Genomic DNA, 144,179 nt, shown 5'->3' with positions numbered 1-144,179 from the left:
GAAGACACTTTGAAGTTTGTAGAAATGCTAAAGTAATGTAGGATACTATAATACAATAGATATGTTAGGAGAAAATCTAAATAAAAACCAACCCGGAATTATTTGTTTTTGACTGTGGGCCGTCTCTCTGCAGACTCCGGACTGTGGCCCTTCTCTCTGCAGGCTCCGGACTGTGGGCCGTCTCTCTGCAGGCTCCGGACTGTGGGCCGTCTCTGCAGGCTCCGGACTGTGGGCCGTCTCTGCAGGCTCCGGACTGTGGGCCGTCTCTGCCGGCTCCGGACTGTGGGCCGTCTCTGCCGGCTCCGGACTGTAGGCCGTCTCTGCCGGTTCCGGACTGTGGGCCGTCTCTGCCGGTTCCGGACTGTGGGCCGTCTCTTCCGGTTCCAGAGTGTGCGACGTCGCCGGAAGCTTTGGACGGGGAACTGTCGCCGGAAGCTCTGAACGGGGAACTGTCGCCGGAAGCTCTGGACGGGGAACTGTCGCCGGAAGCTCTGGACGGGGAACTGTTGCCGGAAGCTCTGGACTGGGACCGCGCACTGAAGGCCTGATGCGTGGGGCTGGCTTAGGAGGCACCAGACTAGTAACCCGCACCACAGGGCTAGTGCGAGGAGCAGGAACAGGAAGTACTGGACTGGGCAGGCGCATTAGAGGCCTGATGCATGGGGATGGCTTTGGAGGCGCCAGACTATTGACACGCACCTCAGGGCTAGTGCGAGGAGCAGGAACAGGACGTACTGGGCTGGGCAGGCACACTGGAGGCCTGATGCGTGGGGCTGGCTTTGGGGGCGCCAGACTATTGACACGCACCTCAGGGCTTGTGCGAGGAGCAGGAACAGGACGTACTGGACTGGGCAGGCGCACTAGAGGCCTGATGCGTGGGGCTGGCTTTGGAGGCGCCAGAACAGTAACACGCACCACAGGGCTAGTGCGAGGAGCAGGAACAGGATACACTGGGTCTTGAAGACGCACTGGAGGTCTGGAGCGCACGGCCTGCACAACCCGTCCTGGCTGAGTTGTTACTGTAGACCGGCACAGGCGGAGTGCTGGCACAGGGCGAACTGGGCTGTGCTGAGGAATGATGGCTGTCGTGCGTAGAGCAGGCGCAGGGTAGCCTGGGCCTACGAGACGCACTGGTGGCCAGATGTGCTGCGCAGGCATACTCCTTCCTGGCTGGATGCCTACTCTAGCACGGCACTTGCGGGGGGCTGGTATCGACCGCACCGGACTGTGCTTGCGGATGGGCGAGACCGTGCGCACTTCCGCATAGCACGGTGCTCTCCACGCCAAACGCTCACCATAATAAGCACGGGGAGTTGGCTTAGGGCTCACCCCTGGCCCAGCCAAACTACCCGTGTGCCCCACCCAAAATATTTTTTGGGGCTGCATCCTCTCCTCCTGAAATGGAGGATATAATGCCTCATACCTCTGTCGTTCTGCCTTTGCTGCCTCCAATTCTTCCTTCGGTCGCCGGTACTCCCCGGCCTGCCTCCAAGGTCCCTTTCCATCTAGGATCTCCTCCCATGTCCATGACTCCAAGTAGCTCTCCTTCTGCTCCTTCCTCCACTGCTTGGTCTTCTTTGGTGGGTGGTTCTGTCACGGTCGTTGTAAGGAGTGGACCAAAATGCAGCGGGTAAAGTGCTCATCTTCTTATTTTATTAAAGAGAAAGACACTTAAACAAAACAAACGACGAAAACAGTCCAATAAGGTGCACAGACTATACTGGAAACAACCACCCACAAAACACAAGTGAAACAAACCCCAACTAAATATGGCCTCCAATTAGAGGCAACGACAACCAGCTGACTCTAATTGGAGGTCCTACCAAAACCCAACATAGAAGTAGAAAAACTAGATAAACATATAGAAATAGAAAATGTAGAACATAAACCAAAAAACCAAAACCACACAAAACAAACACCCCCTGCCACGCCCTAACCAAACTACAATAACAAATAACCCCTTTTACTGGTCAGGACGTGACAGTACCACCCCCCCCCCCCAAAAAAAGGTGCAGACCCCACCATATTACTACTCTGACCTATATTAACAGGTCTAATTTTACTACTCTATATTAACAGGTCTAATATTACTACTCTATATTAACAGGTCTAATATTACTACTCTATATTAACAGGTCTAATATTACTACTCTATATGAACAGGTCTAATATTACTACTCTATATTAACAGGTCTAATATTACTACTCTAAATTAACTCTATATAAAAAATAACTTTATCGAACAAAATGACCACTTGTGATGTAGCTGGGACCCTTGGGATTGCAAACAGAGGAAGATCTTCAAAGGTAATTGATTTATTTTATCGCTATTTCTGACTTTCGTGATGCCTCTGCTTGGTTGGAAAATGTTTTTAATGCTTTTGTACGCGAGGCGCTGTCCTCAGATAAGCGCATGGTATGCTTTCGCCGTAAAGTAATTTTGAAATCTGACAAAGCGGCTGGATTAACAAGAAGTTAAGCTTTTAACCGATGTATAACACTTGTATTTTCATGAATGTTTAATATTACCAATTTTGCGCTCTGCAATTTCACCGGATGTTGACGAGGCCGGGCGCTAGCGGTACGCCTTTCTCAAAGAGGTTAAGCTCGAGGCCCTGGGTCTGGACCCGCCCTGTGCATCTGGGTCCTGGACTTCCTGAAGGGCCGCTCCCAGGTGGTGAAGGTAGGAAACAACACCTCCACTTCGCTGATCCTCAACACTGGGGCCCCACAAAGGTGTGTGCTCAGCCCCCTCCTGTACTCCCTGTTCACCCATGACTGCGTGGCCAAGCACGCCTCCAACTCAATCATCAAGTTTGCAGATGACACTTGATTACCAACAATGACGAGACAGCCTACAGGGAGGAGGTGAGTGCTCTGGGACTGTGGTGCCAGGAAAATAACCTCTCACTCAACGTCAACAAAACAAAGGAGATGATTGTGGACTTCAGGAAACAGCAGAGGGAGCACCCCCCTATCCACATAGACGGGACCGCAGTGGGGAAGGTGGAAAGCTTCAAGTTCCTTGGCATACACATCACTGATAAACTGAAATGGTCCACCCACACAGACAATCACCACCTGGTATGGCAACTGCACCACCCACAACACATCACCGGGGCAAATTACTTACCCTCCAGGACACCTACAGCACCCAATGTCAAAGGAAGGCCAAAAAGATCATCAAGGACAACAACCACCCGAGCCACTGCCTGTTCACCCCGCAATCATCCAGAAGGCGAGGTCAGTACAGGTGCATAAAAGCTGGGACCGAGAGACTGAAAAACAGCTTCTATCTCAAGGCCATCAGACTGTTAAATAGCCATCACTAGCACAGAGAGGCTGCTGCCTACATACAAAGACTTGAAATCATGGGCCACTTTAATAAATGGATCACTGGTCACTTTAATAATGTCACTTTAATAATGTTTACATATCTTGCATTACTCATCTCATATATAGAGAGTTGAAGTCGGAAATTTACAGACACTTAGGTTGGAGTCATTAAAACTCATTTTTCAACCACTTCTTGTTAACAAACTATACTTTTGGCAAGTTGGTTAGGACATCTACTTTGTGCATGACATACAGTGGGGCAAAAAAGTATTTAGTCAGCCACCAATTGTGCAAGTTCTCCCGCTTAAAAAGATGAGAGGCCTGTAATTTTCATCATAGGTACACTTCAACTATGACAGACAAAATGAGAAAAAAAAATCCAGAAAATCACATTGCAGGATTTTTTATGAATTTATTTGCAAATTATGGTGGAAAATAAGTATTTGGTCAATAAAAAAAGTTTATCTCAATACTTTGATATATATCCTTTGTTGGCAATGACACAGGTCAAACGTTTTCTGTAAGTCTTCACAAGGTTTTCACATATTGTTGCTGGTATTTTGGCCCATTCCTCCATGCAGATCTCCTCTAGAGCAGTGATGTTTTGGGGCTGTCGCTGGGCAACACGGACTTTCAACTCCCTCCAAAGATTTTCTATGGGGTTGAGATCTGGAGACTGGCTAGGCCACTCCAGGACCTTGAAATGCTTCTTACAAAGCCACTCCTTCGTTGCCCGGGCGGTGTGTTTGGGATCATTGTCATGCTGAAAGACCCAGCCACGTTTCATCTTCAATGCCCTTGCTGATGGAAGGAGGTTTTCACTCAAAATCTCACGATACATGGCCCCATTCATTCTTTCCTTTACACGGATCAGTCATCCTGGTCCCTTTGCAGAAAAACAGCCCCAAAGCATGATGTTTCCACCCCCATGCTTCACAGTAGGTATGGTGTTCTTTGGATGCAACTCAGCATTCTTTGTCCTCCAAACACGACGAGTTGAGTTTTTACCAAAAAGTTCTATTTTGGTTTCATCTGACCATATGACATTCTCCCAATCCTCTTCTGGATCATCCAAATGCTCTCTAGCAAACTTCAGACGGGCCTGGACATGTACTGGCTTAAGCATGGGGACACGTCTGGCACTGCAGGATTTGAGTCCCTGGCGGCGTAGTGTGTTACTGATGGTAGGCTTTGTTACTTTGGTCCCAGCTCTCTGCAGGTCATTCACTAGGTCCCCCCGTGTGGTTCTGGGATTTTCGCTCACTGTTCTTGTGATCATTTTGACCCCACGGGGTCAGATCTTGCATGGAGCCCCAGATCGAGGGAGATTATCAGTGGTCTTGTATGTCTTCCATTTCCTAATAATTGCTCCCACAGTTGATTTCTTCAAACCAAGCTGCTTACCTATTGCAGATTCAGTCTTCCCAGCCTGGTGCAGGTCTACAATTTTGTTTCTGGTGTCCTTTGACAGCTCTTTGGTCTTGGCCATAGTGGAGTTTGGAGTGTGACTGTTTGAGGTTGTGGACAGGTGTCTTTTATACTGATAACAACTTCAAACAGGTGCCATTAATACAGGTAACGAGTGGAGGACAGAGGAGCCTCTTAAAGAAGAAGTTACAGGTCTGTGAGAGCCAGAAATCTTGCTTGTTTGTAGGTGACCAAATACTTATTTTCCACCATAATTTGCAAATAAATTCATAAAGAATCCTACAATGTGATTTTCTGGATTTTTTTTTTCATTTTGTCTGTCATAGTTGACGTGTACCTATGATGAAAATTACAGGCCTCTCTCATCTTTTTAAGTGGGAGAACTTGCACAATTGGTGGCTGACTAAATACTTTTTTGCCCCACTGTAAGTACATTTTCCAACAATTGTTTACAGACAGATAATTTCACTTATAATTCACTGTATCACAATTCCAGTGGGTCAGAAGTTTACATACACTAAGTTGACTGTGCCTTTAAACAGCTTGGAAAATTCATGAAAATTATGTCATGGCATAAGAAGCTTCTGAAAGGCTAATTGACATCATCTGAGTCAATTGGATGTGTACCTGAGGATGTATTTCAAGGCCTACCTTCAAACTCAGTGCCTCTTTGCTTGACATCATGGGAAAATCAAAAGAAATCAGCCAAGACCTCAGAAAAAAGATTGTAGTCTGGTTAATCCTTGGGAGCAATTTCCAAACGCCTAAAGGTACCACGTTCATCTGTACAAACAATAGTAAGGAAGTATAAACACCATGGGACCACACAGCCGTCATACCGCTCAGGAAGGAGACGTGTTCTGTATCCTAGAGATGAACATACTTTGGTGCGAAAAGTGCAAATCAATCCCAGAACAACAGCAAAGGACCTTGTGAAGATGCTGGAGGAAACAGGTACAAAAGTATCTATATCCACAGTAAAACGAGTCCTATATCGACATAACCTGAAAGGCTGCTCTTCAAGGAAGAAGCCACTGCTCCAAAACCGCCATAAAAAAGCCAGACTATGGTTTGCAACTGCACATGTGGACAAAGGTCGTACTTTTTGGAGAAATGTCCTCTGGTCTGATGAAACAAAAATAGAACTGTTTGGCCATAATGACCATCGTTATGTTTGGAGGAAAAAGGGGGAGGCTTGCAAGCCGAAGAACACCATCCCAACCGTGAAGAACGTGGGTGGCAGCATCATATTGTGGAGTGCTTTGCTGCAGGAGAGACTGGTGCACCTCACAAAATAGATGGGATCATGAGGGAGGAAAATGATGTGGATATATTGAAGCAACATCTCAAGACATCAGTCAGGAAGTTAAAGCTTGGTCACTAATGGGTCTTCCAAATGGACAATGACCCCAAGCATACTTCTAAAGTTGTGGCAAAATGGCTTAAGGACAACAAAGTCAAGGTGTTGGGAGTGGCCATCACAAAGCCCTGACCTCAAGCCTGTAGAAAATCTGTGGGCAGAACTGAAAAAGCGTGCGCGAGCAATGAGGCCTACAAACCTGACTCAGTTACACCAGCTCTGTCAGGAGGAATGGGCCAAAATTAACCCAACTTATTGTGGGAAGCTTGTAGAAGGCTACCTGAAACATTTGACCCAAGTTAAACAATTTAAAGGCAATGCTACCAAATACAAATTGAGTGTATGCAAACTTCTGGCCCACCGGGAATGTGATGAAAGAAATAAAAGCTGAAATAAATCCTTCTCTCCACTATTATTCTGACATTTCACATTCTTAAAGTAAAGTGGTGATCCTAACTGACCTAAGACAGGGAATGTTTACTAGGATGAAATGTCAGGAATTGTGAAAAACTTATTTGAAATGTATTTGGCTAAGGCTACTTTTGACTTCAACTGTATATATATATATATATATATACTGTATTCTATACTATCTACTGTATCTTAGTCTATGCCGCTCTGACATTGCTCGTATATATTCTTAATTCCATTCCTTTACTTAGATGTGTGTGTATTAGGTAGTTGTTGTGAAATTGTTAGAAATTACTTGTTAGATATTGCTGCACTGTCAGAACAAGAAGCACAAGCATTTCACTACACCCGCAATAACATCTGCTAAACACGTGTATGTGACCAATAAAATTTGATAGAGCTTATGGACTGTGAGCTCAAAGGTCAGTGACATCATCACCTAAAGACACCTGTTCACATATGCGTCATCAGACCATGATCCAACCTTATTTGACATGCTACTCATACGACCAAAACAGTCATTTATTGTAATACGATAATAAGTATGTAATGACTGTTTTGACACAAAAGTTAAAGTTTCTGATATTCAGATGTACTGCTATGTCTAAATTAGTGATCTGTTTTAGTGGGTCCACTTCCTCCTTCTCCTACTTCTTTATGTCTCGGTGTCTGTCTATTGTTCTGTGATTCTGTTCACCCAGGCTGTTCTGAGCCTCTGGGTCTGAAGGGGGTCAGGTGCAGGTCTCCTAGCTGACCTCATCCTCTGTGTACTGGACCCTGTGTCTGGGCCCGTTGGCCTGGACCCCTAACAGAGCCAGACTGGACCACCAGGCCAAGGTCACCGCATGGACCGCAACCACCAATGACCACAACCTGTGGATTCAGGTATGGGGGTGAAGGGGAGAGGTAGGGGGTGAAGGAGGAAGGAGAGATTGTATTTGAATTAATGAAATATCTCTCCTCCTTCTCTCTCTCTCTCTCTCTCTCTCTCTATCAATTCAATTCAATTCTTTATTTTTTACATTTTGTCAGGAAATGCAGCTCCGTCTCAGGTTCTGCTGTTGTGCAGTGGTTGCACAGCCGTTCCTCTACAGGGAGCCAGGTTTTCCTGTGTCTACCCTTCTCAATGGCAAGGCTGTGCTCACTGAGCCTGTACTTTGTCAAGGTTTTTCTAAGGTTTTGATCAGTAACCATGGTCAAATATTTAGCCACGGTGTACTGTCGATTTAGGGCCAGATAGCACTGCATTTTGCTTTGTGTTTGTGCTTGTGTTTCCCAATAAGCAATGTAGTTTGGTTTTGACTGTGTTGTAATTTGGTTTATTCTGATTGATTGGATGTTCTGGTCCTGAGGCTTCAGTGTGTTAGTAGAACAGGTTTGTGAACTCAGCCCCAGGACCAGCTGGATGAGGGGACTCTTTTCTTTGCTCAGCTCTTGGCATTGCAGGGCTTGGTAATGATATGAGAGGGGGTCACTGTATTTTAGATGTTTCCAAAACTTAATTGCTCTTTTGAGTTTTTATTATTAGTGGATATTGGCCTAATTCTGCCCTGCATGCATTGTTTGTAGTTTTCCTCTGGACCTCTCTCTCTCTCTCTTTCTCAAGGTATAAACACATGATCATATGGATTGGTTGGTTGATTGATTAAGACACATAAACAGAAAAGAGATCTCAGACATGAGAGACAGAGACCAATTTATACCTGGTTCTAACATGTGTCCTTTGTCCTGATATAATAATATTTGCCTTTTTTTCTGAATGACTTACAGTCATACTTGTGGATGGCTCCAGCAGGAATCACACCCACAACCCTTGGTAGAGCAAGCACTATGCTCTACTGACTGAACCACACACATTTTTGGATAGGTGTAGATGATTAAAAGACACATTACTATCTGATTGTGATCTTCCTGATCGCCTCCCGTGTCTGGATATCTTAAAAGTATAGACAGATCTGGAAAGTGAAACAATTTAAATCATTATTATCCCACCTTTTAATATCATTGTCAGGTGGCACCATTGACTTACGTGTCTTAAATAAATAAATACAAATACTTTTTTGAAGAATAGGGAAGGACCTGGAAATCTGGTCACAATGCGGTGGACGGATATGAGACACATTTTAATACCATGTGTAGAGACATATCAGAAAATGTGGCACAATCAGAATAAGATCAGATAAGATCAGGACCAAGGACGCATGTTAGCACCAGGTATAAACAAGGCTTTAGTGGCCGTGTGTCTGACTGTATTTGTGGTTGTCTTGGTGACAGGTGTTCCAGGGTAACATTAACACCAACACCCACAGGAAGAACTTCATCCAGCTGCCCATATATGGTCTCTTCCTCCGCCTCATCCCTGGTTCTGGTACGGACGTATCACACTCAGGATGGAGCTACTGGGCTGCACAGAGGACAACTGACCACCTCTCTCTCTCTCTCTCTCTCTCTCTCTCTCTCTCTCTGAAAGTGGTGTGGACACTGGTCATTAGAAACACTGGAAAATGATATTTGGATGTAAAGGTCACAATAAGTGATTTTGATTTGATTGGTTTACAGTGTGTTATTGATTTATTGGATTGTAAAGTACCCGACATCTGCTCTTAAATGTTTTTAACTACATCATCCTCCTGTGTGATACCATTTCCAACTGTTGTAAACTAGTGTAGTGCCAAAACAATACAGGGTTAACTTTTCCATAGCCAACCTTCGACTGTTCCCTCCCTGACTGCTAAGGGCCACAGTTCCTGACGGAAGAACAGCCCTCTCAAAGCACAAAGCTCCACTAAATATCCATAACATTTGAAAGGGGACATCCTCCATACATTGTAAATGAAAAGTTACAACATTATTCATGCATTATTGTGAGAATCAAGGTATTTTTTTCAGACAGAAAAAGTAATCCAAAGTGTGCTTACTACACTATACACTTACTATACAACATCTATACAACATAACCAGTGACATGGAATTTATTGATACTGATTTAATAAAATATTGACTGAAGTAACATATATACTTTCTATATAGTAAAACAAGCAACATAATACTTGTATTTCTCTCTGTGTCTGTTTGGGTACCAAATCAAAAGGGGTTGGAATCAGGTGTTGAATGGACTAATGCTACTCTTATGCTCCTTCTGGTCCCTCCTGCCCCTCTGGTGGTGTAACAGAGACATCATCTGGTCAGGGAAGGTTACTGCATGTCTCTTTAAATCCTCACCTGTCAGTCATTTGGACATCTCCGTTCAGATTGAGGCTCCATCACTTCCTCTGGTCTTCTCAAACTGCTGTCCTAGAGTATTAGTAGTAGGTGTGTGTGTGTGTGTGTGTGTGTGTGTGTGTGTGTGTGTGTGTGTGTGTGTGTGTGTGTGTGTGTGTGTGTGTGTGTGTGTGTGTGTGTGTGTGTGTGTGTGCGTGTGTGTCAGGTAAAGAGAGAGACCAGCACACTGTTCAAATCAAATCAAATTTTATTGGTCACATGCACGTGTTTAGCAGATGTTATTGCGTGTGTAGCGAGATGCTTGTGTTTATAGCTCAGACAGTGCAGTAATAACAAGTAACATCTAACAATTTCACAACATATACACAATACACACAAATCTAATTAAAGGAATGGAATTAAGTATATATAAATATATGGATGAGCAATGTCAGAGCGGCATAGATTAAGATACAGTAGAATAGTATAGAATACAGTATATACATATGAGATGAGTAAAGCCAGATATGTAAACATTATTAAAGTGACTAGCGTTCCATTTATTAAAGTGGCCAGTGATTTCAAGTCTAAGTATATAGGCAGCAGCCTCTAATGTGCTAGTAATGGCAATTTAACAGTCTGATGGACTTGAGATAGAAGCTGTTTTTCAGTCTCTCAGGCAATGGCTCGGGTGGTTGTTGTCCTTGATGATCTTTTTGGCCTTCCTGTGACATCGGGTGCTGTAGGTGTCCTGGAGGGCAGGTAGTTTGCCCCCAGTGATGCATTGGGCAGAACGCACCACCCTCTGGAGAGCCCTGCGGTTGCGGGCAGTGCAGTTGCCGTACCAGGCGGTGATACAGCCCGACAGGATGCTCTCAATTGTGCATCTGTAAAATGTTGTTTTGGTGCCAAGCCAAATTTCTTCCACCTCCTGAGATTGAAGAGACGCTGTTGCGCCTTCTTCAACACACTGTCTGTGTGGGTGGACCATTTAGACCCTGCCACATACATCTCGTGTCTGAGCCGTTTAATTGTGACTCCAGATTGTCTCTATTCTGACGTTTTGACTGTTTGAATAACTACACTGTTTGTATTCTATCATATTCCTAGTCACCTTGTCATGGTTAAATGCTGTGGTTCGCGCTTTCAGTTTTGAGCGAATGCTGCCATCTATCCACGGTTTCTGGTTAGGGTAGGTTTTAATAGTCACAGTTGGTTTCTGGTTAGGGTAGGTTTTGTATCTCCTATACACTGATAAACTCAGTCACCGTATCAGTATAGTCGTCCATATTATTCTCGGAATCTACCCGGAACATATCCCGGTCCACGTGATCAAAACAATAATGAAGCGTGGATTCCGATTGGTCAGACCAGCGTTGAATAGTCCTTAGCATGGGTACTTCCTTTTTGAGTTTCTATATACAATGTGAGCAAATGAGATAAGGGAGGTAAAGGCAAAAAAGGCCATGGTGGCAAAGTAAATACAATATAGCAAGTAAAACACTGGAATGGTAGATTTGCAGTGGAAGAAAGTGAAAAGTAGAAATATAAATAATGGGGTGCAAATGAGCAAAATAAATAAATAAATACAGTAGGGGAAGAGGTAGTTGTATGGGCTAAATACAGGCAAAGACTGTGTGTGGAAAATGATTTAAGACTGAGTCTCTCTCCAATAAAACCCAACATTGCAGAGTTATGTGCATCCTTTCAAGCACACCCTTCTCATTAACCTGTGGTGAGTTATTCACAATTTTTTATGAACAAATAAGGTTTTATATGTAAGATGGCTAAATAAATAGCTAAATTATTGATTATTATTATATTATTATTTGTGCCCTGGTCCTATAAGAGCTCTTTGTCACTTCCCATGAGCCAGGCTGTGACAAAAACTCACACTCATTCTTATGTTTAATAAATGTATCGTATAGTGAGTGGCAGGCTTACAATGATGGTAAAAAAACAACATTTGAGAGCGCGCTGACCCTGGTGCTAGAGGGGATACGCAGCTGGATGTTGAATGTTTGAAGGGGTAAGGGACTATAAAAAAAATGGGAACCACTGATCTAATGCATTACTCATCAATTGACTCTAGACACACACTGGGTGTACAAAACATTAAGAACACCTGCTCTTTCCATGACATAGACTGACCAGGTGAATCCAGGTGAAAGCTATGATCCCTTATTAATGTCACTTGTGAAATTCACTTCAATCAGTGTAGATGAAGGGAAGGAGACAGGTTAAAGAAGTATTTTAAAGTATTGAGATATGAGACATGGATTGTGAATGGGCAAGATCAAATATTTAAGTGCCTTTGAACGGGGTATGGTAGTAGGTGTAAGGCGCACTGGTTTGTGTAAAGAACTGCAACGCTGCTGGGTTTTTAATGCTCAACAGTTTCAAGAATGGTCCACCACCGAAAGGACATCCAGCCAACTTGACACAACTGTGGGAAGCATTGGAGTCTATGTCAACATACCATGTAGTCCACGCCCTGACGAATTGAAGCTGTTCTGGGTGCAACTCAATATTAGGAAGGTGTTCTTAATGTTTTGTGCACTCAGTGTTTTTTTTAATAAGTTTTAACACAAAACATAACATTTCATTGTGAAATTTGATTGATTAAGAACAGGAACTATTGTGTGGTAAATACAGTATGGTTTTCTCTGTTCAATAGTAGACCTCCAAAACTGAGTAAAAGTCTCACTCAGATCTTTAGAGTTCTCAGGCTCTGACTCCGCCCAACGACCCCCTGACCCCCCACATCCATCTCCATTCTAAAAATCACGTTCAATAATCTACATTGGTTATGGATTCTGGCACAAGTCTCATCAAGATCTTCACAGACCTCGCTCCCCTCCTTCTCTTGACACAGTAGACAGGACCAGACATTATTTTGACCTGTCTTCCCCATGGTCACCATGACACTCACCACAGTAGATCTGATCTGGTTCTACACATGGACTGTGATGGTGAATCATATCAGATTGTGGAGAAGCCAACTTGATGAGTTTCTCCTGACCCACCTCAACACTCCTAGCAGTGCCCTCTGACCTCTCCTCTCTCGTACCAGTCTTTTCTGCAACACTGAGTGAGCTTCACTGACCTCTTTCAAGTTCTGTCTCAATCTCTCCATTTCTCCATCCTTCTCCATCTGTCTGCTGAACTCCCTCTGCATCTTTGTCTGTGAGATCGTGATGTTCCTCTGTAACTCAGGTAGGACTATCTTCATCAGGTTTCTCTCTGCTTCAACTCTGGCCTCTCCTTCATAGTTTCCCCTCATCACATCTATCTCCTGTCTGTGTCTTTCCTCCCTCTCCCTCCTCTCATTCTCTTTCTTCTCTCTCTCCATCTCCTCCCTCCTATCAGACTCCCTCTTCAACTCCCTCTCCAGTTCTCTTTTCTTCTCCCCGTCCCCCTCTTCTTTCACCTGTCTCTCCAATTCAGTGGTTCTTTCGCTTAGTGTTTTATCATAGAGTCCTGTAACTCCTTCTGAAGCCTCTCTCTCAAGCCTCTCTCTCAAGTCTCTCTCCTCCCTCGGTTTCCTCTCCTCTCTGTCTCTCTGGAGTTTTCCCTCCATCTCTCTAACCTGGGTCTCTGCCTCCTGGTAGGTCTGACTGTTGTAGAATCTATCTCTATTTCCTTCCACCATCTCCTCTACCTGCTCCAGCAGGTCTGGGACCTGAGTGCCATGGGCCCTGTCCTAAATGTTGAGAACGTGGTACCTGCTCCCACATTTCTCTACAAGCTGCTGGAGGTCCTGGCTCCCTGCTTGGAGAAACTCCTCAATGCTCTGCTCTTTCAGGCCATCAGCATGGGTGAATAGAATAACAGTGTGTCCCCAACAACCCTCCCCAACCCTCCTCTATTCTCTCCAGCACCCCACTCTCCTCCCTCTTGGAGGGCTCCATAGGTATGACCAGGAGGAAAGCGTGGGGTCCCGGGGCAGACAGACGGACACAGAGCCCTACATCCTGTCTCAGCTCCTCCAGAGAGAGTCCAGGACAGAACCAGTCTGGAGTGTCCACCAGCACCAGCAGTCTCCCACACACATCCCCCTATCTCCTCTTACTCCTCTGGGTCACTGCAGAGGGGCTGGCCTGGGCCCCAAACTCCTCTCTGCACAGAATTGTGTTTGCTGATGCACTCCTCCCAGCCCCAGTCCTCCCCAGCAGCAAATGTTAATGTTAACTAATGTTAATTCCAAATGAATAAGTCTGAAAATCTAAATGACATCCCTCATGTTCCCTGAACCAATCCTTCCTCTTCCAGACTCTCTCATACTTACCACGATCACCAGCTGGTCCCTCCCTCTTTAACTTGCACTCCTGGGTCTCCCGTTGTAAATACACTGTACCTGAGTCTATGGTGTAAAACAGAGAGTTGAGTTCTGTGTGGTAGACTACATCACTATATACAGAACAAACAGGACCAATCAGATTTCTCCTGTCACTCAACCCTCCCTCGTGAAGGGACTGTGGACACAAATGAGATCTGGTTCATTTCATTAATAATGTTTTTTTTTTATTGGCCTATTTCTTAATTAATTATTTTCATTTTTTGTGATGACCAGCATTGGGCTCGATGGCAGATACTGTATATTGTGGCAGGAGGCAGGGTTCTATGCTATATACTGTATATTGTGGCAGGAGGCAGGGTTCTATGGTATATACTGTATATTGTGGCAGGAGGCAGGGTTCTATGGTATATACTGTATATTGTGGCAGGAGGCAGGGTTCTATGCTATATACTGTATATTGTGGCAGGAGGCAGGGTTCTATGGTATATACTGTATATTGTGGCAGGAGGCAGGGTTCTATGGTATATACTGTATATTGTGGCAGGAGGCAGGGTTCTATGCTATATAATGTATATTGTGGCAGGAGGCAGGCTTCTATGCTATATACTGTACATTCAGTATAATTTGAAGAACGTCTTTGCAACATCATAATTCAACCTACCTTGAGAACATTTGGGGAGAGTATTGATAAATGTAAAGAAACTGATTTCATTTGTAGCCTTGAAGAAGACACACTGCTGTTCACAAGGCCTGTACTTCTTTATAGCATCAGATTAACACTCTGGTCTTGTTCTTTGTCTTGTGTTATTGGTTGTCAATAAACAAAACAGACAAATAAGTAATTACTCACCTGCTATCCGTGCTGATCATCCATTATCCAAGATGGAGAGTCATGAATAATGGTCATGTAAAACAAAATGTATTCGTTTATTATAGTTACATTCAATCCAATTTCTGTCTTATTCCATAATTCAATCAAATACCATACAACATATTGGAATGACTGTTCGTCACATTCATTACTGACGTACATCAATGGAAAGGGGTGTAAGCAGTGCTATGTGAGCAGTCTGAGAATGACAGAGTGCTTCATAATAAAACATCAAACTTAATTTAAGCTGATTCCATTTTAATGTTGGAGTGTGAAATGTTGAGCTCTATGGCAGACATATTGTGGGAAGGCTACAGTATGTCAATTCAGTATATGTCACAAATTGCTAGGAGTGGTGGTAGGAGTCAGGCGCAGAGAGCAAAGGTAAGGAAAAAATGAATTTATTTTTCCCGGTACAGAAAACAGTCAACGCCAACACAACAGGCGCGTGAACAAAATGACCAACCCAGAAACAACGGGCACACAGTCCGGAAAGATAAATTACGGTGAATAGCCAGCACATCCAAAACAAGCACACTGACAGAAAATAATCCCGCACAAACCTGGGCGGGCTAAGCAGGTTTAAATAAACACAAATCAAGACACTCAATAAGGAACAGGTGCAACCAATAAGACATTACAAACAGAAAAGGAAAAAGGGATCAGCGACGACGACCGCCGAGCACCGCCCGGGCAGGCAGGGGAGCCACCTTCGGTGGGATTCGTGACAGTATAATTGTTTCTAGATATTCATTATAATAAAACCTAATATTGAAACAATTGGGACAAGTGCCGACACATGTAAACAAACATATTTAGTTAGAAATCTTGAAGAAGAGACACTGCTGTTCTTTATAGTGTCAGATTAACACTCTGGTCTGTTCCTTGTCTTGTGTAATTGGTTGTCAATAAACAAAACAGACAAATAAGTATTTACTCACCTGATGCTGATTATCCAAGATGGAGAGTCATGAATAATGATAATGTGAAACAGAATGTATTAGTTATTCTCATTACCCTCAATTCACCATCTGTCACATTATCCAATCAAATACCACAGTGATGTGATATACATCAGAGGGGTATGAATGTTCATCACATTCATTACTAATGAGAATCAAGGGATGTGACCAGTAATGTTGAAATGGTTCAAATGCTTTTAGGGACAAGCTCAAATGATTGTAATATGCATACTAACTAGCTGATATTCAGAATTAATCTAGTCTATTCATCTGTAAATCCTACTTTGAACTCCTACCTACATGATAAAGTAGGAGTGTTTTGTACAGGGAAAGAGACTGGTTGTTATTGTTACTGCAGTTATAGAACACTTACCTTCTCTGACCCTTAAACACACTGCAGCCTCCTCCTTCTGTTCTCCATGGATGACCTGACATATGTGGACTCCTCTGTCTGACCACTTGATGTCTCTCAGCCTCAGAGACACGTTGCCTCTCTCCAGATTCTGGGTGTTCAGACTCACTCTGCCCTCATAGTCACTCCTCCCTGTCACCTGGCCATTCTTATTCAGGTAAATAAACTCTGTCTTCCTAAACCTCCTGGTCGTCATGGCAACAGTACTGGTCTCAGGGGAGAGGTGACAGGGGAGGGTGCCATCCTCACCAGGATCACCATTGATATCTCTACCAGTGGTGATGAGTTTAAGGTCATCTGTTCAGAAAGAGAGGACATTTCTGTTTTAATGCCATTATCTTTGTCTGGAACACAAATACTTTCAGTACATTTATAAACACAGCTGAATAAAAACGACAATATACATACAACAACCAGGACCATGTCAATTCTAAAATACAACACACACAATTCCAGACAGACATATTCATTTGGAGAAAAGTATATATACATGTATATGTCTTAGAAGAATGTGAATACTACTATCTAGAGGGATATTATCCCATTTGTTCACAAATCTTTCCCAGACATGCCACTATGCACATCTTATGCCACCAGTAACCTTAACATGTAATCCATTTCGCTTCTTTTTATATTTATTGAAAAGTAGGTAAAAAAGTATGTTTTATTCTCGGTCACAATTGTGACATGCTGCTTATAGTAAGATGAAAATACATTTACCCCTATACCTCAGCCTCAATATCTATATACAGTACCTCAGCCCACTTACCCACACACCTACAGTACACCCAATTACCCACACACCCCAGCCCTGATACCCCCATGCCCTAACCCTAACACCCACATGTATACAATCAAGTACCGTTACACCCATATCTTAGCCCTAAATGCCTTATGCTAAATGCCTTATACTACTTAAGACCCCAGTTCCTTTGTCAATTCACCTCATCCCTGTTACTTGCCTATCTCAGCCCTGTTAGCCACTTTCCTTAGGCCCGTATTACCTAAGTCACTAACAGTAACCTATTTTCATCTATTCGATGTACACCCCAACACTATTATTTGCATATCTTAGTCTTGTGACCTGTATACACTAATCATTTCATAGATGAGCTCATAGTACAGTGGTATAACACGTGCCCCAGCCCCATTCACTTTGTTTTCCTACCACAAAAGTTGTTGCCAAAAAGGATTTGAATGGGCAATAGATGTTAAATACAGGTAATGGCACTGGATGGACTAGGCAAGTCAGTTAAAAACTCATTCTTATTTACAATGATGGCCTAGGAACAGTGGGTTGACTGCCTTGTTCAGGAGCAGAACGACAGATTTGTACCTTGTCAGCTCGGGGATTCAATCTTGCAACCTTTCGGTTACTAGTCTAACGCTCTAACCACTAGGCTAGCTTTGTGTATCCCTACACCCCATTACTCATTTAAACCAGGTAAATCCATAGGCATACTCATATAAAACAGATCAACCCCAGTACCCAAGCCTCAACATTCATACAAACCAGGTCCACACTTGTACTTCAGCCCCAATATTCTTACAGACCAGGTGTACACCTGCACATCTAACCCAATATAGAGGTCTACTGCTACATGTCAGCCCCAGTTGTCATAAAATAGATGCACTTCTGCATTTCAGCCCCAATATTCATACAAACCAGGTCTACACCTGTACTTCAGATCCAATTTACATACCTACAAATTCTACACATGTGCTTGAACCCAATTAATCAACAAAGCCAGGTCTAAATGTGTTGAAGCCTGAATACTCATAAACTGTAGTCTGGCTGGGGAGTAGAGTTAGGGGCTGAGTTTGGGTGAGAGAGTGCAGGGGACAGGGCTGGGGGTAAGGTTGTGTTTTAGTGGTGTGTGTGTTTGGAGTATTCAGGAGTTGTGTTTTAGTGGTGTGTGTGTGTGGAGAATTGTGAGGTGTAAAGAAGGTGGGTTGTAAATTAAGCAGGAGTGGACTCTCGTGCTCTTTAGTATCAACCAAAGGAATACCTTTGTCTCCAGAAACTTTCGCTCGCCCAAAACTCTAACGTCCAAAAAGTGAATACCGGAACAATATTTCTAACATAACAATGTGGGGAATGGTCAGTGGGGAACTATGGAAAACAAATGTAATATTGGTTTTCATTTTGTGATGTCATTAAAAACAGTATGGATGAAATACTGTAACTTAGAAAGTATACCCCCTTTATCTGTCAAGTTTCCATTCAATACATTGTGCATATAATATGAAAAATAATGATTATTTTTTTGTTAAAATAGTGATGTGATTTTAGGAGGTATAAAATAATCTGGTAGTCCCATCCACCAAACTACCAGGTGTGAAATCTGGTAGTCCCATCCACCAAACTACCAGGTGTGAAACAGGGAAGGGACTCGGGGGGTATGCAATTTGGTATAGAGCAGACCTAACTCACTCCATTAAATTAATCAAAACAGGAACATTTTACATTTGGCCACAAATTCAAAAGGAAATGATCTTAACAAAGGAAAATGTCCTCCTGTGTGCTACCTAAATCCCCCCACAAGAATCCCAATACTTTAATGTAGACAGCGTCGCCATCCTGGAGGGGGAAATCAATCATTTCCAGACCCAGGGACATGTACTAGTCTGTGGCGACAGAACCGGCCAGAACCGGACAAGAACCTGACACCCTCAGCACACAGGGGGACAAATACCTGCCTGGAGGTGACAGCATTCCCTCCCCCATATGCCCTCCTAAACACAACTATGACAACATAACCAATAAAAATGGGTCACAACTCCTGTAGCTCTGTCGCATGCTGGGTCTGTATATAGTCAATGGTAGACTTCGAGGGGTCTCCTATGGTAGGTACACCCATAGCTCATCTCTTGGCAGTAGTACCGTAGACTACTTTATCACTGACCTCAACCCAGAGTCTCTCAGAGTGTTCACAGTCAGCCCACTGACACCCCTATCAGATCACAGCAAAATCCCAGTCTACTTGAACAGAGTAATACTCAATCAAGATGCATCAAAGCCAAAGGAACTAAGTAATATTAAGAAATGCTATAGATGGAAGTAATGTAGTGTGGAATCCTACCAAAAAAGGCAACAACAAATTAAATGCCTTTTAGACAACTTCCTGGACAAAATGTTCCACTGTAATAGTGAAGATGTAAACTTGGCAGTAGAAAATCTTAACAGTATATTTGACCTCTCAGCTTCCCTATCAAATCTAAACATTTCAAACAGAAAACCGAAGAAAATGAACAACAATGACAAATGGTTGCAAAATGGAATGCAAAATGGAATGCAAAATCCTAAGAAAGAAATTGAGAAACCTGTCCAACCAAAAACATAGAGACCCAGAAAACCTAAGTCTACACCTAAAACAATACAGAAATACACTACGGAAAAATAAAGGACAGCACGTCAGAAATCAGCTCAATGTAATTGAAGAATCCATAGACTCTAACCACTTCTGGGAAAATTGAAAAACACTAAACAAACAACAACACAAATAATTATCTATCCAAAATGGAGATGTATGGGTAAACCACTTCTCCAATCTTTTTGGCTCTATAAAAAAGAACAAACAGCAAAAACATATACATGATCAAATACAAATCTTACAATCAACTATTAAAGACTACCAGAACACACTGCATTCTCCAATTACCTTGAATGAACTAAAAGGACAAAATAAAATCCCACCAACCCAAAAAGGCCTGTGGTGTTGATGGTATCCTCAATGAAATGATAAAATATACAGACAACAAATTCCAATTGGCTATACTAAAACTCTTTAACATTATCCTTAGCTCTGGCATCTTCCCCAATATTTGGAACCAAGGACTGATCACCCCAATCCACAAAAGTGGAGACAAATTTGACCCCAATAACTACTGCAGGATATATGTTAACAGCAACCTTGGGAAAATCCTCTGCATTATCATTAACAGCAGACTCGTACATTTCCTCAGTGAAAACAATGTACTGAGCAAATGTCAAATTGGCTTTTCACCAAATTATTGTACGACACACCACGTATTCACCCTGCACACCCTAATTGACAAACAAACAAACAAAGGCAAAGTCTTCTCATGCTTTGGTGATTTCAAAAAAGGCTTCGACTCAACTTGGCATGAGGCTCTGCTATACAAATTGATGGAAAGTGGTGTTGGGTGACATTGTAATATACATGTACACAAACAACAAGTGTGCGGTTAAAATAGGCAAAAAACACACACATTTCTTCCCACAGGGCTGTGGGGTGAGACAGGGATGCAGCTTAAGCCCCACCCTATTCAACATATATATCAACGAATTGGCGAGGGCACTAGAACAATCTGCAGCACCCGGCCTCACGCTACTAGAATCTGAAGTCAAATGTCGACTGTTTGCTGATGATCTGGTGCTTCTGTCAGCAACCAAGGAGGGCCTACAGCAGCACCTAGATCTTATGCACAGATTCTGCCAGATCTGGGCCCTGACAGTAAATCTCAGTAAGACCAAAATAATGGTGTTCCAAAATAGGTCCAGTCGCCAGGACCACAAATACAAATTCCATCTAGACACCGTTGCCCAAGAGCACACAAAACACTATACAGTACATACCTTGGCCTAAACATCAGCGCCACAGGTAACTTCCACAAAGCTGTGAACGATCTGAGAGACAAGGCATTCTATGCCATCAAAAGGAACATAAAATTCGACATACCAATTAGGATCTGGCTAAAAATACTTGAATCAGTTATAGAACCCATTGCCCTTTATGGTTGTGAGGTCTGAGGTCCGCTCACCAACCAAGAATTCACAAAATGGGACAAACACCAAATTGAGGCACTGCATGCAGAATTCTGCAAAAATATCCCACGTGTACAATGTAAAACACCAAATAATGCATGCAGACCAGAATTAGACCAATACCGCTAATTATTAAAATCCAGAAAAGAGCCCTTAAATTCTACAACCACCTAAAAGGAAGTGATTCCCAAACCTTCCACAACAAAGCCATCACCTACAGATAGATGAACCTGGAGAAGAGGCCCCTAAGCAAGCTGGTCCTGGGGCTCTGTTCACAAACACAAACAGACCCCACAGAGCCCAAGGACAGCAACACAATTAGATCCAACCAAATCATGAGAAAAGAAAAAGATAATTACTTGACACTGGAAAGAATTAACAAAAAAACTGAGCAAACTAGAATGCTATTTGGCCCTAAGCAGAGAGTACACCGTGGCAGAATACCTGACCACTGTGACTGACCCAAACTTAAGGAAAGCTTTGACTATGTACAGACTCAGTGAGCATAGCCTTGCTATTGAGAAAGGCAGACCTGGCTCTCAAGAGAAGACAGGCTATGTGCACACTGCCCACAAAATGAGGTGGAAACTGAGCTACACTTCCTAACCTACTGCCAAATGTATGACCATATTAGAGACAGATATTTCCCTCAGATTACACAGATCCACAAAGAATTTGAAAACAAAAGATATGTGTTGGGTAGAAACAGAAAGTGGGTGGCCAGCAGAGATAGATGGGATGGGTTGAGGGAAGCTGAGGGTTGGTATGTGGAATTGGAGACAAGTGGGAGTGGAGTTGCTGTGTGAGAGAGAGAATGATGGTCAAAAGATAAAGGTTAAAAAAAAGTCTAAATAAAACATAATAAAAGTACATTTGAATGACACTAAGTGGCAGTGTTTGCCTGAGGCTGATGCCGTGCAGGTGTTTGTACACATGCATATTCACACACTGTCATTCAAATAAACACATACAAGAACACACACATACATGTAATAGTGCCAGACATGCACACACACATATACAGTTGGCATTGCTGTTATGATTTCAGTTGTCCTTGATGTCCTTCGTTTTTTTATTTTTTTATTTAAAGTTTTATTAAGTTTTCTTGTTTTTCAATCAACCAACAAAACACATTCCACATTCCCAGATGTGACAATAAAAAATAATAAAAAATAATAATAATAAAAAAATTTTAAAAAATAATAATAAAACAATTTAAATAACAAAAACTAACAATAATAATAACAATGATTTTTTAAAATTTTTTATAAACCATATCAAAAATAAATAAAGAATAATTATTAAAAAAATAATAATACATTTATATATAAAAAACTTGCAGCAGCACTATCAAGATTCTTATTAGCTATTTCCAGCCTTATTCTTATTAGCTATTTCCAGCCTTAGCAGAGACGACGAGCAAATAATTCGTTTTTAGTTTTTACAGCACCTTACACAACATGTATCTGCTCATTTCCCTAATCACCCCATTCACTTTGCCTAATTTGAAATATAGTTGAGTAGTGGAGACCAGAGTCTATCAAACTTGGGCTGTCTCTTGCTGAGGTCATAAGTGAGCTTTTCAAGAGGGAGAAAGTCAACAATCTGGTCAATCCACATTTTAAATGTAGGAGAGGTATTAGAGGCCCACAATAGAATAATACATTTATTAGAAAAGTATGTAATAGTCATAAGCAAATTTTCTCTGTCAGGATCAAGAACAAAGTCCTGCTGGGCATTAAGAAGATGGATACACGGGGTCATATCAAACTGTACATCTAGTATTTTCTGTGCAGCAGTATGTACAGATTGCCAAAATCTGGCTATCTCTCTGCAGCTCCAAAATACATGCATATAGGTTCCACTTTCAGAGGTACATCTTTTACAGTTATGAGAAATGTCTGTTTTCATTCTGTGGAGTCTCATTGGAGTGTAATAAAATTTGTACAAAAATGTGTAATTAGATTCATTCATTTTTACATTAGTAGAGGAGCAGTATAACCTGTCGCAAACCACCGCCCATAACTCATCACTGATAGTCAGACCAAGGTCCTTTTCCCAGATAATTTTCAAAGGAGTAAAGGAGGAGCCTCCTTTCTCAGAAAGGAGTCTATAGATATAAGATATTTTGCCTTTAAAACCTCTTACATCTAGATGTTCCGCTAGCGGAACGCCTCGTCAATATCCAATGATAGAGCGTGGCACGAATTACAAACACCTCAAAAATCCAAAAACTTCAATTTTTCAAACATATAACTATTTTACACCATTTTAAAGACAAGACTCTCCTTTACCTAACCACATTGTCCGATTTCAAAAAGGCTTTACAACGAAAGCAAAACATTAGATTATGTCAGGAGAGTACCCAGCCAGAAATAATCACACACCCATTTTTCAAGCTAGCATATAATGTCACAAAAACCAAAACCACAGCTAAATGCAGCACTAACCTTTGATGATCTTCATCAGATGACATTCCTAGGACATTATTTTATACAATACATGCATGTTTTGTTCAATCAAGTTCATATTTATATCAAAAACCAGCTTTTTACATTAGCATGTGACGTTCAGAACTAGCATACCCACCGAAACTTCCGGTGAATTTACTAAATTACTCACGATAAACGTTCACAAAAAACAAAACAATTAAGAATTATAGATACAGAACTCCTTTATGCAATCGCGGTGTCCGATTTTAAAATAGCTTTTCGGTGAAAGCACATTTTGCAATATTCTGAGTAGATAGCCCGGCCATCATGGCTAGCTATTTTGACACCCACCAAGTTTGGCACTCACCAAACTCAGATTTACTATAAGAAAAATTGGATTACCTTTGCTGTTCTTCGTCAGAATGCACTCCCAGGACTTCTACTTCAACACCCAATGTTGTTTTGGTTCCAAATAATCCATAGTTATATCCAAATAGCTGTGTTTTGTTCTTGCAGCACCTTACACTATCCGAAGGGAGACACGCCGGCGCGTATTGTGACAAAAGATGTCAAAATATTCCATTACCGTACTTCGAAGCATGTCAAACGCTGTTTAAAATCAATTTTATGCGATTTTTCTCGTAAAATAGCGATAATATTCCGACCGGGAGACCTTGTTTTCGTTCAAACACTGAAAATAGAAAATGGAGTCTTCACATGCTCGCGCGCGCCCGTGTCATTGTTCTCAGAACGACCACTTTCCAAAACCCCTACTGTTTTTCGCCCAGGGACTGCAGAGTCATCATTCCCCGTTCTGGCGCCTTCTGAGAGCCTATGGGAGCCGTAGAAAATATCACGTTACAGCAGAGATCCTCTATTTTTGATAAAGAGGCTATAGAAGGACAAGAAATAGTCAGACAGGGCACTTCCTGTATGGAATCTTCTCAGGTTTTGGCCTGCCATATGAGTTCTGTTATACTCACAGACACCATTCAAACAGTTTTAGAAACTTTAGGGTGTTTTCTATCCAAATCAAATAATTATATGCATATTATAGTTTCTGGGCAGGAGTAATAACCAGATTAAATCGGGTACGTTTTTTATCCGGCCGTGAAAATACTGCCCCCTATCCTAAACAGGTTAATGGATTGTACTGTGACAAGAAGGGTTTCAACTTCATTCAGCTGAGCTCTAAACCTCCTCTTGGAAGTAAATGAGTGAATGACATGTCTAATTTGAAGATATTTATTTAAAGAAAAGGGATCTTGGCACATTGAATTCACTGCAGAGCTCTTGAAAGGATTTCAGTGTAGTGGTTTTCTGATGAAATAGGTCTGAAAAGGTCCTGATTCCTAGAGTATGCCAAAGATTAAAGCTGGCATCACTCAGGGCTTTTGGCAAGTCTGGGTTGCCTTCTATAGGCGAGTGAGAACATATTTGGGAGGAAATGCCCAGGTATTTCTTACAGTCCCTCCACGCTAGTAAGGTGCTGTAAATCACAAAGGTTTTGGCTATGTTACCCACTTCACTAAAGTTATTAATCAATATAATTGAGCTTAGGGGCAATGAACCACAGGATTGGGCTTCTATCTGAATCCACATTGACTCTTGTCTGTTTGTGATCCATGTTAGCATGTTGCGGATTTGGGCATACCAGTAGTACAATTGAAGGGAGGGAAGGGCAAGACCACCCTTAGATTCAGGTTTCAATAGAGTGGAGAACTTGATCCTAGGTTTTTTATTGCCCCATATAAATTTGGTGAAGCTTTGGTTAGTTGTTTTTGAAAAAGGAAATTTGGAGATAGCATGGGTGCATCTGATAAATGACTTAAATGTAAATGTAAATAAATAGTTCAGTCTAGGGAGGATGTTCATACGGATGACATTAATTCTTCCTACTAGGCTAACTGGGAGGGAGATCCAGGTTTGGAGATCGTTCTTGATTCGATCCAGGAGTGGAAGATCATTTTCCTTGAAAAGGCTATTCAGGTCTGGTGTTATGAAGATCCCAAGGTATTGAAACCCTTGTGTCTTCCATTGAAATGGACATAGTGTCTTCATAGAGCTGGTGAGTGTAAGATTGAGAGGGCAGACAGTGGATTTGTTAAAGTTTATCTTATATCCTGAAAACTTGCCATACTGAGCAATTGTGTCTAAAATGGGAGGGATTTCTCAGGGTTGGATATGTAGAGCAAGACATCATCCGCGTAAAGCGAAATCTTGTGCTGCAGGCCGCCTGCAGAGGCACCCATAATACTTGGATTGCTCCTTATCAACTCTGCCAGAGGCTCCGCTCCCAACAAGTAGAGCAGGGGGGACAGCGAGCACCCTTGTCTTGTGCCCCGTCCCAAAGGAAATCTGTCAGAGTTTAGTCTGTTAGTAGTCACCATTGCATTTGGATGAGAGTATAGGGACTTAATCCATTTAATAAAGTTTGGGCCCATATTGAACTTTTCTAAGACTGAGAACAGAAAGCTCCACTCCATCCTGTCGAACGCCTTCTCAGCATCCAGTGAAGCCAGCAGGGCAGGGGTCTTCTGTGCGTTTACTTCATCAATAATATCAAAAAGACGGCGAATGTTATCAGAAGAGTATCTGTCTCTAATAAATCCAGTTTGGTCCGCTTTTATTATTTTGAGAAAAAGAGTGTTTAGTCTTTTGGCGAGCAATTTGGTAATTATTTTGTAGTCGAAATCCAACAAGCTTATGGGCCGGAAGGACGAGCAGGATAGAGGGTCCTTGTCTTTTTTGAGCAACACTGTAATGTGAGCTGTGTGCATTGAGTCTGGGAGAACTGTTTTTGTAAAAATCATCCAGCATTGGCATGAAAATAGGGCTAAGCTGGGGCCAAAAAGCTTTGTAGAACTCTCTGCGGAATCCATCTGGGCCTGGGGACTTATTAGGTGGCATGGAGATAATTGCCTCCAGGATCTCCTCAGGAGTGAAGGGGAAGTTGAGATATTCTCGGTCGGTCTCTGATAATTTAGGTAGCGAGAATCCCTCTAGGAAGGAGTGGAGTTCTGCCTCCGTATGTTTTCTCTTAGAGATATATAGTTTGCAGTAAAAATCATGAAACGTTAAATTTATCTTTTTTGGGTCATATGTGACCTCGTCCTCTGCTGTTCAGATAGCCATGATTGTACACTCTGACTGCTATTTTTTTAATTGGTAAGCAAGCAATATACTCGGCCTATTGATATACTCATGGTATTTCTGTTTAGTAAAGAAAAGTTTTTTTATCTCCCGAGTAGAGTCCAAGTTCAGTTTGGGTTTGCCTGCTTTAAGTTGACTCCAGGAGGTGCTGTCTGGGTATTGTTTATGTACTTTTTCACAGCGTTCCAGCTCCCTCTTAAGATCTAGCCTGTGTGCTTCCATTGCTTTTTTCTTCGAGGAAGCATATGCAATTAGATGACCTCTTAGTGTGGCTTTGGCAGCGTCCCACCATGTGGCCGGAGAAACAGGAGAATCTTTGTTGTCTTGTGTGTAGTTGTCTATCCATGTAGTTACCAATGTATGGAACGCTTCATTTGATAACATGGAGGTGTTGAATTTCCAGCTCTTTGACCTCGGAATGTTTTTGTAGAGGCCAAAGCGGAGGGGGACAAAGGCATGATCTGAAAGTGCTATGGGTCCGATTGTACACGTGGCTGAATTTATGAAACTCTTTGGGATAAAAATGTAATCTATACGGGAGTAGGTGTTATGGACATTAGAGTAGTATGTATAGTCCATAGTTGAGCTATTAGTCTCTCTCCAGATATCTATCAGTCCCATCTCTTTATTAAGAGAGTTCAACATCTTTGCAGAGCTAGGATTTGTGGTGGGGACTTGAGATGATTTGTCTAGGGTTGGGGTGAGGGTACAATTAAAATCTCCTGCCACCACTCCAAAGGAAACACAATGCTCATTGAACAGGGTTATCATTTTTGACATGAAAGCAGGAGTATCTGTGTTAGGGGCGTATGTTTAAGATAGTAATTGGTTGTCCATACAGTGATCCAGTTATTAAAATAAATCTCCCCTCCGGATCAGATATGTTTTTGTCAATTATGAATGGAACATTCTTATGGATAAGTATGGCTGTACCTCTACTGTTTGATTTGAAAGATGAGAAATACACCTGTCCCACCCAAGCTCTGCGGAGTTTGGCATGTTCGGCATCACAGAGGTGTGTCTCTAGTAATAGTGCAATGTCTGCTTTTTCCTTTTTTAGAGCACATAGTATCTTTTTCCGTTTTATTGCATGACCTAGACCATGGAAGTTCCATGTCAGTAGATTTAAGGTACTAGTCATCATCATCAAACAGTAATCGAACTTTAGTGCAAGTCATCTCTGGGTAAAGGTGGATAATAGTTACAGCTGCGTTCACATAAAAGGAAAATAAATGGTTACATAAAATAACAATCTCTGAATACCCCAGCCGAGTTCCCAAACAACTCGACACATCCCGTTGGATCTATTACCCTCTCGCTCAGTCTCAAATCTGTGTCCTGAAAAAAAAACAAAAAAACGGGAACAGTTAGCAACGCACAACGTCTCCCCCTCCCCACCAAAGAAATGCCTCATCCTCTCCTCTCCGCCCCGCATTGAGTAAATGACAACGTAGCCCCCGTCCAGACCACATTAAAAGAGGGAGAAAATAAAATCAATAGCCCAGCCAACATATACCTCCCCCAAGGGACATAGGGAACCACAAGTAATAATAGCACAAATAAGGGAAATAAAAGTAGGCTGAAACGTTAGTAGGCCTAGGTTAGGCTATAGAGCCTATCCCTCTCTAAAATAAATATAGATTAGACGGCTATTATGACATTTAGCGGGGCGCGTGGGTCTTTGGATGTCGGCTATATGTTGTCTTACCTCCTTTAGTAATAACAGTAATCGCATTTAGTCATTGGTCCATTTCTCATTGACCAGGATTGTCTTTCAAAAAACGTTTTGCCTCTTCGGGAGTTTTGAAGTGTCGCAGGGCTCCTTGGTGAAGAATCCTGAGCTCGTTTGGGTATTTGAATCCCCTAAAGATGCCTCGGTCAATGGAGTATTTCTTCACCTCGTCAAACTCTCGGCGCTTTCGGCGTATTCCAGCTGACAGGTCCTGGTGTAAAGTGAGTTTGGCGTTTCCCACTGTAATGGTGTTGATTTTCGCCGCCTGTAGGACTAATTCCTTGTCGGTGAATCTCAGGAAATGTATGGTGATTGGGCGTGGTGGTTGTCTGGCTGCTGGTGGGGGCCTCAGTGCTCAGTGGGCTCTCTCGAGTTCTATAGGCTTGTCGGTGGACAGGTGGAGCCACTCGGGAAGTTTGTCTTGCAGGTAGCGGATCAGTGGCATGTTTCCCTCTTCTTTTTCGGCCTGGTTTAATAGAACACAATTATTCCTTCGCCCCCTGTTTTCCAGGCCCTGTGTTTTCTCTTCCAGATGCTCTATTTTCTTTTTAGCAAATGCTATTGTTTCCATGGCGTCTGTCAGTAAGTTTTCCATGGATAGGATTCGCCCCTCTGCCTCGTCCAGGCGCCCCGCGTTGATGGTTATCTTGTTGTTGATGTCAGGCAAAGCATTTTCCAGGATTGGCACCTTGCCCCCTATCGCACAGAGCTGAGAGTTAATGGCATCTAATTGAATGTTGAGTTCTGTACGTTGGGATCTCATGCTCGAGTCCGGGTAAAAATGTCACCTGCCTTTTGTAGCCGCCATTACTTTTTGACTAAAGCTAAAGGAGTTTAAACTCGAAGTGGATGTAAGATTAGGAATTGGAAACTACTTGTGCGGAGCTCTTAGTTCATGCACCCATCTTGTTCAAGGGTCACGTGATCCCTCCCCCGATGTCCTTTGTTTTAAATGTATTATTATTTATTTTTTTGCATTGTTGTTTGCTGTTTTCTTCTGTCTTTTCCTTTTTTCTCTTTAGTTCATTCTCTTGGTTGTTGGTGCATTAGGGGGTTCTTGGGGGTGGGGAATGGAATTAATTTTATTTATTTATTTTCTTCGGGGGGGACTGTGGGAGGGGTCTCGAATGGTTGAGGGACAGCAATTGGGGTACTGTGGGGGGATCTTGAAGGGTTCGGGTTTCACAAGATTGTGATCATGAAAAAGGAAACTATGACATATATTTTATATCACTATCATGCACACGCACCCTCACACATAAGGCTCTGTTGCAGAAAGACTGATACATGTTTGATGGTGTCTTGATGCTGTATTGTTTGTCCTTCATGTTCTAATACTTTAATGTTACCCTTTCCTTGTGTTTTTTGTAATAAATAATATAAAAAAATATATATATAAAAAATAAAAAGATTAAGAGGTAAATAAAAGAATTTGAAAACAAACCCGATTTTGGTAAACTCCCATATCTACTGGGTGAAATATCACAGTGTGCCACCACAGCAGCAATATTTATGACCTGTTGCCACAAGAAAAGTGCAACCAGTGAAGAACAAACACCATTTTAAATACAACCCATATTTATGTTTATTTATTTTTCCCTTTGTACTTTAACCATTTGCACATTGTTACAAAACTGTATATATAGATAATCTAACATTTGTAATATCTTTATGCTTTTGGAACTTCTGTGAGTGTAATGTTTACTGTTCAATTTTATTGGTTATTTCACAATTGTATATTATCTACTTCACTTGCTTTTGCAATGTTAACATATGTTTCCATTGCCAATAATGCCCCTTTAATTGAGTTGAATTGAATCTATCTCCTATAAACTGTGCATAAGTAAGTAGCCATGCCCCGAGTGAGGTTGGAGAGCGTGTCAGACGGACGAAGCCGACCCCTTTGGCCAGAGTGCATAAAAAGCCTTGGTAACGAAATTAACATTAGACCAGAAAAAGTGTGGAGCGGTAGCTACATGTTTGAAATGGTTGAAACGTTGAACCTCAACACGAAGTAAAGCAATAACCTCACCTACCTTTAGACCAGAGAGACAGAGAGCTGCAACTCATGTCCATCGTGGTCCGAATACTGAATACCAACACGAGGAGGAAGAGGGAAGAAGCTCACCTCTCAGACAATCACTGAGACAGCTGTCTTGAGTCAAATAACTAGAAAAGCGAATCTTAGTGAGACTGTGCTACTACGAGTCTCAAATCCCCATATTCTCTGACTATCTTCACCAAGGGGAATCGTCGACACGGCTGGCTGTCTTCCAAAGTGAACAACAGTAGAAGAGATACGTCCTGACCCTTACAAGCGTGCCGTTGAAAGGCCAAACTTCATCCTTCCTTCCTAAGAAGGCTTGGTTCCAACAGGCAAACAAGGGCACTCAAAAGTAAATACATTCATGATTTCTCATTCCAAACGGGCAGCAGTTCGTGTCCAAACTATATGATCGTGAGAATAGTAATAGAATGTGTCCATGATAAGTCTCTCTCTCTCTCTCTCTCTCTCTCTCTCTCTCTCTCTCTCTCTCTCTCTCTCTCTCTCTCGTTGGGTAAAATGCCATATTGTGTCAGTCCGCTAGGGACCTTTGTCTCATGTAGTGAGTGTGTATTCTGGGTTATTATTTAGTTAGCTAGTCAATAAATAATTAAACCAATATGTGTAGTACTGAATAATGAGTAAGGCTGGGGGTTTTGCAGATCCAAGAAGGTTACAATTGTTCAGAATGATGAAATCATAAGAGGTAATGATTAATAAGATGACTGTTTATCGTTGTAATTGGTAAAGACCTTATAGAGTTTAATTCAGGAGATGGTAACTCTTTAACCTGTCTGGGCAAGGGGGCTGTATTTTCACGGCCGGATGAAAAACGTACCCAATTTAAACAGGTTACTACTCTGGGCTAGAAACTAGAATATGCATATTATTAGTAGATTTGGATAGAAAACACTCTGAGGTTTCTAAAACTGTTTGAATGGTGTCTGTGAGTATAACAGAACTCATACAGCAGGCAAAAACCTGAGAAAATTCCAAGCAGGAAGTGGAAAGTCTGAGAATTGTAGTTCTTCTTTTGATTCTATATCGAAGCTACAGTGTCTGTGGGGGACATTACACTTCCTAAGGCTTCCATTGGCTGTCTAAAGCCTTCAGAAAGTGGTTTGAGCATTTTCCTGTCACTGGGCAGATAATAGGAGTTCAGTTACTGAGTGGTCTGCCTGGCAACAAAGGGATTGGATATGCGCGGTCACGCGAGCACGCCGTTCCTTCTTTTTCTTCTTGAATGAATATGCTATTGTACGGTTGGAATATTATCGCAATTTTACGTAAAAAATACCATAAAGATTGGTTTTAAACAGCGTTTGACATGCTTCTAAGTACAGTAATGGAACATTTTGACTTTTCGTCTCTCGTTCCGCGCTCGTGCGTTATGCCTTTGGATAAGTGATCTGTACGCACGAACAAAACGGAGGTATTTGTACATAAATATGGATTATTTCGAACAAAAACAACATTTCTTGTGGAAGTAGCAGTCCGGGGAGTGCATTCTGACGAAGATCAGCAAAGGTAAGAGAATATTTCTAATACTAATTCTGAGTTTAGGTTGCCCCGAACTTGGCGGGTGTCTGAATAGCACACCGTGATGGCTGAGCTATGTACTCAGAATATTGAAAAATGTGCTATTTTAAAATCTGACAGCAGTTGCATCCAGGGGTAGTCTATCTATAATTCTTAAAATAATTGTTATGTATTTTGTCAACGTTTATGATGAGTATTTTTGTAAATTCACCGGAAGTTTTTGGTGGGAATACATTTTCTGAACATCACGCGCCAATGTAAAATGCTGTTTTTGGATATAAATATGAACTTGATTGAACAAAACATACATGTATTGTGTAACATAATGTCCTAGGAGTGTCATCTGATGAAGATCGTCAAAGGTTAGTGCTTCATTTAGCTGTGTTTTGGGTTTTATTGACACATGTCCTTGCTTGGAAAATGGCTGTATGATTATTTTTGTCTATGTACTCTTCTAACATAATCTAATGTTTTGCTTTCGCTGTAAAGCCTTTATGAAATCGGACAACGTGGTTACATCAAGGAGAAGTGTCTATTTAAAATGGTGTAAAATAGTTGTATGTTTGAGAAAGTTGAATTATGACATTTTGTTGTTTTTGAATTTGCCGCCCTGATATTTCACTGGCTGTGTCCCGCAGGGACGCTTGCGTCCCACCTAGCCCATAGAAGTTAAACAAGCTCTTCCATGGTGCCCCAAATCCTTATGAGTTAATTGTTACATGATTCATTTAATCGGGTAACAATTAAACATAGTTGGTGGATTAAATAAATAACAGTCATCAGATTAATGAAAGTAAAGTCACTACACCAATTCAGTTAATCATGTAACAATTAATTCATTAGGATTTGGGGCACCACGAGAACGATTCTTTGAAGATTTACCATCTCCCAAATTAAACTTTAAAGTTCTTTACCTGTCACATCTATAAACAGTCAACTTGTTAATCATAACCTCATATCATATCATATTCTGAACGATCATAACCTCCTTGCATCTGCAAAACCCCGGGCCTTACTTATGATTCAGTACTACACAAATTGGTTTAATTATTTATTTACTAGTTAACTAAATGGTAACACAGGAGAAACATACACACTTAGTACATTAGAAACAGGTCCCTAGCGGACTGACAACAATATGGCAGCTTGTTAGAAAAGACATGGAGAGGGCGAGAGAGAGAGAGAGAGACAGAGACACTTAACCTCTCTAGGGTAGGTGGCACCAAATCGTCCCACCTACGTAACAGCCAGTGTAATCCCGTGGCGCGTTATTCAAAACCTCAAAAATGCAAAAACTTCCATTTTTCAAACATATGACTATTTTACACCATTTTAAAGACAAGACTCTCGTTAATCTAACCACACTGTCCGATTTCAAAAAGGCTTTACAACGAAAGCAAAACATTAGATTATGTCAGCAGAGTACCCAGCCAGAAATAATCAGACACCCATTTTTCAAGCTAGCATATAATGTCACATAAACCCAAACCACAGCTAAATGCAGCACTAACCTTTGATGATCTTCATCAGATGACAACCCTAGGACATTATGTTATACAATACATGCATGTTTTGTTCAATCAAGTTCATATTTATATCAAAAACCAGCTTTTTACATTAGCATGTGACTAGCATGTGACTAGCATTCCCACCGAACTCTGCTGGTGAATTTACTAAATTACTCACGATAAACGTTCACAAAAAGCATAACAATTATTTTAAGAATTATAGATACAGAACTCCTCTATGCACTCGATATGTCCGATTTTAAAATAGCTTTTCGGTGAAAGCACATTTTGCAATATTCTCAGTAGATAGCCCGGCATCACAGGGCTAGCTATTTAGACACCCAGCAAGTTTAGCACTCACCAAAGTCAGATTTACTATAAGAAAAATATTATTACCTTTGCTGTCTTCGTCAGAATGCACTCCCAGGACTTCTACTTCAATAACAAATGTTGGTTTGGTTCAAAAGAATCCATAGTTATATCCAAACAGCGGCGTTTTGTTCGTGCGTTCAAGACACTATCCGAAAGGGTAAATAAGGGTGACGAGCATGGCGCAATTCGTGACAAAAAAATTCTAAATATTCCATTACCGTACTTCGAAGCATGTCAACCGCTGTTTAAAATCAATTTTTATGCCATTTTTCTCATAAAAAAGCGATAATATTCCGACCGGGAATCTGCGTTTAGGTAAACAGACGAAATAAAATAAAGCATTCGGTCGACTCAGGCACGCGCCTAAGCCCATAGTACTCTGATCGGCCACTTGCCAAAAGCGATAATGTGTTTCAGCCAGAGGCTGCCTCGATATCGTTCAGCTTTTTCCCGGGCTCTGAGAGCCTATGGGAGCCTTCGGAAGTGTCACGTTAGAGCAAAGATCCTCAGTCTTCAATAAAAAGAGCCAAGATGAAACACAACTTGTCAGACAGGCCACTTCCTGCATGGAATCTTCTCAGGTTTTGGCCTGCCATTTGAGTTCTGTTATACTCACAGACACCATTCAAACAGTTTTAGAAACTTTAGGGTGTTTTCTATCCAAAGCCAATAATTATATGCATATTCTAGGCAGGAGTAGTAACCAGATTAAATCGGGTACGTTTTTTATCCGGCCGTGTCAATACTGCCCCGTAGCCCTAACAGGTTAACTTTGGTACATTTTGAAACTACTCTCACTTATACTTTGCACACTATCCACCGCCCGCTTGGAGTAAGAAATCATGAATGTATTTACGTGGAAATGCCTTGGTTCACCGTGTATCTCTTTCGGAACCTGGCCTTCTTGGAAATGGGGTTGGTAGAGGGCCTTTTTCTGCAGCACGCTTGTAAGGCCCTGATTGTGCAAAAGGATTGTCCCCATCCGTCTTCTACTGTTGTTCTCCTCTGCAGTCGTCCAGTATCCGGTAACTTGTCGTGTAGTCCTGAACAGAACTACAGAGTTTATTCTACTTCCATTAGCTCTGGCAGATGCTTATTTGAAGATAGGTTAGCCAGCCGTATCGATGGTTCTCAGTGGGGTTATGAGAGTAGCGTACTACTGTGATTTGAGAAGAGTAGTAGAATGGTCGCACTTAAATTCTAGATACTTTACTTAGGACAGCTAATCAGCCGTACTAGTGATTGTCCGGGAGGGGACGTTATCGTCTCTACCTCGTGTTGAGATTTCAGAATTCAAACCACTTTAAACGTGGTCTGATATGTTAATTCTTAACCCATAATTTTATACAATTCATTCAAAAGGGCGGTTCCATCAGGCTGACATGCTCTCTGACATCACTCAGGGGCGTGGCTTTTATCTATTATCTATTATCTCTTATGGCTCCTCAAATTATGTCCCTCTCTTAAAACAAACACTCATCATTTTTCATATTTCATCGGATGAACACTTCACACATATAGTGTGTATACTTTTCAAGTTACAGTATTTCCTTTATAACATTTTTAATGGCGTCACAAAATAACACACAATATGACATTAGTGTTATTTTAGGTCACCTCTGCCCATTCGTAAGATGTTTTCATTTGTCACATAATTCAGCACAATGTCCGTTTTAAAGTGTCCTATGTGAGCCTTTATAATTATTCTGAGACGACACAACACACCACTTGTTGTTTATGGTCAGTCAAGCCCCCGCAGACGTATTATTCTCCAGCCCTTGGATGTGTACAGTTAGGGGCCAGAGGTCAGTGAACAGAATGGGCTTTGCACCAGGGTTTGACAGGTCAACCTCACACTAATTGTACCCATACTTCCTCATTTACCAGTGGACATAGTATGACAGGGTTACTCTCCCTGTCAAGGAAGAGTTACTGGAGGAAGCAGATCATGGAATTCTATCCCTGCAGTCTAAAAATCTGTTTAATGCAATTGCACTCATCTTTGACTGTAGATAAGCAAAGGGAAATAACTTGTAATGTCAAGGAGTAATCACAATGTGAAAAGCACTTTATACTTCACACTGTCTTTGGGTATATGAACATATTCACATGTATTAATGTCTGGTGGTATAAATAAAACATTGTATTGTTTCACATTTGTCTTTTATGTTTATGTGTTATCTTTGCTCTAATGTTGCAATGTAATGGTGTCAACATTGACTCTTGTTTTGTTTTCTGTTTCTTATTCTATATTCTAATGCAGGGGTGTTCAACGCTTAATCTACTAGCTCAGGAGCCTGTTGGTTTTCTGGTCTAACTGATAATTACACCCACTAAATCAGGGCCTGATTAGAGGGGAACAATGAAAAAAGGCAGTGGAACTAGCTTCAAGGTCTAGAGTTGAGTTTGACGGTTCTAATGTCTTCCAGACGTTCAAGTATCTTTTTCAGAGTCCATTCTCCATCTAGTGGTGATATTGGTCCCATGGGAGCTCAGATGGGGGGGCAACAGGTAGCCTAGTGGTTAGCGCATTGGACTAGTAACCCAAAGGTTGCTAGATCGAATCCCAAAGGTGAAAATCTGTCATTTTGCCCCTGAACAAGGCAGTTAACCCACCGTTCCTAGGCTGTCATTGTAAATAAGAATTTGTTCTTAACTGACTTGCCTAGTAAAATAAAATAAAAAATATGGATGGTCAGAAACCATTGCTGCAATGTAACCCCTCACTGACCTAAAATCCAGAGAGGCAGGACTGGTTCACTATTAACGAGACAGGAAAAGTCTGTTGATTTACCCTGGTGCAACGCAAGCTGTTTATTCAATCTCATAAACACATGACACTGTAACAAGATAAACATTACCAGTAAATCTAAGTTAGAGACAAACAGTTAAAAAAAAATGTATTCATTATAAACACAGCTTGTGAGTGCCGTGTTTTTGAGTGTGTTTATGTCTGTGTATGTGAGAAAGTTTTGTTAGTTGCACCTAATTACTCCATCTCAGTTTCCCATGGCCCCAGTTTCCCAATTCTGACAGGAACAAGAGAGATGGATGATGGGGTTATCGAGGGGTTTAACAGCATGTTAAACCAACAGGGCATTAAACAAAGCCAGAAAAAGACTGAAATTCCAAGACCTGATAAAATCCTATTCTATTCTTGCATGAAAATAGGAATGAATGATCAGTTCCCCAAGTAAATTGCAGAACGGTGCAAATTTCTGTAACCACTCTTCAAGGTGAATAGACTTAAAGGAAAACGTGTAGCTCTCGTAGTCGATAAACTTTTTATTGATAACCCAGCTAGCAATGAGGAATCGTCCCTGAAGCGGCCGTCTTCCGGGGGGCAGGAACTGATTGAATCGGCCCGGAATCAAAATGAATCACTGCCCAGAATCGGCCCAAGTACATCGGGCCGTTTCCGTCTACTGGAATTCAGCCGAACTTTGCCGGCATCTTACCAGAATCCCCCCAGAAGCGGCCCGATGCAAATTTAAATAAATGTATGCAAAATTACTCAATTTAGTAATTTTAAATATTACTATTATACATTTCATGCATACAAATTTTTCCCATCCACCCCCAAAAAAATTATGTTGGAGGAAACACTGTACACCTGGTGACCTTGTCAGCGTGCATGCACCTGGCCCACCACAGGAGTCGCTACAGCGCGATGGGACAAGGCCATCCCGGCCTGCCAAACCCCCCCTAACTCCAATTGTGCATCGCCTCATGGGTCTCCCGGACGCGGCCGGCATGAGTATCGAACTAGCATCTGTAGCAACGCAGTTTGTATTGCGGTGCAGTGTCTTAGACCGAGGCTCCAGCCACAAAGTTTTTAAAGCTTATCAATTGCCTTGCACAAAGTATCAAAATACTCATATACTACTTAAACAGGACTCTTAAAGAATTTAATTTAAATGTTAATTGTATTTTTTAATCACAGAAACAATGAGAAAATACGGAAAAATAAATAAATAATGAAATGTTATGTAAAGCAGCCCGTGTAATCATCTGCCAGAGAGTAGCCCCAATCACCCCGAGACTCAAGTAATACATTTGGGCCAGATAACTCCCACCGGAATCGGATCGAGCCCCAAGTAATACATTTGGGCCAGATAACTCCCACCGGAATCGGCCCGAGCCCCAGGTAATACATTTGGGCCAGATAACTCTCACCGGAATCGTCCCGAGCCCCAAGTAATACTTTTGGGCCAGATAACTCTCCCCGGAATTGGCCCGAGCCCCAAGTAATACATTTGGGCCAGATAACTCTCACCGGAATCGTCCCGAGCCCCAAGTAATACTTTTGGGCCAGATAACTCACACGGGAATCGGCCTGAGCTCAATCCCCGCATCCTAGCCATAAGTAATACTGCCGAAGGCGGCCCAGACTAGGGCCATACGACGTCGGCCAAGTCTGACTCTCAACCGAGTGCCCCGACTATCAGCCGGAAGTGGCCCAGATCCACTGTGCTAGCTGGGAACCAACTGTTCCGAGACTCTAAGACAACTCTATGGGTATTCTAAATAATACAAACTTCCCATAGAGGAGTCGAATAATGGAACACCCAATACTAACCATGGTAGGGATTGTAATAATTAAAATGAAAACAATCAAATACAACAATTGATAAAGAAATAAACTAAAAATACACTACACCATTCAAGATGGGGAATGTTGTAAAACAATGAATATTCGACTTTCTATTCATAATATTTAGAAATAGATAAAAGACAGCCTCAGAAGAAAGGATAATTATTGAAATAATACATCTGGAACACAAATTTACCTAGAGGGCCGAATTTAGGTATGAATCAACATGGTTGGGATAAAAGCACTGCGAACAGAGGATATAGAAGGCACAGTATGTGGGTAGGTGGGGGTGTATTGTGATGGATGGTGCGGTGTGTGTTTTTGTGTTTGGAAAATCTGGAGTTAAGTGAGTCAAAACGGAAAATGGTTGCAAATGCCAGAGCCTATGTGTGTCTGCGACCAGGAGTTGTGACAGAGAGAGCTTTCAATTTCACTGCCTGGTACGGCAATTGCTCGGCCTCTGACCGCAAGGCACTATAGAGGGTAGTGTGTACGGCCCAGTACATCACTGGGGCTAAGCTGCCTGCCATCCAGGACCTCTACACCAGCCGGTGTCAGAGGAAGGCCCTAAAAATTGTCAATGACCCCAGCCACCCCAGTCATAGACTGTTCTCTCTACTACCGCATGGCAAGCGGTACTGGAGTGCCATGTCTAGGACAAAAAGGCTTCTCAACAGTTTTTACCCCCAAGCCATAAGACTCCTGAACAGGTAATCAAATGGCTACCTGGACTATTTGCATTGTGTGCCCCCCCCCCCCCCCCCCCCCCCCCAACCCCTCTTTTACGCTGCTGCTACTCTCTGTTTATCTTATATGCATAGTCACTTTAACTATACATTCATGTACATTCTACCTCAATTAGGCCAACCAACCAGTGCTCCCGCACATTGGCTAACCTGGCTATCTGCATTGTGTCCGACCCACCACCCGCCAACCCCTCTTTTACGCTACTGCTACTCTCTGTTCATCATATATGCAGTCACTTTAACCATATCTACATGTACATACTACCTCAATCAGCCCGACTAACCGGTGTCTGTATGTAGCCTCACTACTTCTATAGCCTCGCTACTGTATATAGCCTGTCTTTTTACTGTTGTTTTATTTCTTTACCTACCTATTGTTCACCTAATACCTTTTTTGCACTATTGGATAGAGCCTGTAAGTAAGCATTTCACTGTAAGGTGAATACCTGTTGTATTCAGCGTTGTATTCAGCGCACGTGACAAATAAACTTTGATTTGATTTGATATGGGATATACATTTTAAAATAAATTAGAAATACAGTTTATTTATTTATTGTCTTATCATGATGGAGCAGTCCCCAACCCTGTACCCTAGACACCCACTTGAGCGACCCACACACTAAGGAGAAATCCTTATCTGTTTTCATAGTCCTACTGCAAGTAGCCTATATACAGCCAAGACAGAAAGATAAAGGTGGTCAGTGACCCACTAAAGCAGCACAGCCCCCTCAAGAGTCTGAGCCTGCCTGGTAGGGTTGGTCCAACAAAACCAAAGCACCCGGATGGGTGAGAATAATATACAAGGAATTTCCAAAGCTGCTAATGAGAACCTTGACGACCTTGTACCTAACCGGTGGGGATTCCAGTGGGGTGCCCCCACCCAGGTAGTGGCAGTGCAGGCAACACTAGCTGCAGTAAACCATGGGGAGGGGGTCACACTTGGACAATCAGAGAGGGGGCAAATTATTGCTGGTGGCACAAAATAATCAAAAGTGCACAGAGATGCTTAGGAAAATGGTCACAACGGAGGACCAGTGTGTGTGTGTGTTTCAGGGTAGGGGGGTGTATCTGAGCACCATCAGCTAAGACTTGACATTGGTTCATCAAATCTCCCCATTCTTGCTCAATTGTGCATGCCTTCTCAAACAGCTACAACTGTATGCATTCGCACATCAAGTCTTCTCTTGAGTTGGGCTCGGGGATGGAACAACTGTTGAACATCTGAGCTTGTGGTTGTTTATGGGGGGAAGGGTGGGGAGTGTGTGTGTGTGTGTGTGTGTGTGTCTGTGTGTGTCTGTGTGTGTTTGTGTATCCCACATCTGTTCTAATGGGGTTGTGATGTTAGGGATAATACAGGATGAACCACAATAATTCTTTGCCAAAAAAGTAATTGCTTGCCAAAAATGTAATTTTTGTAATGCCAATCCTGGTTAAAGGTAACAATCCTTCGTATGAACTGCCAACATTGTTATGCATATTATTCGTTAATTGTGGAAATAAATTAAGATATGCAAGATTTTTTTATATACAGCAAGTATATTTTTTAATAGCTGTATACAGTACAATCGAGGTGAGTGCGTAGGAAATTATTTTGGCAGTTAATAATCTGTTTCTGTTCTGTGGGTGGCACTGTATGCTCTTTTTAAATGATGGGTCCCAATCTCTCAAAGGCCCTAGAATACAGGTGAACAGGGGTGGTCTGCCAGTCTCTGGGACAACAATCCAACCTGGGATGGAGGGAGGTTTTAGCAGGTGGAATGGTGAAGAACAATTGGAGGTTTACTCAGTAGCAGTGCAAATACCATGGTATAGCTACATGGACAGTCAATCATTATGGTACTTTTTAATGGTAAGTTTACAAACATATCTTATGATAAATATAATTGAAACTTGTATCTCATTATGGTAAATGGTGAAATAAGTATAGCCAGATAAAATTGTAATGGCCTAGCAGATAATAAGAAAAGACGATCAGTATTTACCTGGTTAAAAGAGAAGGAATATAATATCTATTTTTTTCAGGGAACTCATTCTAATATTGTAGATGAAGTTGTGTGGAGAAAGGACTGGGGGGGACGAAATGTACTTCTCGGATGGGCAAAGAAACTCAAAAGGGGTGATGATTAATTAACAATCATTTTGATCCGACTGTGCAAATTGCTCAAACAGATCTGCAAAGGTAGATTTTAAATATGTTATTGGACCATAAACAGATTTGGCTGATGAATCTATACGGTCCAAATAATGATGATCCACGCTTCTTTTAAAATATACACAGTGCATTCGGAAAGTATTCAGACCCTTTGACGTTTCCAACATTTTGTTAGGTTACATTTTGTCACGTAACAGCCTTATTCTAAAATGTATTAAATCGTTTTTTTCCTCAGCAATCTACACACAATACCCCATAATGACGAAGCACGACATTTTAATGTTTTATATTTGCACAAAACAAAAATGAAATATCACATTTAAATAAGTATTCAGACCCTTTACTCAGTACTTTGTTGAAGCACCTTTAGCAGCGATTACAGCCTCGAGGCTTCTGGGGTATGACGCTACAAGCTTGGCACACCTGTATTTGGGGAGTTTCTCCCATTCTTCTCTGTAGATCCTCTCAAGCTCTGTCAGGTTGGATGGGGAGCGTCGCTGCACAGTTATTTTCAGGTCTCCAGAGATGTTTGATCGTGTTTAAGTCCGGGCTCTGGCTGGGCCACTCAAGGACATTCAGAGATCCGAAGCCACTCCTGCAATGTCTTGACTGTGTGTTTAGGGCCGCCGTCCTGTTGGACGGTAAACCTTCGCCCAAGTATGAGGTCCTGAGCGCTCTGGAGCAGGTTATCATCAAGGCTCTCTCTGTACTTTGCTTCATTCATCTTTTCCTCGATCCTGACTAGTCTTCCAGTCCCTGCCACTGAAAAACATCCCCACAGCATGATGCTGCCACCACCACGCTTCACCGTAGGGAAGGTGCCTTTGGCAAACTCCAAGCGGGCTGTCATGTTCCTTTTATTGAGGAGTGGCTTCCATCTGGACACTCTATCATAAAGGCCTGATTGGTGGAGTGATGCAAAGATGGTTGTCCTTCTGGAAAGTTATCCCTTCCCCACAGAGGAACTCTGGAGCTCTGTCAGAGTGACCATCGGGTTCTTGTTAACTTTCCTGACCACGGGACTTCTCCCCGATTGATCAGTTTGGCCGGGCGGCCAGCTATAGTAAAGGTTTTGGTGGTTCCAAACTTCTTCCATTTAAGAATGGTGGAGGCCACTGTGTTCTTGGGGACCTTCAATGCTGCAGACATTTTTTGGTACCCTTCCCAAGATCTGTGCCTCGACACAATCCTGTCTTGGAGCTCTACGTACAATTCCTTTAACCTCATGGCTTGGTTTTTGCTCTGACATGCACTGTCAACTCTGGGACCTTATAGAGACAGGTGTTTACCTTTCCAAATCATGTCCAATCAATTGAATTTATCACAGGTGGACTCCAATCAAGTTGTAGAGTCCTCTGCTGCAGAGGATAAGTTCATTGGAGTTACCAGCCTTAGAAAAAGCAGCCCAAATAAATGCTTCACAGAGTTCAGGTAACAGACACGTCTCAACATCAACTGTTCAGAGGAGAATGTGTGAATCAGGCCTTCATGGTCGAATTGCTGCAAAAAAACACTACTAAAGGACACCAATAAATAAGAAGAGACTTGCTTGGGCCAAGAAACACTAGTAATGGACATTAGACCGGTGGAAATCTGTCCTTTGGTCTGATGAGTCCAAATATGAGACTTTTGGTTCCAACCGCAGTGTCTTTATGAGATGCAGAGTAGGTGAACGGATGATCTCCGCATATGAGGTTCCCACCATGAAGCATGGAGGAGGAGTTGTGATGGTGTGGGGGTGCTTTGCTGGTGACACTGTCAGTGATTTATTTTGAATTCAAAGCACACTTAACCAGCATGGCTACCACAGCATTCTGCAGCAATACGCCATCCCATCTGGTTTGCGCTTAGTGGGACTATCATTTGTTTTTCAACAGGACAATGACCCAAAACACACCTCCAGGCTGTGTAAGGGCTATTTGACCAAGGAGAGTGATGGAGTGCTGCATCAGATGACCTGGCCTCCACAATCACCCAACCTCAACCTGATTGAGATGGTTTGGGATGAGTTGGACCACAGAGTGAAGGAAACCCATCCAACAAGTGCTCAGCACATGTAGCAATTCCTTCAAGACTTTTGGAAAAGCATTCCACATGAAGATGGATGAGAGAATGCCAAGAGTGTGCAAAGCTGTCATGATGGCAAAGGGTGGCTACTTTGAAGAATTTCAAATATAAAATATATTTTGATTGGTTGAACACTTTTTTGGTGACTTCACTATTATTCTACAATGTAAACAATAGTAAAAATAAAGAAAAACCCTGAAATAAGTAGGTGTGTCCAAACTTTTGACTGGTACTGTATATAAATGTGTATATATATATATGTATTTCCCCAAAAAATATATGGGGGATTGGAAATTATGCAGACAATTACAATGATGGAAGCCACAATCTATCTGCAATATTAAAGCTGATCTACCCCCTAAAAAATAAATAAATAAATAAATAAAAGGATGTCAAAGCTTTGGAGTTTTTTTACAATAACCCATGTGTCCTTTCCTGTTAGCAGAGTGTTCTGCTTCCAGTAAACTCTGCGAGATGGTTGCGTCAAGTTGCGTTATTACAGTAAACTGAAACTAAAATGAATCTTTAAACTGATAGAAATAAAAACAAATGTAAAAACACTGAACTATAATAACCATGGTGTCATGCCCTTGATATGTGTTTGGGGGTTTCTGGTTTAGACTTGAGGTGGTGATCCCACTTAGCATAACTCTGTCCCATGTTCAAATCAAAACGTTTTCCACATTGGGGCCAGTAATAACACAGAGACATGCCAATGGCATCTTAAAGTCTCCTGAATAGTTATTTCTACTCAGCAGAATAACAAGATCAGCTTTACAGTAAGCTCTATCTAGTTGGAGTTGTTTCTCACTTCACAGTAAACCTCTATGAGGGCCAGGAACAAAAAAATCCTACTCTCACTTTTGATTTGTGTTTGCTAGCCGACTTTTTGGCCTACTACAGTGTTGCTGTACTCTTTACATACCCCTCAGGAGGTCAGAGGGATCCACTTGGGAGGCAGTGAGGGGGAGTAGTTGATTATTTATTTGCCACAATTGCCAAAGGTTAGATCTTTGGCTGAGATTTGAAAGTCTTGGTCTAAAACAGCCTCATTGAGACCTACACTCAACAAACACTCAACAAACTGCTATGTTTTCGGCATACTTTATCAGTGCCAAAGGCATTCTCACAACATTTACCATGCATACAGTGCCACCGTATGGCCGTTAGACTGTACTGTATTGTGAGCCATAACTTACATGGGTCTTTTCCTCAGCATTCACATTCACTAATAAGGTTAGGTTAAGGTTAAGGCTAGAGTTAGGGTTACAGTTAAACCAGGATGTGGATATGAAGCTAGGTTTAGGGTTAGGGATAGGGCCAGGGCTAGGGGTTAAGGTTGAGGCTGGGGTTGGGGTTGGTGTTGAATCGGAATGTGAACATGAAGGTAGGGTTAAGGTTAGGGTTAGGGTAAGATTTTCCTTTCCCAATTCTGTATTTTTCAGTACTTCTGTTGCCATGTCATTTGATGCATCCTATTTGAACCTCAACTGGTACACAAGTCCTCATTCTACATACACTTGACACATGTCCAAATATTTTAGAATTTCTCACACTGGATGACTTTAGGAACGAAGGCTCTTACAGGGTATCTTGCATTACCCCAAAATAGTCTAAGGGAGAAGGGAAAGAGTTTTCTTCAAAGAACAATAGGGTCAGTTGACCCATATGGGTCAGTTGGCATTCACCAATCACTCTGTTTCTTCAGTTGTATCCTTTGTATTTACTTTTAGCTCCACCCCAGGGATAACACCCTTGGTAGCCTACCTGCTTAGAAGATCCACGCACAACACATTCCAACATACATCATTTTGAGGATCAAAACATACTCCTTCTGCTCCACGGACACAAAAAAAAAATAATAAGCCCACTTCTTGTTATTCTCACTGATGCCACCTCATCTAACACATCTATGATTTTCACCAAGACACAAACAAATCTCCCATGCAGAGCCGGACAGAGCCGGACATTTGGGGACCAGAAAAATAAATAAATACATTTTACGAAAACAGATTCTTTTTTTGGGGGGGGGGGGGGGGAATAGCTTCCTGCATTTCAACATATTTGCCAAATTGCCAATTTGCAATTTTATAATTCTATTCTACACATTTGTCATGAGGCTGAGAGAAAATCTTGCAGTTATAAAACACATTTCTTGCAATTCTACACATTTTGCCATTGGATGGAAAGAAAAATGTGCTGTTGTATAGCTCCTCTCATGCTATTTTTCATATTTTGCTATTGCTTATGACGTCTTCATATGCTATCTGGGGGCCCCCAACCTCCAGTGGGCCCCCCAACCCCAAAAATAAATACATTTTAGGAAAACAGATTTTTTTAAAGGAAAACAGCTAACTTGCATTTCAACACATTTTGCCACGGGGCCGAGAGACAATGTGCAGTTTTATAATTAAATTACATTTTGTCATGACGCTGGAGATAATTTTAGATTTTTTAAGCATATTTCCTGCAATTTTACAAGTTTTGCCCTGGGACAGAGAGAAAAATGTGCGGTTTTATAGCTTATCTCATACTATTCTTCACATTTTGCCATAAGACTGAGGAAAATTGTGCAGTTTTATGTTGGAGGCCTATTGGTAATGTGCACACATAAGCACACTACAGTGCCTGATGTCAAAGTGGAATGATGTTTTTTTTTTAAGTTTTCAAATTAATAAAAAATGATAAGCTGAATTTTTTTAACCCCTTTGTTATGGCAAGCCTAAATACGTTCAAGAGTAATAATTTGCTTAACAAGTCCCCGTCCCCCCCACATTCTGAAATAGCATTTTTGTGCCCCCCAGTTTTATCATTGGAATGTGATTCAAAACCAGGCAACAGTGTGCTTTAGGACCATGTGGACGCCTCCGAGCGGTCGGGTAGGCTGTTTGGAGTGTTTATCCGACTGGATGAAAAAATAAATATATGGCCTACCAAGTGGTGCAGCGGTCTATGGCCACGACCGGGAGACCCATGAGGTGATGCACAATTGGCCCAGCATTGTCCGGGTTAGGAGAGGGTTTGCCGGCCAGGATGTCCTTCTTCCATTGCGCTCTAGCGACTCCTTGTGGTGGGCCGGGCACATGCCCGCTGACTTCAGTCACCAGTTGTACCGTGTTTCCTCCGACACATTGGTGTGGCTTGCTTCCAGGTGAAGCGAGCAGTGTGTCAAGAAGGGTCGTGTTTCAGAGGATGCATGGCTCTCGATTAGAAGATGGATATCCCTTTGAGCATGGTGAAGTTATTAATTACACTTTAGATAGTGTATCAATACACCCAGTCACTACAGTCGTGGCCAAAAGTTTTGAGAATGACACAAATATTAATTTTCACAAAGTCTGCTGCCTCACTTTGTATGATGGCAATTTGCATATACTCCAGAATGTTATGAAGAGTGATCAGATGAATTGCAATTAATTGCAAAGTCCCTATTTGCCATGCAAATGAACTGAATCCCCAAAAACATTTCCACTGCATTTCAGCCCTGCCACAAAAGGACCAGCTGACATCATGTCAGTGATTCTCTCGTTAACACAGGTGTGAGTGTTGACGAGGACAAGGCTGGAGATCACTCTGTCATGCTGATTGAGTTCGAATAACAGACTGGAAGCTTCAAAAGGAGGGTGGTGCATGGAATCATTGTTCTTCCTCTGTCAATCATGGTTACCTGCAAGGAAACACGTGCCGTCATCATTGCTTTGCATAAAAAAGGCTTCACAGGTAAGGATATTGCTGCCAGTAAGATTGCACCTAAATCAACCATTTATCGGATCATCAAGAACTTCAAGTGCGGTTCAATTGTTGTGAAGAAGGCTTCAGGGCGCACAAGAAAGTCCAGCAAGCGCCAGGACCGTCTCCTAAAGTTGATTCAGCTGCGGGATCGGGGCACCACCAGTACAGAGCTTGCAGGTGTGAGTGCATCTGCACGCACAGTGAGACGAAGACTTTTGGAGGATGGCCCGGTGTCAAGAAAGACAGCAAAGAAGCCACTTCTCTCCAGAAAAAACATCAGGGACAGACAGATATTCTGCAAAAGGTATAGGGATTGGACTGCTGAGGACTGGGGTAAAGTTATTTCCTCTGATGAATCCCCTTTCCAATTGCTTGGGGCATCTGGAAAAAAGCTTGTCCGGAGAAGACAAGGTGAGCGCTACCATCAGTCCTGTGTCATGCCAACAGTAAAGCATCCTGAGACCATTCATGTGTGGGGTTGCTTCTCAGCCAAGGGAGTGGGCTCACTCACAATTTTGCGTAAGAACACAGCCATGAATAAAGAATGGTACCAACACATCCTCCAAGAGCAACTTCTCCCAACCATCCAGGAACAGTTTGGTGACAAACAATGCCTTTTCCAGCATGATGGAGCACCTTGCCATAAGGCAAAAGTGATAACTAAGTGGCTCGGGGAACAAAACATTAATATTTTGGGTCCATGGCCAGGAAACTCCCCAGACCTTAATCCCATTGAGAACTTGTGGTCAATCCTCAAGAGGTGAGTGGACAAACAAAAACCCACAAATTCTGACAAACTCCAAGCATTGATTATGCAAGAATGGGCTGCCATCAGTCAGGATGTGGCCCAGAAGTTAATTGACAGCATGCCAGGGCGGATTACAGAGGTCTTGAAAAAGAAGGGTCAACACTGCAAATACTAACTCTTTGCATCAACTTCATGTAATTGTCAATAAAAGCCTTTGACACTTATGAAATGCTTGTAATTATACTTCAGTATTCCATAGTAACATCTGACAAAAATATCTAAAGACACTGAAGCAGCAAACTTTGTGACAATTAATATTTGTGTCATTCTCAAAACTTTTGGCCACAGCTGTACAAAGATACAAGCGTCCTTCCAAACTCAGTTGCCATAGAGGAAGGAAACCACTCAGGGATTTTATCATGAGGCCAATGGTGACTTTAAAACAGTTACAGAGTTTAATGGCTGCAATAGGAGAAAACTGAGGATAGTTTAACAACATTGTAGATACTCCACAATACTAACATAATTGACAGAGTGAAAAGAAGGAAGCCTGTACAGAATACAAATATTCCAAAATATGCAGCATGTTTGCAATAAGGCACTAACGTAAAACTGCAAAAAATGTGGCAAAGAAATGAACACAAGGCCAAGTATATACTTGTTGCTTACCAAAACCACATTGAATGTTCCTGAGTGGCCTAGTTATAGTTTTGACTTAAATCTACTTTAAATTCCATGACAAGGCCTCAAAATGGTTGTCTAGTGATGATCAACAACCAATTTGACAGAGCTTGAATAATCTTTTTAAGAATAATGGGCAAATGTTGCACAATGCAGGTGCGGAAAGCTCTTAGAGACTTACCCAGAAAGATTCACAGCTGTAATCGCTGCCAAAGGTGTGTCTACAAAGTATTGACTCAGGGGTGTGAATGTGTTTGTAAATGAGATATTTATCTATTTCATTTTCAATAAATTTGGTAAGATTTCTCAAAACATCTTTTCACTTTTTTCATGGGGTATTGTGTTTAGATGGATAAGAGAAAAACATCTATTTAATCCATTTTGAATTCAGGCTGTAACACAACTAAATGTAGAATACGTCAAGAGATACTGAATTAATACTTTCTGAAGGCACTGTATAAATAGCTTTTTGTTGTAGGGAACATTTATGGTACAAATGTCCCTAATATTTGGAACAGGCTAAATTTATTTTGGACAGGCTTACTGTTTACCCTTAAGAATTTTTTAAAAACAACTTCTGAAGTATGTGATTTTTGCAGGTTGTGGGTTATAGTGTACATATGCACCCTTCTGTGCATGGAGTATTCTTTGTATGGTTAGTGCTGTCTGCATAGGTTTGTTAATTTACATGTTCCATTTTGTGTAGGCCTATCTAAATGTTTTGCTGTGCTGTAATCTCTCCACTGCAGCATCTCTCTCTCTCTCTCCCGCTCAGCATCTGCAAGCCTAGGTTCTATTTGCATTTCTGATCACCCTGACACACACACACAAACACACACTTGTTTCCCCTCCAACTTTGAAGTTTGTAGAGCCAGATGCATAGCCTCAAATTTATTTGATATTGGTTTTAGAGGTTAGGTGATCTGATTAAGTGTTTTGTGAAATAATACTTATTCAAAACATCAGATGAAAATCATGCAAAATATAGTAGATACTGTATTTGTTTCCCAAAGAAGTATGTTTTGTGTATGCATTACTGATAATCATAGGCTAATCAAATGACCATTCACATGTAAACTAGGCTCTAAAATTTGTTTTAGACTTCTAGTGCAGTGAAGTGATCGGCAGATATGAAGCCACAGGTGTCGTCGATGGCTCTGTGTTTGGATCAAATTAAATCATAGCCTACTGGGATATGACTCACCTGTGCACTAGTTTCATGTTCACCCCTAAACATGTCGCAACATAATCAAGTTAACATCTTAATAAAAATGCTGAAACAGCGTTTCATAAATTCCCAATATCTAAATGAAATATCGATAGTGCACGGCGGGTTGCCCGTATCAAGACATGCGCGTGTCTAAGGATAGTTTAGAACGCCTACTATGCGGCAATTGAAAAGGCGATTGGCTGCTAAAGATAACCGTACCTCAGGTTATTTGCTGATTGGTCCAGGATGACTTGTACGTTGCGTTATGCTCATTCTGCAAATACACAGAGAGCTTCTGAGAGGGAAGACGTAATGGTGTGATTCCTTGTGCCCTTGCAATGGTCATCATTCTAATATTGCTCGACACATTCCAGAACCGGGAGTCGGAATGAAGGTATGGTAAGCCTATTGCAATGTCAAAGTATCTGTGTTATTATATTTTTGCACAACCGGCTTGCATTCTATCTATTTTACAACTTTCAATTACGGTGCGTCGACAAATATTTAAACAAAATGTCAATTTCATATGCAGTCAAACCCATGCAATGTTATAAAATTACAATACATTAATTGTGTTGTTTGTCGTTTGCTTTAAAGGGTTGCAAACTCTGATTATACGGATACATGTATAAGGTGAGTAACAGTCATGTTTTTACCGGTTGGAATATTTTCTCAGGGTTGAAATATTTATATTGCGTTCTATTTATAATGGTATCCATACATGATATAATATGATGATGGTCATGAGCGCTTTCTGACCCTCAGTCTGATACCAGTGGACTGTACCACAGTGCACCAGTGTCAGACTGGGACCACAGTGCGATGTCTATTCCATTTCCCAGCGTTAATCTGCTATAATGAGATCAGTATACTGCAGTCAATGAAGTGAGGGAATATTTTAGAGATTTCTGGTCTGTTGATAAATACCCGTAGTTAGTTAGCCTTTGGACTCAGTAATCTCCACAACTCACTGACCGGTAGTGCGACAACAGGCGAGAACAGTGACAGTGGTGATGGTGAGATGGAGGATGGATGATTATGAAACATAACCCCCTTGCACTTTTTCAGTGAGGGTATCCAACTAGCGGGAAAGTTATTTACCTCATTTTAATGAACCATCTCTACTCCCTTTTTAAAAGTCCTGCTTCTTGCAACACTAATGAGTATCAGAGTATAGAATTTAGAGTAAAGATTTTCTAAATTGAGCAATTATTTCCAATGGTAATGTTTGGCTCCGATCCAGCATATCAGTGTTATGTTATGCAGCAGGCAGTTGTCTTTGAAATTACAATAGTATCACAAGGCGCTTTGCAAAGTTAACATAAGGAGTTTATCCCCACCCATTGTAGAGAGTTGAATACTTTGCAGTGAAGACATACTGTATCTTCCTTGTATATGCAATGAAGGAACACATTGATATTAGACAAGTGTCAATACAAAATGTGGGCTATGATTGTTCAAAGGCCTATGATAAACATATGTGTATTATTGCATGTTTGTGTAACATCTACATCTTCAACTATTCCATATTGTCCTTGTTGTCTCAGTGCAGGTGAAAGGTCACCTGGTCTTCTGTCTGATCATGACAAACCATAATCTGTCCCAGAAAGAAGGCTGGGATGTGTTATTGACTAATCTGGTTTATATTGAAAATGAGATTTTCAGCTCATGAGAAATGGAGGATGATAGCTGAAATACAGTACGTGCAGAAACACACATGAACCGTTTTTTGTTGTTGTTGCAGTCAGTGTATCATGTGTTTTTCAACTAATGAATTGATACTGCATTGTCAAAAGGATTCTGTTATTCAACATGACTTCTCTTGAGTTCCATTGAATTGTCATGGGGAATTGTTAGACAGGTCTGTTGCTCATTGGGGCATATTGTTTTATTGTGCGAGAGAATTCACTCAGGATTGGTTGACTGCCATGACACAGTTCTGAAGTCCAAAATGGATTTGGAGCTGTGAGATGAGCTATGGTCTGTTGGAATGAAATGTGATACACACTCAGAAAGGTAGCAGTTTATTAAATACAACAGTCATACTGTATTTAATATCACAGGAGCAGATACACCACTTTGTTTTTTATTTCCTGCAACCAAAATATTCCCTGATCCAAATCACTATTTTTTTATTAGTAGGAGCTGTCCTCTTCCACCCCAAGAGTAAGTGTTTAAAGCGGTTGTTCTTCACTTTTTTTCCTGACCGCGTAAGGTCTTATTTCTAGATGTGCCAACAGCCTTTAGCCCATTTAATCTCATCGGTCACAATAGTGAGAGAAATAGTTTGGTACTTTACAGGCTTTAGAGAAGTTAAAGTTGTACTTATCAACAAATAAGCAATATATTATGGTGTCTAGTATGATTCAGACGTTTCATATGATTTCTCAAAATGGTCACAAGACCACAAGCATAAATCTCCAAGGTGTCCTTTACTGACGAATTTGGCACCAGAAGTCTGTATTCAACAGTTTAAAAACAAAGAGAGTTTCATTCCAAATTTGTCTGTAAAATTTGATTTTATTGTTTAAAGAAATTCTGAAATAGATTAGTGTGTTTTTTTTCACAATCTAATCAGTATGTTTAAAATCTATCACGTGAAGGTTTAATTTCAGAGAGACAAATAATCATGTTTTTTTTTTTTAAATCTCCGCCTCACTCTGAGAGGAAGAAGTAGTACTACTAGGTTTTACACAGTAAAATGTAACAAATAACTACATTTCTAAAAAGAAATGTACAAATTATACATTAGTGATATCAATATTATATATATTTTTTTTAACAAAATAATAATTCAATACAGTAATATGAGATCTATACATTGGACATTTTAGTAATTTAGCAGATGCTCTTATCCAGAGTGACTTACAGTAAGTGCATTCATCTGAAGATAGAGGTAGATGAGACAACCACCTGTCACAGTCAAATATACAGGATACGAACATTCCATTCCAGCTAAACAAAGAATATATAGTATTTTGCACACAAAAAATTACAACTACGTCTGAGAACATTAATATTTTAACACACATGAAGGGACCCATAAGCAATAATTGCTGATGTAAAAACACACATTTGAAAAATTGGTGAGTACAGCGTTTTGGGAATAAACTCTTCAAATACATTTTTTTTATTTTTAAAATATTGTCTTTTGTAAATCTAATGTTTAATGGGTCTCGTTTTACATATGTGCCTTCATTTTCAATACATTGAATCCATGATGCTTGTGGTATATACATATCTTAGTGGTCACATTTGTGATCTAATTTATTATATATATTTAATCATAGCAGATGATTGCTTTTTTTCAGTAGATTGAAGTTGAGTTGGGTAATGGATATACTTGATCAAGATTATTTTACAGATGGTTTTTCCATTAGCGTTAACATATGTTTCAATGCCATACAACACTCCTGCTGTGGCCTCCAACTGCTCTTAAACGCTAGCAAAACCAAATGCATGCTTTTCAACTGTTCGCTGCCCGCACCCGCCCGCCTGACTAGCATCACTACACTGGACGGTTCTGACCTAGAATACGTGGACAACTACAAATACCTAGGTGTCTGGTTAGACTGTAAACTCTCCTTCCAGACTCATATCAAACATCTCCAATCCAAAATCAAATCTAGAATCGGTGTTCTATTTCGCAACAAAGCCTTCTTCACTCACACCGCCAAACTTACCCTAGTAAAACTGACTATCCTACCGATCCTCGACTTCGGCGATGTCATCTACAAAATAGCTTCCAGTACTCTACTCAGCAAATTGGATGCAGTCTATCACAGTGCCATCCGTTTTATTACCAAAGCGCCTTATACCACCCACCACTGCGACCTGTATGCTCTAGTCGGCTGGCCTTCGCTACATATTCGTCGCCAGACCCGCTGGCTCCAGGTCATCTATAAGTCTATGCTAGGTAAAGCTCCGCCTTTTCTCAGCTCACTGGTCACGATAACAACACCCACCCGTAGCACGCGCTCCAGCAGGTATATCTCACTGGTCATCCCCAAAGACAACATGTAATTTGGCTGCCTTTCCTTCCAGTTCTCTGCTGCCAGTGACTGGAACGAATTGTAAAAATCACTGAAGCTGGAGACTTACATTTCCCTCACTAACTTTAAACATCAGCTATCTGAGCAGCTACCCGATCGCTGCAGCTGTACATAGTCCATCTGTAAATAGCCTACCCAATCTACCTACCTCATCCCCATATTGTTTTTATATACTTTGCTGCTCTTTTGCACACCAGTATCACTACGTACACACCATCATCTGCTCATCTATCACTCCAGTGTTAATCTGCTAAATTGTAATTACTTTGCTATTATGGCCTATTTATTGCCTTACCTCCTCATGCCATTTGCACACACTGTATATAGACTTTCTTTTTTTCTATTGTGTTATTGACTGTACACATGTTTATTCCATGTGTAACTCTGTGTTGTTGTTTCTGTCGCACTGCTTTGCTTTATCTTGGCCAGGTCGTAGTTGTAAATGAGAACTTGTTCTCAACTAGCTTACCAGGTTAAATAAAGGTAAAAAAAAAAAAATGTTTAAATCAGGGGGAATTGGCCATGTATAGACCCATAAACTGAATTAGTGTAATAACGTAACAAATATTTAATGTCAAAAGGTGTCTTTAGTGTCTGTTGCACAATGGTAGACCTGGTTTATCAGATAATTGGGACATAGCCAATTATCTTGGTTCGTATGGGTATTTGGACTGAGATGTACAGGTGTAGATCTGGGTTATATTAGTATTGGGACTCAGTCAAAGGTGTAGACCTGGTTTGTACTTGTAACTGGGGTGCAGGGGAAGACCTGGTTTACAGTTTATGAGTATTCAGGCTTTACAACATGATATCATAGGAAAACGTCATCCAGGCACATTTTTTGCAAAAAGGTAAAATGTCGAATTAGCTAATGTTTTTCTCAATACATTGTAGTCAATGGGAAAAGATGAATGTAACAAGGTTAATGTTTTTCTCATTTATTTACCTCCTCTTTATCACCCCCTCATTCTCTTCTCACTCCCTCCCCCTTCTTTAAAACTCCTCACCCTCTCTGTCTCTCTCCCCCTCCCTCTCTCTCCCCCTTCTCTCTCCCTCTGCTCCCCTCCATTCTCTTTCCCTCATTTCCCTCCGTCCACCTCCTCTCATCTCTATCCCTCTCTCTTCCCGTTCCTCCTTCACCCTTTCCCGTTTTTTCTCCCTTTCCCTCCATCTACCTTCTCTCTCCCTCCTCCACCTTTCATTCTCTCTCCCTCCTTCTTTCACTGCCTCCCCCTCCTCTTGCTCCCTCCTCTCTTCACCTCTGTCTGTCTGTTGACACTCTCTTCCCTCCCTCCTCTCTCTCCCCTCTCCCTCCTTCACCCTCTCTCCCCTCTCTCCCCCATTCTCTTTCTCTCTCTCTCTCCCTCCCTCCTACCCCTCCATTTGATCTCCCTCCTTCTTTCCCTCCCTCCCTCCCTCCATCCCCCTCCTCTATCCCCATCCCTCCTTCACCCTCTCCCTCTCTCTCCCCTCTCTCCCCCTCCCTCACTTTTTCTCTCTCTCCTCCCCCCTTCATTCTCTCTCCCTCCTTCTTTTCCTGCCTCTCCCTCCTCTTATCTCTCCCTCTCCCTCCACACTCCTACAGACAGACAGGCAGGCAGACTGACAGACAGACAGGCAGGCCGACAGGCAGGCAAGCAGTTAGACAGGCAGGCAGGCAGGCAGGCAGGCAGGCAGGCAGGCAGACAGACAGACAGACAGACAGACAGACAGACAGACAGACAGACAGACAGACAGACAGACAGACAGACAGACAGACAGACAGACAGACAGACAGACAGACAGAGGCAGACAGACAGTTTCAAGTCAAAAAAAAAAGAAAAGACCAATATCCTCTTCCGAATTCATTCAGGAATTCATAACAAGGCTCTTAGTTTCTAGACCTGCAAGGCCATTGTGTCCAATGGTGGTGAAACATTATTTTGTGTCGATTTGACTTTCATATGCCAGGTCCCCCGGTCACAAATATGTACCATTTGGGAAGATTCAACCTTTTTAACCCTTTGAAACTGCCCCTATGACCCCCTATTAAGTCACTTTCTGTAATCATACGAACATGCGTACATTCTCCTGGGGACACTCTTTAATGATGCCCTGAGTTTCAAGTCTTTACGTTAAGAATTGACTGTTCTACAGAGGATGGAAGACAGTGTTTTTGTGTAACTGCAGGGAGAGAATGAAGGACCATGTTGAGGATGAATTAAGACACTTCCTTTTGCCACAGGAAGCTGAACCACAACACAGGGCTTCCCTATAAGGTCACGATTGGTTGTGTGCAAGGACGGTTAGCTTTCTCAATCGCAGTTATCGGGGCTTTATGATTATGTAAGCGATGTAGGTAATGCTTTTCTATGGAAGAAATGCCTTGTTCTCTGTAGGACCAAGTATTCAATGTGAAGAGTTCATTTCACATGGTCAGATGTAGGCTTGGGCTCATCAGTAGTGTCTGTTGAACGATCCCATGCATGAATTTTGTTTCTAGCCTCAACCATTCTGCCGATGTCACTCAAAAGTACATTAACTTCAAGCGAGGCCTAACTTTCTGCCTTGTAGTGGAGAGAGGGGCAAATTAATTCATTGTTAATTGGATTAAGGTTAGGGTTATGTCAATCTATCACATTTTATTTATAAAGCCATTTTTACATCAGCAGATGTTTGTACGGAAAGCCAGCCTAAAACCCTGAAGAGCATGCAATGCAGATGTAGAAGCACGGTGGCTAGGAAAAACTCCCTAGAAATGCAGGAGCCTAGGAAGAAACCTAGAGAGGAACCAGACTCTGAGGTGTGGCCAGTGTGTCTAGGGTTGAGGCCTTAACCCTAGCTTCATGTCCACATTGCAGCTCACGCCTAAACCTAGCCTCAACCCTAACCCTAACTTCATATCAACTCCCGGCTCAACCCTAAACCTAGCCTCAACCCTAACCCTAACTTCATATCAACTCCCGGCTCAACCCTAAACCTCAACCCTAACCCTAACTTCATATCAACTCCCAGCTCAATCCTAAACCTAGCCTCAACCCTAACTTCATATCAACTCCCGGCTCAATCCTAAACCTAGCCTCAAGTGAGGCCTACCTTTCTGCCATATGTAGTGGGGAGAGTGGGAATGTAATTTGAGTATGGGGGTTAGAGTATGTCTAGGGTTGAGGCCCTAACCCTATCTTCATGTCCCCCAGATTAACCTAACCCTAGCTTCATATCAACACCCGGCTCAACCCTAACCATAGCTTCATATCAGGGTTAGGGTTAGGTTGAGCCGGGATGTGGACATGAAGCTAGGTTTAGGTTTGAGTTTGTCTGTCTGTATGTCTGTATGTCTGCCTGCCTGCCTGCCTGCCTGCCTGCCTGCCTGCCTGCCATCCTTCCTCCTCCTTCCTTCCTTCCTTCCTTCCTTCCTTCCTTCCTTCGTTCCTGCCTTCCTTCCTTCCTGCCTGCCTGCCTGCCTGTCGCTGTCTGTCTGTCTGTCTGTCTGTCTGTCTGTCTGTCTGTCTGTCTGTCTGTCTGTCTGTCTGTCTGTCTGTCTGCTGTCTGTCTGTCTGTCTGTCTGTCTGTCTGTCTGTCTGTCTGTCTGTCTGTCTGTCTGTCTGTCTGTCTGTCTGTCTGTCTGTCTGTCTGTCTGTCTGTGAGTTTATATGTTTGCCTGTCTCTTTTGACTTTCTCTCTCGCTCTCTCTCTGTCTGTCTGTGAGTAGATATGTATGTCTCTCTCTCTTTGTCTGTCCCTCTGTTTGTCTGAGTTTTTATACAGTACCAGTCAAAAGTTTGGACACCTACTCATTCAAGGGGTTTTCTTTATTTTTGCTGTTTTCTACATTGTAGAGTAATATTGAAGACATCAAAATCTATGAAATAACACATGGAATCATGTAGTAACCAAAACAGTGTTAAACAAATCAAAATATATTGTAGATTTTAGAGTCTTCAAAGTAACCACCATTTGCCTTGATGACAGCTTTGCACACTCTTGGCATTCTCTCAACCAGCTTCACCTGGAATGCTTTTCCAACAGTCTTGAAGGAGTTCCCACATATGCTGAGCACTTGTTGGCTGCTTTTCCTTCATACTGCGGCCCAACTCATCCCAAACCATCTCAATTGGATTGAGGTCAAGTGATTGTGGAGGCCAGGTCATCTGATGCAGCACTCCATCACTCTCCTTCTTGGTCAAATAGCGCTGACACAGCCTGGAGGTGTTTTGGGTCATTGTCCTGTTGAAAAACAAATGATAGTCCCACTAAGCACAAACCAGATGGGATGGCGTATTGCTGCAGAATACTGTGGTAGCCATGCTGGTAAAGTGTACCTTGAATTCTAAATAAATCATAGACAGTGTCACCAGCAAAGCACCATCACACCTCCTCCTCCATGGTTTACGGTGGGAACCACACATGCAGAGATCATCCGTTCACCCACTCTGCATCTCACAAAGACACGGCGGTTGGAACCAAAAATCTCTAATTTGGACTCGTCAGACCAAAGAACAAATTTCCACTGGTCTAATGTCCATTGCTCATGTTTCTTGGCCCAAGCAAGTTTCTTAATTTTATTGGTGTCCTTTACTACTGGTTTCTTTGCATCAATTCGACCATGAAGGCCTGATTCACGCAGTCTCCTCTGAACAGTTGATGTTAAGATGTGTCTGTTACTTGAACTCTGTGAAGCATTTATTTGGGCTGCAATTTCTGAGGCTGGTAACTCCAATGAACTTATCTTCTGCAGCAGAGGTAACTCTGGGTCTTCCTTTCCTGTGGCGGTCCTCATGAGAGCCAGTTTCGTCATAGTGCTTGATGGTTTTTGCAAATGCACTTGAAGATACTTTCAAAGTTCTTGAAATTTTCCGGATTGACTGACCTTCATGTCTTGAAGTAATGATGGACTGTCATTTCTCTTTGCTTATTTGAGCGGTTCTTGCCATAATATGGACTTTGTCTTTTAAAAAATAGGGCTATCTTCTGTATACCAATCCTACCTTGTCACAACACAACTGATTGGCTCAAACACATTAAGAAGGAAAGACATTCCACAAATTAACTTTTAACAAGGCACACCTGTTAATTGAAATGCATTCCAGGTGACTACCTCATGAAGCTGGTTGAGAAAATGCCAAGAGTGCGCAAAGCTGTCATCAAGGCGAAGGGTGGCTACTTTGAAGAATCTCAAATGTATTTGATTTGTTTTACACTTTTTTTGGTTACTACATGATTCCATATAAAATAGTAAAAAATAAAGAAAAACCCTTCAATGAGTAGGTGTGTCCAAACTGTTGACTGGTACTGTATATGTATAAGGATTTAGAAAATTATTTATACTTTTACTTAAGTATATTTTAGCAATTACATTTACTTTTGATACTTAAGTATATTTAAAACCAAATACTTTTAGACTTTTAACTCAAGTAGTATTTTACTGGTGGACTTTCACCTTTACTTAACTCATTTTCTATTAAGGCATCTTTACTTTTACTCAAGTATGACATTTGGGTACTTTGCCCACCACTGCAAAACGCTATATAATAAATTCTTTGAAATGTTGATAAATTAACTTTTATTGTATGAAGAACTTATGAAAGAGATTGGTGTGTTTTTTCACTATCTAATCATGGCATGGTGTTCTTCAATGAGAGACATGCATTTGTTTGAAATCTATCACTTGATGGTTTCATTTCAGAGATAAATAATCATTTTATTTTGCTGAACAATATCTGCCTCACTCTGAGAAATAAGTAGTACTGATAGGTTATACACAGTCAAATGTAACAAAAACTACATTTTGAATAAAGAACTGTACATTTGTGACATCAATATAAAAATAAATGAAACAATACAGTAAAATGAGATCTGTAGGTAAAACATTTCCATTAGACATTTTTGTAATTTAGTAGATGCTCTTATCCATATTGACTTACAGTTAGTCCGTTGGTCTTAAGATCGCTTGGTGAGACAACGGCATGTCACAGTCAAATATATAGGATACGAACATTCCATTCCAGCTAAACAATGGATATATAGCATTATTTTTTAATACGCATCTAAAATCTATGAATAAAAAACAGTAGATGAGAACAGTAGTATTTTACACACGCATTAAGGTACCCATAAGCAATCATTTCTAGTGAAAAAACACAAATGTGAAGAATTGGTGGATATAGCGTTTCGGAAAAAAACGTTAATTATTTGCACAGTTTGTCAACCTTGTCTGGTCTTTGTTCTTTAGGGAATGTCTTACACTGTCATATAGTCTGCAAAAAAAGGATGATAGAAGTCAAAGGTCAGAAGCATTTAAGTATCACAATGCTCAACAGCAGGTCCAGCGCATCATGAGACTGACTGTTTTCTACACTGTTAAAATGTCTAACATGACAGGTGGGGTTAAGGGCCCTAAACACCCCCCCCCCCCCCCATCAGATAAAACTGCCCACAACCAGGCATGTTATAGTAATTAATATTTCATCTTTATGTACAGTAGATGAGATATTAATAAGCGCAAAGAAAGTGTAGATATTGGTAACAGAGTAGTGCACTGTACTGTAACTCTTGTTTGCAGTTAACTCTTGTATGCTTTGGCAGTCCCTCCCTGCAGAGCTTACTGGGTGCTAATTGAGGTGACAGGGGAAAGCTCTGCCGCTGGCACTGTGCCAGATATGAGTGATTTCATGGCCAGACCGCTGTGCCTCATCCTGGTAAATCTAGCAGAAAAGAGGAGGAAGGGTCCACTGAGTGACTGTCCAAAGGGACAGTCATCTGAGTCATGGTGGCTCATTTGCATTTTAAAGTCAGGGGGTGTGAATACTGTAGCATTGACATACGGTGCATTCGGAAAGTATTCAGACCCCTTGACTTTTTCCACATTTTGTTACGTTACAGCCTTATTCTAAAATGTATTAAATTCAAAAAAAATTCCCTCGTCAATGACAAAGGGAAAACAGGTTTTTAGAAATGTTGGGAAAAAAAACAGAAACACCTTATTTACATAACTATTCAGACCCTTTGCTATGAGTTGAAATTGAGCTCAGGTGCTTCCTGTTTCTATTGATCATCCCTGAGAGGTTTCTATGACTTGATTGGAGTCCACATGTAGTAAATGTAATTGATTGGACATGATTTGGAAAGGCAAACACTTGTCTATATAAGGTCCCAGAGTTGACAGTGCATGTCAGAGCAAAAACCAAGCCATGAGGTTGAAGGAATAGAGCTCTGAGAGGATTGTGTCGAGGCACAGATCTGGGGAAGGGTACCAAAAAATGTCTGCTGCATTGAATGGTCCCCTAGAATACAGTGGCCTCAATCATTCTTAAATGGAAGACGGAACCACCAAGACAATTCCTAGAGCTGGCCGCCCGGCCAAACTGATCAATCGGGGAGAAGGGCCTTGGTCAGAGAGGTGACCAAGAACCCAATGGTCACTCTGACAGAGCTCCAGAGTTCCTCTGTGGAGATGGGAGAACCTTCCAGAAGGACAACCATCTCTGCATCACTCCAATCAGGCCTTTATGGTAGATTGGCGAGACGGAAGCCATTCCTCAGTAAAAGGCACATGACAGCCTGCTTGTAGTTTGCCAAAAGGCATCTAAAGACTCTCAGACCATGAGAAACAAGATTATCTGGTCTGATGAATTCCAAGATTGAACTATTTGGCCTGAAGGCCAAGCGTCACGTCTGGAGGAAACCTGGCACCATCCCTACGGTGAAGAATGGTGGTGGCAGCATCATGCTGTGGGGTGTTTTTCAATGGCAGGGACTGGGAGACTAGTCAGGATCGAGAGAAAGATGAACAGAGCAACATACAGAGAGATCCTTGATAAAAAACCTTCTCCAGAGCGATCAGGACCTCAGACAGGGGCGAAGGTTCACCTTCCAACAGGACAACAACCCTAAGCACACAGCCAAGACAACCCAGGAGTGGCTTCGGGACAAGTCTCCGAATGTCCATGAGTGGCCCAGCCAGAGCCCGGACTTGAACCCAATCGAACATCTCTGGAGAGATCTGAAAATAGCTGTGCAGCGACGCTCCCCATCCAACCTGACAGAGCTTGAGAGGATCTGCAGAGAATAATGGGAGAAACTCACCAAATACAGGTATGCCACGCTTGTTGCGTCATACCCCAGAAGACTTGAGGCTGTAATCGCTGCCAAAGGTGCTTCAACAAAGTACTGAGTAAAGGGTCTGAATACATGTGTAAATGTGATATTTCAGTTTTTATTTTTTATACATTTGCAAAAATGTATAAACCTGTTTTTACTTTGTCATTATGGGGTATTGCGTGTATATCCATTTTAGAATAAGGCTGTAACGTAACAAAATGTGGAAAAAGTCAAGGGGTCTGAATACCCCCTGACTTCTTCCACATTTTTGTTGTATTATAGCCTGAATTTAAAATGTATTCAATTGTGATGTTTTTGTCACTGGCCTTCGCACAATACCCCCTACACACAATGTCAAAGTGGAATGATGTTTTTTAAAATTTGAACAAATTAATTAAAAATGAAAGCTGAAATGTCTTGAGTGATTAAGTATTCAACCCCTTTGTTATGGCAATACAAATGTGCTTAACAAGTCACATAAGTGGCATGGACTCACTCTGTGAGCAATAATAGTCTTTAACATGATTTTGTTATGACTACGTCATTTCTGTATCCCACACATAAAATGATCTGAAAGTGAATATCAGTCTAGCAGTGAATTTCAAACACAGATTTTACCACAAAGACCAGGGAGGTTTTCCAACTCCTCGCAAAGAAGGGCATCTATTGGTAGATGGGTTCAAATAAAAAACAGACATTGAATATTCCTTTGAGCATGGTGAAGTTATTAATTATACTTTGAATGGTGTATCAATACACCCAGTCACTACAAAGATACAGGCGTCCTTCCTAACTCAGTTGCCAAAGAGGAAGGAAACCGCTCAGGGATTTCACCATGAGGCCAATGGTGACTTTAAAACAGTTACAGAGTAGGGCCTCCCGTGTGGCGCAGTGGTCTCAAGCACTGCATCACAGTGCTTGAGGCATCACTACAGCCCCGGGTTCGATCCCAGGCTGTGTTACAGCTGGCCATGACCAGGAGACCCATGAGGCAGCACACAATTGGCCCAGCATCATCTGGGTTCTAACGACTCCTTGTGGCAGGCTGGGCACCTGCAAGCTGACTCTGGTTGCCAGTTGTATGGTGGCTCTGGTTGCCAGTTGTATGGTGACTCTGACACATTGGTGCGGCTGGATTCTGGGTTAAGCAAGCAGTACGGCTTGGCAGGGTTGTATTTTGGAGGACTCATGGCTCATCGACCTTCGCCTCTCCCGAGTCTGTACGGGAGTGGCAGTGATGGGCCAAGACTACCAATTGGGGGGAAAAAAGTAAATTAAAAAAAAATGTATAATAAAAAATTGTTACAGAGTTTAACGGCTGTGATAAGAGAAAACTAAGTGTTATGTTTGGGGCAAATCAAACACATCACTAAGTACCTCTCTTCATATTTTCAAGCATGGTGTCAAGCATCATGTCATCGGCAAGGACTAGAGTTTTTTTAGGATAAAAGAAACTGAATAGAACAAGCGCAGGCAAAATCCTAGAGAATTTTTTCCAATAGACACCGGGAGACTAATTCACCTTTCAGCAGTACAATAACCTAAAACACAAGGCCAAATATACACTTGAGTTGCTTACTAAGCCAACATTTTAATGTTCCTGAGTGGCCTAGTTACAGTTTTCACTTAAATAATGTGCAAATATTGTATAATCCAGGTGTGTAAAGCACTTTCTTTTTTTTACCTTTATTTAACTAGGCAAGTCAGTTAAGAACAAATTCTTATTAGGGACTTACCCAGAAAGACTCACAGCTGTAATCGCTGTCATAGGTGATCCTAACATGTGTTGACTAGGGGTGTGAATACTTATGTTAATGAGATATTTCTTTATTTCATTTTCAATAAATTTGCTAACATTTCTAAAAACATGTTTTCACTTTGTCATTATGGGGTATTGTGTGTAGATGGGTGAAGAAAAACTAATATTGAATCCATTGTGAATTCTGCCTGTAACACAACACATTTTGCAATAAGTCAAGGTGTATGAATACTTTCTGAAGGCAACAAAGCAAAATATTATCAGGAAAACTGGAACTAAAAAGTGAGCTGCTGTGGTCCTTTCTGTTCAGTTTCACATCAAGCTTATTGCTGTAATGTATTTCCCGAGAAGACTTTCTCTTTCTCAATGCAGACAGTTCCACATATTCCATCTAGCTCCTGTATTGTGTAACTGCAAGCTGGTTAAGTAGGCAGGCGAGTGAGGTGAGATCACAGAGCACAGGGCAGGCCTGAGTATTGTGGCAGGTCATGGCTGAGCAGAGCTTTATTTGTGGACAGCGGCGACCCCTGCTCTTAAAATATACACTGTCTTCTCTTCTGAACTCAGACAGAGCCACATACTGTATGCTCATGTCAGCTCTTGATTCCCCAGACCGTGGAACAGAAGACATATTCTCTCTCTCCCTGCCCCTCCCTCATCCTCTCATCAGTATGCTCCAAGGAGCTGCGCCTGAGATCACACCATCTTGGGTCTCAGGCTCTGGAGTGGACAGTCTTGCTGTCAGTAAAACATTGATCAGGCAAACATGTCACATGCACTGTACGGTCCTCTTATGGTCCTTGACCACACTAATATCCCTAAGTGCACCTACTCTACCAGGTCATAAGGCTGTCATAACTGAGAAATGACCCCACTGCCTCCACTGTAACCATATAAGTCTTTACATAGAGAAGATGTTTTCACCTTCCTCTCATCAGGTTTTTTGTCTGTAAGCGTTGTGGTCACTTTCCTGCTGCAATGTTGTTATTCATTAGATAATGGACAGAAATGTACTGATTAATTGCAACATCCCCTTCGGACTAGCTCATTAGGACAGGCTGTTTGGGCTCTGGTGCTTGACTCAGTCATTTTCAACCTCCAACAGACCCACAGAGTTCTCATAATAATGTATCTGCAGCCCGCATCCACTGTCTTTTTTTGTGTCTTTCACCCTGTTCGTTCCAGTCTGAGAGACTATTGCGTCTTTCCTCTGAAGCTCTATAAACCGTAACATCCGCCTCTGCTACACCACTGTTCACAGGCCTCTGTTCTGAATACGCCGGCTTCCGCCATGCTCTGCTACACAATTTTCAATGTGCTAGGATCCCGGAGACTGTATTACAATACTTCAATGCCTTTTTGTAGAGGAACTCAGGAGCCACAAAGGCATGTAGTTCATTGAGGGGAAAGGTTGTTGAGCAGCGGAAGATCACACTGAGGCATTGTGGGATTCAGGGACAAATGACGAATAAAGTGTGAAGTCTGAGATCCTTTCCCTTAGTGATGCAACCTGCAACAAAAGTTGTAAAAAAGGGATGAAATTGGGGCACTGTATTGATTGCATTGCAGGCTACTATGATTTCAGTACTGCCAAAGGCATATTGTTTATGAACCTACTGGGATGGATAATAGGACTCTAAACTAGGCATTCAAACTTGGAGAACAGACTTGCATGCTGTTTGTGTCGTAGGCAGGGGCATCGTCCATGTGGGCATCATGCTGCGGGCTGCTGAACGAGGTGATGGGCACAGGGACGGTGCGCGGGCAGCAGCCAGGGTTCGGGGCCGGGGCCGGGCCCTTCCGCTTTGCCCCCAGCGCCGGGTACTCCACCTACCCCCCCACCAGCTCAGGGAGCGCAGGTCAGCTCTGCAAGGCCTGTGGACTGGCCTTCTCTGTCTTCAGGCGCAAGGTAAGTGGTGAGGAGGATGATGTTTCTAGTGTGTAAAACAATGACAATGATGATGTTGTTTATGATGAGGAAGCTGATGAGGACAGTGTGTAAGACGATGATGAGGAGGAGGAAGAGGAAGAATGCGCCCCTTAAAAATAAACAAATAAAACTAGCTTCCATAATGGCCACACCAGGGCACCAGCTTAGACTGCAGACAGGTAAATGGCAGAGTGTCTCTAGGCGTTGTCTGACAGTGTGGCATGCCGGGACAGTGATGGAAGCCCCTGGAGCGTTCTCCGAGCTTCCAGGCTCAGACTGCTCTATCAGCCCGCTCACACCTGTTGCTATGCCGATGGCAGGTTCAGTCTCTGGATATATTATAACCACACGTGTGTGTGTGTGTGGCTCAGCTTGATATTTGTGTCATGAAAGCAGAGGTTCAGGGGGATTAACACTGATGATTGAAGAATAGATCTGTCAGAGTGGTCCGCAGCTCATTTACACACCAATGACATGGAAAAATCTCCATTCAAACCGCCTGTCTGTCAGTCGATTCATCTGAATTGCCTCAGTAAACCGAGATAAGCTTGTGAATGTCAGGAATATCTGGGCAATTTGCCATATAGTATTATTTACATTTTCTGTGCCAAGAAATGAGATAAAGTCCTCCTCTGTCCTAGAACATGGTGACGTCATAGGAAATCAAATCAAATCAAATGTATTTATAAAGCCCTTCTTACATCAGCTGATATCTCAAAGTACTGTACAGAAACCCAGCCTAAAACCCCAAACAGCAAGCAATGCAGGTGTAGAAGCACGGTGGCTAGGAAAACTCCCTAGAAAGGCCAGAACCTAGGAAGAAACCTAGAGATGAACCAGGCTATGAAGGGTGGCCAGTCCTCTTCTGGCTGTGCCAGGTGGAGATTATAACAGAACATGGCCAAGATGTTCAAATGTTCATAGATGACCAGCAGTGTCAAATAATAATAATCACAGTGGATGTCGAGGGTGCAACAGGTCAGCACCTCAGGAGTAAATGTCAGTTGGCTTTTTATAGCCGATCATTCAGAGTATCTCTACAGCTCCTGCTGTCTCTAGAGAGTTGAAAACAGCAGGTCTGGGACAGGTAGCACGTCCGGTGAACAGGTCAGGATTCCATAGCCACAGGCAGAACAGTTGAAACTGGAGCAGCAGCACGGCCAGGTGGACTGGGGACAGCAAGGAGTCATCAGGCCAGGTAGTCCTGAGGCATGGTCCTAGGGCTCAGATCCTCCGAGAGAGAGAATGAAAGAAAGAATTATAGAGAGCATACTTAAATTCACACAGGACACTGGATAAGACAGGAGAACTACTCCAGATATAACAGACTGACCCTAGCCCCCCGACACATAAACTACTGCAGCATAAATACTGGAGGCTGAGACAGGAGGGGTCGGGAGACACTGTGGCCCCATCCGACGACACCCCCGGACAGGCCAAACAAGCAGGATATAACCCCACCCACTTTGCCAAAGCACAGCCCCCACACCACTAGAGGGATATCTTCAACCACCAACTTACCATCCTAAAACAAGGCCGAGTATAGCCCACAAAGATCTCCACCACGGCACAACCCAAGGGGGGGCGCCAACCCAGACAGGAAGACCACGTCAGTGACTCAACCCACTCAAGTGACGCACCCCTCCTAGGGACGGAATGGAAGAGCACCAGTAAGCCAGTGACACAGCCCCTGTAATAGGGTTAGAGGCAGAGAATCCCAGTGGAGAGAGGGGAACCGGCCAGGCAGAGATAGCAAGGGCGGTTCGTTGCTCCAGTGCCTTTCCGTTCACCTTCACACTCCTGGGCCAGACTACACTCATTCATAGGACCTACTGAAGAGATGAGTCTTCAATAAAGACTTAAAGGTTGAGACCGAGTCTGCGTCTCTCACATGGGAAGGCAGACCATTCCATAAAAATGGAGCTCTATAGGAGAAAGCCCTGCCTCCAGCTGCTTGCTTAGAAATTCTAGGGACAGTTAAGAGGCCTGCGTCTTGTGACCGTAGTGTACGTGTAGGTATGTATGGCAGGACCAAATCGGAAAGCAAGCCCATGTAATGCTTTGTAGGTTAGCAGTAAAACCTTGAAATCAGCCCTTGCCTTGACAGAAAACCAGTGTAGGGAGGCTAGCACTGGAGTAATATGATACATTTTTGGGGTTCTAGTCAAGATTCTAGCAGCCGTGTTTAGCACTAACTGAAGTTTATTTAGTGCTTTATCCGGGTAGACGGAAAGTAGAGCATTGCAGTAGTCTAACCTAGAAGTGACAAAAGCATGGATAAATTTTTCTGCATCATTTTTGGACAGAATGTTTCAGATTTTTGCAATGTTACGTAGATGGAAAAAAGCTGTCCTTGGAACAGTCTTGATATGTTCGTCAAAAGAGAGATCAGTGTCCAGAGTAACGCCGAGGTCCTTCACAGTTTTTTATTTGAGACGACTGTACAACCATCGAGATTAATTGTCAGATTCAACAGAAGATCTCTTTGTTTCTTGGGACCTAGAACAAGCATCTCTATTTTGTTCGAGTTTAAAAGTAGAACATTTGCAGCCATCCACTTCCTTATGTCTGAAACACAGGCTTCCAGCGAGGGCAATTTTGGGGCTTCACCATGTTTCATTGAAATGTACAGCTGTGTGTCATCCGCATAGCAGTGAAATTTAACATTATGTTTTCGAATGACATCACCAAGAGGTAAAATATACAGTGAAAACAATAGTGGTCCCAAAACGGAACCTTGAGGAACACCGAAATTTACAGTTGATTTGTCAGAGGACAAACCATCCACAGAGACAAACTGATATCTTTCCAACAGATAAGATTTAAACCAGCCCAGAACTTGTCCATGTAGACCAATTTGGGTTTCCAATCTCTCCAAAAGAATGTGGTGATCGATGGTATCGAAAGCAGCACTAAGGTCTAGGAGCACGAGGACAGATGCAGAGCTTCGGTCTGACGCCATTAAAAGGTCATTTACCACCTTTACAAATGAGTCCTTGTTTTGGAACGCTGTTGTCTAGCAAATTTGGCAGATCCCTCTCATTAGCTGTAATTAATATATTTCCAAAAACAGGAAAGTCAAATGACTCCATGATGCCAAATAATTAATTAAATCTAGTAATTAATTGATCAGGAGGAATGGACATGACTGGCTGATGGGATCGCCTGTCTTCTAAATGTGTGTGGTGACTCTCCCTCTCTCTAATCCCTTTCTCTCCCTCTCTCTACTCCCTCTCTCTACTCCCTCTCTCTCTCGCTCTACTTCCTCTCTCTCTCGATCTGCTCCCTCTCTCTCTCTACTCCCTCTCTCTCTCTACTCCCTCTCTCTCTATTCCCTCTCTCCCTCTTTCTATTCCCTCTATTCCCTCCTTCTCTCTCTCTCTCTCTACTTTCTCTCTCCCTCTCTCTACCCCCTCTCTCTCTTCCTCTCTTTCTCAGCACATATGCTCGGACTGTAAGAAGAGTTTCTGTGCCCTGTGCTCGGTGCTGCAGGAGAACCTCCGCTGCTGCACCACCTGTCACCTCCTGCGCGGCACGGCCTTCCAGAGACCACAGCTCATGGCACTGCGCGTTAAAGACCTGCGCCAGTACCTGCTGCTGCGCAACATCCCCACAGACACCTGCAGGGAGAAGGAGGACCTGGTGGACCTGGTGCTCTGCCACCTGGAAGCAGGGGAAAACACCTCGACACAAGGAGCTGTAGAGGAGGAGGAGGAGGAGGAGGACACAGACAGCCTGCACTCCCTCCCCCACTCCCTCCCCCATTCCCTCCACGCCTCGCCCCCCTCAGCCACACGACGCTCCGCCTCGGAGCAGTCGGCGCTCTCTGCCTCCCAGGGAGACGCTCCTCTCAGCCGGAGTGACAGCTCAGGGACCGCTCAGAGCCAGGTGTGACTAGCCACACACACACACAACACACTCACACACGTGCGCACACACACAACTTGGTCCCATTCCCTCACGTCTGCCCTCCTCCGTTACTGCCTTCCCTGCTCTTTTGACATCTGTCCTACTTGTTTCAAAGCTAATTAATGTGAAGCTTGAAGAGCACATGGCACGGATGTGGGAAACATATTTGTCAGTGTGAAGTTGTCACAGCTAAGCATAACAATCAGCAACGTGCAATCTGTTCTAGATCTCTAGTGCTGGTTAGTAGGGCTATGATTGTCCCCAGTCCTACTGAAAGTAGCCCCCTGGGATAACCATATAGGCTAAATATAGGAGCATGAAAAGCTTCCAAGCAGTATAGTATTGCAGTCAGGCCCTGTTCTTTGCAGCCAGAAAAAAAACTGTTTGATACAGTCTGGTGCTGTGTGTGTTTGACATGAATGAGGTGCTTCACTCACACAGGGAAAAGCCCAGCGCCACTGCAGTGAGCTGACGTCCACTTGACTGACTGCTGGAAACAGCTGCGTTTACAGTGTCACCCTGGGAGCTGGAGCCAGTCAGCAACAGTCAAAGGGCTTAAACCCTTTGCCTTTTTTGTAAGTCTGTTATGCTGAGTCGGTTATGTAACGCTCAGTCGCACACAGGCTGGCTTCTGATTCCTCTCAACGGCACAGCTGTAACTGAAAAGACAGAGAGAAAGAGAAAGACAACAGTGCTTCTCACATCTCTATCCCTGGGGTCATCTTCGGCATCCCAAACATCAACATCCTCCTATTGTGATACCACTAGCACTGTCTTTGCTGCTATTGAGGAGATATGTACTCTGACAGTGATATGTGGTTGTCTCACCAACTATCTTAAGATGAACGCACTAACTTTCAACGCCCTCGGCTGATTATGGGCATCGCTGGTGCCCGGTGCTCGCACAGCGGTTCGGTTATGGCGTTGCCGATCGTTGGAGCGTGACATCTGGGCTGGGGAGGCTAGCACGCCACCAACAGGACTGCTGATGCATTATTAACGCAGGTGCATGCTGGGAGCCTGCGGCTTATTGGTCCAGCGGAATGTGACGGAGGGAGCGTGTGTGTGTGCATGTACAACCAGGGACGTCAGCGTCCCCCGACCCCTACACACCCATCCCTCGTTGTGATATCACACCAGAAGAATGCCCGGCGCCTGCACCATTAGCTAATTGCTTTTTGTGCTGTGGTCCGGTGGAGACAGAGACGAGGGGAGTCCAGGCCACTCTCTTTATGTTCTCTCTTCATTGCACATAAAGGGCTGAGTTAATGCAGGGCAATATGCCACAAGCCAAACACATTCTCACCAGACTCACTCTGCGTTTTTGCTGCATCCCTGCCAAGATCATTGGATTCTGGTCACAGGCAAACTCCTAATAAAGCCATCGCCTTCAAAAAGGGAATAATTAACCACTGATTTGAAGATTAGAAGAAGCAAATGATGCTGAATACTAAGTGTAACACGGACTACCCTTTAGAGGATATGCCTCCATACCTCATTTCCTTATCAGACATTTTAAGAGAGCCATCAAATATCAATGTGATTAACTGCAAGTGGAAGTCTAGTGATTACAGCCCACCCTGTGGTGTTTTATAGAAATTCTGATTTGTGGGAGAAAGAGTGAGGAGCATCCTGTAGGGGAAAAAACAAGTATTTCAAAGCTGCTTATCTGCTTTCATACCATTTCAAAAACTGAATCTGACCATCTTTTTGTTCTATGTTTTGTTTTCTGTTGAAACCCCAGCAGCATGGGGAAGCTCCAACCATCCCCCTCCTGCACCTGGAACCTTCCAGGGAACCTACCATAGAGGTGAGACAGCCAGCTCTGTCTCTGTCTCTAACGCATGTATTTAACTGACGAGAACTCACTGGCCCACTCTTGTGAGAGGATTCACTTTGTGCTATTGCTTCAATGACCATGGCGTTCACTACAAAACCTAGTCGTAGTTGAACTTGTTGGCTTGAACATGTTTTCTGAAGGGCCTCCTCTTTTCTCTCTGGTAGGTCAGTCCAGTGACGCAGAGGAGGATGCGGGCCTCTTTATCGGACCTGGACAACGAAGGGGACATTGAGTGCCTGTCTGTTCGGCAGCTCAAAGAGATTCTGGCCCGTAACTTTGTCAACTACTCTGGCTGCTGTGAGAAGTGGGAGCTGATAGAGCGGGTACATCGGCTCTACAGGGAGAACGAGCAGAACAGGAAGTCCAGTAAGTACCATGTTGAATCATTTCCTCCTTTACCAACCAACCTAACCTCAGCTAGAACCCATAGTGATCCTGTTAATAACGACCATTGTAGCTTATCAATCTCCAGTTAAACCCTATTTTGAACAATATAGAAACTGTCCAAGTTAAAACATCTTTCTTTGGTGTTATTTACAGTTCCAGATACAGCACAGTATTAAAGATGCATTTCTTGATTTTATTTTAGTGGAAAATGTCAGTAACATCAACAGCATGACCGCAGGTGAGCATTCAATACTCTTTCGTTGGGTTGTATATAACATGCACATATTTGAGTTGAAGTGTGACTTCTCATTCACTGCTGGATCAGATGACTGTGTACAGGAGTTGTTCTCAGTACTACGTGAGGTGGAAGAATTGGAGTAAGAGCTTGTATCCTGTTAGAATCACTAATGGCTCTTTTGGTATGTGCTTTCATTCTAAGTGGTGGCATATCCTCCACCTATATGCAATGGTGCAGTGGGAGGTAAGGCAGTATTGTGTAAAGCATGTCTAACTCCACCATCATCCCACCTGCAAAACCACAGAGTGCTCAGCACTGTCTTAAATACAACTCTCCATATTGATGCATGCTGAAGTCTAATTTCCGTGGGATCCTGATCATATTTCCCGGCATGGTCCCATGTTGTTCTCATTTCCGTCATCTCATTAGTACTGAAGGCTTGTTGTTCATCCTGTCATTAACGCAGTCCCTAACAACTCTTACCTCGTTACGACCCGTCATATTATTTGAATCCCACCATCTTCATCAGGTTTCATTGTAGTGCAGGTCTTTGAGACTCGCTTCCTAATAATGTAAAGGGCTTGAGCGTTGCATTATACCCTGCTGTTTAACACGCTAAGTGTTGTTCTGGAGAGAGACCAGTTAATCCTGCTGTTTAACACACTAAGTGTTGTTCTGGAAAGAGACCAGTTAATCCTGCAGTTTAACACACTAAGTGTTGTTCTGGAGAGAGACCAGTTAATCCTGCTGTTTAACACGCTAAGTGTTGTTCTGTAAAGAGACCAGTTAATCCTGCTGTTTAACACACTAAGTGTTGTTCTGTAAAGAGACCAGTTAATCCTGCTGTTTAACACACTAAGTGTTGTTCTGTAAAGAGACCAGTTAATCCTGCTGTTTAACACACTAAGTGTTGTTCTGGAGAGAGACCAGTTAATCCTGCTGTTTAACACGCTAAGTGTTGTTCTGGAGAGAGACCAGTTAATCCTGCTGTTTAAATTGGCTATTGACGCACTACATACATCATGTAGCTACTGATCAGAGGCGGCTGGTGGGAGGAGCTATAGGAGGATGGGCTCATTGTAATGGCTGGAATGGAACGGTATCAAACAGATGAAATATATGGAACCCACGTGACTCTGTTGCAAGTATTCCATTCCAGCCATTACAATGAGCCCGTCTTCTGAGGGCTCCTCCCGCCAGCCTCCACTGCTACTGATGTCGGGTATGTGAATGAACCAGAGACGGCCATCCTCAGGCTGCGTACTGCGTAGGGTAATGCTGTTTCCTCATACCTTGTTTCTCTCCACAGACAGTATGAAGGCTCAGCTGGCCTCTGATGATCACCTGTGTCGCATCTGCATGGACGCTGTGATCGACTGTGTGCTGCTGGAGTGCGGCCACATGGTCACCTGTACCAAATGTGGGATGAGGATGAGCGAGTGCCCCATCTGCAGGCAGTACGTGGTGCGGGCCGTGCACGTCTTCAAGTCTTAACTCTGCCGTGAGCGTGCATTTCAGCCGAGGACATTGAACCTGCGGCAGAGTGTGCACATGCTCGAAAATCTGAATCTGTATTGAGGGAGTGTGAATGGGCTGTGCACGTTTCCAAGGATGCAACAGACGTGCACATCCTCCAGTTGAAATGACATGCAGAGCAGACAGCTTCACACAACCTAACTTCTATTACTAGAACTACAAGTCCCACTCCTCCCCGGTGATGGTCTGGACCCCACTGGCTGCACTGACTGACCTACAAGTCTTTAGTGTAACACACACTGAACTGTTCCAAAAATAACTCTACAATATATTATTTTACAGTGCTTCGTTTCAGTTTGTAGCATTTTTTATTATTTTTTTACTTATAATTAACCATGGAGTGGAGTTAGTCCCATGGATGCTTGAATTGGATGTGATTGTTCATGGTGAGTGGCTGAGGTGATCAAGGTGGAAATGATGACGATATCCCAGGGTTAGAGTCGATATGGTTTACACACTCCTGTCAAACCAGACTATACTGTACGTATCTCCTTCACTGTTCTTTAGTATGTGCAATATAAAAAAATAAGAGACTTCTATGTGTGAGTGAGGGACTGTCCGTCTATAAACCAGTCTATGTTTCTGTGCTGTTTTGTTCTACACACACACCGTAGGGTGTTTTAGGTGCCAACCTTCACACCACAACTACAGTACATTACTGATGTCTGATTGCGGTTTCTATGCCAAGTGTCACTCCTCACTTCAGGCCATGCGTTGTAGATTGGAGCAGCATCCAACCCAAACTTAAACGAATCAAATGTGTTCAAGCTCAGTGATTGGTTAGATTGTAGGGAAACACTTGAGCCACATGCTATGGGTTCGAAGGGGCTTCAGTTGAGAGTTTTTCCACCCATCTCTTCTTGCATGTGTTTAGTCAGTCACAAGTGATATCACATTATGATCAATATGTAATATGTTGATGATCTTGTTTGGCTTGGATAAGGCTCCCGTCTACTGCACGCCGTCTACTGTGGTAACATGCCATACACTGTAGCTGGGTCATCCCATGCTTTATATTCCTGTGCTCTGTCGCTTTTGTTGAAGTCAGGCATGACTGGCAATGTGTCTCTGCCATTTCATTTAATTAAGCAAATATCATGCCATTATTTTTCCATAGGTGTTTTGTCCGCTTGTGTTGTCCATTGGCCGTGTTCAACTCGAGAAGTAGGTAATAGGTGCTTATACTTAAACATATCTTTTATCATGTTGTGGGTGTGTCTTGTGATATCTCTAATATTTTTTTAAGAGAATAAAAAGGAAGCATAACCTGTCTATTCTACATTAATCAGTTAATACAACTTCTGTTCTTTCAGATTTTTCGAATGACTTTAAAAAAGTAGCTACTGATGCCTGTGGTACGTTATAGCAGAAAAGCTTATTGCTGTAAAATGTATTGCATATGATATCTAATATTGTTGTTCACTGATATGTAATCTATAGATAAATATATTTTTCCATTTGCTTTGGAAGTCTTATATAATTTATTAGCATTTATTGATATTTTTGAGAGGTTGAATTGCAATTTTTTTCAAAATGTAAATGCACTTAATTTGATCAGATGAATATGATGCTCCACCAATCAAAAACAGAGCGCTTACTGATCATGTGACAGCTCACAATTAAAGTTCTCTTCTTTTCCTTTGGAGGATTTCTTGTTCTTACCTGCTGGGATCCATTTATACATCACGCACGGTAGTGAACACTCTCACTGTGTTTACATGTTTATTATAATCCTGCTACTTCTCAAAAAGATGTCACTTGTAGGCAGCTATATGATATTAAAGTATGAGTTATATGAGCATTCAATGGAATCCTGGATCTTTGGAATGTTGAACTTCTTATTTTGGTCATTACAAGATTTATACCATAAAATAATAATCAGATATCCCGTAACGCTGCTCGCTGTATCCGACTGGTTACCAATTCATTGTTTATTCCCGGTTCAATGTTGACAGAATGGCATAATACTCTAAATTTGATGTTTAAGGTATTTATTTCAGAACCTAAAAAACATTCATAGATATTCCAATGTATGACATTTTAAACATATTTCACACATTTTGTTTACATATTGCACAGACTGGTTATGAACAAAAAGATAAATTAAGACGATTGTGGGGGAAAAAAAGTGACCAAAAATAGAGAGCTCAGTATTTAGGATGAGTTTTTAATAACTCAAAAGTCACAAACTAGTTTCTCTAAGCGTAAGATTTACAGTATATACAGTTGAACCAATTATATACTAATACATTTCCCAACCACACAGGGAAGACATGGTGATTGGTAGTTAGGCCTGTCCACATACAAAAAGGAGATTTATCAAAACATAAATTAGGAGCCCCTAGTAGTCATACTTTTGTCTTTTCCTGTACATACCCTTTTTTTTATACACTCAGTGTATATAGTCTAATAATAGCCTGCATACACAAAAATAAGCCACTACTTACGACCAGTGTAATTAAGGTATAATATAAAGTAGTTAGTTACCTGTCAGACACTGACCGTACAGTACCCCAGTTCGTATTATTAGATCATATACACTGAGTGTACAAAACATTAGTAACACCTGCTCTTTCCAAGACAGACTGACCGGGTGAATACAGGTGAAAGCTATGATCCCTTATTGATGTCACTTATTAAATCCACTTCAATTAGTGTAGACGAAAGGAGGAGACCGGTTAAAGAAGGATTTTTAAGCATTGAAACAATCGACACATGGATTGTGTGTATGCCATTCAGAGGGTGAATAGGCAAGACAAAAGATGTAGTGGCTTTGAACCACAGGGGGCTTGGGCGGGGAGGACGGCTCATAATAATGGCTGGAAAGGAGTCAATGGAATGGGAATCATGTTGGATACCATTCCATGTATTCCGTTCCAGCCATTACTATGAGCCCCGTCCTCCCATATTAAAGTGCCACCAGCCACCTATACTTTGAACAGGGTATGGTAGTAGGTGCCAGGCGCACCGGTTTGAGTGTCAAGAACTGCAACGGCGCTGGGTTTTTCACACACGACAGTTTCCAGTGTGTATCAAGAATGGTCCACCAGCCAAAGAACATCCAGCCAACTTCACACAACTGTGGGAAGCATTGGAGAGAAAACACAGGCCAACCTCCCTGTGGAATGCCTTCGACAGCTTGTAGAGTCCATGGCCTGACAAACTGAGGCTGTTCCTAATGTTTTGTACACTCAGTGTACATACTGTATTGGTTTCATTCAAAAGCAAGTGTCTACTTAAAACTTGCATCCATAGGTGTGAGAATCCCTTGTAAAAAAAAAATAAACAACACAGACCATGATAATGTCACACCGGCCTAGTATATGGAGACGGACAGATACTCAGTATGCAGTAGTAGACTTTGAATCAGCCTTATGATGCTTCCTCTTGCAAACAGTCACTGGTGCCTACTCATACGGACTTGATAAAACCTTGGAAAGGACAGTCATATTTATTTGTCAAACAGTACAAATAGATTTCTTTCTAGATATTTAGAAATTTAAGTTGAGTAAAACATGAAAAGAAGAACGTATCTGTGGACTGTACAGACAATTACACGCATCAAACTGAACATCAGCACTTAAATAAATTAAATATAAAACAGCCGTACAGAAAACAAGCTACTGCTCTTGGCATAAATCTACAGCCTAAACAATAAAAAAGAGACGGATTGAATACTGTCCATCAAAAATGGTGCTGTAAATCAGTGCATTCAACACTGCACATAAAAGTATGAAACACTTTCTGATACAAAAATATTGATGTGTAATGCATAAACTGTGCACTGCAACAACAGTACATACTAAACAAAAGAAGTCAAACTTAACCATTGTGAACGTACACTGCCTGTTCATTTGCAGAAGAAAAAAACGTCAATATCTTGGCAAAGACAGAACGGGGGGGGAAAACATGCTTTGTCAAATGTCCAGTAATGCTCGGTGGCCTTACATGTTGAAACTCCTGTTTTGGAAAACACTGTTTCAGCAGCACAAGAGGCATTCAATGAGTAGCAGAGCCACAGTCACTTGGAAAATGTCCTATATCAAATACAACACTTTCTCCATGGCGATAACGCCACCTTTGACGGTTCCTTATTCTAACGGGTGTCCTAACTAGCGAGTGCACACAGCGCAGTCTCTCTCTCAACCACTAACAGAGTTTCTGCAGTAGTTTCTCCTCTACAAGTCCAAACTGTACACTCACTGACATCTCAGCAACGAACCGCTCACAGCCCTCCTTGGTCACCTGCTTGCAGTAGCGCAAGTCAATATGACAGATGCTTCCACAGCGCTTGAAGTAGGTCAGCGACTGGTCCGTGACTCTGTTGCACACTGCAGAGGGGAGGGAGGAGGAAGATAGGTTGATGTAATTGGAGACCATTCAGCATCTTCAGTACGTATACAGACAGATAGGCTCCTCCTATATACCTACCGGTCGTTTTGTTTTCTAGGATATAAGATTCTAACCAAAACCTCACCATAGTCATGTGCATGGGGATTTCAAGTGCTGTCAATGGGTGATGGCTACCTCCATTAACAAGCGTTCAAGTGGTTCCATCAGTGAGTGACTGACAGTGGAGAAGACATCAGTGGTGCCAGAGGCATCATTAGTCTGACTACCACAGGGTTCCCCCTGACTGTCTCATAATGGGAATGTCCGTCTCTCATTGATCCAACCTTTAACCTTTAAGGGTCCACTCAGAGTGGAGGAACATGGGGGGTGTTTCAGTTATGGTGTTTGTAGTGGCGCTTCACTCAGGGGGGACTGTGAGCCCGAGTTTTACTCCGCCCCATTGGCTCCAATAGCGCATCACAAATAGACAGAAATAAAGGTATTTATATAGGGCTGCGCAATCGATATAATTCATTTGAATGTATGTTTTAGCGCGGTGTTCCAAATGTCTATCACAATAATAAAAAAATAAAAATGTTTTTGAGCGTCTGTCTTTTTGGACTCGTGTCCTTCGCACCTTCTGTGCTGCGTGCACATTTCTACTCGGAAACAGACCCCAAGTCCCTCCCCTTGCCAGTCATGACAAAATAGCTTCTTCCTCTCTGACAACAATCAGTTTCATCTAGCTATTTGCATTTGAGGTTTGGTCCAACAGAATCACTATGTTGTTCACACAGTTAGAGACGGACAGGAGGGTGTGTTCATAACAGTTCAACTGTTCTGCTTTTTTAGCAAACAAATAGATCCAAGTTGGTTAGACTTGAAATATGAATATTAGCTGGCTCCTCACTAGCACGTGGGCTTGTGTTTGAGATATTGTTTATGAGACTTCTGTTCATTTTCTTTAATGTCCGCCTCAAGAAGTTCGTCATCATTAGTGGATTTGCATTACGCATGGTTCTGGGTAATTTTGTAACAAAAAGGGCATTGTCATTCACAGACTTGAATGCCAGATCAATGATTATTGCAACACCACAAAAGCAGGTTAAACTATTTTAATAAAATAATTACATTATTAGTGGGTCTTATGGTTGTGGAAGGCTTCTATTTAGCCTAGGTGTAACTTAACAAGCCCTGAATTCATTCGATTATTCCTGACGGTTTGAAATGAGGTGTGTTGTCTGTTAATTGTGCAACAAAGCTTATTGAGAGAAAACGTTCTAGAAATTCTAGAAAGATATTGTGAACCGCCCATAAGTTAGGAAAAAAAATCAAGACATGATTTTTAGGCCCTATCGCCCAGCCCTATATTTATATTGGCATCCATGGGCTCCTTACATGTCTTTATGGGGGGGTGCATTCATCTCAGTAGGAAACATGCCATGACCGATGAATAGGAAACATGCCATGAAGCAACAAATGAACGTTGCAACGAACAGTCAATGGCTGTGTCTGGATTCTAAACCAATATGTTCTAACTAGTGACTAGTACTGTTACTGTTAGTAGTAAATACTTTCAGTAAACAGTAGGCTGTAGGGACATTCTGACATAGTCATTGTCCGTAGTGATAGTAGGCATTGTGACACGGCCTTGTATCCTCCTACCAGAGAGGTTGATGTCAGTGAGCGAGTCTCTGGTGGTGGTCCCTGCAGCGGTCAGGATGTTGACTGACTGGTCAGTGACGTGGTTGCAGTAGCTCAGGTCCAGTCTGGTCAGCTGGGGCGTGTAGCAGATGAGGAGGCGCAGGGAGGTGTCTGTGATGTCCAGCCCGGCCAGACGCAGGTCCACCACGTTCCGCAGCTTACTCCTGTTGTCCAGCTGACCTAGAGAGGGAGAGACAGAAAGAGACGGAGAGATTGAATGTGTCAAGTTGTTTTAAAGCTTCCTTACTCGGAGCACAATCAGGTCCAAGTGTTTCCAGCTGTGTGGCCTGTAAAGACAGCCACAAGGGGGCACCAGAGAGCACAGCAAGACCTGACATGGATGGGCTGCAGCAGCCTGACTGGATCGCAAAACACACGGACATGCTGTTCAGAACTTCACGCCACGTGTCCAGATGGTCATTCTTGTTAAGTTCATGTTTTAAGTATCCCTATATTTCTGTTATTACGGGGCTATCACTCTGTCAAGAGTGCACCTGCACGGGAAGTTTGGTTGTTGATGGACCCAGCCTTGAGTGGAATGGCTACCTTGTAGAGTGTTTATACAGTATAGTAAACCTTGTCGTTGTGTCATTTCGAATGAACAATTCTAACACACTGGAGGATGGTGGGAATATACCTGGTCTGTTGTCTGTGGGGGGTGAGAGCAGGTCCCTCATCTGGGCATCTTTGAGCCCCTCTACCCACTGGACGTCCAGGGTCCTCAGCAGCGGGCAGCTGGCGGTGCAGAGGGCAGACACAGCCACCCAGGAGCAGCCTGAGAGCAGCAGCATCCGCAGACCTGCAGGGACAACAGTCAGGGGTTAACAGGGGTCAAAACTCAACATCACTCTCGCTCTTGCTAACACCCTAGCACTGCCAAAAATGAAGCCTGAATAATACATCATTAGGGCTCCCCTCCCTCCAACTAGGCCAGTCCCAACTAACGTGTAACATTCTCTGCTGCTATTTTCAATCGTTGAGGGGGAGGGGAGGGGACTAATTGTGATTTTCCATTAAGGAATCATATTAGTCTCCAACAGTTCGTTAACCTGAGGCTGCAAAAACAAGGAAACAAAAACAATCACTATGCAAATGTAATTATAGTCGCCGCATAAATTAATAAGAAACAAAGCAAATGGGCTGAAACACTTAAGGAAACCCTGGGGATACAAGCATCAGACATGCCGGAGTAGCTCACCCAGCCATGGAAACAAAGACGGCATTACAGTATCGCCAAACATAAACCTATCACAACTAGTCACATTAAATATGTTCCTGTCAATTCCCTCAGTACAGAGACGCACTGTAATAGACTGTAGTGGTGACATCAGGTTGGTAGTGTGTACCCAGAACCATGGACAGAGATACAGTGTAACAGCTCTATACATACATACATACATACATACATACATTACATTACATTACATACATACGACAGTTCAGACCATTCTGTTATAAAGGCACGGAGGGATTTGCACATTCCCTCAGTTCCAACACTGCTGGCTGGTGTTTACCTGGCAGTCTGTTGATGAGCCAGCTGAGCTGCTTCTTGGAGATGTTGGTCCAGCTGAGGTCCAGAGCCACAGGCTGTCTGCGGATGATGCCACTCAGCATGAGGGGAGTGATGGACTTACAGCGGTTTAGATCGATCCGCGTCCACAGCCTCTTATCACAGCACCTGGGGAGGCAGGGGCGAAGGTTAGCACACGATCACACAGCCACCATAGCTACAGCTGTGGAACGACTACACCGAGGTGAGAGCTCTAGGCTAGCCATCAGCCTTACAGCTTAGCGTTCATACTGTAGTTCCAATGAACAAGGTCCATTATGAGAAGCACAACCCGCTACTTCACAAGACTGACTGGTTTAACTTGGTATCAGACCCCTTGCTCTGTCTGATAGCCACAGCACATCTGAAAACTCACCATCTGTTCCAGGTCTTGCAGACGCGCATGCAGACACAAAGGTCTCTGTGTGCGAGGTGCCCGAACACGGCCATCCACACCTCCCTGTGCATCATGTGGGTCTGTCCGTCTTCCAGGGGCAGTCTGTCTGGCGGGGGGCTGATGGGAGGCGGTCGGATCACGTGACGCTCCATCTGGACACACTTGGGTGGTGAGCGGCAGGGAGGGGGGCGTGGGCAAATGGGTGTGATCGGAGGGCTGCGGTTCCACCCCAGGGGCGAGATCTGGCGGGGCGTCCCGTTTAATTCCCGCCCCCTGGGGTGAAGCCAGTCTCCGAGGTCACTGGTGCAGTTGTTGAGTGGCCGCTTGGGCTTAGGCTCCTCCCCGTCGCTCTCAGGCTCTGTCTTCATTGGCCTGTGGTTCTGATTGACTAAGCGGTCCTCGGTCTTCAATGGCCGGCGGTTGTGATTGGATAGGCCATCCTCAGTCTTAATTGGCCTGCGGTTATGATTGGCAGGGGAGTCCTCTGTTTTTAGTGGTCTGCGGTTCGGATTGGTCGAAGAGTCCTCAGTTTTCAAGGGTCGACGGCTGTTATTGGCTGGGCTGTCCTCCCTCTTCAGTGGTCTGCGGTTCTGATTGGCCAGGCAGTCCTCGGTCTTCTGAATCTCCAGATTGAGCTCTTTGCTCAGCTCCTTGCTCAGCTCTTTGTTGGGGAGGCGGCGGCGCTTGCGTGCCTTCAGCTGGCCAGGTGTCTTCTCTGGGGCATCGCACCCTTCACTGCTGGGCCCTGCCCGGGGAGAGCTGGAGCAGGACTGGTCACTCTCTCTGGCTGTAGACGTCCGTAGCAGTGGACTCAGCATAGTCTTTACTGTACCGTCTTTACTGTCCGCTACACCACCATCTTTCTCCTCCTCCTCATCTCCATCCTCTTCCCCCTCTTCTCTTTTCCCTTTAGTTGCAACCCTGTCCCCTGTGCATCTGTCCTGCTCTTCATCTTCATGGTCTTTGTGTTCTTCGTCCTCATCTACTTGCTCTTGCTTGATGGTCTTTAACAGCTTGGGGATCAAAAGGTCATCAGATTTTGGGGGCTTCTTCTGTTAAGGAACATAGGGAGCAGATCAGTTACTCTGACATGCATTTCTTACAATCCACTTTACAGTTTGAAGTGGCCTTATACATATAATCTTCTACATTTTTCTCCAAGTAGTGTTTCACAAGGGGTTGAAGGGGTTTACAATTCTCAAATGACAAGGGTTACTGTTTGGCAATTGAATCTTGACAAAATAAACTTAAGGCCTTGTCAAATTTTCTCAAATCAAGAGGAATGCTCAGTACAGATACTTCATTATAAACGTAATTATCCATGATCAGTCTGATCAGTCTGTTGGATAAATTACCTTTTTCTTGACAACAGGAGGCTCGTCCTCATCTTTGATGTCGAACAGCATCCTCTTCTTTCTCAGAGGGTTGTCCTCAGGCCTGGGTCGGGGCAGCCCGCCCAGAGACAGCATGGGAGAACGTTTCTTCAGAGGAGGCGATTCCTCTGCTTTCGTTTTGGGGGTGTCATCACGCTCCGCCTTCCTCTTCACTGTGGTCATGGTCTCCGTGGTCCCAGTGGGTGATGTTGGCAGACTGGGCGGGTCGGGCTCTTCCTTGATGTCACGGTTCAATCGTGAGTCCTTCAGCAGCGACCCGGGAAGGTTGGACGCGTACTTGAACCCTGGTCCTCTTTTTTGCTTGACGGCCAAAAGGTGAGAAACAAGAGAAGACTACTTTATATCTTTTGCCTATTTGTTTCCGGACACTTTTAATTCTAAAGTATTTTTACAATACATTTGATGTCTTGAACAGAGGCTGGATATTCCGAACATTCCGGTTCCACACCCACATAGATGCTTACTTTCCCTGTCTTCCCTGAATGGTTGCATTTTGGACACTCCCAGCAGTTTGGCAACTCGTCATTTACAACTCCACCGGAATCTTTCACCTGAACAATAGAGCACAAGTACTGAGTGGGTGAAGGTGATAGAAAGCACAAGTAAAAGTGAGACAGTAAGAAGCAAAGCTATCATTTATCATTTGCAGCATAGAAGTCCTCTATAGGATGAAGGGCAACCATAAACAAATACACTGCAGTAACGTAAGTGCTCACACTGAATCGATCGATCACGTACAGAGAGATATGAGGCTCAGTGACAGCATCCACACACTGTATTGAGCCGTTTACCTTGAGGCAGAGAGGATGGACTATCTCATTGCAGATGGAGCACTCCATGAGCATGCGGTTAAACTTGTCCTCCTCTTCCTCCACTGTGTCCTCCTTCCCTGCCTCTCCACACACCAGACACACCGCTGTGTGGGGCAGGACAGGCTGGAGACCACAAACATCATATTAGAAACTCACTCTAAAACGTCCACACCTTGCAGGATAGTTTTAGTTTGACCATTTAAAACATATCACAATGAAAAGCCAAACAGACTTACTGTAGTTAAGATTAGTCGGAGACCTACCGCTATACACTGCCTCATGATGCAGGACTGTTTCATGCGACCTGGCCCTCCAAACTTCTTCATGTCTTTACAGAAGTGGCATTCTCCACACTCTGTCCGCAGGCACGCCTCGCACTTCCGACAACGCGTCCTCCTCCTCCGGGCGCCAGACGTGCTCCGGCTGGCCGACAGCTTGACCGCAGCCGCAGGAGACGAGGCCGCCATTTTGGGTTTGGGTCTGTTGGGAGGCCGCTGCTGCTGAAAGTAGAAGTCGAGGGAGAGGTGTCTTTATAGCCCAACACTAAAAAGGTACAGAGACAGATGGATCAGGTCTACGGTGTGCTGCAGTGTCTGTAATATTGACCCCCTGAATTGGCAGCTGATTAGGGAAACCAGGTGAATTGGCTCATCTAATCAATGCTAACGGCTGACCAATTAAGTGCTGAGTCATAAGCAGCAGAGCCTTTATTATGACCGGTTGTACTCAGTTGTCTGGTCTAACTATCTACTTCCACTTTCTATGGAAAACACAGGACAGGGAAGAAGCCATCATCTGACCGCACTCAAGTGAGAACATGACATTTTTCGAACTCAAATCATCTGCACTCAAACGTCTTAAAAGCTTGGTTTGAATGTGCTTCTGTTTACCTAGCAACATTTTGCCAGCAGCATAACACCCTGCATCTCACTGCTGGCTTGCCTCTGAAGTTAAGCAGGGTTGGTCCTGGTCGGTCCCTGGATGGGAGACCAGATGCTGCAGGAAGTGGTATTGGAGGGCCAGTAGGTAAAGAAATATATTTTAAATGACCAATGCCGCAGGGCAGTGATTGGGGACATTGCCCTGTGTAGGTTGCAGTCTTTCGGATGGGAGGTTAAGCGGGTGTCCTGACTCTGTGGTCACTAAAGATCCCATGGCACTTATTGTAATAGTAGGGGGTGTTAATCCCGGTGTCCTGGCTAAATTTCAAATCTGGCCCTCATACCATCACGGTCAACTAATCATCCCCAGCTTCCAATTGGCTCTTTCACCCCCCTCCTGTCCCCTGTAACTATTTCCCAGGTTGTTGCTTTAAATGATAACGTGTTCTCAGTCAACTTACCTGGTAAAATAAAATAAAAAAACGGTATGCCATAACATGGACCACTTTAACAAAGTGTTATATAACAGGGAGAGGGCATAAATTTAAATTAAATTGAAGGCAGTGAGAGATGAGAAGGGGGACTGCTTTGATGTAAAGCACTTTCCATTATTGAGTTTATGTTCTCCTGTTATTCCTGGCTGAGCCAACACTGAGACAATACTGTACATGCTGCTCATAAAAATGTGCGCACACACACACACACACACACACACACGTTATATAGATGTACTGTACGCAAACAAGAACACACAGGCTATGCCAGGCCAGAAGATATTAGCTACTGAGGGTACTTGTGATCTCATCTATATAGGCAGACTACTGGAGGTTGTTCCTACATCAAAAATATGCTGCACTCATAACCACCCTTTACTCATAGTATAGATCACAGGGACATACTATACTTGTACTGTACCAAATGGCACATACTGATGTATGGTTATGGCAAGACCAATACCCACTTTAAGAGGGCTGTACACAAGAAGAAACTTGTTTCCACAGCAACCCACAGAAGAACACGTGTTTCACCCATCAGACTATTCTCAAATTGAATCTGGTCTCTATCTCAGTGCATTCTGAAAGTATATATACCGCTAGACTTTCCACATTGTGTTACATTACAGCCTTATTCTAAAATTGATTACATTGTTTTTTTCCCTTCTCATCAAGTTACATACAATACCCCCTAATGCCAAAGCAAAAATAGTTAAAACATTTTTGCTAATGTATTCAACATAAAAAAAACTGAAATATCACATTTACGTAAGTATTCAGACCCTTTACCTTATGGAAGCACCTTTGGCAGCAATTACAGCCTCGAGTCTTCTTGGGTATGCCGCTACAGTACAAGCTTGGCACACCTGTATTTGCAGACTTTCTCCCAATCTTCTCTGCAGATCCTCTCAAGCTCTGTCAGGTTGGATGGGTAGCATCACTGCACAGCTATTTTCAGGTCTCTCCAGAGATGTTCGATTGGGTTCTGGCTGGGCCACTCAAGGACATTCAGAGACTTGTCCCGAAGCCACTCCTGCGTTGTCTTGGCTGTGTGCTTAGGGTCGTTGTCCTGTTGGAAGATGAACCTTCGACGCAGTCTGAGGTCCTGAGCGCTCTGGAGCAGGTTTTCATCAAGGATCTCGCTGTACTTTGCTCCATTAATCTTTCCCTCAATCCTGACTAGTCTCCCAGTCCCTGCCACTGAAAACATACCCACAGCATGATGCTGCCATTCTCATGGTCTGAGAGTCCTTTAGTCATGTGCCTTTTACTGAGGAGTGGCTTCCGTCTGGCCTGATTGGTGGAGTGCTGCAGAGATGGTTGCCCTTCTGGAAGGTTCTCCCATCTCCACAGAGGAACTCTGGAGCTCTGTCAGAGTGGCCATCGGGTTCTTGGTCACCTCCGTGACCAAGGCCCTAATCCCCCGATTGCACAGTTTTACTGAGGAGTGGCTTCCGTCTGGCCTGATTGGTGGAGTGCTGCAGAGATGGTTACCCTTCTGGAAGGTTCTCCCATCTCCACAGAGGAACTCTGGAGCTCTGTCAGAGTGGCCATCGGGTTCTTGGTCACCTCCCTGACCAAGGCCCTAATCCCCCGATTGCACAGTCTAGGAAGAGTCTTGGTTGTTCCAAACTTCTTCCATTTAAAAATGATGGAGGCCACTATGTTCTTGGGAACCTTCAATGCTGCAGAAATCTTTTGGTACCCTTCCTCAGACCTGTGCCTCGACACAATCCTGTCGCGGAGCTCTACGGACAACTCCTTCGACCTCATGGCTTGGTTTTTGCTCTGACATGTGTTGTCAACTGTGGGACCTTAATAGACAGGTGTGTCTCTTTCCAAATCAAGTTAAATCAATTGAATTTACCACAGGTGGACTCCAATCAAGTTGTAGAAACATCTCAAGGATGATCAATGGAAACAGGATGCACCAGAGCTCAATTTCGACTCTCATAGCAAAGGGTCTGAATACTTATTTAAATAAGGTATTTCTGTTTATTGATAAATTGCAAACATTTCTAAAAACCTGTTTTCCCTTTGTCATTATCGGGTATTGTGTGTAGATTGATGAGGATTTTTTTTTATTTAATCCATTTTAGAGTAAGGCTGTAACGTAATTTATTTATTTTTAAGTTAAGGGGTCTGAATACTTTCCGAATGCACTGTATAGCCTATTAATATACAGTATCAGTCAAAAGTTTGGACACACCTACACATTCATGTTTTTATTTTAATTTTTTACATTGTAGAATAATAGTGAAGACATCAAAACTATGAAATAAACATGGAATCATGTAATAACCAAAGTGTTAAAACAAATCAAAATATATTTTATATATATGAGATTCTTCAAAGTAGCCACCCTTTGCCTTGACAGCTTTGTACACTCTTGGCATTCTCTCAAACAAATTCACCTAGAATGCTTTTCCAACAGTCTTGAAGGAGTTCCCACATATGCTGAACACTTGTTGCCTGCTTTTCCTTCACTCTGCAGTCCAACTCATCCCAAACTATCTCAATTGGGTTGAGGTCGGGTGATTGTAGGTCATCTGATGCAGCACTCCATCACTCTCCTTCTTGGTCAAATAGCCCTTACACAGCCTGGAGGTGTGTTTGTGGTCATTGTCCTGTTGAAAAACAAATTATAGTCCTGCTAAGCGTAAACTAGATGGGATGGCGTATTGCTGCAGAATGTGGTGGTAGCCATGCTGGTTAAGTGTGCCTTGAATTCTAAATGAATCAGTGACAGTGTCACCAGAAAAAGCACCCCCACACCATTACACCTACTCCTCCATGCTTCACAGTGGGAGCCTCACATGCGGAGATCCTTCGTTCACCTACCCTGAGTCTCACAAAGACAGCAGTTGGAATTTTAAAAAACACATTTGGACTTAACAGAACAAAGAACAGATTTCCACCGGTCTAATGTTCATTGCTCATGTTTCTTGGCCCAAGCAAGTCTCTTCTTATTATTGGTGTCCTGTAGTACTGGTTTCTTTGCAGCAATTCGACCATGAAGGCCTGATTCACGCAGTATCCTCTGAACAGTTGATGTTGAGATGTTTCTGTTACTTTATCTCTGGAATGCATTTATTTGGGCTGCAATTTCTGAGGCTGGTAACTCTAATGAACTTATGCTCTGCATCAGAGTTAACTCTGGGTCTTCCTTTCCTGTGGTGGTCCTCATGAGAGTCAGTTTCATCATAGCGCTTGATGGTTTTTGTGACTGCACTTGAAGAAACTTTCAAAGTTCTTGAAATGTTCCGGATTGACTGACCTTCATGTCTTAAAGTAATGATGGACTGTCATTTCTCTTTGCTCATTTGAGCTGCTTTTGCCATAATATGGACTTGGTCTTTTACCAAATAGGGCTATATTGTGTATACCAATCCTACCTTGTCACTGACTGCGTCAAATGCATTAAGGAGGAAAGAAATTCTACAAATTAACTTTTAACAACCTGTTAATTGAAATGCATTCCAGGTGACTACATCATGAAGCTGCTTGAGTTCATGCCAAGAGAGTGCAAAGCTGTCATCAAGGCAAAGGGTGGCAACTTTGAAGAATCTCAAATATAAAATATATGGTTACTTTAGTTTTGATGTCTTCACTATTATTCTACAATGTAGCAAATAGTAAAAAATAAAGAAAAACCCTTGAATGAGTAGGTGTGTCCAAACTTTTGACTGGTACTGTATGTGTGGAATTATTTTTGATTGATAATGGCCCACAAAAAATATATAAAAATCTGTAGCCTGCACTCGAATTGCGAATGTAGGTTACGTGCGGTTACGTTTTTAATATGCAAGTATAGGTGGCAAGTCCATAAGGTGAGGGGAAACTAAGCTTTCCCTAAAGTAAATACAATTAAATTGCCAAAATTAAATAGCTGAATTAGCCTACTCCTGTCCATAAATGAATAAAATCATTCAAAACAGGGTACTATAGTCATGATTTGGCCACAGAGGATCATTATATATATTTTTTTAAATGTAGTTGTGTATTGTTTAAAATCGCATTGCCTACAGTTGTAAGGAAAGGATTATTGTTGTGTTGCGACTGTCTGAAAAGTAGGCTAGAGGCCAAACCAGGCATATTTAAAAAATGTAAAATATAAACCGCAGGAAAACAGTTTGGAATGCAAATGGTTATTGCTGTGAAGAAAGAAGACTAAGAGGTCTTTTAGTTATCAAAATTATCAACTTAATTGAGCCAATAGTGGAGGCAATATCCCTGGTGAGTGCACACTGCACATATTCACTATTTATCAATGTTGGGTCAGTGCTACTTAAAAGTTTGTTTTTGGACAATCATTTCTTCCTCCAGCAGGAAGAAGAAACATATCTGATATAGCCCGGGCCTACTCTACACGCTCAGCCATGCATTGAACGGTCTTTTTTGCAAACAGTGATTGAGTTACATTATTAGCCTAAATTATGACTATCCAATCTACTCATCACATTGCAAAATAGTAGGCTATCTTACACAAGTCTGCAAATGCGATGATACATGGAATGGAATGCTTCATTATAAAAGGTGCATTTATGGTGAAAATTTGCTTCCCCCAAACTTAAAACTCATGCACCGCGCCTATGTATGACTGGTAGGCTACACCGGTTGGAATGCAGATTAACGTGCTTCATTTTAAGAATGTAGCACTAAATATAGCAGCACAAGAAAGCTGGGATCCTCTTTTGAATGGTGGCCAGTCAGAAATCTGTTTTCACATTCACATATGGGATCCTCTTTTTAATAGAGGCCATCAAAACGCTTTTCTCACGTAATTGCATAGCCTATAGAAATGGGATGGGATAACATGAAGTGGCCTTCCCTGTAGCTCAGTTGGTAGAGCATGGTGTTTGCAACACCAGGGTTGTGGGTTCGATTCCCACGGGGGGCCAGCACAGAAAAAATAAATAAAAAATGTATGAAATGTATGCATTCACTACTGTAAGTCGCTCTGGATAAGAGCGTCTGCTAAATGACTAAAATGTAAAATGTAAATGTAAAATGAAGTGTTTGATTAGATTTTCGATTGCATTTGCATTGATGTCAGAGTGATTTGAGGGACAATAGAGTGCAGAGTACCAGGCCATTAGCAAGTTTGGTAGGCTACTAATGACCGTCAACGGCATCAGAGAGCAGTTTTGGCGAAGCCTAGTTACCGTGACTAAGCGGTCACGTGGAATTTGACTGCGGTCATGACTCGTGAATGCTGGTGTGGCGGTAATACGGTCAACGTAACAGCCCTACCCGAGACACCTTTGCAATTTCTGTCCATACGTAATACATGGTGAAACACTCAAATTGATCGTGTTCTTTGTTAAAATGTGTTGTGTCTGACTATTCATGAATGTGAAGACTGTTGTATTATCAAATACATTTTCTGTATAACTATTATTATGTGATTAAACTAATCATGTAAACTTTAATTAACTAGGAGGTCGAGGCACCACGGGAACATTTTTATGGAGTCTCTCTTTCCCGAATCGACTCTTCAGATATTTTCATATCTTATCGATTAGTCTTCTATTAATGTATCATTATTACCTGAGTTCTCATTACTGAACGTCGCAAACCCTTGGATATCTGCACGAACCCTAGCCTAAATGATGAATCAGCAATATACAAATTGGATTAATTATTTACTTACTAACTAAATAATCACAGAAATACATAAACAAACAGTTGATATTGGTTACTAACACAATGCATTGATAAGTCTCTAGTGGGCTAAACCGGCATGGTAGACAATGGAAAGGGGTGGGGACAGATAAAAGCGCGGGAAAGACAAAATGGATTCACTACATACAGTTGATAATTATATTAATTGAAATGCTAATCCTTTGCACATGAACGGCCGCTCATTCGAGAAAATTTGTATGTATATATTTACATCCATATGTCGTTATCTTCTCTGTTGGAATCGCCGGTCTGTCTGCTGGAGAGTCAGTTCATCAGAGAGTCTCTGATTAACTTCTTACATCTAGATGTGCCGCTAGCGGAACGCCTCGCCAATATCCAATGATAGAGCGTGGCGCGAATTACAAACACCTCAGAAATCCCAAAACTTCAATTTTTCAAACATATGACTATTTTACACCATTTTAAAGACAAGACTCTCCTTTATCTAACCACATTGTCCGATTTCAAAAAGGCTTTACAGCGAAAGCAAAACATTAGATTATGTCAGGAGAGTACCCAGCCAGAAATAATCACACACCCATTTTTCAAGCTAGCATATAATGTCACAAAAACCAAAACCACAGCTAAATGCAGCACTAACCTTTGATGATCTTCATCAGATGACACTCCTAGGACATTATTTTATACAATACATGCATGTTTTGTTCAATCAAGTTCATATTTATATCAAAAACCAGCTTTTTACATTAGCATGTGACGTTCAGAACAAGCATACCCACCAAAAACTTCCGGTGAATTTACTAAATTACTCACGATAAACGTTCACAAGAAACATAAATTATTTTGAGAATTATAGATACAGAACTCCTTTATGCAATCGCGGTGTCCGATTTTAAAATAGCTTTTCGGTGAAAGCACATTTTGCAATATTCTGAGTAGATAGCCCGGCCATCATGGCTAGCTATTTTGACACCCACCAAGTTTGGCACTCACCAAACTCAAATTTACTATAAGAAAAATTTGATTACCTTTGCTGTTCTTCGTCAGAATGCACTCCCAGGACTTCTACTTCAACACCCAATGTTGTTTTGGTTCCAAATAATCCATAGTTATATCCAAATAGCTGCGTTTTGTTCTTGCGTTCAAGACACTATCCGAAGGGTGACGCGCCGGCGCGTATCGTGACAAAAAATGTCAAAATATTCTATTACCGTACTTCGAAGCATGTCAAATGCTGTTTAAAATCAATTTTTATGCGGTTTTTCTCGTAAAATAGCGATAATATTCCGACCGGGAGACTGAAAATAGAAAATGGAGTCTTCACATGCACGCGTGCGCCCGTGTCATTGTTCTCAGAACGACCACTTTCCAAAAGCCCTACTGTTTTTCGCCCATGGACTGCAGAGTCATCATTCCCCGTTCTGGCGCCTTCTGAGAGCCTATGGGAGCCTTAGAAAATGTCACGTTACAGCAGAGATCCTCTATTTTCCATAAAGAGGCTATAGAAGGCCAAGAAATGGTCAGAGAGGGCTCTTCCTGCATGGAAGCTTCTCAGGTTTTGGCCTGCCATATGAGTTCTGTTATACTCACAGACACCATTCAAACAGTTTTAGAAACTTTAGGGTGTTTTCTATCCAAATAAAATAATTATATGCATATTCTAGTTTCTGGGCAGGAGTAATAACCAGATTAAAATCGGGTATGTTTTTTATCCGGCTGTGAAAATACTGCCCCCTATCCTAAACAGGTTAACTTCCCCAGAAGTCACAATGTCTTCGTAGTTGTCGCTTTCTCAGCGGCTCTGGATAGTGTCTGTTGTAATGGATACGTCAGGCGTACAGATGGTCGTTGCATAGGATAGATGCTTACGCGGTTGTACTAGACTTAATTTCCAGCTGCAGACTAGTAATTCTACGCCTAGGATTTGCTCTTATTCTGTAGTGATCGACAGTCTCAGAGTTCAACCATTTCCAGCCGTGTAGCCAACGCTACACACTGTATGGTCTCCGGGGCCTATAGAGTTGTAGTTCTTAACCATTTCACATGTAGGGTCAGCCACATGTTTTCTAGTCTGATGGCCTATAGAGTTGTAGTTCTTAACCATTTCACATGTAGCGTCAGCTGCATGTTTTCTAGTCTTGGAAATTCAACCATTTGCAACCTTAGCTTACACCGTGGTTTGCGTGGTCTGGTGTGAATTGCGTCACGGGGCTTTTATACTTGGGTAGAAAAGGGCCATCTTGGCATGTTTGTGCCCACCTGGGCGTGGCTACTGACTGTGCATAAGTTACCATAAAACAACCAATTCTTATTTAGAAGACTAAATCACATTGTTATCTTTCCAAAAGTATTCTTATTCATCTTATACAACCTTCAGATGTAAACCTGACAGCTGGGAAATGTACACATTAAGATATATAGTTGTGTGTTTCCTGTTCTTCATCAGATAACCAAATGAAACACACTCGACATGACTGTCCATTAACTGTCTACGGACCATTCCCACATTCTCAAAAATATCAATATTGTTTGATTCTCCCATTTTGGTGATTAGGACTTTCTAAAGAGAAGCTCTTTGTTCTCCATAGACTCTCTCCCTCAATTCTGCATGGCAGTTTCTACCAGGTATTTATGACCGTTGTAAAACATGATGTGTGAGAAAGGGGGGAGGGGAGCCACAATATACACACAAAAGGCCACGTAGTGAAAAATGTATATGCATGAAACATACATTATGGAAAACATGCCTCAAACTCAGTAATAGTTAGTAGAATAATAGGCGGCAAGAATTTGGCACTGTCAACATTTAAGTATTTGAAACTCAAACAATTTCACAACTGCCTTTTCTATAATCCTGGAGACTATCATTCTCCATAGCATAGTCTATATACCAATGCATCAAACATGATGTATGCCCACAATGGAATTAGGCAGCTGCTGACATTTGATAACTCAACTGGATTAGAAATCAAACTCTGGTCATCTTATTGCAGAGCACAGTGTAAACATTTCTCCCTGCTGTATTTAGAGAAGATTGTATGGCAAGGTAAGCTATACGTGTAGCATATGCACTGCTGCCAGACCCTGAGCTCACCTGTCAATTGTTGGTTTGTTTATAGCGATATGGCTGAATTTTGTTTTGTCTAAGTCCAAGTGCATCGCAAGTTTGAAAGTGGATTGTACGTGGCATGTGTGACCCTCTTAATCTCAATTGCTGTGATATGAAAAAAACGTTACAATCACTACCGGAGGTTGTATGTACAGTGGTTCGTCCTTTAAAAGTTGCAGCGTACTGCGGTACAGCTTGCATGGTGCCGCAGAATTCTATGGCACGTTATTTCAGTGCCAACTACTGGTACCATTAATGCTAATTAGTGATAGTTTGACCACCAGAGGGCATCTTTGAGAAGCATTTGACAGCCTTCAATAGTGGCTGTACTAGAGAATTTAAAACCTTTTTTGTAAGAACATAGTATATGGTACTGATTTAAAGAAGTTTTTCTTCATTAATATGATTCATATTATGGTGTTTCTATTCCGAAAAGAATTATAATAAACTTGGGGTTTCCATTAGGATGGAACGGAAAATATGGCGCTGTACAATGTGACGGTCGGGAGTAGGCTACAGTACTGGGCAACTTAGCTAAAGAATCTCCGTGTTGTGCGGGCACGCGGGAGACCGGGGTTCAATTCCCCGACCGGGAGGAAGGAGTAGGCTGTCCTTATAAATAAGAATTTGTTCTTAACTGACTTGTCTATTTAAATGAAGGTTACACTAAGAGCATAACATTTCTACACCCTAATTGTAATCTAACCAATACTCAAATGGAGATTCAGTGAAAATAAAAATCTCATTGATTTATGAAGACCAGTCCTCATGCTTGTCTCACAGCAGAATGAAACAGTGCTAAAATAGTTGCAGGCTAATGCTTCAAATCCTATTGCTTCTAACTTCAATATGCTCTTTAAATAAATAAGACCTACACCTACAGTAGGGCTACGGTATATCAAAAAATATGAAATGACTCTCCGCCAATAATTACATATAGATGATTGGAGGATATTTCTGTAATTCAGTGATATTTATTCCCATAGTAATTTGTTATGGATCCATAACTAAATAAACATCGGCATTTTGAAAGAGTATTTTTTATAATTCATTTTATTAGCGAAAGCATAAAGATGCCATTATTAGTTATATTGTTTTAGTTTGAACGTGCAGACTGGCACTAAGAACAGCGAGAATGTTTCCCTAGTCAGTGCCATTATTAGCGCAATGCCCCTTAAAGTGTTGCTCTGTGCTACCCAGTGTGGCGGGGTGGAGGTCCACCCCCCCCTTCCCCATGGGCTTAGGTCTGTCTTCTGTGGCCCATCCCGTGCCCCCTGCCCTTGTGCCTTAAACCTCATGCGCTTTCAGTGGATACAGCTGGAGAACTGCAAGGCAATCCCATGTTGCTCCACTCCCATGAACAATATGACCAATAGATATTGTCCTGCTAACAACAGGGTTAATCATATATCTGTGAGAATATCCAATGGGCTTTTATATAATTCTAAATTAATAATAATCACTTTGTTTAAAAAATAACATTATTTTGGAGGCCATGGGGTGAGAGATTGTTACTAATTTGTAAATAAAGCCAGTTCGTTATTTAGAATTATTTATTTATGTTTTTACAGGGAGAGAAACCAAAAACCTACAGTCATCTCATTGGTCTCCCGGTCGAGGCCAGCACAGGTATTGAACCAGCATCTGTAACAACACTGCTATGCAGTGTCTTAGACCACTGCGCCACTCAGGCACTGTACAATGTGATCGGTCAGGAGTGGCCTACAGTACTACAGTAAGAGCAAAATAATCCTAACAAAATAAAATAATAAAAACCTCAGTATAACAACAGTTTTAGTAAGTAATACTGAAGTCATGCACAATTAGCCGTTTCGATTTAGGTTTATGGTCACCCATTCATTGTCAGTTAGAGACAAAGCAGGACCCAAAAGCATAATCGGTGCTCTAACTCTCCTTTGCGCTGGTCTGGAGCCATGAAGTGGTGACGCAGGGTACAGTACTAAACAACAAATTACCTCTAAATCCCGCAGCATAATCACAAAACTTTTAGTGGAGCAACCACTATAGTCAGTGAGTAAATCAACTATTCCTGTGAGTTCCTGCTCCCTTTACGAGATAAAGCTCGAAAGCAGCCTTGCCTTGTCAAAAAGTAAAGAAGAAGAAGCAGCGGCGAGGCTCATGAGGTGGTATTATTAGCAACAGACTACGGAGGCAGGGAAGCCATCACCCGCTCCCCGGTGATCACCCTGTCAAACGTGCAGTCACTAAATAATAACCTGGATGAGTTAGAGGCTAAATCCTTCAGGAGAAGATATCTAAAATCAGCTTTATAGAAACGTGGCTCAAGCAGGACAATATTGATGTGAACATAGATGGATACAATGTTATTAGAACAGATCGAGACAAAACAACACATAAATCAATAGCCCGGGGGACTATGTATCTTTGTAGATAATACAAACCACATTTTATTGGGCACATACACATGGTTAGCAGATGTTAATGCGAGTGTAGCTAAATGCTTGTCCGAGCAGTGTAATGTCATTGAACAATTGTTTACCAGAGACTGAGATTCTCGTTGTATCATTCAGGCCATTCTATCTACCCCGCGAGTTTGGACAGGTTACCATTACTCTGGTCTATGTGCCTGGACTTAACAATAAGGAAGCTGTTGCCAGGACCACAGACTGTTTCAATGCTGCTCTTTCACCATCGGCTGACCTGACTGTGCTTGAGGATTTTAATACGCTCTCCCTCTCCGCACACCTCCCCAGTCTGCAACAGTACGTCACCTGTTTAACTCGCTCAACTACATTGTTATGCCAATGTAGATGACGCATAGGAGGCAGTGTGCAGCGCACCCGAGATACAGGCAGCAGGTGAAACACGAAAAACCTGTAGAGAAATCCATTCAGGTATAGACAGAAGGGGGCAGGGAGGAGCTCAAGGACTGCTTTGACGTCACAGAATGGGAGGTGTTCTTTGATTCGTGCAAGGATCCCCATGAGTTGACAGACAGCATCACATCATACATCCAGTTTTGTGAGTATACCGTCATTAACACAAAAACTGTTAAGGTGTCTAATGACTTGAACATGTGCCTCAATGAAAGGAAGTTTGCTTTCCTGAAAGGAGATGCTGAAAAAGTGAAAAATGAATTCAGGTCAAAAATCCTAAACATTCAAAAACAGATATGTATCTTATTTCAGTCTTTGGGGGCTAGCTAGATCATCCTCTTTATCACAGTTTTCACGTGAGCGTGTGTTTACATCCTACATAGAAGCAGGCCATTGGCTGCCTTCATCACAAGGGGTATGTACAGGAGTTCTGATTGGGTCCAAGTTTAGCAGTTCAGCAAATTTACCTGAGCAAACAGTGTTGAAATATACTTTTTACGAGAAAATGTGCAAGAATTGAAGGTGCCAACAAATGTTATAGTCATCAGAAGAATGTTTTACTGTCATACACAAAGAAATCAGTTCAGTAACCAACCCAGTTACCACAGAGAAAACACAATCAATCAGCGATTTTATCAGCACACATAAAGGAACAGCAGGGTCTGAGGATAGATCCTTGCCTTGTTCTAGACTCCTCAAACAAGTGGACACTAAGCAGAGTGTCCAGGCTGGGGTGATCAGAGATCCAGGAAACAGCCAGAGAGGATTATTTTGGATATTGGGGGAAAATCAGTGGTGGAATCCGAGGGACTCTGTTAGGACTACAGACTGGGGGTCTGACTGATCCAAGGAACTGCTAAAACTAAACAAAGCATGGACATATACAGTACAGTGCTCCATGACCTGTCCTGTGTCACCGGTCACCTCCTTGGCAAACACCATTTAAACAGAAAAGTATGTGGACACCCCTATTTCAGCCACACCCGTTGCTGACAGATGTATAAAAATCAAGCACGCTGACATGCAATCTCCATAGACAAACATTGGCAGTAGAATGGACTGAAGAGCTCAGTGACTTTCAACGTGGCACCGTCATACGATGCCAGCTTTCCAACAAGTCAGTTTGTCAGCCCTGCTATAGCTGTCCCAATACTGTAAGTACTGTTATTGTGAGGTGGAAATGTCTTGGAGAAACAACATCTCAGCCGCGAAGTGGTAGGCCACACAAGCTCACAGAACAGGACGGTTGAGTGCTGAAGCACGTAAAAATTGTCTGTCCTCGGTTGCAAAACTTACTCCCGAGTTCCAAACTGCCTCTGGAAGAAACATCAGCACAAGAACTGTTCATCGGGAGCTTCATGAAATGGGTTTCCATGGCCCAGCAGTCGCACACAAGCCTAAGATCACAAGGTGCCATGCCAAGCGTCGGCTGGAGTGGTGTAAAGCTCGCCGCCATTGGAGTCTGGAGCAGTGGGAAAACACGTTCTCTGGAGTGATGAATCACGATTCACCATCTGGGTTTGGCCGATGCCAGGAGAATACTACCTGCCCCAATGTACAGTTCCAACTGTAAAGTTTGGTGGAGGAGGAATAATGGTCTGGGGCTGTTTTTCACAGTTCGGGCTAGGCCCCTTAGTTTCAGTGAAGGGAAATCTTAACTCTACAGCATACAATGACATTTTAGATGATTCTGTGCTTCCAACTTTGTGGCAACAGTTTGGGGAAATCCCTTTCCTGTTTCAGCATGACAATGCCCCCGTGCACAAAGCGAGGTCGGTGTTGAAGAACTTGACTGGCCTGCACAGAGCCCTGAACTCAACCCCATCGAACACCTTTGGGGTGAATTGGAACGCAGGCTGCAAACCGGGTTTAATCGCCCAACATCAGTGCCCGACCTCACTAATGCTCGTGGCTGAATGGAAGCAAGTCCCCGCATAAGTGTTCAAACATCTAGTAGAAAGCTCAGAAGAGTGGAGTCTGTTATAGCAGCAAAGGGTGGGACCAACTCCCTATTAATGCTCAAGTTAACCTTAAAATGTAGCTCTATCGCTGTCAGATCATACCTCAGGCCAGGAAGCCAAAGGACCACAGACCTTACACGAGAAAATATTTCAGACAGCCCTCCACACTGTCTCCATAATCACCTTGGTCTCCCACCATGTCTGGATGCAACACCCCTTGAAGGGATAAACGCACAATGTGATTCCTGTAGAGCAGTGACAGAAGGGGTTAGATCTCCCTCGACATAGAGGAAGAAAGTCTCAGTTACCATAGTCACGGTCCCAGGAAGCTAGGATCCCTTTCAGTGACAGATGATCCTCATCATATTCCAATGGAGATTGTATAGGGAGCATGCCATCTCCTTGCAAGGACATGCAATGACATCAGAAGTGTAGCCTCTCCATCTCATCAGCAACAAAGCCTTTAATGCCTAGTAGTTTGACAACAGGCTTGTTATCTGTAAACTATGTAATGCATTCCCAGACCACAGACGTATCTTATGTAAGGTATGAAGATGAGCGTTACTAAGCAGGCTTATTCCTTAGCTCAGCAAAGCTGAGGTTCAGCAGAGGAGTAGAAGCAGATGCCACAGCATAATAATCTACTGCACTACAGCTAAGCACAGGAGAACCTACTCAATGTGCATTGGCCATACCCACGCACTCACAGTCATACAGTACAAACAGACGCCTGGATCTTAGATAAAATACAGCTGGAAAACCTCAAGAGGAAACGCGAGCGAGGATTAATAGATGCAGAGCTCTCGGAACCTGAGGCGCTGTGATCGCCCAGGGGTACAGTCAGAAAAAGATGAATCGTTATCACGTCACCATATTTATTTTAGGCTACTTCATGAATATTCATGTCAACGGGGATCAAAAAGGCTTGTTGCCAACTGCTGTCCAATCATTGACTACACTGACACTTTTATTGTAATCTTCTGGGGGATTTACAAGCCTATGAAACTTGCTCTTGATACAACAAAAACTCAAAAAGGACAAGGAATTCACTAGTGACTGACTGAACAACTTCTTGTAATTTATCTCAAATCAATCTATCCATATCTCATAGCACTGTAAAAACATCTGCAAGCAGACCCTTGAAATGGTGATGTGTTTTCATCTGACATTGAACATCTGCAAACTTGCAAATCCCTGTCGAACAGGAACACCACATACAAACTGGTTGTGTTAATATCTACAGCAATTACGGGGGGGGATATCTTCCGCCATCTCATCTGTGGAAGGATGGAAAAGAATTCAACTGTATCCAATGATATCACAACCCAGTCTGTGTATAATTGGAAGGGGGTGTGGAATGCAGTCAGGGATATGACTGTGGCTGAAGAGCCTATACACAAACACAATACCTCACTCACTGTTTACATGCACAATTTGCAGGCTGTGCCAAACCCAATTCATACGATACACATGAACTTCATTTTCTCTTATTACCATACACAATCGCAGGCACAGTAAATCTATTCAAATGCATCTGATTTATTCTTCCCTGTTCATACATGCTTACACAAGCTCATACGAACCATTTAAATATTAATCTCTAATCTGCATCTTTCTGTCTGATCACACACACACGACATTCTTGTTGTTTATCTCGTTTTTCTTCCCTGTTCTGGAACAACCAGTAGCTGCCCTGAGGACTAACACTGCTGTCTGAACACTCAGTGCCTTCTTCCTGCACTTACCAGGTACACACACGCACACAACCTGTCAATGAAAAGTACAGGGGAGAAAAGAAACGAGAGAAAGGAGAAACCAGCATCTCTTTAGTTGGCTCCAGTTCCACACAACATCTACCAATGCTCAGCTCAATTCACCGTGCCTCACACACATACACATTCCTCTCCTTTACTTTGTCCCGAGGGGCTGGGTTCAGTGCGCTAACCTACCTGCTCAGCCTCTGAGTCGTAATCCTCATCGTCAGCGCTCAGCGACATGGCCATGGCCGGTTTTCATACCCCGACCAGCTCACAGCAAACTGACATGGCTGAAGGCAGCCCCAGCCTAAAGCCTCCTCCTCCTACTTCTGTCTACCCCACGGCCCTCCCTCCTGCTCCACAATAACCAGCAAAGGCAAGGCACACAGCACCGCACCACAGAGCAGGCTAGCTCATGAGTAAGGAAAAGCTAGATCTGGGAGGGAGTACAGGAAGACAGTGCAGCCAATTGGAAGAACATATGCAGATAATGTATTTGAATATGTGCAAGGGAGCCCCACTTCTTCCAGTCAGGAGAGAGAACGCAAAAACAATTGGGGGATATTCATGAGCAGGATCACTGGGAAGGAAAACCAGACCAGTCCAGCCAATAGAGAGACAGATGGGGTTTAATCACCGAAGGTGCACACAGAATCACCGGCTGGCATTTAAAGGGACCGACGGACAGGAGGAGCAGTAGACCACAGATTTCTATTCTCAAAATTCTAGCACAATGCAGAGATCTGCTATTGTGTCTCAATCGCACTGCTCTGTGAGTGATTGATCTAGTCTGTTGCTTTCCTGCCTGCCCGCTGTATCAGTGGATCTGGATTTGATGGCTCTGCTATGGCATCTACTATATTTCCAGTAGCTTGGAACTTAACATGCAATACAGGAAGTTAGAGAAGATCAAAGGGCTCCACACAGACCATGTTCTATTATACTGCCATTCCTTCCCCATTCTGTCTTAACACAGCACATGACATAATACAGAACAGCTCAAGGACAGAACTACATGAATATATTTCTTTTTTACAAAAGGCACAGATGCAGTGACACAATTTAGCATTTTTGGACCTGCAACAAAAGGATAAATCAGACTTTTTGTCAAGCTGGTCAGTATGCCTAGGTCATCCATAATGTACAGTTATGAATATAACTAATGTTCCCTAAAGGAGGGAATAAGGTACAACATACCATGAAGATTCTATTCACCTGAATCAAGCTGAAATCACACACAGCCTTCCTGGCTATTATACCAGGGCTTGCATCCATTTTCTCAATTCAGTACCGCTCTTCAGCGAGCCCAAAACCCCTGACGGCGTGGGGCCAAACATGTTATATACCTTGTTCCCTCTTTCAGGGAACAGTAATTATAATCATAACTGTACGTTACCTTTCAGTCGGTGACTCTGTATAACACACACAATCACGTCATACTATGGACACAGTCCAAGTCATGCATCCTAAGAGCATGTCAAGTTTTTTCAATTCAAGTAAAAATAATTGTTTTTTTTAAATCTACACATGCAATGACTTGTTCAACTACAAATCGTAACCTTGGGACTACAAGGTTGACATTGTCAAATGAGTTAGTTACATATAACAGAGCTTCAGATGGTTCTTCATACAGTATATCTGTGAAGTTCTATCTGCATAAACCCATCTGAACTGGGCGCTATAAGTTTCCATCTGCAATGCAATCACAAGCCTGAACAAATACTGACAGACTAATCATAACACATCTGCCATCTAAGTAAGGTCTAGGGTAGTCTAGCCAGCAATAATGGCACACAAGCAAAAAAGCAACCGTCAGAAAACTTCAGTTAAATGATATCACATCATTGTTCAGTGATGAGTATCTTTCATTTTCATTGTGAAACCACATGCCCTACAGCACGGTCGGAGGTTCAAACCCAACTAGTTAGCCTTTTTAAACTTCCTCTCACCACTGGCCATCTTACTCAAGCAAGGAAGCACTGGCTACACAAGAAGAGCAGAAAAGTAGTTAGCTTTTAGCAAACACAAAAGCCATACCAAGGCCCCAGGCCCAAAACTTGCAACATCTAGGGGGACGAATACTCTCTCCCCACTAACAGACACCTTATTCGGAAGCGAATCTCGTAGCCTTCACGTGCTTTAAAAGTTTGCAAATTGCGTGACACGTTCTTCCTTCAGGCGACCTGAAGAGCGAAGAATTAAGGAAATGGATGCGCCATCCATTGGCCCGTTGGGCGTGATTTCAGTTTGCTTCAGGTGCGCAGGATTGATAGACCGCTGCGCCACTTCTAAGGCACTGCATCTCAGTGCAATAGGTGTCACTACAGTCCCTGGTTCGAATCCATGCTGTATCACATCCGGCCGTGATTGTCACATATGGCGGAGCACAATTGGCCCAGCGTCGTCCGGGTTTGTAAATAAGAATTTTTTCTTAACTGACTAGCCTAGTTAAATAAAGGTGAATTTTTTTTTTTATAAAAAAATAGTTGACTCCCCATAGTATGTTATACTGAGTGACCGACTGAGAGAAAACAATTTATCATTTAGCGCAAAGCTCTTGCTTGGTAAACAAGAACACTTCATAACAGTGTTAATTATCCAACAAACACTGATGAGGACACCCAGCTGTGACATGAAGATGAAGAGCAACAAATACAGAATCTCATTGTCTTCCTCGTTAGGCAACCCTGCAGCTCGCTAAGTCAAAATTATGGAAATAAGTATAGCCTCTGCTCTAGGGAAGGAGACAATGAAGTGAGAGAGTGACACACATACACAAGCACCAGAAATAGGGGAGAGGGGTAAGTTGAGCCATTTTTTACATTCAGCATCACTCCATCAAAGAAATATAGTATTCTTTCTAACAAAGATATCTGCATATGTTTCAGGATGTTGTGTATCCCTGGAAATAATCAGAATTCATGTCAACATTAGTTTTGAAAACATAGCTTGTCCTAAAAAATGGTCTCTTGGCACAACTTACCCTGGGTAAATTTGCCACTTTCAAATTTCTGTACTGAATGAAATATTACTAGGGATGCACGATATATCGGTGAACATATCGGAATCGGACGATATTAGCTAAAAATGCCAAAATCTGTCCCGATGTCAAAGCTGACGTGCATACCTATAGAAGGCAGGTACATGACATAATGACGCCACGTAAAATGTTGCGCTACACCTGCAACACAGCATTCCTAACCTAGCACACAATGTCAGCTGTGTGGATCGAGCAGTTATTTGAAAGAGTAAGAACATTTCAGTGAGACAACTCAAAGGCGAAATCCATTAAAGCCAAGATAATGGAATTCATTGCCCTTGACAATCAACCGTTCTCTGTCGTGGGTGATGTTGGCTTTCGCCGACTGGTCGAGCACCGGTACACACTACCAAGTGTGCTATTTTTCAGATGTTGCCCTACCGAAGTTGCACAGTAATAGCTACACTGCTATTAGCTTCACGACATACATACATACATACATACATACATACATACATACATACATACATACATACATACATACATACATACATACATACATACATACATACATACATACATACATACATAACACCGTTTGGGTCTATGCGTGTCAAAATAGATACAGTAGCACTGTCAAAGCTGTACAAAAAAGTCTGCAAACAACCAAACACCGGCCACAAATGATGTGTTTACAATACCGCGTTGGTAATAAAGCATAATCTTTCAACCGCAACTTCTGGGGTAGCTAGCTTTAGCTTTGTACCTAGCTAGCACCAATACAACCAGCCTGAAAACAATGACCAGTAGAAACGGCAGTCATTTTCATTATTATTAGCAATGATTTAGGAATCCTTGTGAGTGTATTAGCTAGGTTGCCACTTGAAATTGAACTTCAGTTCATGAAAATAAATAGCTAGCCAGCTACTTAACCCTGTTGCCCAAAGCTAACGTTATAAGCAGCCGGATAGCATCATCTGGCTAGTGAGGCTCGAGCGGACTTTTGTTTTGATGGCTAACCGCAAAGTCCACTATTGTGGCAAATCCTTATTGTGGCTAGCTTCACATTAATGGTGGTCGGACCCATCTATGTGAAGCTAGCCACAATACGGATTTGCCACAATAGTGGACCTTGCGGACAGCCTTCAAAATAAAAGTATGGCATTGTACTATTTGTATTCATTTACATCACTGTTAATGACATACTTTTATTTTGAAGGCTAAACGCAAAGTCCACTATTGTGGCAAATCCTTATTCTGGTTAGCTTCACATAGATGGGTCCAACCACTATTAATCAAATAAGAACTGTCTTATAAAATATGGTTATTTTAGATGATGACACCTAGCTATATATAGCTAGTGTGTGTGTAACCTTTATTTAACTAGGTAAGTCGGTTAAGAACAAATTGTTATTTAGAATGACGGCCTACCCCGGCCAAACCCGGACGACGCTTGGCTAATTGTGCACCGCCCTATGGGACTACCAATCACGGCCGGATGGGATACAGCCTGGATTCGAACCAGGGTCTCTAGTGAAGCCTCGTGCACTGAGATGCAGTGCCTTCGACCGCTTGGTCCATGTGTGTGTTAACTCTAACTGTACTACAATGCTTAAAAGGCCACAAAAATGTTAAATATCGGTTTAGTTTTTTTGGGGGCAAGGAAAATGTTGGATATCGGTATCGGCCAAAAATGTTATATCGGTGCATCACTAAATATTTCCACTACCTTTCCAAAACCATCTTTATTTCCCAAACACAATTCCATACAATCACAATGTCTTTTAATAATTGTAAGTATATTTTAACAGCGCTTAACACCTAACAAACACTTTGTACTTTAATATAGGCCAGGCCTTGCTGTTACCTCATATCCCAGCGATAATGCCTTGCATTATACCTGAGAAGAAAATTCAAATTTGCTCAACTTGCCATTGGCTCAACTTAACCCGAGGCAAAAAAAAGGATGCGCTTTCATGCTAGGTTTAGGACCTCATATTGAAGCTTAGTGAGACCCTAGGACACCCCACTCTCCCCTAGGACATGCTCCCTACTTCACTGGTTCAAGACAGAGAGAATGAGGATGGGCAGGATATCAGATGAAAAATGAAAAATGAATAACAATACTGAGGAAACAAACATGCATTCTCACCTTGGCAGACTTCTTGGGCCAGAACACCACAGGTACTCCAGTGGCAGCCATTTTGGGATCATCGTCTTCATGTTCCTTCAAGACAACCTGGGGAAAGGGTAGAAGAGTAAAGTATGTTCCTGTGTTTTGTAATGGTTCATCCAGATATATACACAAGACAAAAAATGCATGAGAACTAAGCAGGATGAGGCACATACCTTCATGTCCTCCAGCAGGGCCTGGGGGTCCTTGATGCCATCTGGAACACCCTTCTTATTTTCAGGGAGGGCTTCCAGTTTCTCCACAAGGGCCTTGAGGCCCTTCAGTTCAAACTCAGTCAGATGAGTCCATTTACTCTGAGACTCTGAGACTGGCGAGCCAAAGGGGGTTTTGGGGAACTCTGGAGGCTGGGTGGAGGTGGGGATGCAGCTGTCCTCAGAATCATTGGACAAGGCAGCTTTGAGGTGCCGAAGGCCACTGGATTTACCCTTCCTGTTATCAGGAGAGCAGGGATCATCAAATGCTGACCTGTCACCCTGTTCATCTCGTCCCTGTTGCGTCTCGCAGGAGTCCTCCTCGTCCATGTCCTGACTCCGGGAGTCAGAGGAGGGGCTCTCTGTGCTCAGCTTAGTTTCCAAGTCTGAGGAAGACAAGGATGAGAGATGACGAGTGGACCAATCTGCTGTGCTCCATGTGTAACCATTCCGGTCAGATTATAATTACAGTCACTTTCATCATGCTATCATTTATGTGAGAAGGCAAACTAACTGATTAAACAGATTAGTTATATCATTGGCTCTTTCCAAAGCATTACCCACTTGTGAGTGGTAATTACAACAAGAGTGCAAGGCAAGGCTCCGCATAAGAGTTCTCGGGATAGAACCAGTATTCATAGACACACTCTGGGTATTGGTTTAATAGCGGCATTAGCTGGGCTCACTCACCGATTAGCAGAGGCTCTCTGCGGAACTCCAGAGTGAGATGGGAGCGCTTGGTCAGGCAGTGCACGTACCTCTCCAGGACATACCAGCACATCTCATGGTAGAATGGGTAGCGGAACTTGGAATTAACCTGAAACGAGTTTGGAGAAACTTTCACAATCTGAGAGACCAAAAAGCTTAAAAAAAGACAATGGGGGTTTCATTACCATGTTTAACCTACTACCATTTTTTTTAAATGATTAACAAGAGTTGATACCTCATCTTTACTGTGAGTCTAGTGACGCATTAACTGTGTTAATACCCAGACAGTTGATCTACTGTGACTGTCAAGTGTTGTAAAAAAATAAAAGAAATATATATACATTTAGACAGTAGTGATATTTTCAGGGGCTGGGTATTTTATGAAAATGAGAACTAGTTAAAAAATCCAACTTAATAACAACATGGATAAAAGACAAAGGTTAAAGGTTATGAACAGTAAAAATCATGTTTTTCATGAAATTGGATGATATTTTAAGGAAACCAGATCAAAGTATGACCCAACTATGAAAACTGACTTGCTTGTACATTGATTGAAAGTTTGATCATAAAGTTACTGGTCCCCTCCCCCTTGTCAACCACTTGGATTCATTGTAAAGGGGACAAGGTGACTTCACCTTAACTCTCATTTTAATACAGCATGATATTCTCTTACTAATTTAAATAAGTACCGTCTTGTAACCAACATCGGAGAAGAAGTGTTTGCAGCGGCGCGTAGTTTATATAGCTACTCTTCTGGTGCCAAAAATGTGACTGTAGGGTGTCAGCAAATATAATAAAAAAAGTGTACCCTATTCCTCTATGGCAAAGATACTTATATGTTTCCCCTTTCATCTGTGTCTGGTATTAGCTAGTTACTGGCTAGCTAGGTCTTCAGCCAGCATGGAACAAATGGGGGGGGTCCTAAACTAAGATGCAGCTGTCAAGTCAACACATCGGTAAGTGCTGCTGTGAACCACATCACAAGATACATACAAACCTAGAGATGTTATGAAAAATGTTATATAATTGATGCAATTTCAATGCTGTTTGAGTTGCTTTGTGTATCACCAAATTTGCTTGAGATGATTTTACTGCGACACTGCATCCAAGTTGCTTTTGACATAGGTGTTTCAATGACTGGTCAGTCAAGGCGAGCTCCTGAATATAAGCTCCCCGCCCACTCAGCCAGTCTTTTCAAACTTCCCAGTAGTTAGCCATTTGAGAAAAAGTACTTTTCAAAATGACTGTTCAGGACCTTTAAGTTAAGTGACACAAATGTAACACACTGGCAAGCCAGAGGCTCTTCTGTAGCCCAAGCTCTTCCATTCATTCACTTATCCAGACAGAGCTTGCCCTCTCATAGACACAGCAGCATGATCTGATTCCCACTCTCCTCTTAGAAACACAGCTATATTTATCTCCCAAAGACAATTTCACACAGATCAACACTTGTCAAAGTGATGATCCTTTCCTTTCTTTAGCTACATTTCTATCTCGAGGTGTAAAAATAGAGCGAGCACAACGTGCCGAGCCCTGGGGAGCATATGAAACTGTCGCCGTTGTTACGCTCATGCCTCTTTTCCAGCAGAAACAAAAATAGTACTGTACTTCCTGCAAAGCTGACTCTTCCTACAATCTATCCATCATTTCTGAGAAAGCCACATTTAGCCACGTATCCATATAAATCGCAAAGCCTGCAGGACTTGCATCCATATCATTACAATAACTACTCTGATCATATTATTGTAAAGAATATCCGAATAAGAAGAGTGAAATCTGTCTAGGAATCCCTCTATATAGGTCATACGGTACAAACAAACACATACACACAAAACCAATCTTACACAATATCTGATCACCATAAGAAGCCCTTGGGAGTTTGTGTGAAAAGAAGAGATAAACAAATAGGCCTACAGGCTTGACCCTCTTTCCTAGAAGTCCGTCTCTGGCTGCTAATATGAAACAAGCGCCATGATTAATTTCAGCCTTTGTAAAGCTGTATTCTGATTCAACATGCACTCCTGTCACCGACTCCATTTCCACATGAATATGGATGGCATTTTTTTATAAAAGCAGGGGGGCAAAGCCCTCATCCTCATCTGCACCACCATTAGTATCAGTCTGCTTCTGAATTGGACGGTAATGGAAATTACTGCACTTTCAGCACTTGTGTGCCTTACGGTGTCACATTCCTGCACAGTTCCATTCAAATCCCTAGCTTCCCAACAGCTTATTTCATATTACTTAAACCTATCCTGTTCAGATCTGTGAAAACCAAGGAGGCCTGGCTGAGGAAGGGCCTAATTGGAGCAACAAACCACCCTTGCTGTCTCTGCCTGGCCGGCTCTCCTCTCTCCACTGGGATTCTCTGCCTCTAACCCTATTACAGGAGCTGAGTCACTGGCTTACTGGTGCTCTTCCATTCCGTCCCTAGGAGGGGTGCGTCACTTGAGTGGGTTGAGTCACTGACGTGGTCTTCCTGTTTGGGTTGGCGCCCCCCCTTGGGTTGTGCCGTGGCGGAGATCTTTGTGGGCTATACTCGGCCTTGTCTCAGGATGTTAAGTTGGTGGTTGAAGATATCCCTCTAGTGGTGTGGGGGCTATGCTTTGGAAAAGTGGATGGGGTTATATCCTGCTTGTTTGGCCCTGTCCAGGGGTATCATTGGATGGGGCCACAGTGTCTCCCGACCCCTCCTGTCTCAGCCTCCAGTATTTATGCTGCAGTAGTTTATGTGTCGGGGGGCTAGGGTTAGTCTGCTATATCTGGAGTATTTCTCCTGTCTTATCCGGTGTCCTGTGTGAATTTAAGTATGCTCCCTCTAACTCTCTCTCTTTCTATACTTTCTCTCTCTCGGAGGACCTGAGCCCTAGGACCATGCCTCAGGACTACCTGGCATGATGACTCCTTGCTGTCCCCAGTCCATCTGGCCGTGCTGACCTGTTGCACCCTCGACAACCACTGCGATTACTATTATTTGACCATGCTGGTCATCTATGAACATTTGAACATCTTGGCCATGTTCTGTTATAATCTCCACCTGGCACAGCCAGAAGAGGACTGGCCACTCCTCATAGCCTGGTTCCTCTCTAGGTTTTGGCCTTTCTAGGGAGTTTTTCCTAGCCACCGTGCTTCTACACCTGCATTGCTTGCTGTTTGGGGTTTTAGGCTGGGTTTCTGTACAGTACTTGAAATATCAGCTGATGTAAGAAGGGCTATATAAATACATTTGATTAATTGTATTTCTATTTATTATGGATCCCCATTATCTGCTGACAAGGCAGCAGCTACTCTTCCTGGGGTCCAGCAAAATTAAATGCAGTTATACAATTTTTAAAACCTTACAATACATTGACAGATTTCACAACACACTGTGTGCACTCAGGCCCCTACTCCCCCACATCTACAATATAAAATCCATGTGTACGTGTGTGTATAGTGAGTATGTTATTGTGTGTGTGTGTGATATGTGTGTGTGCATGTGTTTGTGTCTCTTAACAGTGCCCGCTGTTCCATAAGGTGTATTTTTATGTTTTTAAATCTAATTTTACTGCTTGCATCAGTTACTTGATGTGGAATAGAGTTCCATGTTGTCATGGCTCTATGTAGTACTGTGTGCCTCCCATAGTCTGTTCTGGGTTTGGGGACTGTGAAGAGACCTCGTGGCATGTCTTGTGGGGTATGCATGGGTGTCCGAGTTGTGCGCCAGTAGTTCAGACAGACAGCTCGGTGCATTCAACATGTCAATACCTCTCATAAATACAAGTAGTGATGAAGTCAATCTCTCCTCCACTTTGAGCCAGGAAAGATTGACATATATTATTAATGTTACCTCTCTGTGTACAACCAAGGGCCAGCTGTGCTGCCCTGTTCAGAGCCAATTGCTATTTTGTGGCACCTGACCACACAACTGAACAGCAGCCCAGTTGCAACAACTAGGGCCTGTAGGACCTGCCTTGTTGATAGTGCTGTTAAGAAGGTAGAGCAGCGCTTTATTATGGACAGACTTCTCCCCATCTTAGCTACTGTTGTATCAATATGTTTTGACCATGACAGTTAACATCCAGAGTTACTCCAAGCAGTTTAGTCAACTTGCTCAAATTCCACATTATTTACTACAAGATTTAGTTGAGGTTTAGTGAATGATTTGTCCCAAATACAATGCTTTCAATTTTAGAAATATTTAGTACTAAGTTATTCCTTGCCATCTACTCTGAAACTAACTGCAGCTCTTTGTTGAGTGTTGCATTCATTTCAGTCACTGTAGTAGCTGACGTGTATAGTGATAAGTCATCCGCATACATAGACACACTGGCTTTACTCAAAGCCAGTGGCAATTCATTAGTAAAGATTGAAATAAGTAAGGGGCCTAGACAGATGCCCTGGGGAATTCCTGACTCTACATAGATTATGTTGGAAAGGCTTCCATTAAAGGACACCCTGAGTTCTGTTAGACAGGTAACTCTATACACAATATAGCAGTGGGTGTAAAGCCATTACACATGTTTTTCCAGCAGAAGAATATGATCGATAATGTCAAAAGCCGCACTGAAGTCTCAACAAAACAGCCCCCCCAATCTTTTTTATGCTCAATTTCTCTCAGCCAATCATAAGTAATTTGTGTAATCAATCAATCAAATGTATTTATAAAGCCATTCTTACATGAGCTGGTGTCACAAAGTGCTCTACAGAAACCCAGCCTAAAACACCAAACAATGCAGGTGTAGAAGCAAGGTGGCTAGGAAAAACTACCTAGAAAGGCCAGAACCTAGGAAGAAATGTAGAAAGGAACCAGGCTACGAGGGGTGGGCAGTCCTCTTCTGGCTGTGTAAGTGCTGTGCTTGTTGAATGTCCTTCCCTATAAGCGTGCTGAAAGTCTGTTGTCAATTTGTTTACTGTAAAATAGCATTGTATCTGATCTAACACAATTCTTTCCATAAGTTTACTAAGGGTTGGCACCAGGCTGATTGGTCGGCTAGGTTGGGTTGTGCTCTCGACCTTCGCCTCTCCCGAGTCCGTGCGGGAGTTGCAGCGATGAGACAAGACTGTAACTACTACCAATTGGATACCACGAAATTGGGGAGAAAAATGGGGTAAAAAATAAAAGGTATTACAGACTCGGACAGGGAGAGGTTGAAAAATATGTTAACGTTGGCTATTTTGAGCACTTTTCTTCTGGGATGCTTACTTGTTTTCATTGCTTTACGGTGAAGCATAGCAGAAGTAGATATGCTCATGTTATTTATGTTAGTGCAGGGTGAGCTGCACACAGTGGACTTCCTACTAGGGCATACCGCCTCAGTGCTAACAGTATAAATCTGGTTCATATGCACATGATTACTGCATACAATAGCTGAAGGATCAGCAGAGGCATTCAGGGCAGCTGGAGGGACATAAATTACGCCGTTTTTTATTTATTATTTCACCTTTATTTAACCAGGTAGTTCTCATTTACAACTGCGACCTGGCCAAGATAAAGCAAAACAGTGCGACAAAAACAACAACACAGAGTTACACATAAACAATGTGTAACAATAACAATAACACAAACAATAAATAATAACACAAAATAAAGATTTTGCTATTTATGTACAGTGTGTGCAAATGTAGAAGAGTAGGGAGGTAGGCAATAAATAAGCCCTAGAGGTGAAAATAATTACAATTTAACATTAATACTGGAGTGATAGATGTGCAAGTAGAGATACTAGGGTGCAAAAGAGCAAGAGGGTAAGTAATAATATGGGGATGAGGTAGTCGGGTGTGCTATTTACAGATTGGGATCCCCAAAGTGTACAAGTGTACAGGTACAGTGATGGGTAAGCTGCTCAGACAGCTGACACTTAAAGTTAGTGAGGGAGATAAGTCTCTAGCTTCAGATTTTTGCAATTCGTTCCAGTCATTGGCAGCAGAAAACTGGAAGGAAAGGCGACCAAAGGAAGTGTTGGCTTTGGGGATGACCAGTGCAATATACCTGCTGGAGTGCGTGCTACGGGTTGGTGTAGCTATGGTGACCAGTGAGCTGAGATAAGGCAGGGCTTTACCTAGCAAAGACTTATAGATGACCTGGAGCCAGTGGGTTTGGCGATGGATATGTAGTGAGGGCCAGCCAACGAGAGCATACAGGTCACAGTGGTGGGTAGTATATGGGGCTTTGGTGATAAAACGGACGGCACTGTGATAGACTACATCCAGTTTGCTGAGTAGAGTGTTGGAGGCTATTTTGTAAATGACATCGCCAAAGTCAAGGATCGGTAGGATAGTCCCTTTTTTGAGGGTAAGTTTGGCGGCATGAGTGGAGGCGGCTTTGTTGCGAAATAGGAAGCCGATTCTAGATTTAATTTTGGATTGGAGATGCTTAATGTGAGTCTGGAAGGAGAGTTTACGGTCTAACCAGACACCTAGGTAATTGTAGTTGTCCACATATTCTAGGTCAGAACCGTCCAGAGTAGTGATGCTTGTCGGGCGGGAGGGTGCAGGCAGCAATCGGTTGAAGAGCATGCACTTAGTTTTACTAGCATTTAAAAGCAGTTGGAGGCCACGGAAGGAGTGTTGTATGGCGTTGAAGCTCGTTTGGAGGTTTGTTAGCACAGTGTCCAAAGAAGGGCCAGATGTATACAGAATGGTGTCGTCTGCGTAGAAGTGGATCAGAGAATCACCAGCAGCAAGAGCGACATCATTGATATATACAGAGAGGTCTGTTTTGGGGGATGACCGCGGCAGCTTTCCAATCTTTGGGGATCTCAGACGATATGAAACAGTGGTTGAATAGGCTAGTAATAGGGATTGCAACAATTTTGGCGGATAATTTTAGAAAGAGAGGGTCCAGATTGTCTAGCCCAGCTGATTTGTAGGGATCCAGATTTTGCAGTTCTTTCAGAACATCAGGTTACTTACATTGTGTCTACCAACTCCCCTGGTATAACGTACAATTGCTGAAGAATTATGACAACTCAGCGTCACAATGGTAGGGATTAGCTGAGCTGGGCTTGAGTCATTGATAAGTCATTGTCTCAACGCAGCCTTACAGTGTTGTGAAAGGATCCAGGAACCCAAATGATTTGGGTGGATCCCATCCTCCTTATAACATTTCCAATAAGGTATCGAAATTGTCAACAAAAGTTACACCCATTGAGCTGCAATAATCACGTAGCCAGTTGTGAAGAGAAAGAATCCTGCTAAAGCGTTCAATGCCACGATTCAGAGAGGGCACAGGGCCAGATATGATGGGTATTTTATTAGCGTCTAGCAGAGAGTAAATGAGCTCTTTAAAATCCAGTTTCAACAGTTCAGAGTTGCCCTTCATAATGTCATTAAAACCCACATGAACTACAGTAGAATCGATTTCCATGTCCTGAAGTAGTACATTCGGTAGCAGTTTAGTAATGTCATTTACTCGAGCTCTGGGATAGGACATTGTTCCTAATGCAAAAACAGTCACATTTCATACCATGGAGCAACCCAAAATCACAGCTGGCGAGAAGGACGAGGACACACACCCACTCCCATGCCTCGGAGAACACTTTATGGACGGGCGAGAGGCAGGATAACTTGAACCCATTGCTCTCGATGCAGGCCTCCGACAGATGGAGAATCCCCGCTCGATCCAGAGCAGGGACGGAAGGTTCCCGACGTCGACTTCGAAATCGTAGGAGTAGGCACTGCGGCTGCAGACATAGGTACCCCCTGCGACGAAGGTGCAGGAAGATCAGGCTCCAGGATGCCAAAACTATTCGTTGTTTGTATCTGCTCCGGGCCTCTCTTTGGGAGTGTAGACTGCTTCGCGGGAGGCCGCTGTCATGTCATGCGACCATCGTTGATTGCCTTGCTCCTCTTGCAGTGCCCCTTCGACTCTGCTATCAGATGGGGGAGCTCCAGGCAACACCGGCCAGTCGCATAATGACAAAAGACAAGGCGGAGATGCATCCAACAAGCGCGAACGCCGTCCAGCCACTGGCATGGAAAAGGTAAACATTCAAGAAATAGCGGTCCTAGCTATTAAAAGCTAACCACGTCACGGAATCGACGCAAAAACAAGTTTGGTATTTATATTTAACGAATATTAGTTGTTTTAATATAAAATAACAAACCGAGTGTTTCCAGCATACAGTGTTCAGCTGCGCACTCTGATGACGTGACAAGGTTGGTTTGACGTTCTCACACTCATTGACGCAGCAAACTAAGTTTGTATAAGGTGAGGCTGTTTCCCCATCCATCTTCATTGTAGAGACACAGTTTAGTTTAACTAATGGTCATAGGTGGAGTGAAGCGTCAGTAGTGGGACACCTGTATGACAGCCTACCTTAGTCCTATTCTCTATCTCATAGATGGAGAGTTGCATGGGAATGTTAAAGCTGTGCAGAATGTTGCCTCCGAACACCAGCGTGTCCTCAGGTGTGTAGACTGCATGAATCCAGCCTGAAACAGGACAGCCAGCCAAACATCATGAGAACCGGCTGACCCACTCAAAACAGACATAGCATGCCCAAACATGTCCTCAAACACATGCTTGAATAAAGCAGAGCATGTAATGTATGGTTTGTTACAATAATATTAACGTTAATATGATAGGAATACATAAAAATTAAATGCTAGGCAGTTCACCAGAGGGGATGAAGAAGGTGTAGCCCTGTTTCAGCTCCACCCTCTGGCAGCCATCTGCACGGTCTCCCAGGAAGATGTCACTCTGCTTGCCTGACAGAACCCAGTCCTCATACAGGGCAAGGTTATGAGGTGTCGGAGGCACCAGCCAGAACACCTGGGTATGAAAAGGGTGAATGTAGCTTTGGTAGTCATCTAAAACAAGGGTGATAACAGCACTCAATGTTACATCTTATATTAGAGAAGTCAGGACATTTCTTAGATTTGACTATCCTATCACATTTCTCTTCCTCTAGCTTGAAATTTGCACGTTTATATAATGAGATCCCTCAACGGACTACCTAGCAACAGTCCTGTGATTTCTGCAGCCGTCGCTGAGAAAAACAGGTGACAGGTTAATTTGTAGCGCCTCTGCAGAAATCTGATACATATACAGTACCAGCATTGGGGGAGGGTACATCAGAGCCTCAGGTGGATGCACTGCTGTTATCCACATACTGTTAAAAAATAATAATAAAAATACATGAACTTACCTTCCCTCCTTTGAAAACGTGATACCACACAGACGTGCCCCCGAAATCAATGTGGAAGTCAGTATAGCAGCCCTTCACGCTCATCAAACAGTACCTACAGAGGAGGGACGAGAGTGATGGATGATGAGACCCTGCATCTGCAGTTATGATTACCCTGAGGGATCGTATAAAGACCGTGGGCTAGATGCTGAGCTGAATGAACATCAAGAACAGAAATGGGTAAATAAAACATGTGCAGTATGATCACCAACTTTGTCAAAGAAGCATTCAGTGAGCAAATTTTTGTTCACTGTTCTTACCCCAGAAACTATACAGAAAGTGTAGCATTGCAACATTCCAGTACATGGAATGGAGCTTGAATATGGAAGCTATTTGGCCGAAAATGTCTATTAATTCCTTCGAAACAAGCAGTTCAACCAATTTGGAACAGCCCCAATACCTGGTTGAAATCTTCTACATCTACCAATACTCTATTCCAACCAACATATAAAAAAAAAATCAATAACGACAAATGTGCTACAGGGAACACACACAATACACCATAATGTCAAAGTGGAATGTTATTTGCAATTTTTACTAATTATTATTAATTAAGAAAGAAAATATGAAATGTCTTTAGTCAATAAGTATTCAACTCCTTACTTATGGAAAGCCTAAAGTTCAGGAGTAAATATGTTGCTTAGCAAGTAATATAAGTTGCAATGGACAATTATCTGTAAGGTCCCTCAGTTGAGCAGTGAATTTCAAACACAGATTCAACCACAAAGACCAGGGAGGGTTTCCAATGCCTCACAAAGAAGGGCCCTCGCAAAGAAGGGCGCCTATTGGTAAATATATATTTTTTTTAAAGCAGACATTTAATATCCCTTTGAGCATGGTGAAGTTATTAATTATACTTTGGATGGTGTATCAATACACCCAGTCACTACAAGAAAACAAGTGTCCTTCCTAACTCAGTTGCCGGAGAGGAAAGAAACCGCTCAGGGGTTTCACCATGAGGACAATGGTGACTTTAAAACAGTTACAGAATTTAATGGCTGTGAAAGGAGAAAACTGAGGATGGATCAACAACATTGTAGTTACTCCACAATACTAAACTAATTGACAGAGTGAAAAGGAAGCCTGTACAGAATGAAAATATTCCAAAACATGCATCCTGTTTGCAAGAAGGCACTAAAGTACAAATGCAAAAGTTTTGTCCTGAATATAAAGTCTTATGTTTGGGACAGATCCAACACAACACATTATGGAGTACTACTCTCCATATTTTCAAGCATAGTAGTGGCTGCATCATGTTATGGGTATGCTTGTAATCATTAAGGACTGGGGAGTTTTTCAGGATAAAAAAATAAATGGAGCTAAGCACAGGCAAAAGTAAAACCTGGTTAAGTCCGCATTCCTCCAGACACTGGGAGTTTTGACTTAAATCTACTTAGAAATCTGTGGCCGTGGCCAATGGCGCAGTCTCTGACGGTACATTTTTAAATGCCGTCCTCTTGGCCGCAGAGATTTCCTGCAAATGTTAAAGTTTTAAGCTCATTTCTTGCAATTCTACACATTTTGCCGAGGCTTATGCCGTGTTCTTATGTATCGGAGTGAATCAAACATTATAACATTCCGCTACAAGACCATGGTGATTGCGTACGGAGCTGTGAAGGGAACGGCACCTCCATACCTTCAGGCTCTGATCAGGCCCTACACCCAAACAAGGGCACTGCGTTCATCCACCACTGGCCTGCTGGCCCCCCTACCTCTGAGGAAGCACAGTTCCCGCTCAGCCCAGTCAAAACTGTTCGCTGCTCTGGCACCCCAATGGTGGAACAAGCTCCCTCACGACGCCAGGACAGCGGAGTCAATCACCACCTTCCGGAGACACCTGAAACCCCACCTCTTTAAGGAATACCTAGGATAGGATAAAGTAACCCTTCTAACCCCCCCCCCCCCCCCCCCCTTAAAAGATTTAGATGCACTATTGTAAAGTGGTTGTTCCACTGGATATCATAAGGTGAATGCACCATTTTGTAAGTCGCTCTGGATAAGAGCGTCTGCTAAATGACTTAAATGTAAATGTAAAATAACAAAATATTCTCCACAGTCTAGTTTTTCTTTTTGTGATTGTCAGTTCTCAAAGATGATCTTAAACAAATATATAACTCCATCTTTTCTACATACTTTATATCTGGTTTTAGTAATTTAAAGATGCACTATGCAGAAATCCCTAAAATTGCTACAATTCTAATAGTTCCCCAAATTTCAGTTTGTGACAAAACAAGCAAATATAGTATAGAGAATCATTGTATTATCGAAACTGCTGTGAAATATCTTATCCATAACCAAAAACAAGTCTTTGTATTTTCAGCTGTTTGATGCTGGTGTACAAAATGGAAAGAAAAAGACGCAAAAACTAAACTTAAGAACGGGAAGCATAGAAATAGTGCACATAGAACAGATCTACCGCTTCTTAGACATGCTTTCAATGAGAAGGACATATCTATAAAACACACACTTGTATGTGAATTTGGTCGGGTCACCCAAAAAGTTGCATATTGAAGCTTTAAGTTTACACTGAATACGTTTACAATCCCAATATCTTCCCTCTCTCAAAACAAAATAAAAATGTACTTAAATAAAAAATCTTATATTTTGGAGTGGTGGAAACTATTTAGCAGCAGCAAGCCGCAGCTGCTAAATTAATATAGGGGAAACAATGCACATTATGGTTAAAGCCACAGTCATGATTGTTGTAAGATGGTTTGATTTTTATGTAGGCTACTGCAAAATGGTGCATCCATTCTCCTGGTAGATCTATACCCTACAGTGCATCAGGGAATATTTTTTGCTAACTACAGGTCCATCCATACACTGAGTGTTTGATAAAAAAGGTTGTGACATTTCTAATTCAAAGCCTTTCACAGGGTTGTAATTCCACTATTCAAGCCATGGGACATCCATCATGAGTGATGAACAAACAATACACCAATTCTATACCAAACTCTGATCGACACAACCCCTGTCCCTGTTGTAGGACAAATAACCTCTCTTGGCAGCACAAGTCCACCAGGGAGCCTCCATAACACCAGCTGATCAATACAAGCTTGTTTGCCTCCTCTGATCCAGTCAGTTGCAAGAGCTCATAAAATACAGACCACTTCCCATCCTGTCAACACGGCTAATTTCAGCCATACATATTTAATTTGGTCTATTACATAAGTCGGGGGCTAAGATATAGTTCTCCAGCCTCCACTGGCTCCTACTGTATGACGCTAGTCAGAGAGAAACAGGGTTGTCATCCATCCTACAGCAGTGTATCTGCTCCCTCCCACAGAGAGACCTGAGGAAAGGGTTTACAGGAGTATGACCTTGACTGAGGTAATGGGTTAAACTGCCAGTTTAAGCAGATAAATACTCAGAGGGAGAAGGACACCTCATCAGTTTAAGTGATAATGCCCAAGAAGCCGGTGTTTGGAGGATATATTGCCACGAGTGTCGTAGACGGCCGGCAAACCGTGCCATTGTCATTTTTATACAACGGGTTACCAACATATTCAAATAATAATTGACATATTTTCCTAAAAAACTATTTTTTATGAATTTATTCATACCATTTCATCCTTCCACGAGATAGAGTCCTGACACAAATCTAAGGTTGCTAGCCAAGCCGACTGGTCATTCGTTCTATCGGTTCGGTTGCAAGAGACGTGACCCATCCGTTATTTTTGTTCTCCATCTATGGATGCGACCCAGTCGTTCATTGTAAATGTGCCATTACCATACTGGCTGGCAACGTTCTTATCCCTTGCTTGCTTGCCAGCTATGGCTAAATTACAGTCACGTCAAACAGTGCAGCAAGAATAACAGCAAAGTAGCTGCATTTGCGTTTGTTTAAGCTGTTTTCTAGTGACATTTATTTGGATACATCCATAACAATGAGCTAATGAAGGGCGATTTCACCTGGCATAGAAAATGTGTTCTCTCATCAGGACACTGTTGTTCAGAGGAGCTAGCCAACAGCACAGCTAACACAATCACTTCAAACTGAAGCTGGAAAGATTGAAAACAAGCTGCATTTTGTTTTGTTTTACCTGTTTTCTATTGACATTTCTTTGTATATATCCATAAAAATTATGTCAGCTGATTCATGAATTTAACTGGCTGAGAAAAGTGGTCTGTCTCGCCCTGACACATTCATTACTATGGGACAGCTGGAGAACGAATGTCAATATTGAAATAATGTTGCAAATGTCAGAGAGACAGCGAGGTTTATACAAATCTCAGCTGTGGAAAACCAATTGCTTGCCTAAAAGAAATGGTATATAATGTCTAGATGCTTTTTATAGTGGAGATCAAGTTTATAAATTGCCTGGCTGGGTTGATGAGACAGTGAATTGCGCAGTGAGATGGATCAGAGTAAATAGGCATTTCAACGTCATAGCTTTAGCCGGTGGTAACTTGTTGAATAGACACCAATTGGAATGCGGTTTTAAACAATCAGTGTCCAGGATTAGACCCACCCGTTGTATAAATAGACACAAATATCACCTACACTCAACGGAACATGTAGAGACGCATAAAACTGTATGGCTTACATACTTCACATTCACTCTCTTTACATTATGAATACAATACTTGCAAACAAAGGCACATATAGGCCTCCTACACATTCACAGATGTTTATGATAGAACTATCTTCACCCACGTCTGTTGCAATTATCATAAACTGAGGGCCCATCTGCTGAACCTGTGAGACACAACATAATCGCACACATAGATCCCCATCCTATTGGCTGCACAGCAGTTTCCCCTATGGACAGAGAGTGACCAGACCCTGGGCTAAGAGCCCAACATCCCACTACAAACACCACTCACAATCAATCTCAGCAGCCCATAAGCGTCTCCATAAAAGAGGGGGTAAATAAATCGAAGTCAAATCACATGGTAGAGTACTCCCGACATCTCTAAACCCCAGCAGCTTTTCCCAATGAAAGACAGAGACGTACCCGATAGCTACTCCTCTCTCTCTGAGCCGGTTCGCTCAGGACCAGCCCCCCCCCCATGCGCTGGTCACCGACCGGACAGGAGAGAACTGCTATAGATTTTATTTCTGGCTTTTATTTCCCTGCCTCTCCATCTGCAGAGGGCTTCATTTAGTAAAGAGAGAGTGAGAAACTGTGAGGAGAGAGAATATTATAGTGAAAGAGAGAGAGCAAGATAGAGAGTGTGAGAGAGGGGAAGAATGAGGATAAAAGGGAGGGCACAATTGGCTCTGGAGTGCGGGTTATGCCCTAATGCTGGCAACTGATTGGCTGAGGAGGATCCATAGTCACTTCTGCACCCTGTGAAGAACCGCCCTCCACCATGAAAGAGCCCCGCTGCCTAGCAACCATCTAGAGCCATAAGAGGAAGTGAACAACAGCAGTACGCAGCGGGCAGAGGGACTTTGGAAAAAGGAGGAGGAGTAGGCTAATATTTCCTCCCAGCAAAGCAGCTTTTTAAAATAAAATGTGGCCTGTGCTTGAGCATGTTCCTGTTAGGTACAATCCACTACGTTTTGCAAACAGGTTAAAACATCCAAATAAACTTTCTGACATTGCATGGGAAATACTATGCAAAACTAAGGACATTTCTAAAATACTTACTTCTGTACTTTGGGGTACTTCATCTCTGAGATGACATTAGTGGCTTCGGTTTGTCTTCGTTTCAGTTTTAGGGGCCACATGTTGTCCACCCAGTCCACTAAATCCACCTATAAGAGAGTTGACAGTTGGCTGGCATTCACTATCAAATCTGCCCTCGTTCATAATGAACACATGAAATAAAAACTGCCAGCGTCATCTCACCACAGTGGGCCTCTTGATGAGGTTCTCCAGTTTGGTGTGGCTGAACTCCAGGCTGATAACATTGAAGAGTTTGTCCCTCTCTTCCTCAGGTGTCTCATAGTAGCGGACAAACTGGGCCATGCTCATCTCCGAGCCTTTCTGGGTGCTCACATCCATCACATCAACGGCACGACGGCTACCTGCAAACACCAACACAGCAGTCTTACGGTAAACCTGGGTACAACTGTACAATTTGTATGCATGTTGTTCATAACCTTTACCAACAGGTGGAGATGCTGAACCACAGCGCACATACATTATGTACCATAATAAAAAAAAGTACACTCTGTCCTGAACCCTTTCATCATCTGACATGAGAGCAGGGCTAGCCTACGCCGAGCAAATAAACTAAATGTATATAGCTCTGTCCTTGAGCTGTTCTTGTCTAATGATGTTCTGTATTATGTCATTCTGTATTATGTTTTGTGTTTTGTGTGGACCCCAGGAGGAATAGCTGCTGCTTTTGAAACAGCTAATGGGGATCTTAATAAAATACATGTGCACTCAGTTGAAAATGTAGGCTCTTACAAAGAAATGTAGGAGCACAATTAAAAATCTTTGAGGTAGTAAAGCTAGAATCCTACATTTGTCTAGGCACTGGTAATCCTTAATTAAAATTCTAGGTCGCACAGAAAAATATTTAAGCGCATATGCGAGTAAAATGGTCGCACTGAAGAACCCTGCCATGATCTAATAAATGGTCATTTAACCTAAGTAAAAAGTGCCATTTAACTGATGTCAGTCTGATTAAAATATAGAATCTATATGAATAGGCCTATATCTATTGGGTCTGCAATGCAAATGTATAGAAATTGTCTTGGGACAGTGAGTCATCTCATTTTTGCATTACAGGCTTATAGAAGTTTACTTTAACACCCACATACTTTTTGACATAACACCTTTTCCAGTAGCATGCTTTTCATTCATCAAGAAATGCAGGGTATTGTGGAGTACGTCAGCACTGCTGTCTAAGATAAGAATTGATGGAGGGAAAGGAAGCATTTAGCAACTTTTTTGCCTGCTATTTAAAAACAAATAGACTTACCAACCAAACCTTTAATCTCACTGACGGTGAACTCCGGGTCTGGCATTCTGTTTTGTTTTTAAAGAATATAGTCAAGATAAGCATATTAACATCAAACCATTCCATAAAGCCTACTATTTAACCAAGGCAGAAAAAGAGCATGTAATAGGCTAAACATGATCAAATCAAATGTTATTTGTCACATGCTCCGAATACAACAGGTGTAGACCTTACAGTGAAATGCTTACTTACAAGCCCTTAACCAACAATGCAGTTCAAGAAGGAGTTAAGAAAATATTTACTTAATAAACTAAAGTAAAAAGTAACTGTAAGAGGCAATGTGTGGAGGTCCAGGTTAGTGAAGTTATTTTGTACATGTAGGTAGGGGTAAAGTGACTATGCATAGATAATAAACAGTGAGTAGAAGTAGTGTAAAAACAAATTGACTGTATTGGTCACAGGTCATCATATTTGACTCATGTCTCACCTGATTCCCAGTCCATCTTTGGCTTTGAAAATAAGAGGGGTCTGAAGTGCCTCTCTCTGAACATACTCATAAGTGAAATCTGAGAAGAAAAAAGTGTAAGTAGTCAGTGGCCCATAACTTCTGCATATATATTCAGGTAGAGCAATGTGTGATGTGTGATGTGTGTGAATATCATGGATTTGTAAGGACATCCTGCACAAAAACGAATTAACCAACAGGAACTTTTCCCTTATCATGTGTGAATCCATAAAAGGGTAGAAACTGTGCATGTCCAGCCAGTTATGAGTCTGCATGGGGGACTGTGAGTGTGTGGTAATATTTTATGAATGAAACAGATGTGTACCTTTGCCATCCATCAACTGAACGAAATGTGTGTTGTATGAGTCGCTAACAAGTTTCTCCTCCAGATTGAAACCCCTGACATTTGCAATTTCTTCAACGTCAGAGAAGTCCTCGTTTTCGTCATACATTGTCCGGCAGATGGAGCGCTAGAGGAATGAAAATAACTGTTATAAAAGTATATATATCAATATAAATATTAATTTATCACATCTCACTAACAGTGTTTTTTTTTTATGCATATAATGAACATGTACGCATATCTTTGAATAATAGCTGTCGTTTCAAATGAGAAAATAGTAGGCCAGTCAGTGCATTGTTGTGGAGGCTCGAAATAATTCACAATAAAACAGTGGTGCACGTGCACATGGCTAGGCTAAACCTCTGAATGTGTGGTTGTAGATGGGCCTTCTGCTCCAAACACCTTTACAGATGATTAAACAGTGTTCGTTAATAACATCAAATCGCTGATATCATGTCCCGGATCAACATTGACATAACGTGCTAAGATAGATACAAAACAATAACAACGTTGGAACTGCTGCACTTGCCATAACGTTGCGCTGAGTGGGCTTGTGAATAATGTAATGTAGCCAACTACCTAGCTATATAATTTACCAAACAAGTAAAATGTAAGTAACGACATAAAGCTGAACTTTGTAAACATTTTAACGAAATTGACACGGCACTTCTTCTGACTAATGAGGATCACTGAACGCTAGCTAGCTATTGATGGTAGCCTACTGATAGCTCAGCTAACGCGTACACAGTAGTCAAACTAGGCTAGCTATAATAGGGTAATGCTACACACCAGTTTGCGTCCAGATTCTGCACTCGCTTCCATGATCTGAGCCCTTGCCTAGTATATCCGTTTAAACCTTAATTTTAAGAAAACAAATAATCACATTGAAAGTAATTATCACTTTACGTTTCGACACAAAACTAAGTGGGAACCATATTTGTTGTGTTCTGGATTACGTCACCGATTGAATCAAAACATTGTTGGACAACGTCATCCGTAGTGGCTGATTTCCAACACTACTTATTCATGTCAACTCAAATAGTTGTAAACGTCTATAAAAACACTTCCATTTCTTTCTGCGACTATTCCACTGTCCGTCACAGATCGGAAATTTCATGAACGGCATGGCATACATGCGCGATATCCGCAGCGGAGACATTTAATTATTTAGACAATCTATTATAACAATTTGTTCGTTTGTAACTACAACGTGTGACACGAATGGCTTCGTTATAATCACCCGCTATCATTCAAATCGTTTGCAATTGGCTTGGTGCGCATTCTCCAGCATATGTTTCAGATTAGCAAACTAAACTCAACCCCACATGGTGAGGGAAGTTTCTGATGAACTGCAACAGAGCAGAGCAGGGACATATTCACTAGAACGATCCCGCTGCAAAACGTTTCTTAAACGGAACGAAACCGGGATGAACCTACCTTAATTTGTCTAATATAAACTCATTTGCTTCCATTTTGTTCTTAAAATGGTAAACGATTTTCGTTCAAAAAAATCGTTGTACCTGTTTGTCCTCTGTATTGTCTGTATTTGTTTGCTGAAATACAAACTTTTTAACAAAACGTTCATCAAATACAACCACCGACCGTTGACTCATTTTCTGTTGCTCTAAAATGACTTTACTTAACGTAATCTGCGATTGAATTAGCGTATTCCTGATATGCCATTTTGGAGCAACAGAAACGAGGAAACGGAGGTTGTATTTGACGAACGTTTTGTTAAAAAGTATGGATTTGAGGAAACAACTACAGAGGTTAAACATTGGTACGGGGTAAGATTTTAACAATTTACATGTTTAGAAGTATTGATCTTTGGCGAATCGATGTAGTTGGCGCTAAATTTCACAAGAAACCATCTATGGTATTATGGCGGTCCGTAAACGTTTGTGGTGTGTGCCGCTACCTAGTGGATGGGGTGAAAAGTGATCACTTTAACGCAAAGTAATAGGGAGAAGGGAAGGGCGAAACAATATTTCTTATATTCAAAAGTAAACCCCCCCAAAACATGTACTCCTTCAGTCGGATTCAAATGACTATTCAAATCCCTGCTCATGAACCTGGGAGGGGTGAACCTATTTATTAAGTATTCCCACTAACATGTCAACTTAAGTCCTGGAGATACATAAGTATTTTTGCCGTCTATACAACTATGTCTAGCATCTTAGATGTTTTATAAGTTTGTCTTGTGCAATTTATCTCGTGCGCAATGAATGCAACAAAGTCCACCTTCTTCACTGTTAGTGTTTCTCCTGTGGGGCATCCACTACCATCTCGTCTCCACTCGTTCATTCAGCTATGTTCACTGCCTGGATAGCCCTGATCCTAGCTACTGCGGGAACTCCGGAACGTCATACGCATCACAATTACAGCAACGTGCTTTATCTGACTCTTCAATTACGACATTTATTCCTTCGACAAACGTGTGACAACTTTTTTTTAAATTGTAACAATGTAGCGGCTTCTGTACGTACGGTCTCGCAGACTGACGTTAAGTGAGCCGACACTCACAAAAGTCAAGCCATCCCCACGTCCGTGTCCTCCTGAATTTGGGTGCGCAAATACAACACAATTTACGTTTGTTCGTGTTTTCTGGTAGGGAAAATGAGTTGGATGCCCAGGTAGGGATAGCTAGAAATCATTCCAAGCAAACAGTGTGACACACACTTACTCAATCTTCCACATAAACAATTATACCAAACCGTTTATTTAATTCTCGCGCCTTATCAAAAATGTATTTGATATCACGGGTATATTGAGGCAGCAGACGCTACAGCTGCCTACAACCCTAAATTGTTAAACTTTTATCTCGTCTTAATAGATGGTCCGAGATGCCCTGAGTAGTAGACCTGGTGGGCAAGACGTATTAGAAGAGTACCAGACAACCAAAACATTGGACCACAGAACCAGGAGAGATGATTGCCATTTTAGTCAGCCACATCCAGGCTTTATCACATTCGGCCGTGATTGGGAGTCCCATAGGGTGGCGCACAATTGGCCCAGTGTCGTCCGGGTTTGACCGGAGTAGGCCGTCATTGTAAATAAGAATTTGTTCTTAACTGACTTGCCAAGTTAAATAAAGGTTCAATTAAAAATATAAAACTCTAATGAAAGAGATGCGTGGGTAAGCTTCTCATTAGCCAATCTAGACACAAACAGTGGATCAAAACAATCAAATTATAAATTAATGTTATTTGGCCTCATAATGAGACTAGAAAGATACAGTACCTTCATCAACAAGACTTTGCTTAAACATATTTGGCGTGTGTATGCTTTACTGTTTTTGAGAAGGAGGCTTCCCACTCGTCAACAGAGAGAACGTTATGCTCTTGGAATTATGACCCCTTTCCCTTCATTGAGAGATCCTTTTCTCCCCAAAGGCTATGTAAGTGCCGGTAGGTAGAGCATGCTTGCTTTAATATGTTGACACATGTTCTGTGGACTGAAAGGGGCATCAAACAGTCATAGAATCAAGTCTAAAAATAACAATTTGACTACCATGTTGGTCACCTTTTCCCACATCTAAGGAACACTTCTATGTTCCTGACACAATTCAGATATCCTTTGCCTATCGGCTGAAGACGGTATCAAGGAAGATCTCACTTCGACCCATCAAGAAGAGTATTTCACCCCAGTCGGGAGGCCCAACCCATAGGCGGAAGACTGTCCTGGACCACCAGCTTGTTGGTGATGCTTGCTATTTTTTAAATATTTTTTTTCACCTTTATTTAACCAGGTAGGCTACTTGAGAACAAGTTCTCATTTACAACTGCGACCTGGCCAAGAATAAAGCAAAGCAGTTCGACACATACAACAACACAGAGTTACACATGGAATAAACAAACATACAGTCAATAATACAGTAGAAAAGTCTATATACAGTGTGTGCAAATGAGGTAAGATAAGGCAATAAATAGGCCATTGTGGCAAAGTAATTACAATATACCAATTAAACACTGGAGTGATTGATGTGCCCAAGATGAATGTGCAAGTAGAGATACTGGGGTGCAAAGGAGAAAGATAAATAAATAACAGTATGGGGATGAGGTAGTTGGATGGGCTATTTACAGATGGGCTATTTACAGATGGGCTATGTACAGGTGCAGTGATCTGTTCTGACAGCTGGTGCTTAAAGCTAGTGAGGGAAATATGAGTCTCCAGCTTTAGTGATTTTTGCAGTTCGTTCCAGTCATTGGCAGCAGAGAACTGGAAGGAAAGGCAGCCAAAGGAAGAATTGGCTTTTGGGGTGACTAGTGAGATATACCTGCTGGAGCGTGTGCTACGGGTGGGTGCTGCTATGGTGACCGGTGAGCTGAGATAAGGATGTTCACATATACAGTGCTTTGCGAAAGTATTTGGCCCCCTTGAACTTTTCGACCTTTTGCCACATTTCAGGCTTCAAACATAAAGATATAAAACTGTACTTTTTTGTGAAGAATCAACAACAAGTGGGACACAATCATGAAGTGTAACGAAATTTATTGGATATTTCAAATTTTTTTAACAAATAAAAAAACGGAAAAATTGGCCGTGCAAAATTATTCAGCCCCCTTAAGTTAATACTTTGTAGCGCCACCTTTTGCTGCGATTACAGCTGTAAGTCGCTTGGGGTATGTCTCTATCAGTTTTGCACTTCGAGAGAAATTTTTGCCCTTTCCTCCTTGCAAAACAGCTGGAGCACAGTGAGGTTGGATGGAGAGCGTTTGTGAACAGCAGTTTTCAATTCTTTCCACAGATTCTAGGATTGGATTCAGGTCTGGACTTTGACTTGGCCATTCTAACACCTGGATATGTTTATTTGTGAACCATTCCATTGTAGATTTTGCTTTATGTTTTGGATCATTGTCTTGTTGGAAGACAAATCTCCGTCACAGTCTCAGGTCTTTTGCAGACTCCATCAGGTTTTCTTCCAGAATGGTCCTGTATTTGGCTCCATCCATCTTCCCATCAATTTTAACCATCTTCCCTGCCCCTGCTGAAGAAAAGCAGGCCCAAACCATGATGCTGCCACCATGTTTGACAGTGGGGATGGTGTGTTCAGGGTGATGAGCTGTGTTGCTTTCACGCCAAACATAACGTTTTGCATTGTTGCCAAAAAGGTCGATTTTGGTTTCATCTGACCAGAGCACCTTCTTCCACATGTTTGGTGTGTCTCCCAGGTGGCTAGTGGCAAACTTTAAACAACACTTTTTATGGATATCTTTAAGAAATGGCTTTCTTCTTGCCACTCTTCCATAAAGGCCAGATTTGTGCAGTATACGACTGATTGTTGTCCTATGGACAGAGTCTCCCACCTCAGCTGTAGATCTCTGCAGTTCATCCAGAGTGATCATGGGCCTCTTGGCTGCATCTCTGATCAGTCTTCTCCTTGTATGAGCTGAAAGTTTAGAGGGACGGCCGGGTCTTCATAGATTTGCAGTGGTCTGATACTCCTTCCATTTCAATATTATCGCTTGCACAGTGCTCCTTTGGATGTTTAAAGCTTGGGAAATCTTTTTGTATCCAAATCCGGCATTAAACTTCTCGACAACAGTATCTCGGACCTGCCTGGTGTGTTCCTTGTTCTTCATGATGCTCTCTGCGCTTTAAACAGACCTCTGAGACTATCACAGAGCAGGTGCATTTATATGGAGACTTTATTACACACAGGTGGATTCTATTTATCATCATTAGTCATTTAGGTCAACATTGGATCATTCAGAGATCCTCACTGAACTTCTGGAGAGAGTTTGCTGCACTGAAAGTAAAGGGGCTGAATAATTTTGCACGCCCAATTTTTCAGTTTTTTATTTGTTAAAAAAGTTTGAAATATCCAATAAATTTCGTTCCACTTCATGATTGTGTCCCACTTGTTGTTGATTCTTCACAAAAAATTACAGTTTTATATCTTTATGTTTGAAGCCTGAAATGTGGCAAAAGGTCGAAAAGTTCAAGGGGGCCGAATACTTTCGCAAGGCACTGTATATTCATATATCATTCCTTGTCCACTCTGCCGATGAAAATCAAATCTATCAGAAGACGGAGGTCTTCCAGTATCGTCAGGAGCAAGGTTATAGTCCAGACAGAAGCACAGATGTCCTCAGTCTTTCCCAGGTTTCTGGACATCAAAGGATTGGTGAGTGATGTAGTATGTCTTGGAATTAGAACTACAGGCTAGTTGTCTGATTGAGAACATCATTTTGTGTTGGTCATGAAGTTGAGTTGATCCACTTTGTTTTAGGTGAATCAGGATTTTTTTGCTGATGTTCGACAATGAAACATCCTCTAAGCTCCTTGAAAAGGGGGACACTGTATTGAAGCCTAAAGTCATCAAACTGGCAAAATCCCTGACTACGACCACCAATTAACGTTGCCTCCTGAAGTCTGCAGAAAAACTGCCAGAAAATGACAGCGAAACCAGTAAGTGGATTCTCTCGTGGGTAGTGCAATGTTTCAAACTCAGCGATATTGTTTTATGTGATTTCGGGTGTTTGCCTTTTCTTGCTCTCAGACTGGGACAATGATATGTCCTCCCTGCTGCTGCTTCATCTCTTCCCACCACCAGCAGGATGGAAGAGGACCAAGATTAGTGCCAGTGATGCTGTGGGCAGACTAGTGCACTTTCATAAGGTAAGATGATACAGTAATTGTTGTGTAATTTCTTTTTTTGAGTTGTCTCTTTATTGTCTTAACACGTGGAGAGTGACTTAAAAAGACCCTTTGTGTGTTACAGTCATGCTGCAGCATCGAAGACCATCTTGATGGGAGCCATGGTCGACAGCCATACCTCCTTGCCGTTGGAAGAAGACAGAGCAAGATTGACAACTACTACATCATGGTGGACAAGAGGCTTGTTCCCTGCCAGGCAACTAGTGGTCTGTGTGCGTTTGATGAACTGTTCAAAGCCCACTTTGTCTTTAACCTGAAGTATGACGATACTCTTGTCAACTTCTACACATTTGTGCAGACAACCATCTACAACATTGATGTAGACAAAACAAGAGAGGTCCCTAGCGTGATAGAGTTGAGGACAAAACTTCTTAACTAGATAAATGTATGTTAAGGTGCTGTTGTTGTCAAGCGTTGCACAGAAACAGCCAGTCATTGACATATAATTTGAGAAATGAGCATAGTTTCTATCCCTCCACCAAGTTTAGATTGGTCAGTGCTCAAGATGGTTGTAGATGGCAGTTTTCAACATACTCCGGTTTCAGAAAACATTTGAATAGTATTCATAAGGATATTGGTAAAGTAGTTGATGCATTCATCTTAAAAGTGCCCTCTCATGTTGCTGATTCTCCAGTCCAGTCAGAAGCTCCACAAATGGGTGGCAACATTGGTGTCCCACATGATAACACTCAGTGATTGTTTTGAGAAGAATGGACAGTCTTGATAAAGATATGTGTGCCTCCTTCATTGCCAAGTTGCAAGCTAGTGGTGTTGCAAATAGTGTTGTGTCAACAGTAGTTTGTGATTTAGAAGAGCTTACTACTGGGCTGCACTCCCAAATTAAACAAGATGTTCTGTCAGTTATGCCTATGGATAACCCCTCTTCATCTGCTGTAAAGGATAGTTTTGAGAACTTCAAAACCCATTTGCCAGTTTTAACACAGAAACCAAGAGATGTTGTGGAGCCAGTAGAAGTAGTGTTGGGAGTTAGATATGATAGCAGGCGAAATAAACAAACAGGCATGTATGAAGTCCCAGTGAAAGATACTTTTGTATTCCTATACTGGAAATATTGCCGTTCATGTGTCGACAATTCTGAAATCTGTAAGTTATTGGAAAATGCACCTAGGGATAGATCTGTGGAAGACACATATGACTTTTGTGTTGGAAGTTACTTTAAGACTCATCCCTTGTTCTCAAAACCTTGACATTATTTTGTACTATGATGACTTTGAAACTGCCAACCTGCTTGGATCCAAGCGTGGTGTTCACAAGATAGGCGCCATTTATTTTGTCCTCGGGAATCTGCCACCCAAGTTTAACTCTGCTGTGATGAATATTAATTTATTTTCATTATTTCATTATCAAGATCTAAAGATATATGTATTTTATGCCATTCTAGAGCCCTTGGTTAATGATGTTAAATTGGAGTGATGGTGTAAATGACTTTCAACTGATAAGTGACATAAACTCTATCTGCCAAATAACTGGAGACAATTTGGGGATGCTTGCCGGTTCTGTTTCATAGAAAAGTCTAATGCTCAGACAGTTTACAGTGAGGATGACCTTTGTGTGGTAAAGATCAATTTGAAATGCATTTGAATCAGTTGCAGTCAGACCCTAAACTGAACAGTTTGCAGCACTTCCATGTTTGTAGTCATTTTTCGTTGGACATAATGCATGACATTCTTGTAGGGGTGGCTCAGTTTGAGTTAAAATTGTTGTTTGAATATGTCTCTGAAAATGCTCTTTAGAAACGTGCACTTCTCTCTAGAATCTACTCATTTGACTATGGGTACATGGAACGCAAAAACCATTCAACTAAAGTCAACCTAGAGAACAGTGGAAATAGCATAGCACTTAATTATTTTCAAACTCTGTCTTGTGAGGAACGTTCCCTTGATTTTGGGACATGTTGTTCCACCAGGAAATTAGAACTTGAATTTGCTGCTCATCTTACTGCAATAATCTTTTTTTTTTTTAACTTTTCTTAGCCAGGGCATGACAGTATTTGAAGCATTTGATAACTGAACATCACACACTTTTCAAACAGTTGTACCCACATAACGTAATACCCACACATCACTTTATGATACATTACCCAGCATGCATAAGACAAAGCAGTCCTTTATTACATATGAGGTTTGAGGCAAAGCACAAACTCTTTAGAACACCCTCAAAAACTTCAAGAACATTACTAAGTCCCTTGCCAAAAAAACCAATTTGCTATAGGTCATCACTGGGAGACATCACCATTGCGACATATGGAGAATGGACCGATGAAAGCATTTTCCCTGAGGGATTTTACTGGTGGTGAGGAGTTGACAGCGTCACTTCAGGTCACTATGCAGAAAGCCATTTACTCTACCAGCTGAGTTAAGATGGATGGCATGGAGTACAGAGAGGGACTGTTAGTTTGCAATAAGATGGAGCATGAAATGCCAGTCTTGTGTAAAATAACTAAGATCATTATTGTTGACAATATTGTACACTTATTGCTGGACAGGGTGCATACTGATAATTTCAGTGAACATTACCATGCATTCACTGTGTTTGATGGTTTTGATGACAAAGTTGATGATCTGAAATTGTATAAGCCTTTTGTCCTTCAAAGTGCTGATGAGAGCCTTTATGTTCCTTTGTTTGACATGATTGAGTAATAGTCAGATTATTGGTAAATTTGTAAAGAAAATTGCATACCTAGTCTTAGGAGAACTTCCACTTGTGTTAAATAGCAACTCTGCAAATACTCTTGCTCTCATATAGTACATGTACTGATGCGCTTGTGATGCACTGATTTCATTTTTATGTGCCTGTGATGCACTGATTTCACTGTGATGCCCCTGTGATGCACTGATTTCATTGTGATGTGCCTGTGATGCACTGTTTTCACTGTGATGCCCCTGTGATGCACTGATTTCATTTTTATGTGCCTGTGATGCACTGATTATATTCTGATGCACCCTCTCTTTGTGGCCTAAATAAATGAAACAAAGCAGAGTCACTACTCTTGTAACGAATCCTTTATTGCTTCTGTTTAACTCACCTACAACTTGCAGGCTTGATTATGAGTGAGTGAGAACCATACAAAAAAAATGTTATTTCCTAGTGTGAATATTTAGCACTTCATTGTGTCAATTCAACTACAGGATGCATTCTCTAGAGCTGATCCTCAACACTGAAAGGTGTTGCTGCTTAATACTGAGGGTGTTGAAAAAACACAGATGGGTCATTTGAACAGCAACACCATATCTTAACACTCGAGAGTGTTTCACTATTAACACCACAAAAAGTGTTAACACTGAGTGGACCTGGACGAATGTTAAAACAAACACGCATGGTGTTAAATTAACACTTTCAAATTTGCTGTGGAGGCGAGGTCAGTACAGGTGCATCAAAGCTGGGACCGAGAGACTGAAACAACTATCTCAAGGCCATTAGACTGTTCAATAGACATCACTAGCCGGCTACCACCCGGTTACTCAACCCTGCACCGTCGAGGCTGCTGCCCTATATACATAGACAGGGAATCACTGGTTACTTAAATAATGGAACACTAGTCACTTTAAGAATGTTTACATACTGCTTTTCTCATCTCATATGTATATACTGTATTCAGTTCTACTGTATTTTAGTTAATGCCACTCCGACATTGCTCGTCCTAATATTTATATATTTCTTAATTTCATTATTTTACTTTTAGATTTGTGTGTATTGATGTGAATTGTTAGATATTACTGCACTGTTGGAGCAAGGAACACAAACATTTCGCTACACCCGCAATAACATCTGCTAAACATGTGTATGTGACCAATAACATTTGATATGACTTGAAGAGGGTATTCCATAAGTGCAGACAAAGGATATCAAAGATCTGGAAAGATCCTGTATGGAGGAATAGTCTAAGATTGCTCCTAATGTGTTCTCCAAGCTCATAAAAGATTTTATAAAAAGGCTGTGCTGTTATCCTTGAAAGTGGAGGGTGTTGGAGTAGGTGACTATCTACAGACGGGTTTGATTTGGAACTGAGCATATCTTATATTGCCCAAGTCAAGTGCACTGGGTGTGTGACTACGTAATAGGCCATATAATATATTATATTGATGTTAACATTCTTTTGGGATGGGCACGTATACGCTCACTGCACTTTGGGGATGTGTTATGCACTTTATACACTTGATGTAGTTGCATGACTGATATGTGGTGTGTACATCAATATGAAACATATAATAAAATTATAATTAGACATTATAATTGAAGTTTAATTTTGGAATCGGTCTCGGTGTAATCAAGATTTCTCTTCAAACTATTGCAAACAAAAGGTTTTGTGTTATCTTGAATAAAAGCATAAACATCAAACTGGTTTCATTCGGTGAAGGGAAGTGTGAGCTGAGACGGTGACAATAGATTTAAGTTTAAACAACATCTTTAATCATCCAGTTCAATTGCAACAGTGGACACATTTAATTAGAATCCCTCAAAGTAAACTATAATAGGACAAAAACAAGTATTTTCTCCATTTTAGAGCTGGCATATGTTATGCTTTGCAATGTTGATGACAATGGATTATTTATCTACTAGTAGCACACACCACAAAACATCTTTAAACTGGCATAAAATAGGCATCTTATGATCTACTAGTCAACACCTCAAAATATGTTTACCAGCCATTGTGAAAACCCTCAAAGTTCGCTGTAATATAGAATAACCAATTATTTTACACCATGTTAAAATGCTGGCATAATATGGGCATCGTATGGTATGCAATGGTCATCACACTGGATCAATGATCTACTTGTGGCACACGTTAAAAAGAAATTCTACCAGCCATTTTTAAAGTTTTTTATTTTATTACATTGGGGTCATCAAAGTTCACTGTAATATAACAACATAAACAAATGATAAAGAATGTGGGGGACCAAGTAAATGTATGTCACGTCCTGACCAGTATAAGGGTTATTTGTTATTATAGTTTGGTCAGGACGTGGCAGAGGGTATTTGCTTTATGTGGTTCGGGGTGGTGGTTTATTTAGTAGGGCGTTTGATTTATTATTTCCGGGTTTTTGGGTAATGTTCTGTGTTTGTATTTCTATGTGGTCTCTGGTTTTTTGTATTTCTATGTCTGGTTTATTGGGGTTGGACTCTCAATTGGAGGCAGGTGTTTTCTCGTTGCCTCTGATTGGGAGTCCTATATATGGGTATGTGTTTGGTTTAGTGTTTGTGGGAGATTGTTTCTTGTTTTGTGTGTGAGTGAGCATGACAAGACTGTTTTTGTTGTTCGTGAGTTCTTCGTTTAGTTATTTTGGTGTTATCTTGATTTAAAATAAATACAAGATGAGCATCCACATTCCTGCTGCGTTTTGGTCCTCCGTTCCCGACGACAACCGTTACAATGTAGTTATTTAACCATTTGTATTTATTTTACACTTTTTTTAATGAAATACAAAGAGAAAAATATCAAGCACACTTAGATATTGCTGTGAAGCTGTTTGTTTGTGTGTGTGTGTCTATAGTGCATTGTGTATATCATGACTATGGGTGTGTTCCTAAATTCTATCTGGAGTGCCAGGGTGCGCTCAGGGTGTTCGTAAATTCAGAACATTGTCAGTAATACTGTAAGTCGCTCTGGATAAGAGCGTCTGCTAAATTACTAAAATGTAAATGTAAATGTCAGATTGTCCTTTGGTAAATTCAGAGTGTTTCGCTCTCGGAGCATTCAGAGCGCATACTGGACATTCTAGCCGAGGAGTAGGGTTGATCCGAGCATTCTAACCTCACAACGGCAGTCAAGCAACCAAGCTAAATGGCTAATGTTGGCTAGCTTGCTAGCTACTTCCAGACATAAATGAGAGAACAGTAGAAAGCCTAAACAGTATATTTGACCTCTGAGCTTCCCTATCAAATCAAACAATTTCAAGCAGAGAACCTAAAAAAATAACAACAATGACAAATGGTTTGATGAAGGAAGCCAAAACCGAAGAAAGAAATTGAGAAGCCTATCCAGCCAAAAACATAAAGACCCAGAAAACCTGAGTCTATGCCTTCACTATGGTGAATCACTAAAAGAATACATAGTTACGCTACGGAAAAAGGAGCATCACGTCAGAAATCAGCTTAATGTAATTGAAGAATCCATAGACTAAAAAATATATATATATATATTATTTCACCTTTTTTTAACCAGGTAGGCCAGTTGAGAACAAGTTCTCATTTACAACTGCTACCTGGCGAAGATAAAGCAAAGCAGTGCGACAAAAACAACACAGTTACACAAACAAACGTACAGTCAACACAATAGAATAATATATGTACAGTGTGTGCAAATGTAGAAGATTAGGGAGGTAGGCAATAAATAGGCCATAGAGGCGAAATAATTACAATTTAGCATTAACACTGGAACGATAGATGTGCAAATGATGATGTGCAAGTAGAGATACTGGGGTGCAAAAGAGCAAAAAGATAAATAACAATATGGGGATGAGGTAGTTGGGTGTGGTATTTACAGATTGGCTGTGTACAGGTACAGTGATCGGTAAGCTGCTCTGACAGCTGATGCTTAAAATTAGAGAGGGAGATATGTCTCCAGCTTCAGTGATTTTTGCAGTTTGTTCCAGTCATTGGCAGCAGAGAACTGGAAGGAAAGGGGCCAAAGGGGCTGTTGGCTTTGGGGATGACCAGTGAAATATACCTGCTGGAGCGCGTCCTATGGGTGGGTGTTGCTATGGTGACCCGTGAACTGAGATAAGGCAGGGCTTTACCTAGCAAAGACTTATAGATGACCTGGAGCTAGTGGGTTTGGCGACGACTATGTAGCGAGGGCCAGCAAACGAGAGCATACAGGTCGCAGTGGTGGGTAGTATATGGGGCTTTGGTGACAAAACGGATGGCACTGTGATAGACTACATCCAGTTTGCTGAGTAGAGTGTTGGAGGCTATTTTGTAAATGACATCGCCAAAGTCAAGGATCGGTAGGATAGTCAGTTTTATGAGGGTATGTTTGGCAGCATGAGTGAAGGAGGCTTTGTTGCGAAATAGGAAGCCGATTCTAGATTTAATTTGGATTGGAGATGCTTAATGTGAGTCTGGAAGGAGAGTTTACAGTCTAACCAGACACCTAGGTATTTGTAGTTGTCCACATCTTCTAGGTCAGAACCGTTCAGAGTAGTGATACTAGTCGAGCGGGTGGGTGCGGGCAGCAATCGGTTGAAGAGCATGCATTTAGTTTTACTAGCATTTAAAAGCAGAAAAATCTAACCACTTTGGGAAAATTGGAACACACAGTCTTTAATAGCTGATTCTAAGATTTGTAAAGTTTTCGCTGTTTGTTTTTTGTTATAGAGCCAAAAAGATTGGAGAAGGGGTTTAGATAACTCTTTGTGTTGTCTAAACCCTCTTTGTGTTGTCTAAATAGATTCTCCAATTACATTGAATGAACTACAGGACAAAATACAAACCCTCCAACCCAAAAAGGCCTGTGGTGTTGATACATATAAAGGCCTGTAGTGTCCTACATAAAATGATAAAATATACAGACCACAAATTCCAATTGGCTATACTTAAACTCTTTAACATCATCCTCAACTCTGGCATCTTCCCTAAAATTTGGAACCAAGGACTGATAACCCCAATCCACAAAAGTGAAGACAAATTTGTCCCCAATAATTTCCGTGGGATATGCGTCAACAGCAACCTTGGGAAAATCCTCTGCATTATCATTAACAGCAGACGTGTACATTTCCTCAGTGCTGTACTGAGCAAATGTCAAATTGGATTTTTACCAAATTACCGTACAACAGACCACATATTCACACTGCACACCCTAATTGACAAACAAACAAAACAAAGGCAAACTCTTCTCATGCTTTGTTGACTTCAAAAAAGCTTTTGACTCAATTTGGCATGAGGGTCTGCTATTCAAATTGGTGAAATGTGGTGTTGGGGAAAAACATATGACATTATGAAATCCATGTACACAAACAACAAGTGTAAGGTTAAAATTGGCAAAAACACACAGATGTCTTTCACAGGGCCGTGGAGTGAGACAGGGCTGCAGCTTAAGCACCACCCTCTTCAACATATACACTACCGGTCAAAAGTTTTAGAACACCTACTCATTCAAGGTTTTTCTTTATTTTTAAAATGTTCTACATTGTGGAATAATAGCGAAGACATCAAAACAATGAAATAACAGATATGGAATCATGTAGTAACCAAAAAAGTGTTAAGCAAATCAAAATATATTTTATATTTGAGATTCTACAAATAGCCACCCTTTGCCTTGATGACAGCTTTGCACACTCTTGGCATTCTCTAAACCAGCTTCATGAGGTAGTCACCTGGAATGCATTTAAATTAACAGGTGTGCCTTCTTAAAAGTATATTTGTGGAATTTATTTCCTCCTTAACCTCTTACATCTAGACGTTCCGCTAGCGGAACACCACTCCAATATCCAATGATAGGGCGTGGCGCAAAATACAAACTCCTCGAAAAACCGAAAACTTCAATTTTTCAAACATATGACTATTTTACACCATTTTAAAGACAAGACTCTCGTTAATCTAACCACACTGTCCGATTTCAAAAAGGCTTTACAACGAAAGCAAAACATTAGATTATGTCAGCAGAGTACCCAGCCAGAAATAATCAGACACCCATTTTTCAAGCTAGCATATAATGTCACAAAAACCAAAACCACAGCTAAATGCAGCACTAACCTTTGATGATCTTCATCAGATGACACTCCTAGGACATTATGTTATACAATACATGCATGTTTTGTTCAATCAAGTACATATTTATATCAAAAACCAGCTTTTTACATTAGCATGTGACGTTCAGAACTAGCATTCCCACCGAACACTTCCAGTGAATTTACTAAATTACTCACGATAAACGTTCACAAAAAACATAACAATTATTTTAAGAATTATAGATACAGAACTCCTTTATGCAATCGCGGTGTCCGATTTTAAAATAGCTTTTCGGTGAAAGCACATTTTGCAATATTCTGAGTAGATAGCTCGCCATCACGGGCTAGCTAAATTGACACCCACCAAGTTTGGTACTCACCAAACTCAGATTTACTATAAGAAAAATTGGATTACCTTTGCTGTTCTTCGTCAGAATGCACTCCCAGGACTTCTACTTCAACAACAAATGTTGGTTTGGTTCCAAATAATCCATAGTTATATCCAAATAGCGGCGTTTTGTTTGTGCGTTCAAGACACTATCCGAAGGGTAATGAAGGGTGACGCGCCCGGCGCGTATCGTGACAAAAAATTTCAAAATATTCCATTATCGTACTTCGAAGCATGTCAAACGCTGTTTAAAATAAATTTGTATGCGATTTTTCTCATAAAATAGCGATAATATTCCGACCGGGAAACCCTGTTTTCGTTCAAAGACTCAAAGTTGAAAATGGAGTCGTCTCGTGCACGCGCGCACCCGTCTCATTGTTCTCAGATTGACCACTATCCAAATGCGCTACTGTTTTTCAGCCTGGGACAGCAGAGTCATCATTCAACGTTCTGGCGCCTTCTGAGAGCCTATGGGAGCCTTAGAAAATGTCACGTTACAGCAGAGATCCTTTGTTTTGGATAGAGATGACAAAGAAGGCCAAGAAATGGTCAGACAGGGTACTTCCTGTACAGAATCTTCTCAGGTTTTGGCCTGCCATTTGAGTTCTGTTATACGCACAGACACCATTCAAACAGTTTTAGAAACTTTGGAGTGTTTTCTATCCAAAGCTACTAATTATATGCATATTCTAGTTTCTGGGCAGGAGTAATAACCAGATTAAATTGGGTACGTTTTTTATCCGGCCGTGAAAATACTGCCCCCTATCCATAACAAGTTAATGTGTTTGAGCCAATCAGTTGTGTTGTGACAAGGTAGAGGGATATACAGAAGATAGTGTGTCTTTGTGAGATGCAGTGTGGGTGAATGGATATCTCTGCATGTGTATTTCCCACCATAAAGCATGGAGTAGGAGGTGTTATGGAGTGGGGGTACTTTGCTGGTGACACGGCCTGTGATTTATTTAGAATTCAAGGCACACTTAACCAGCATGGCTACCACAGCCTTCTGCAGTGATACAACATCCCATCTGGTTTGGGCTTAGTGGGACTATAATTTGTTTTTCAACAGGCCAATAACCCAACACACCTCCAGACTGTGGAAGGGCTATTTTACCAAGAAGGAGAGTGATAGAGTGCAACATCAGATGACCTGACCTCAACAATCCCCCGACCTCAACCAAATTGAGATGGTTTAGATGAGTCGGACCGCAGAGTGAAGGAAAAGAAGCCAACAAGTGCTCAGCATATGTGGGAAGTCCTTCTGTTGGAAAAGCATTCCATGTGAAGCTGATTGAGAGAATGCTAAGAGTGTGCAAAGCTGTCATCAAGGCAAGGGGTGGCTATTTGAAGAATCTAAAATATATTTTGATTTGTTTTACACTGTTTTGGTTACTACATTACTCCATATGTGTTATTTCATAGTTTTGATGTCTTCACTATTATTCTACATTGTAGAAAACAGTAAAAAATAAAGAAAAACCCTTGAATGAGTAGGTGTTCAAACATTTTTGACCGGTAGTGTATATAAACAAATTGCAGAGGGCACTAGAACAGTCTGCAGCACCCAGACTCACCCTACTAGAATCTGAAGTCAAATGTCTACTGTTTGCTGATGATTTGGTGCTTCTGTCCCCAACCAAGTAGGGACTACAGCAGCACCTAGATCTTCTGCACAGATTCTGTCAGACCAGGGCCCTGACAGTAAATCTCAGTAAGACATAGATTATGGTGTTCCAAAAAAGATCCAGTTGCCAGGACCACAAATAGAAATTCCATCTAAACACCGTTGCCCCAGAGCAAACAAAAAACTATACATACCTCGGCCTAAACAATCAGCCCCACAGGTAACTTCCACAGAGCTGTGAAAGATCTTAGAGACAAGGCAAGAAGGGCCTTCTATGCCATCAAAAGGAACATAAAATTTGACATACCAATTAGGATCCGGCTAAAAATACTTGAATCAGTTATACACTGCTCAAAAAAATAAAGGGAACACTTAAACAACACAATGTAACTCCAAGTCAATCACACTTATGTGAAATCAAACTGTCCACTTAGGAAGCAACACTGATTGACAATACATTTCACATGCTGTTGTGCAAATGGAATAGACAACAGGTGGAAATTATAGGCAATTAGCAAGACACCCCCAATAAAGGAGTGGTTCTGCAGGTGGGGACCACAGACCACTTCTCAGTTCCTATGCTTCCTGGCTGATGTTTTGGTCACTTTTGAATGCTGGTGGTGCTTTCACTCTAGTGGTAGCATGAGACGGAGTCTACAACCCACACAAGTGGCTCAGGTAGTGCAGCTCATCCAGTATGGCACATCAATGCGAGCTGTGGCAAGAAGGTTTGCTGTGTCTGTCAGCGTAGTGTCCAGAGCATGGAGGCGCTACCAGGAGACAGGCCAGTACATCAGGAGACGTGGAGGAGGCCGTAGGAGGGCAACAACCCAGCAGCAGGAAAGCTACCTCCGCCTTTGTGCAAGGAGGAGCAGGAGGAGCACTGCCAGAGCCCTGCAAAATTACCTCCAGCAGGCCACAAATGTGCATGTGTCTGCTCAAATGGTCAGAAACAGACTCCATGAGGGTGGTATGAGGGCCCGACGTCCACAGGTGGGGGTTGTGCTTACAGCCCAACACCATGCAGGACGTTTGGCATTTGCCAGAGAACACCAAGATTGGCAAATTCGCCACTGGCGCCCTGTGCTCTTCACAGATGAAAGCAGGTTCACACTGAGCACATGACAGACGTGACAGAGTCTGGAGACGCCGTGGAGAACGTTCTGCTGCCTGCAACATCCTCCAGCATGACCGGTTTGGCGGTGGGTCAGTCATGGTGTGGGGTGGCATTTCTTTGGGGGGCCGCACAGCCCTCCATGTGCTCGCCAGAGGTAGCCTGACTGCCATTAGGTACCGAGATGAGATCCTCAGACCCCTTGTGAGACCATATGCTGGTGCGGTTGGCCCTGGGTTCCTCTTAATGCAAGACAATGCTAGACCTCATGTGGCTGGAGTGTGTCAGCAGTTCCTGCAAGAGGAAGGCATTGATGCTATGGACTGGCCCGCCCGTTCCCCAGACCTGAATCCAATTGAGCACTTCTGGGACATCATGTCTCGCTCCATCCACCAACGTCACGTTGCACCACAGACTGTCCAGGAGTTGGCGGATGCTTTAGTCCAGGTCTGGGAGGAGATCCCTCAGGAGACCATCCGCCACCTCATCAGGAGCATGCCCAGGCGTTGTAGGGAGGTCATACAGGCACGTGGAGGCCACACACACTACTGAGCCTCATTTTGACTTGTTTTAAGGACATTACATCAAAGTTGGATCAGCCTGTAGTGTGGTTTTCCACTTTAATTTTGAGTGTGACTCCAAATCCAGACCTCCATGGGTTGATAAATTGGATTTCCATTGATTATTTTTGTGTGATTTTGTTGTCAGCACATTCAACTATGTAAAGAAAAAAGTATTTAATAAGATTATTTCTTTCATTCAGATCTAGGATGTGTTGTTTAAGTGTTCCCTTTATTTTTTTGAGCAGTATAGAACCCATTGCCGTTCATTGTCTGGGGTCTACTCATCAACCAATAATCAACAAAATGGGACAAACACCAAATTCAGACACTGCATGCATAATTCTGCAAAAATATCCTCTCATGTACAACGTAAAACACCAAATAATGCATGCAGAGAAGAATTAGGCCGATACCCGCTAATGATCAAAATCCAGAAAAGAGCTGTTAAATTCTACAACCACCTAAAAGGAAGTGATTCCCAAACCTTCCATAACAAGCCATCACCTACAGAGAGATGAACCTGGAGAAGAGTCCCCTAAGCAAGATGGTCCTGGGGCTCTGTTCGCAAACACAAACAGACCCCACAGAGCCCCAGGACAGAAACACAATTAGACCCAACCAAATCATGAAAAAACAAAAAGATAATTACTTGACACTGGAAAGAATTAACAAAGAAATTGAGCAAACTACAATGCTATTTGGCCCTAAACAGAGAGTACACAGTGGCAGAATACATGACCACTGTGACTGACCCAAAATCAAGGAAAGCTTTGGCTATGTACAGACTCAGTGAACATAGCCTTGCTATTGAGAAAGATTGCCGTAGGCAGACGTGGCTCTCAAGAGAAGACAGGCTATGTGCACACTGCCCACAAAATGAGGTGGAAACTGAGCTGCACTTCCTAACCTCCTGCCAAATGTATGACCATATTAGAGACACACATTTCCCTCAGATTACACAGACCCACAAAGAATTCGAAAAAACAAATCAAATGTTGATAACTACCATATCTATTGGGTGAAATACCAGTGTGCCATCACAGCGGCAAGATGTGTGACCTGTTGCCACAAGAAAACGGCAACCAGTGAATAACAAACACCATTGTAAAGACAACCCATATTTATGTTGATTTATTTTCCATGTTTTACTTTAACTATTGCACAATCATTACAACACTGTATATAGACATATTATTTTGGTACTTGTGTGAGTGTACTATTTACTGTTAACTTTTTATTGTTTATTTCCCTTTTGTTTATCAATTTCACTTGCTTTGACAATGTAAACCTATGTTGAATTGAACACCTCACTTTGACTATTTACTCCCCCAAGCAGAACTGGTTAGACTGTAAATTCATCAGTATTCGGCGCGAATTTACGAACGCACCCTATAACTAAACACATTTTGCTTTCACAATTTAACATTGGCGGAACAACCCCCCAGGGAGGGTACTGCAATCTCACTCTACCCGTGACGTTAAAGTAATAACATGAAAAAAAAGCCTGCTAATTAAAACAAATACGAGTTGGTATAATTTTTATTGGGGAAAATTGAGTAAGTGTGTGTCAAACTGTTTGCTTGGAATGATTTGTAGCTATCGTCTCAATCTGTGCATGAGAGTGGATCCGAAAACGCGCGATACCGTAAAGTGTTTGCGCACCCAAATTCAGGAAGACACAGATTGATGGATTGACTGCGTTTTGCAAGTGTCGGCTTTCTTGGCCGCATTGTCTCTTTGCATATCTCATATACCCAAGTGTTGCATGAGTCGGGAAAAACTTTTTG

General features: G+C 42.2%; 2 protein-coding genes and 1 pseudogene across 15 annotated transcripts; 2 read left to right on the top strand and 1 right to left on the bottom strand.

Annotated features, from left to right (window-relative positions):
• Nucleotides 1–50,044: 50,044 nt before the first annotated feature.
• Nucleotides 50,045–75,152, top strand: rnf34b (ring finger protein 34b). 6 transcript variants are annotated; one of them, XM_082955308.1, is made up of 9 exons: nucleotides 50,045–50,174; nucleotides 50,378–50,413; nucleotides 65,361–65,579; nucleotides 69,093–69,488; nucleotides 71,254–71,319; nucleotides 71,514–71,715; nucleotides 71,939–71,974; nucleotides 72,176–72,217; nucleotides 73,284–75,152. In XM_082955308.1, exons 2-9 carry the CDS (start codon nucleotides 50,405–50,407, stop codon nucleotides 73,466–73,468), a joined length of 1,155 nt encoding a protein of 384 aa, XP_082811434.1. In that variant the 5' UTR covers nucleotides 50,045–50,174; nucleotides 50,378–50,404; the 3' UTR covers nucleotides 73,469–75,152. The 6 variants fall into 6 exon arrangements, with proteins under 6 accessions (XP_082811434.1, XP_082811431.1, XP_013986305.3 ...); XM_082955305.1 differs by having other exon boundaries at nucleotides 69,039–69,488; nucleotides 71,257–71,319; XM_014130830.3 differs by having other exon boundaries at nucleotides 69,039–69,488.
• Nucleotides 75,153–75,484: 332 nt separating this feature from the next.
• On the bottom strand, nucleotides 75,485–125,006 carry kdm2bb (lysine (K)-specific demethylase 2Bb). Of its 9 annotated transcripts, none has more exons than XM_014130805.3 (21): nucleotides 124,791–125,006; nucleotides 123,336–123,480; nucleotides 122,993–123,071; nucleotides 122,527–122,573; nucleotides 121,443–121,621; nucleotides 121,242–121,348; nucleotides 115,606–115,699; nucleotides 115,076–115,229; nucleotides 114,774–114,889; nucleotides 106,460–106,586; nucleotides 105,734–106,155; nucleotides 105,537–105,623; nucleotides 83,935–84,198; nucleotides 83,678–83,821; nucleotides 83,351–83,437; nucleotides 82,848–83,195; nucleotides 81,472–82,544; nucleotides 81,061–81,224; nucleotides 80,184–80,345; nucleotides 79,508–79,726; nucleotides 75,485–77,841 (listed from the first exon to the last, which is right to left on the bottom strand). In XM_014130805.3, the coding sequence occupies exons 2-21, from the start codon at nucleotides 123,460–123,462 to the stop codon at nucleotides 77,660–77,662; spliced, it is 4,182 nt and encodes a 1,393-aa protein (XP_013986280.2). In that variant the 5' UTR covers nucleotides 123,463–123,480; nucleotides 124,791–125,006; the 3' UTR covers nucleotides 75,485–77,659. The 9 variants fall into 9 exon arrangements, with proteins under 9 accessions (XP_013986280.2, XP_082811426.1, XP_013986248.2 ...); XM_082955300.1 differs by lacking the exon at nucleotides 124,791–125,006 and adding an exon at nucleotides 124,143–124,658 and having other exon boundaries at nucleotides 83,935–84,195; XM_014130773.3 differs by lacking the exon at nucleotides 124,791–125,006 and adding an exon at nucleotides 124,143–124,657.
• Nucleotides 125,007–125,913: 907 nt separating this feature from the next.
• LOC106563323 (uncharacterized) lies at nucleotides 125,914–132,937 on the top strand (annotated as a pseudogene).
• Nucleotides 132,938–144,179: the final 11,242 nt, after the last annotated feature.

This window comes from Salmo salar, chromosome 01 (assembly GCF_965601325.2).
Source record: "Salmo salar chromosome 01, fSalSal1, whole genome shotgun sequence".
Classification (NCBI taxonomy): domain Eukaryota; kingdom Metazoa; phylum Chordata; class Actinopteri; order Salmoniformes; family Salmonidae; genus Salmo; species Salmo salar.
The sequence above is the reverse complement of the archived record's forward strand: the minus strand, read 5'-3'. Positions and strand labels throughout refer to the sequence as shown.

Bases quoted from the DNA above. Each gene is read 5' to 3' on its own strand.
- rnf34b (XM_014130830.3), top strand. The intron at 65,580-69,038 runs GTAAGTGGTGAG...TCTCTTTCTCAG, and splicing joins TCTCTGTCTTCAGGCGCAAG to CACATATGCTCGGACTGTAA. The intron at 71,716-71,938 runs GTAAGTACCATG...ATTTTATTTTAG, and splicing joins CGAGCAGAACAGGAAGTCCA to TGGAAAATGTCAGTAACATC.
- kdm2bb (XM_014130773.3), bottom strand. From the start codon at position 124,175: ATGGAAGCGAGTGCAGAATCTGGACGCAAACTG. The intron at 114,890-115,075 runs GTGAACTGCCTA...GTCCTGTTTCAG, and splicing joins CACCTTCTTCATCCCCTCTG to GCTGGATTCATGCAGTCTAC. The intron at 80,346-81,060 runs GTAAACACCAGC...TTGTCCCTGCAG, and splicing joins GCTCATCAACAGACTGCCAG to GTCTGCGGATGCTGCTGCTC.